The sequence below is a fragment of the Macaca mulatta genome, chromosome 6, assembly GCF_049350105.2.
Source record: "Macaca mulatta isolate MMU2019108-1 chromosome 6, T2T-MMU8v2.0, whole genome shotgun sequence".
NCBI lineage: Eukaryota > Metazoa > Chordata > Mammalia > Primates > Cercopithecidae > Macaca > Macaca mulatta.
Window position 1 is genome coordinate 76,436,658 of NC_133411.1, and position 144,179 is coordinate 76,580,836.

General features: G+C 41.2%; 1 protein-coding gene and 2 long non-coding RNA genes across 3 annotated transcripts; 2 read left to right on the forward strand and 1 right to left on the reverse strand.

The window, feature by feature from the left end:
* Window positions 1-28,997: 28,997 nt before the first annotated feature.
* On the reverse strand, window positions 28,998-52,812 carry LOC114678809 (uncharacterized). Its single transcript, XR_003730351.2, has 2 exons — window positions 52,683-52,812; window positions 28,998-31,710 (listed from the first exon to the last, which is right to left on the reverse strand). It is a non-coding gene; the product is annotated as an uncharacterized LOC114678809 (long non-coding RNA).
* Window positions 52,813-53,742: 930 nt separating this feature from the next.
* LOC106998789 (uncharacterized) lies at window positions 53,743-64,225 on the forward strand. The gene is made up of 4 exons (XR_013418371.1): window positions 53,743-53,921; window positions 58,368-58,568; window positions 61,792-61,854; window positions 63,968-64,225. It is a non-coding gene; the product is annotated as an uncharacterized LOC106998789 (long non-coding RNA).
* A 4,557-nt stretch (window positions 64,226-68,782) lies between these two features.
* LOC114678810 (uncharacterized) lies at window positions 68,783-77,806 on the forward strand. Its single transcript, XM_078004824.1, has 3 exons — window positions 68,783-69,064; window positions 69,581-69,696; window positions 77,153-77,806. Exons 1-3 carry the CDS (start codon window positions 68,783-68,785, stop codon window positions 77,175-77,177), a joined length of 423 nt encoding a protein of 140 aa, XP_077860950.1. The 3' UTR covers window positions 77,178-77,806.
* Window positions 77,807-144,179: the final 66,373 nt, after the last annotated feature.

The window sequence follows — 144,179 nt, forward strand, 5'->3', positions numbered from 1 at the left end:
TGTCTTTTAATTTCTCTAGGACTACATCACTGGACTTCTATAATGAAGTGTTGCCAGATCTTCTATTTTTTTCCCAAGAAAATCCCCCAATTCAGTGTGGTGTTGATTTTTAATGTTGGCAATTCAAATTTCAACAACAACAACAGAATTTGTGGGGACACAAAACATCCCCTGTCCTCAGGCTGTGAGCAGTCCTGACTGGCCACCAGGAGACCCTTCTGTGACTCGAGTAGTCTGGAACTCTGTGTCCAAGGAATGTTGGCAGGTGCTCAGAGGTGTTACAGAGAAAGTCTATGTGCACCTTGGAAGTATGTTTCTGTGCAGGAACAAAGAATACTATACCATAATTTCCCATGCAGAGGCTGGGGATTCCTGGGAGGGCTCAAGAGATTTAAAATTCCTTACCTGGGTGGTCCAGAGATCTCAGACCGATTGGGCTCTGCCATGTGCCCGAAGGCTCCTGGTGCCCACAGTTCAGGAAGCACCTGTTCTTAGATTATAGCTCTGCTTCGAGGAATGTGAAAGTGCCTAGAGGTTACCACTTTACAACCCAGAGAAAGGAAGAGGATGCCATTCCCTCACTGCTTTTTAGGGGAGAAGCTGGCAACAGCCCAGCAGTGAAACCTGGGCACAGAGAAATCTGTTCAGAGAGGCAAAAAGACACTGATGGGGTGGGGCCCATAGATAATTAAGGCAGCAAGGACCAAGCCCAATAATAATAATGACACTAATCACAGCTACAATTTATTGACCACTGGCTCTGAGCCAGATATTGTGAGGAGTATTTTACAAGCATGATCTCATTTAATTCCTACAGAGACTCAACAAGGATTAAGTAATTTGCCCAAGGTTAGCCAGTAAGTGGGAGAGCTCAGGTGCTAAACCAAGTGTGCTTCATTTCAAGCCCAGGTGAAGAGCTAGTGGCCAGTGTAATTTAGAGGCGTAGAGATGGTCCAGGTACAATGAGCTGGTCTCTCCATGAAGAAATAGAGGCTATGTGTTTTCATAATATTCATTTTGCTTTTTTTTCCACAGAAAAAATCCCCATTGATTTCTTTCTGGCCAAGTTGAGGCTGTTCTCTTCCTAAAACTCCCACAGTTCTGTTGCCTCAGAGCATAACATTTAGTGAAACTTTTGAAAACTGAACTTTCTTGTCTGTTTCCCCAGATCTATGAGGTGGCATTTTATTACACGTGTATCTAGTGACATGATTCCAATCATAATAAAAGAGCCATGGACCATAGAATGACCTGATTTTTCGGAAAAGCTTTTGCTGATACAGTAACTGATTTTATTTTCCTATTAAAAATGAAATTGAAAGTCTCCTTTAGCAGCTTGCTGCATGGACAACCACCACCTTGGTTCTACTCAACAGCCATATTGATCAGAGAAAACAGTGCCAGTAATGACTGCAAATGAACCCAGTAGACAGGCCTGGCACCTAATGGTATATTAAATTATTTGACATTGCCAAGGTCGCCACTTCCTGCTATGGAATCAATCTTTCACTTAATCAGAAAAGGCATAAAGGGTCACAAGTTCCATTTGAGACAATGGTTAAGGGGGCAAAGGAAGGAAAGGGGCAGATGATTTATCTTTATGTGCATTTATTAGATGGAAATGTCCATGTATCTTGCTGCTATTAATCCACAGTGCAGACAGAGGAAGGGGAGGCTTTGACAGGGAGGAAGAGAATGAGGTAAATGGGACTTACCTAGTAAATACAGCTTAGCCACAGAGGCCAGTAAAATAATTCAGTGAGTCTAGGAACATTATCAATCATCAACCCTACAGTTAGTTTCCAATGTTCTGTGTTTGATTGTTTAAATGTGGGGCCTGGAATCTCAGAGTTTGTACACAATCAGGGCAGGGCACCTTCATCTTGAGTTTGGATGGGCTTACACGTATGGGCTCAGCCCTGGACTGAGCTGATTGCTTGGAAGGAACATTCTCACTATAGTCAATACTGCAAAAGCAAGTTCGTTCATCATTGTAAGTGCTCAGTGACCACTTAGGATGGCGCTAGACTCTGAGTGACACCGCAGTTGAAAGGAAAAGGATTTACAAAACCATTATATCTGATCCCTGCTCTCAAAAAGTTTATACTCAGAAAAGAAATATCAACACAGGAAACAGCCAGAGGAACCCATTTAATAGTCTGAGGATATGGACTGAAGAGTGGTATGTACACAGTAAATGCTACCAGCCAGAGGAAGAAGAGGAAGATGTGTGTGAGCCTGAGCAGTTCTATAGTCCTGTCGGCTCAAGAACTTAATGTTTAGAGAAAAGTTCCACATTCCATCTTTTTTGCCTTTTCCCCCAGGCCTATGATGAGGCATTTTAGTATGTGTGGAAACAGTGTAAAAAGCAAATGGTTCTAAAAATAAAATACTTCTTGTTTTTCTACTGTGAGTTGAGAAGCCAGCAGTTAGTTATTGACCTGTTGCTGTCTGTAGTCATACTAGTTATTTGCAGAGAATGAAAATGTGGGATCCAGACAATACGTGATTGTTTGGGGCTTGTAGTTTTCATTATGTTTTTAATAGACTTTATTTTAAAAGTCTTTTAACATACGTTTTGCTTTATTAGAAAAAGGTTAAATAGTACTCTCTATAGAGATTATCTAATCTAAGAGTTGCCAACACCTGCACTTACAGGAGCCAGGCAGTTAATATGAATGAGTCATGATGGTAGGGACAAGTAGGGCAATAGGTGGGGCCTCTAGGGTCCTCGAGAGGAGGGCAGGACCCACCCAAAGAGGCACCCATTACCCAGGAATACCACTGCTGCCATGTAGCGATATGGCCTAGTATTGCCAGTGTCTCTGATTATGAAATGGTAGTTTCTATGTGAAATGTACGGATTACTATGGCTTGAATGTGTCCTCCGAAGATCATGTGTTGGAAACTTAATACCCAATGCAACAGTGTTGACAGGCAGGACCTTTAAGAGGTGATTCGGAATGGATTAATGCCATTATCTCAGGAGTAGGTTAGTTATCATGAGAGTTTGGCCCTATCTTACTTGTCTGCTCTTGTGCCCTCTTGCTCTTTTGTCTTCTGTTACAGAATGATGCACAAAAGCTTTTTCCAGATGCTCTTGGACTTCCCAGCCTCAAGAATCATAAGTCAAATAAACCATTTTTTAAAAATCAATTACCCAGTCTTTCGTATTCCAGTCTGTGGTATTCCAGTCTGTGGTATTCTGTTACAGCAACACAATACAGACTAAGACATTGATATTTAAGTCATTATTATCTCTTATACACACACTTATACACACATATTCAAGCTAAATAACAAAAAAAGACTGACATCTGGATCTGGTCTACACATCACTGAGTAAGAATACCTGATTTACAGCAATTGTACATTTCACAGATGGAAAAACAAGATCTATAAAGGTGAGATGACTTGCCCAAGGTCATACAACTAGCTAGTGAAAGAACTAAGACTAGAACTCAGTTTTCCTGACTGTTGAATCTCAGTTGATTTCACTACACCATATTGTCTTACAAGAAATGTTTTTGAAGTTATGGAAAGGTTCAAACTACAGAACACCTAAGGTAAAATCATTTTATTCTCCTCTATCCCTCATTTCTCAGAGTTTTAACGATTAGCCACAGCCATCAAATATATGTCTGCATCTCAAGTCCTTTTCAGCTGATTGTACCTATACGATTTTTCTTGACAATGGCAATGAGTGAGCATTTGGGCCATCTACAAAGGGGACAAAGTACAGTGCCTTGATTTAACATGTTGGGGAGTTTCAAAAGAAAAATCCCCAGTGCTTAGGCTTGCAGGCTGCTATAGACTGCACTGCAGTGCTCATAGTCCCAGGGCCAGCAAAATCTTGACAATTTATCATTTGGAGAAGGAATCAGCAAGTCCTAGTTTCATTTCCTACCAGGAATAGACAAAGCCTCCACAAGAAAATCATCCTTTGATGGCTGATAAAAATAGAATTGCAATTTATGTTTCCATCTACTCCCTCTATCGTCAGGCTCTTAAGGTGTACTTTCTGCCGTAATGGCTGATTTAGATGGATTCTTGGGGTGCTGGATCACTGCTGATGACATTAATGGTCTTGGGCTCCTTGAATTTTGATTGATTGCTATAATCTGTGAAACTATTTCAGGACATAGATTTATTATTATTAAGCCTATAAAACGGTGTCAGGGTCAAAGCAAACTGACGATGTGTGTTGTGATGCAAACATGGCCAAGGGGTGGATGCCACCATTTAATAGAAGTGAGTGGCAGGAAGGAATAGTGTTTTATCCTCCACTCATAACCTGACTCAGGCCCTTTCCAAAAGGGGTACTGAATTTGAGCTCCATTTGCACTGGGCAGGGGTTGAGAAGGGAGATAGAAAGAAGATAAATGTGTACTATCAATTATTCTCCTACATTTTTGAATTTCTTAAAGAAGTTTTGATAGAATTTTCATTTCAGTCCACTTAAAACTGAAATGAAAATTTAGAAGTGGCTAAAGATTTTCTCCATTTTTCTCTGGCCCCCAGATAGTGTCTAGCTTTCGTAGCTCAAACCTGTTGTTTTTGGACTCTGAGAAAAATATTAATATTCCACTTAACCTCTATCAAGGAGAGAAGAAAAAGCTAAGCAGGGAATTATATTACAGCTATTTTATCCTTCCTTTCTTCTCTCCCTTCAGAAAGCTTCTGGTTCCAGTATTAAAGGCAAGGAAAAGGATTTTATATTAGGCTGAGTTCCAGAAAGATATTCTCAGGATCACCATTTCAAACTCCTCTTTAGATGGGAGGGAAGTATTCAACAAAATAATAATTCATACTTTCAATTTACATGTGGAATGTAGAAAGCTAGCAAGAGCTCCAGTCTCATTCTTACAGCAATATGAAGTCAGACAATTGCATATGTATAACTTTTTACAAATTTCTCAAAGAGCTGAGGTCACAAGTCAACCAACTAACTCACAATTTAAGGAAGACAGGTGACTGCAAGAAGAGGTGGATTGTGAACATTCTCCTTTTTCCTAGGCCTGATACAATGAACACCTACCAGCAAGAAGAATTCAGCTAAAATTACTAATGAATTGATTGACAGTGGCCAATGTAGACTAATGAGAAAATATAGAATTCTGGGGGCCACAGATAGAAGGTGAATTCATGAAGGATTGTCTCCACTGGTCTCAGTGGATGCTCACATAAAGGGCTGAAAGAGTCCTGGGAAAGCATCCCTGGGGGTGCAGGTTGGGAGAGTGGAGGAAGCCTTTCTCCAGAAAGGCTTTCTTTCTGTATGTATAGCAGTTTGCCCAGCTTTTTTCCCCAGAGAACAAAGTTTTAAACTGCTGTAGGGGTGGAGGAGACAACAAACTCTGGAGCCCATTGCAACTGTGCTAAGAAAAAACCCTCCTATCTCTGGGATAAAAGGAGCATTGCATAATAATAAAGGAGTCAGTTATCTAAAAAGTCAATAGTCCTAAATTTGAATTCACCTAACACCAGAGCATCAAAATACTCGAATCAGAAACAGACAGAAATGAAAGGAGAAATTAACCATTATATCTGAGGACTTCAATACTCCACTCTCAGTAATAAATACAAAAGTAGGCAGAAAATCAGTGAGAATAAAGAAGACCTGAAAAACGTTATCAACCAACTTCACCTAATTGACATTTATTATACTCCACTTAACCGTAGCAGAATAAACATTTTTTGCAAGTATATACGGACCATTCACCAAGAGAGGCAGTATCCTTGATCATAAAACAAATCTTAACAAATTAGGAAGACTAGAAAATTATACCAAGTACATTCCCTGATCATGACAGAATTAAACCAGAAATCAATAACAGAAAGACAGCTTGGAAAACTCGCAAACATTTGAAAATTAAGGAACACATTTCTAAACAATCCAGGGCTCAAAGAGAAATTCTCAAGGGAAATTAAAAATATTTTTAACAGAATGAAATACAAATAAGACATATCCAAATTCATGGGATACAGTTATAGAAGTACTTTGAGGAAAATGTATAGTTTTATATGCTAATACTAGAAAAAAAGAAAGTTCTCAAATTGATAATCAAAGTTTCCACATCCCCTCCCCCAAGAAATTAGAAAAGGAAAAGTAAATTAAACCCAAAGCTAGAAGATGGGAGGAAATAATAAAGAGGAGAAATCAGTGAAATTTAAAACAGAAAAACAATACTGGAGAAGATTGTTTCCCCCATCGCAGTGCTTACTATGCTATATGGGTTCTGTCATTCTAAAATACCCTGAGGAAATCAAGACTAACATTTATTTAGAGTGGCCAATAGATTCCCATGAGACTAATCTTCTTTGGAAGTCAGCCAGGAAATAAGTTTGGATGTCAAAGGCCAGGGCTGGCCCTGTCCTCTGTGGTGGTGCCCAGGAGAGAAGATAGCCAACAGTATAGGTCTTAACCAGGACAACTGCAAGATCTCTTCAATAATCCCAAAAACAATGTACTCTGCCCACAGGAAGCTGTCAATCTGTCATGGGAGACAGGCAAATATTGCCTACTGTTGTGATTCAACTACAAGGTGCTATGATGGGCATTAGCACTGAGTCCATGGGAACCGAAGGGGGAAGCATCATAGGTGACAGGAAGGCAAGATTCCTTTCCAGACACAGTGCCTGAATACAGTGCTGGATAATGTTCTGAAGGTGGAGAAAGCATTCACATGAAAGTAGAAGAACTCATATAAATCAGCCAGAATTACTTTCATGTTTAACACAATAAAAGCAGTTGAATAGAACAAAATAGGTGAAACTGAAACATTTTTTTAGTTTATATCAAATACCTGCTCTAAATTCTGTAAGTAGGATATTGTGCTATTCATTCAAGCCACTGCTACAGGTCTATGCCTTGAGATTTTATGAATGCTAGCTTCTTAATAACTGCTAAATCTATTTAATTTTTCTATTTTTTTGGTAATTGTGTAAGAAAGAGACAGGTATAAATGAATAACAAGAATTATCCCTTTCCAAGGAAGGGGGCTATTGAGGACATAAGGACTCTGAAGCCAAGTTAAGGTAACAATTCATCATGTTTCAGTAAATTGAAGAATGGATACCTGCATAGTGGTATGCACATGTTAATAAACAAAGAAGTTATGTATCCCCATGAAAATTCAGTGTAAAAGACACCTAAACAGTCTGAAATTATCTTGTTGGGCATTATACATACAGCAAACCAGATCCTGATACACTAAATGAGTTCAAATTTCCGTATATCCAAGATTGTTGATGTGAGATGCAGTTCTATTTAGACTTATGCCTATGTTCAAAGCATTGCACAGAAATTGAAGAGTCAGCTTTTATAATAACCCCATGTAAGTGAAAATTCTATGGCTGCGTGTGTGTGTGTGTGTGTGTGTGTGTGTGTGTATGTGTGTGTGTGTGTATACGTGTCCTGGAAAGGCTTCACCAGGCAGATGGTTTGTGCCCACAATAAAAATGAGGGACAGTAACAGGAGATGAGACTCAGGGAAGCAAAACACCTACCTTGGGCTGGAACAGGTATTTGTTCTGTCTTAAGAAAAGCCAAAAACAAAAAGCTAATTGAACAATCATTTTGAGCACTGCTAAGGGGAAACTGTATGAGGGTTAAGGAACTTAGGAAAGGAAGAGGGAAGTTAGAGATGAAATTTACTGTTTGAGCACAGGTTATAGTTCAAAAAGGGAATCAAATGCCTTCTGGAAACGAATGTGCCTCCTACTCCATCTCTATCACACCAACATATTCTAAAAGTTTTTGTTTTATTTTTAAATAAGCTTCATTCTTCTCCCTTGAAAAGAAAAGTTTGTTGCCCTTTGATGAGCTCCTGGCTTCCAGGTCAAGTGGCTTTTCTCCTGAGGCCTCTTTAGGGCACAACCTAGCCCCAGATTTGCTGGCCTATGTAGTCAAAATAGAGGATTCAGCAAAGGAGTCTAAGCAAAGTGTGGTGTGTGTGCATTTCCTGAAGAGTCAGGGACATTGTCTCAATCCTAAACCTTATTAAGCACTATCTCCTGATCTCTTCACAACATTTCCAGTGGTGGGGACCAGACACCTGTATTTTAAAACATTTCCTCCCATCATTCTGCGCTGCAGCTCCATGAACACCGCTGTATAAGAAGAGATGTTCTGACAGGGCAAAGACTGTGTTGCTCATCTCTGTTTATTTGACTAATATTTATTGAGCATCTGCAATAAGACAAGAACCATTAGGATTTGGCCATAATATAGTGAATAAGAGAGACGTCTTTGCTACCCTCATGGAGCTTTACTGGGGGAGGCAGATGTTAAACAAATAATTATAGTTAATTAAATATTTGCAACTAATTTAAGAATTAAATGTGAAAGAAAAACTTCTATATCTCAAGCGTCTGGCCAAGCACAGTATAAATACACAACAAATATTTGTTGAGTATCTGCTATTTCTGTGGGTTATCCCATGGGCAATAAATGTCCAAGTATATTCTGTTAATAGTTAATAGGCAAGCAAAAGACTATCAGTCAGATAACTTTGAGAAACCTGGTTTAGACCAAGTCAAATAGGCTTCTTTAATGCAGGGATTCTCCAGACCTTAACACACTAATGTGCATTGACTCTCTAAGTCAGCTCTCAGATTTGCATAGGATGTGTATTAGTTCATTCTCAAATTGCTATTAAAAAAACTACCTGATACTGGGTAATTTATAAAGAAAAGAGGTTTAGTTGGCTCACGGTTCTGCAGGTTTTACAGGAAGCAGGGCTGGCGAGGCCTCAGGAAACTTACAATCATGGTGGAAGATGAAGGGGAAGCAGGCACATCTTACATGGCTGGAGCAGGATGAAGAGAGAGAAGGGGGAGGGGCTACACACTTTTAAACAATCAGATCTCATGAGAACTCTCACTAGCACAAGAATAGCATGATTCATCCTTGCCCCCATGATCCAATCACCCCCCCACCAGGCCCCTCCTCCAGCATTGGGGATTAAAATTCAAAATGAGATTTGGGAGGGGGCACAAATCCAAACCATATCAGGATATCACAAGTACTTCTCTCCTGCAGCATCCCAGGAAGCCTAACCATCTTGAGATTTTTTTTTTTTTTTTGGAAATACTTTCAACGGATTTTCAGGTGGAACTTCAATGCTTCCACCTGAAGGGGGAAAGTGCCTTTCTTTTCCATTGCCAGCAGCTGGGCCCTGGAGAGTCTGATGCTGACCTGGGTTTTCCCTGGTAACACAGTCCTGCCCCTGGCCTAGGAAACACCCTCTTTGTGCCACCCAGATATGGAGAACAAGGAATAGCACACAGCCAGATGATCACTTACTCAGGGAAAATGAAAAGGCCTTGATGCATTCAAGATCTGAAGATGCAGAAATAAGCACTGCAATCTGAGTGCCTGGTGACTTTGCTTGGTACCACCTGGAGTTTAAGGTCAGGGCAAGGGTACACACTCATGTCTGATGACTTCCCATAAGAACTTTTGCATACTTAGTGGTAGGAACAGGAAGTATTGCACAGCTAGACTGTGCAAAGTGACATGAAATTTTGCCACAAAAGCTGAACTCAGGATTTATCCACAGTGAAAACGTAAATCCATTTTTCCTATTTAGGGTTGCATGGGGGCATACTTACACTAAAGAGTTATTTGTTGTTTATCTGAAATTGTGATTTCAATGGCCTTCCTGTATGTTCATTTGCTAAGTCTGGCAACTCTACTTTTGTGCCTGTTTGCTCCGGCTACCATGAGTTCTGCCCATGAGTGTGGACTTTGAATACAAGGGTCTGAGAAGGCTGTGCTGTGGGTGCCAACCTGTCAAGGTAGTACCCAGTCTAGCTGCTGTGCAGATGTGCAGGACAAACTTTGCTGGGAAGCACTCCTGGCACTATCACATTTGGCTAGTTTCTGCTGCTGGTAAGCCGGCAAATTCCACTCTTATTCCAAAACCAAATTAAAAAAAAAAAAAGGTGAGTTTTACAAGCAGTCGTTTGTGGTACAGAACAGAGTAGAGCAGTGATTCTCAACTGCCAGCAAGCTGGCAATGTCAGGAGATGGTTTTGGTTATTACAGCTGGAAGGAGAGGGGACAGTGCTACTGGCTTCTAGCTGGTAGAAGACAGGATAAACATCCTACAAGGCACAGGACAGCCCCTGCATCAAATAATTATGTAGCCAAAATGTTAATAATGCCAAGGATTAGAAATCCGGACCAGAGGAAACTGAGCCATGCCCTAGAAGCAAAGCTAACCCTGAGCAAATTGGTTAAGAAGAGAAAGTTATAGTTTTCTATCCCTAACCTTCTTTCAACAATCCCCACCCTCAAAGAGTCCAGTGTCTCTATGTTGCCCTTGGTTCCTTTAGTTGAGGGAAAACAATATCTGCCTACTATACCCCAATTACGTATTAACAACTTAATATGCTAATCTCCCAAAATATGTTACTTTTCTAAACCATCTCCTGTTCGAAAGATGGTGTGGCTGACATTGCCAGCTCGCTACTTCTGAAAGTTGATCTCTCCTTTTTCCTTGCTAACAGAGCCCCCAACTTTGTCCAGGGAAGCATTGTGTCCAGTTAAAAATACTGACCCTCTTAAACTTTCAAACAAGTGAATATGAGATGGAATTGGAGGTTTTGGGAAGGAAATTTCCTGCCTAATATACAGACAGATTTTGCTGGCTCTGAGCTTTGTTGCTTTTGTTCTTTCTCCCCAGTCTCCTAGAATGCAGAAGTGATGGGTACAAGAGGAGCAGCTGCCATTCACAACCATGAAGCCAAAAGCCACACACAAAAGGTGCTTGAGTAAGAGACTGGAAGGGGCCTGGGTGCTTGGCAACTTCCTCAAAGTGGTGCACCATTCTGCACTAGTTATAACAAGATTTCTCATGACATTAAAAAAAATAAGTAACTTGGTTAATCCTCTGAAGTTGAGTTTCTGTAACATGCAACCAAGCTCAGCCTTAACTGATAAAAGATCTGGAGAGGAATATGCTTAACCCAAGCATTGAATCTAATGGTGAAATCCTAGGAGTACTGGAGATCCTAAGGAGTGATGAAATATTCAAGAACAGAGGATTTTCTCATCTCTCCTTAGCTCACCCAATGTAGACACTTCTGTACTTATATAAATGCCCTTGTTCTGACCCAGGAAGCAGGTTAGATATTAGACTATTACTAGTGCCGGCCATTGCCACAAATAGTAGAGAAAGTTCCAAAGGGATAAATGATTACAGGAAGCATTCTTGGGTGTCCCCCAGGGGGCCCAGCACAAAGGACAGGTGGCCAGCCTTCATTTGGACCATATCTGCTCACAGGAAAGATGTTTTTGACCATACTGACTTCTGAGAGAAAATGGCCAGCATGACTCCAAAAAGAGAGACTCTTAGGTCCACCTTAGAATTGACACAAGGCATTTTATATATAATCAAGGTGAGGATTATGATGAAGAAAAGATCGTCCTCAATATTAATGGCCTGTTTGCAAAGAGAAGAAAAGGTCCATGGTCACTCCTACTTTTTGAAGAACTTGCCTAGCCATCTAGCCTCATGGGGATGGAAGCTGTAGTGAGGCACTACTTCATCTGTATATTCTGGACTTAATCAGAGAAATAGCTCCTCACTCCAAATTCATACCTGCTCCTTGGCCTCTTTCCCTTTCTAGGCGCTTGTCAGTGTGCCCCAAATAGGGTAAGGCCAGGCCAATGAGAAAAGTGGGGGTAGCAGTGACACCGGGGACACTTGCAGTGCGGCCAGCCCCCTCTCCTGTCTCTATGTCCTTTCATGAGCACTAGCCCTGAAGCTACGCCTTATTAGGATGTGACTTAGACCACGTTTCTTGATCTCTCTGTGCTGTAAGATTCTTTCTCTGCATAAATGCTGTCGATCATAGTACCTACTATTAATTAAGTTTAGCCTAAAGCTGCCGCCTTACATATTTAAGATAGGCCTAAAGGTTTTTCCATATATCATGAACTATAACAAGTAGAGGTGTAAACTGACCGTAGCCCACACCTATGCCATTCACTGAGTTTGGGCCAATCAAATGTAGCCAACTGTTCAAACCATGTTCAAATGAGGCAGACACCAAGCTGTAACCAACCTAGTTGTTCCTGTACTTCGCTTTGATTTCTGTACGTCATTTCCCATTTTTTTTTAACCTATACATCTTCTTCCACCACATGGCTGCGATGGAGTCTCTCTGAATCTGCTGTGATTCTGGGTGTTGCCTGATTCTCAAAATGTTCATTGCTCAATTATACTCCTTTAAATTTAATTCGACTGAAGTTTTTCTTTTAGCACTACTTCATAGGGTTCTTGTGAGGATTGATTGGGATTATCCCCATAAAGGGCCAAGCCCTGGCCTTGGCCCTGGGCTGGACAACTCTGAGAGCACTCACTGAACGTCAGCTTGCATGATCCTCATATTATCCCACTAGAGTTTCACCATGTGGCAAAGAGGTGAGGGGATTTCCCCCATCGGCGTTAAGGAAGACAGCTTGCTTGTATTCTCCTGAAGGATACATGAAGAATCAGACAATATATTATTTTGTTATCCGACTGTATTCTTGGGCAATCTGTAGAGAATATGCAACAATCAGTCCTAGCTCTCAAAGAGCTAGAAAGTCACCCCTAGCAGCCACTGAAGCAGTTACTTCCTTGGGGGTGGGAGAGGTGCTGCTCTGGGCTGTTTACTCACCACCCACTCTCCACCCCCCAAACCTCGTGATGCTTGGCTAGACCTGAACCCTGAGAAGAGCCCTGAAGGCTCAAAGTCACAGGAGAAGCCAGTCCAGCTCCAGGGGGAGGAGATAGACAGTGGAAGAATGAGGAAGGGGGAGGGGAAAGGAGGTCTTCTGCACCCAAGTTTTAAGGTCTCCTTGAATTCAGACCATCTGCACAGATGGCCAGAAGCAGCCCTCAGGCTGTTCCCACCTAATGGAATGTGTAGGTTTAAATGGGAGGACTTGGGCATGTAAACCATTAACAGGACTCCCAACCAGGTGACAATGATACAATATGCCCTTGTTTGGGAGCCCTGTCTGAATTATGCCTTTGTGTAACATAATCTGTGCAAACTGCTTCTGGGCCAGAAGCCACTGTAAGCAGGCTGTGTCTCACCTCAGGTTTTTATCTAAAAAGCCTTACCTAAGAAACACAATAGCCCAAGTTGACCTAGAGTGATTTCTTTTAAAGGTGTGCATGCATGTGTGCATTGAGGGGGAAGGGAAGTAGGTAAATGAACCAAACAACTCACTTGCACATTAAACTCTCATTTGTAAAACTCGCAAAGAATAAAGAAATGGGCATAAAATGTAGCATGTAGCATTGAAATCATACATAGAGGGAGATTTCATCAAATGCTGCCTTCATAAGGCAGTGTTCTGCACACATGTACAGATCGTGTGGTGTTTGGGCAGGGCATTTGTCATACTGGCAAGCACTTGGTTAAAAAGTAATCAGGTTCCAGGCCCTCTGTTCTTCCCAGAGAGAAGAGGCCGCTCCTGGATGTGGGCGTACCTGGCTACCTGCACACTAAGGATCCCCAAGCAATCTGTAAACATTACCTCACTGGTTAGGCAAGCTCTTGCCCCCTGCAGTGTTTAAGAATGATGGCAAAGAGCCAACCAGGGATCTACCCTATTTCCTGGTCAGAGAGTGACCTTGGGTCCCCTTATAAGGCTGAATAGAATTCTACTGAAATACTCCCAGACACACAGCACCTCCTTCACGAAGAGATCATCTCCAGTTTAATAACAGCACGGGGCATACCCGAGAGCCTCCCTCAGGTTCCTTTGTGTAATTCTACCCACATGCTGGTCTAAATGAGCCTGCATTTTTCTTAAAGTTTACACCTTTATGAAATTATGTAAGCCATTTCAAATATTTTGACAACCAATTGAAAACCTATAAAAAGAACAAACTAATCTTCCATCAATATGATACTTGTACAATATATTCTTACCAAGAACAACTACGCAGTTGCTTTAAAGAATAGGGCTACATGTATTGATATAGAATTATCTCCACCGTGGGTTGAATGAAGGCTTCCAAAAAGATATGTTCATGTCCTAACCTCAGAACATGTGAATGTAACCTCATTTGGAAAAAGGGTTTTGGCAGATGTAATTAAGTTAAGAACCTTGAAATCAGATCATCCTAGACAATCTGCATGGGCTCTAAATCCAATGACAAGTGTCCTTATAGGAGACACAAGAGAAGGCATAGCAGAGAGAACACAGAGGACAAGGCCATGTGAAGACAGAGACTGAAATTGGAGTGATGCAGCCACAAGCCAAGGAATGCCTGGAACCACCAGAAGCTGGAAGAGGCAAGAAATAGACTCTCTTCTAGAGTCTGTGGAACTCTGCTAATACCTTGATTTTGGATTTCTGCCCTCCAGAACCATGACAGAATAAATTTCTGTCTTAAGTCACCTAGTTTGTGGTAAATTGTAAAAGCATCCCTAGGAAATGAATGCAATCTCTAAGATGGATTTAAGAATTAAAAAAGATACAAGACACTGGTAACAGCCTTGTCTCTGGGAAGAGGGGTACTTATGTTCTCCTTTGAATGGCACTCCCTAAAGTTGGGCACTGCTATGGACAGAATAATTGCCCCCCCCAAGGATATACTCATCATAATCCCCAGAACCTGTGAATGTGGTAGCTTACATGGCAAAGTTGAATGAAGATTACAGATGGAATTAAGATTAGTTAGTTGAGCTTAAGACAGGGAGATTGTCGTGGACTGTCTAGGTGGGCCTGATGTAATCACAAGGGTCTTTAGAAGTAGAAGAGAGATACAATAGAATATTATTTGGCAATTAAAGGGACTTAATAGATGCTACAACATGGATGAATCTTGACAACATTACGCTGAGTGAAAAAGTCTAGTCACAAAGGACCATACGTTGTTTGGTTCCATTTATATGAAATATCTAGAATAGACAAGTCTATAGAGACAGAAAGTAGATTACTGGTTGCCCAAGGCTGGAAATGATGGAGGGCTGGGGATGTGGGTGGTGACTTGGAATAAGGGGTTTCTTTTAAGAGCGATAAAAATTACCTAAAATTGGTTGTGGTGATGAATGAACAATTTTGTGAATATACTAAAGCCACTGGATTATTATACTCTTAAATGGGTGAATTATCAGTATGACAATTATATTTCAATAAAACTTTTTAAAAAGTAGAAAAAAGAGAGGCAGAAAAAGAGAAAGAAGTGAGGCAGAGGTTGGAGTAATTTGACTTGTCATTGATGGCCTTGAAGACAGAAGGGGGCTACAGACTAAGGAAGGCCAGCTACTTCAAGAACCCGAGAGACAGCAAGGAAATGAAGTCTGTCCTAGTGCCTCCAGAGAGGTGCAACCCTGCTGATGTCTTAAGTTTAGCTCTCTGGTATGGTTTGGCTCTATGTCCCCACCCAAATCTCATCTCAAATTGTAATCCCCACGTGTCAAGGGAGGGAGGTAACTGGATCATGGGTACAGTTTCTCCCAGGCTGTTCTCATGATAGTGAGTTCTCCTGAGATCTGACGGTTGTATAAGGGGCTCTTCCCACTTTGTGCACTCCTCTCTCTCCTGCTGCGTTGTGAAAAAGGTGCTTGCTTCCCCTTCCACCATGATTGTAAGTTTCCTGAGGCCTCCCTAGCCATGCAGAACTGTGAGTCAATTAAATCTCTTTCCTTTATAAATTACCCAGTCTTGGGCATTTCTTTATACAGTGTGAAGACAGACTAATACACTCCTTGAAACTCATTTTGGACTTCTGATCTCCAGAACTGTAGAGAATATATTCGTATTGTTTTGAGCTGCTAAGTTTATAGTACGTTTTTTGCAGCATCATAGAAAATGACATTTCTTGCACTGTTTTTCCTTTTATATTGTGTGCTCTGTACATATGTTACCTACTCAAAATTTAAAAGAAAGCAAAACAACCTATTCAGACAATGATTCAATGTCACCTGGCAAAAATTTTAAATACCTGTAACATTGCTGTTCAACAGAAATACAGTAGAAGCCACGAATGTGCACCATATATTATAATTTTATATTTTCTAGCAGCAGAAAGTTTCAAAAAATAAAAAGAAACAGGTGAAATTAATTTTAGAAATACATTTTGTTTAACCTAATATAGCAAAAACATTCCCACATATAATCAATATAAAAATTATTATTTTACATTTTTTTCACATGCTACATCTTTGAAATCTAGTGTGTATTTTACACTTATATTACATTTCCACTCAGACGCACCACATTGCAAGTGCTCAGTAGCCACATATGGCTAAGGGCTACTGTATTAAACAACAAAGATCTAAACATCCAGCAGGAGTGATGGGTAGGGAAAAAGCAATTCAGGTGAGAATGGGAACTGCTAAAATTATTTTGGAAAGGCACTGTCTAGTACTATTTGAAATATATATCATTTTAACTTAGAAATCCATCTTAGAGATTCATGCTACATCATTATACAAGGATGCAGCTACAAAAGTATTTATTGGAGTATTGCTCAAAAGGCAAAACACTGAATACAACCTAAATAATCACAAATATGTTACAGGCACACCATAGATATTATGTAAGTATCACAGAAAATGAGCTGGAGCTTTATGTAATGACTATAGAGTACTGACCATGTCCAGGGTATGCCGCTATGTGAGAAAAGCTTAGGTGAGAAGTGCTTTTTTGTATATATTGTTTTGGGAAAAAGTCAGTTAAGATATAGACATATATAGAATTATTCACACTAAACTTAATATTGGTTACTCTGTGAAGTAGTGTTGAGGTGTTATAAATACTATTGTTGACTTTCTCCTTATACACATTTTGTTATGTATTTCTGTGCAGATTATAAAGAAAATCAACATACACATGTGATATTGATATGGTTTGGAGATTTGTCCCTTCCAAATCTTATGTTGAAATGTGATCCTCAGTGTTAGAGGTGGGGCCTACTAGGAGGTGTTTGGGTCACAATCGTGGATTCCTCATGAACAGCTTGGTGCCCTAGGTAATGAGTGAGTGCTCACTCTGAGTTCACATGACAGCTGATTGTTTAAAAGACCCTAGCACCTCCTCCTCTCTTGCTCTTTCTCTTACCATAGGACACACTGCCCCCACTTCCTTTTCTGCCATAACTGTAGACTTCCTGAGGCCTCACCGGAAGTAGATGCCAGTGCCACGCTTGTACAAGCTTGTATGCTTGTACAGCCTGCAGAACTGTGAGCTAATGAAAGCTCTTTTCTTTATAAATTACATTTATAGCAACACAAAACAGACTAACACATGTGTATATTATATATATTATGTATCTTATACACACACATATATATTACTTGTATGTGTATCAATACTTTAGGAGCCACCCCAATGGTTACACCATCAGTAAAGCATCAGCGACCACATCAAAGACCTCTCCCCAACAATAACCTTAAATGGGACGGACCTTCCTTTGACCAGGTACTTTTTTTTTTACTAATTAGAGGGAGTACCTCAAATATGTTCTATGAAACCGTACTTCTTAAGATGCACACTAAATTGCTATGCCTTCAGAGTCTATCAGTCTGTAATAGAAACCCATATATTCTGCCATTCAGAGAAACATTTCTTGTTTACCCAAGTTCACACCCCCACAATCCTATCCAATATCCAGGTAATAAAGAGTTTTTTAAAAGCTTGAATTTGCAGGAAAAATTAATTATGGGCCAAGGAATTATCATGAACTGAATACTAAATATAAATTGAGAGTTTCCACACTTGGATTTAAAAAGAAACATCTCAGATGGTTTACAAAACATTTCAGACTTCGGTGTCTCTTCCACATTCAGTATTTGGTCAGTATTATTTGTTAGACAGTGTCAGCTCTGGTTAGTATATCTGTTAGATGGTATGTATTAGGCTTTCCTGCACTGCTACAAAGAAATACTTGAGGCTGGGTAATTTATAAAGAAAATGTATTTAATTGGCTCACCGTTCTGCAGGCTTTATGGGAAGTATGGTGCCAACATCGGCTTCTGGTAAGGCCTCAGGACGCCTATAATCATAGCAGAAGGTTACGGGGAGCCAGCATGTCACACGGTGAGAGCAGGAGCAAGAGAGAGAGCGGGAGGTGCCAGGCTCTATTAAACAAGAGATCTTGCGTGAACTGAGCGAAAACTCACCCATCACCAAGGGGATAGTGCTAAGCCATTCATGAGGGATCCACTCCCATGATCCAATCACCTCCCACCAGGCCCTGCCTCCAACACTGGGGATTGTATTTCAACACACGATTTGGAGGGGCAAACATCCAAATCATATCACGGTACCTGAAAGTTTAGCTTTCTCACCCTGGCAGATTGTCCTAGGTTTGTGGTCCCTGTATCAGTGGCACGTAACTGGCAACTTGGGCCCTGCAGCAGCCCTATGCAGCCTTCAAAATCCAAGAAATGAGACTTTTCTAGACTAGGTAATTCAACTGCGAGCTTTGTCCAACAACATAGTGGCTGTGTTAGGTGGGCCCTCAACCTGCTGCCTTGAGAGTCTGTCATTCAAAATACCCAACTCATAAAGCTGCACAAAGGTACTCCTTGGACTGCCTGCATGACTGAGTCCCTCAGAGTATTCTCTCCAGACAAAGGATGACCTGGTAGAGGGTTTGGCCTGAGCCCCCAAAAGCTGTCATAATATTTATGCTTTATGCTGTCATTTTTCCATAGCCGATAACATTCAAAAGTTTAGCATACCATTCTTCTTTAGTCTTCCTCTTCCTGCATTATAAATGTGTGTGTGTGTGTGTGTGTGTGTGTGTGTAGTGTGTAGTGCGTGTGGTATGTGGTGTGTTGGGGGGAGCCCTTTGAAACAAGCACTCAAAAGTAGATGCTGGCTCTCATAAACATTCTTCCCCTGGCCCTACAGATTAAATTACAGAATGGCAGGGAGGTTGGAGGACATCATAAATCCATTCACTTCAACAAATATTTATTGGGGGCCTATTATGTCTCAGGCATCAGGGATACAAAGATGATATTAGTTGAAATATAAATTTGGTTGCTCTTAAGCCATTTGGAATATTTTAAATCATGCAATAATTGAACATAGTCAAAAAGAGAGAAATAGTCCAATAAACTAAAAAGGTGCATATTTCAGAAATCCTTTTATTTTAATATTGTTTTAAAAATAATACTTTTGAAAGTATGAAGTGCATATTGAAATAGGAGGCAAATATTTGTATAGATACTGTATTAGTCCATTTGCATTGCTATAAAGGAATGCTTGAGACTGGGTAATTTATAAAGAAGAAAGGTTTAATTGACTCATGGTTCTGCAGGCTGTACAGGAAGCATGACACCAGCAACTGCTTCTGGTGAGGCCTCAGGAAACTTACAATCATAGTGGAAGGTGAAGGAGGAGGAAACGTGTCACATAGCAAGACAAAGCAAGAGAGCGGGGAGGTGCCAGGCTCTTTAAAACAACCAGATCTCATGTGAACTCACAGTGAGAACTCACTCATTATTGTGAGGACAGCATTGAGCCATTTATGAGGGATATGCCCCCATGACCCAAACACCTCCCACGAGGCCCACCTCCAACGTTGAAGACACATCTCAACCCATGAGATTTGGAGAGGAAAAAAACATCCGAACTGTATTAGTCCATTCTCACACTGCTATAAAGATATACCTGAGACTGGATAATTGACGAAGGAAAGAAGTTTAGTTGAATCACAGTTCCACATAGCCAGGAAGGCCTCAGGAAACTTACAATCATGGCAGAAGGTGAAGCGGAAGCAAGAACCTTCTTCACATGGTGGCAGGGGAGAGAGAGAGCCAGAGGGGAAAATGGCCAAACACTTTTAAACCATCAGATCTTGTGAGAACTCACTTCCTATCACAAGAACAGCATGAGGGAAACTGCCCCCATGATCCAATCACCTGCCACCAGGTCCCTGCCTGGACACATAGGTGTTACAATTTGAGATGAGATTTGGATGGGGACACAATGCCACACCATGTTACAAACCATATGAGATACATAGGTGATTGTCAGCTGTTACTAATATTAACTTATCAGTAAGACATCTCTACCTTAATTACATGTTTCACAAAATAACCAATTTAGAAACCTCGCTTTCTTCTTTACATCTTATAAAGTAATTTTATTCAAACCTTTTCAATCCACTTTTGATATCCCTGACTTTGTCATTATGTAATCCAATTTGAATCATCTCACACTGTTTCTGGAGGGTATCATGTTCAATTTTGTCCAAATTGTTTGAGATAAATGTATGACGCTGAAACTAGAAATGTTATTGCAAGCCATAGATACCTGTTTCTGTTAACATTAGGGGAGTGTCTTCGTGCATTTATTCTGTGGTTATATCTTCTGCTTACTATTTGACTTTTTCAAGTTATATCTTTAAAATATTTTCAATGGCCTAGTACAGTTATTGATGTGAAGTCATATTCCAAGAATAATGACCAAAACTTCTTCAACTTGGCTGGGCACGGTGGCTCACGTCTGTAATCCCAGCACTTTGGGAGACCGAGGTGGGTGGATCAGTGTCAAGAGTTCGAGACCAGCCTGATTAACATGGTGAAACCCCGTCTTTACTAAAAATACAAAAAAATTAGCCAGGCATGGTGGCAGACACTTGTAATCCCAGGTACTCAGGAGGCTGAGGCAGGAGAATCACTTGAACCCAGGAGGTGGAGGTTGCAGTGAGCCGAGATTGCACCACTGTACTCCAGCCCAGGTGACAGAGTGAGACTCCATCTCAATAAATAAATAAATAAATAACTTCTTAAACTTTCTTTACTTCTTTTTCACTGATCATATTAGATGACCTCTCTAAGCATTCTCAAACAGGCAAATATTGAATTTGTTTCAGGTTTATGTCTTACACAAACAATAATAAAGTCATCTATTATATGCAGACTCAAATATAAGGCCACTCTCTTTTTTGAGGACTAATTTTTGGGGGAAATACGTGCTTCTTATATTTAGGCACATACATTCCAGAGCAACTTAAGATTCTAGCTGGCATACAGAATATGTACATTCACATTGTTCTTGAAGCTAAAACACGTTCTTCACAGGACATGTGGCAGATTGTATTTTCCAAAGATGACTGCACCAATATATTCCATTCCACCTGCTCTTCTTAGGATGTGATGTTGACACTCCCCCATTGAGAAGTGGGGGGTTTATATTCCCTTCCTTTGAGTCTAAGCAGGCCTGTGACTATGAAGAAAATGACACTATATAATTTTTAAGGCTAAGTTATAAAGGTGAGTTCCTGCCTGGGACACTTGCCCTTGGAACCCAGCCATCGCGTCGTGATCACACCAGGCAACCACATGGAGAGTCCACATGTAGGCGTTCTGATTGACAAGCCCCACTAAAGTCCCTCCAACAACCAGCATCAACCTCCAGACATGTGGTGCATGAGCCTGCAGATGATTCCAGCCCCCAGTTTTTAAGCCGCCCAGTTGATACCGAGTGGAGCAGAAATGAGCTGTCCCCATCAAGCCCTGCCCAAATTGCAGATTCGTGAGCAAAATAAATGTTGTTTTAAGCCTCTGAATTTTGAGGTGATTTGTCATGTAGCCATAGATAACCAGACACCACAGGTTTTTTGCAACTTGCATAGGCAAAAATTATTTTTACAGACTTAAAAGAAAGACCTTTTACTTATTTCTGATAATGTTCATCTTAGTAGTTTTAGGATGAAAACTGTTGAGATTATGGGAAATTTTTATGATCATCTAATATATTACTTCTCTAGTTTGTATTTTTTGTAGATGTTACATATTTAGAAAGCATGTTAGGCATTCGTACTATGTGGGCAGAAGCCTAAATTGGGGCACTCTTTCTGGAAGGCAATTCATGCTCCCCCCAAAAAGAGGCAAAAAGCATTAAAAATGTATATGTCTTATGTCCAAGAAATTCTGCTTCAGGAATTTATCTTGAGAAAATGCAATGGATATGTGCAAAGAATAGCTCTAAGGATATTTAGATTATTTTTTTAAATATTGGAAATAATCTAAATATCAACATGGAATTAGACAACAAATTATGGAATATTATTTAGCCACAAAAGATGTAGAAGATGAAGATTTACTAACATGGCAACAGGGTGAAAATAGAGTTGTCAGCCGGGCGCGGTGGCTCACGCCTGTTTTCCCAGGCCTTTGGGGGACTGAGACGGGAGCATCACAAGGTCAGGAGATCGAGACCATCCTGGCGAACACAATGAAACCACATCTCTACTAAAAATACAAAAAATTAGCCAGGCGTGGCGGTGTGCGCCTGTAGTCCCAGCTACTTGTGAAGCTGAGGCAGGAGAATAACGTGAACCCAGGAGGCGGAGCTTGCAGTGAGCCGAGATCACACCACCGCACTCCAGCCTGGGCGACAGAGTGAGACTCTGTCTCAAAAAAATAAAAAAGGAAAATAGAGTTGTCCCTCCACATCCACAGGGGATTAGTTCCAAGACCCACCAGGAATACCAACATCCTTGGATGTTCAAGTCTCTAATATAAAAGAGAGAAGTATTTGCATGTAATTTGTGCACATCCTCCCCTATTCTTTCAACCATCTGTAGATTGCTTATAATACCTAATGCAATGTAAACTCCATGTAAATAGTTGTTACCAAGTATTGTTTAGGGAATGACAAGAAAAAAAGTCTATACATGTTCAATATAGACACAACCATTGTAGGCCTAGCTACATTTTCAATCCTTTTGTTGCTTAAATCTGTGGATGTGGAACCCACATGCACAAAAAGCTGACTGTATATAATTAAGTGAAAAAACTAAAACTGCTTATAGAAAAATATAAATTATAATTCCACATTCACAATACTATGTATCTATGAACATATTAATATACACAAAGATCTAGAAGGATATACCTTAAGGTTCTTAAAAGGGGTTAAAGTTGGGAGGATTATGGAGCTTGTTATTTTCTTCCTTCTTTATCCTTTATCTCCCTCCCTTCATTTTTTTATTTCTGGCTTATCACAATCTTCCACTCATTTTTTTTTTTTTTTTTTTTTTTTAGACACTCAGGCTGGAGTGCAGTGAGGCAATCACAGCTCACTGCAGTCTTGACCTCCAGGCTCAAGTGATCCTCCCACGTCAGCTTCCTAAGTAGCTAGGACCACAGGCAGGTGCCACCGCACCCAGCTAGTTTATTTTTTATTTTATTTTTTTGTGCAGGCACGATCTTTCTATGTTGCCCAGGCTGGTCTTAAACTCCTGGGCTAAAGTGATCTCCCTGCCTTGGCCTCCCAAAGTGCTGGGATTACAGGTGTGAGCAACTGCACCTGGCTTCATTTTTAATAAAGTTACTTTGCTTTTTATAATTAAAAGAACATTAAAATAACTTTAAAACATTTTTATAGCAATGTGTTAGTCAAGGCTTTCCAGAAAAAAATAGAACTGAATGATATGTATTTATATATTCTTAGAAAAAAAGAGAGAGAGTATAATGAATTGGCTTGTGTGGGTATAGAAGCTGACAAGTGTCAAGATCTGCAGGGTGAGTCAGCAAGTTGAAGTCTCAGGAGAGCCAATGATATCATTCCAGTCCAAAGGCCAGAAGGCTTATGACCTAGGAAGAGCTGATGCTTCAGTTCAAGACCGAAGGCAGGAAAAAGGTGATGTCCCAATTTGAATGCAGTCAGGAAGGAAGAACTCTCTCTTACTCCAGGGAGGGTCAGCCTTTTTGTTCTATTTAGACCTCCAATTGATTGCCTACCCCTATTAAGGAAGGCAATCTACTTTAGTTAGTCTACGGACTTAAACATTAACCTCATTCAAAAATGCCCACCCTAAAATACCCAGAAAAATGTTTGATCAAATATCTGGGCACTCTCTGGCCCAGTTAAATTGACACATAAAATTAGCCATCACAAACAAGAAAACAAAAAGCTATGTAAACCCCATTGAAAAAATCAAGAGAAATCAAGAGAAAAAAAAGAGATTCTTTTTGGGCCAAATCTTTTTCGAACCTCTTACTTCACCTGTCAAGTCAAGCTATTTTCATTTTTGTTTTAGAACATCATTTTATCGTATATGCAATGTTGTCTGTATATACTGGGGATGAGCAAAAATATATGTACATTGTTTCCATCACGCTCATTTTGATTGTATTCATAATTCGTATTTTGGGAGCTTCCCCTAAAAGTTCCCAAAACAGTGCCTGACTGGTCTGCATTGTGAAGAGTGCACGCCTTCTAGCGTACTCCCATGGCCCTGGTGCTGACCTCCGTCACACCATTTAACCTCATCATACTGATTCACATGTTTGGGCTCACCTGATTGTGAACAACCCCAGCCAGAGAATGGGACTCAGCACAAAAACTGTGCTCAATTAACGTGTCGAATGGGAATAAAACGTTTTCATCCAAATAACTGATGAAACTATTCAAGCAGGCAGCGCCGAGTATTGAGCCCTGTCTTGCATCACAAAACACTTCTCTCCTATTTTACAACTATTCTTACAATCAACTGCCTTTGAGCAAGATTTTTCAGTTAGATAATGGACAATATTTCAAAGTTGCAAAATGCAGACTATTATAATCATCAGGCTATCAACTGGCACCACTATCCAGCCCAGTGTTTTCCAAACTGCAGGGCTGCAACTGATTAATAGGTTGTGAAATCAGTTGAGTGGGTTGTTAGTAGCCTTAAAAATGTACAGAAAATATAAAAAGGCTGTGCATGTATTAATTACAAGTATTGTTTCAGGAAACTTTCATTGCAGAGGTATACAGGTGTGTGTGTGTGTACGTGTGTGTGTGTGTGTGTGTGTATTCTGAGTCATAATGTAAAATGTACTCATATACTTTTTACTGTGGTTGGAATCTAAAATATTTGAATGCCATTGATCTGGCCCATATTTTCACAGCAGACAGATGTCTTTCTAAAATTAAGATGAAGCCAGGGCCAGCTTCATGGGTGTGATACCTGTTCCATCTATCAGTGCAGTTGCACAAGGCTCTGCACTTGCAAGGGTCCACACTTGGTTTAATGCTCTTCTGTCACCATTGTAGAACTCTTAATCATTCTATCTGAGTACTTATGTGAGCAGAGAAGATCTACCAGATAGCAGTGAGCACTCACAATTGTGATCCAGCAGCAGCTGTGCCGAGCACAGCAAGCTGCATGCTCCAGCAGTTGGCCTACTTGTCCAGCACTTGAGTAGCCTCCAGGCAGTCCAGGGCACCAAGAGGTCAAAGGGGTCGGATGGGGCTCAACCTAAGCCCAGATTCATGTCATCAACAGCAGCAGCAAAAGTATCTGCACAACGGGTCACAGCCCCCAGAGAAAGGAGAAGCTTCACCTGGGGACAGGATGGAGGCCTATGATGGGAGGCTAGTTTGTCCGCCTTGCCTACACAAATATTAACTCTTCCACTTCTTAATCCTGAAACAGGAACTGCCAGTGTGAAAGCAGCAAGCTCTGAGAGTAAGTTTTTACAAAACAAAAGTGAACACAGGAACATCAAAATAAAGCACATCAGGGAGTTATAGGAATTCTTCAAAGCATTTAGAATCTTTGCTTTTAAAAACTGCTACAACATTGCAAAGCAAATCTCTACAGGTTTAGAAATAGAATAGAAATACTATAGTGTTAAATAAGAAAAACAAGCAAACAAACCAACCAGCCACTATTTTCACATGACACTTTAGATGAACCAATTATTAATGAAGAAAGCAATTTTAATACTAAACATTTCCTTGTAATTGAAGATAGGGCAACAGAATGCATAAGTATGTGTTTTGGTTCATATACAAATCATAAAGTCACTTGTGGTTTCTTATATGACCTCTACAAGTTTACAGGAAATGTCAGAGGAAACGTTAAAAGGCCATTGTATAAATTTACATACATAATTAAATTTAAACTTACACAAAACATATATGAAGAGTTAAATCATTTTAGAAAAATTATTACACAAAATCAGTTCTAGATATGCTAAACAATTTATATTTTGAAATTATCAGAAAGTGATGCTTATGTTATCATAGTTTATAAAGAACTCTTAACAACTCCAGTAAGTTGTATCCACAGATCCTTCTTAAATAAACATTATCAAAAATTATTTTTAATCTTGAATTTGTCAAGATGACATCATTTTCAATATGCTTTAAAATGAAGTTACTTAAAGTATAAATTTGATGATGTACTAGTCCATTTTCACACAGATATAAAGAATTTCCCAAGATTGGATAATTTATAAAGGAAAGAGGTTAATTGACTCCCAATTCTAAAGGGCTGGGGAGGCCTCAGGAAACTTACAATCATGGTGGAAGGGGAAGCAAACACGTCCTTCTTCACATGATGGCAGGAAAGTGAAGTGCCCAGTAAAGTGGGGAAAAGCCCCTTATAAAACCATCAGATCTCATGAGAACTCACTCACTATCACAAGAACAGCACTGGGGGACCACCCCCATGATCTAATTATCTCCCACAAGGCCCCTCCCCCAACACGTGGGGCTTATAATTTAGATTACAGTTCAAGATGAGATCTGGGTGGGGACACAGAGCCAGACCATATTAGATGACTTAATAAATTTGCAAGGAAGTGAGCCAAAAACATCTTGTAAGCAGTCAAAATATTAATTTATTAAATTACCTTCTAATTCTGATTAATTTCTTGTATTTATTGATTATATAAAATTACGGCACCAAAAATATTTTTTTCAATTTGTAAGTTCGTATTGTTACTCATGTATCACTATTACTCCTATGTTATGTAAGTAAAATATTTTTTAGGAAAAAGCTGTATACTTCAGAACTTTGGTAGGATTCTCCTCCCCACCTCCTTCAATAAGCTGGTCTTTTTTTTTTTGAGATAGGGTTTCACTCTGTCACCCAGGCTGGAGTGCAGTGGTGCAATAATGGCTCCCTGCAGCCTGGAACTCCTGGGCTGAAGTGATTCTCTGACTGCAGCATCCTGAGTAGCTCAGATTATAGTCATGAGCCAGTGTGCTCAGCTGTAATGATACTTCCTGTTTTTTGAATATGAGTCCTACATTTGCATTTTGCATTAAGCCCTGCAAATTGTATAGCTGGCCTTGAATACAAAATTGCATTTAAGTCAACAAATTATACTGAGTTGCTAATTTTACCCAGAAATATGCGAATTGATCAAGAAGGAACAGACAGGATCAACAACTTTCAAGGGTCTCACGTTCTAGGATTCTAAGTAATTTTAGTATGTGGCAGAATCTAAGGATCATATAAGAAATGAAGGTTACGGGAGTGTTTACATAGCTTAATTATTTTATGATCTCCTAGGATTATTAAGTACCTTTATGGGATAATTCAACTGTTTATCATCTAAATTCTGACTTCATCAGGAGTTTTAGGCCTGGGTCCCAGTTTCCATTCACCTGCATTCCCAGTCAATTTGCAATTGTATAGTTAGTTGTGCCAGAAAGGACAATGCCCTTATTGAGCCCTTCTCCATTACCAATAGAATGAAGACAAATTGTAGAATAAGTCCAGATCTGGCCTATTCTGTGCTTGTATAATACGTGTATGATATACTATTTGATACCCTTCGATTTAATGTCATCAGAAGTTTGGAAGTGTCCTCAGTCCAGTTCATGCATCACCCTAGGTCTATTCACTTTCCTTGATTTTGGCCTTGAGTGGAGCTTGTGCTCATGGAGCCCAGTCATTGCTGCCTCAGCCTTGACTGCAGGCTGCTACATTGACTGCTCCCCTAGCCTGCAAATGACTCAAGGACATACGCCAACAGCACCATACTTCAGTCTACGCTTCAAGCCTCTTGCCTCATGTTTTAGGAATCGTCTGTTGCTGCTGAGACATGAGATGTCTTGGATCCACTTGGCATCCATGTACCCACAACCTAAAACGTATAGGCAAGTTAAATATCCTTTGGAACAACCTTTACCAGTGGTGCCAGGAATTAGCAGATAAATTCTCCCTACCTTCTGTCGAATGAGGTATTCAGAGATGAAGTATCTTTGTACAGTTTTTCTGAAGACATTCTCTGAGACCAAGCAGTTTTCTGGGAGCTATGGGCAGCTCAGTAGGGATTTTACTTCTAAATGAAATGAGTAAAATTGATTACTTAATACGTTTGCAAGAAAGTGAGCCAAAAACATCCTGTAAGCCATCAAAATATTCTATTGATATTAAAAATTATATTAATAGAATTTCTGTTCCACTAATACAGGCTTTTGGCTCGGGCTTGGCTTTTTAGGGAATGTGGGCTGAAATATTAATATGCTACAGTGGTATTTCTGACAGGAACACTTCACAAGCAGCATAGAAACTGACTGAAAGCGAAGACTCAAGTCAGGTCGCCTGCATTTGAATCCCAGCTCCTCCATTCAGCCCCTGTGCGACATGGAGTCCGTCACTCAGTCTCCTTTTCTCCGTTTCAATCACCTCACATAAATACATTATACCTTCTTCAATGTGTGTCACAGGCTTGTCTAAGCATTCTCATATATTTACTCTCACCTATATTTGAGAATTAAGTATATAATTCTGAGAGACATGACAGAGAAGATAAAAAGGTAATTAAGATTAAACAATGAAAAGATGTTGAATTCCCAAGTGGTTGGAAATTTCAGCACTAAGTCATTAATGTTGATTTCATCTACTTCCTGCCTACCTGAGCCACGTTCAGTTCCATGTTCTCCATCCTCATTCTAACTCCCTTTTGCAATCTGCTCATGTCTCTTCTACCTTAAGCACTCTTTCCTCCAATAAGCACTCTTTCCTCCAATATAATTACCTTCTTTCTCTCTAGCCCTACACATTTCCAAACTCCTTTTTATTTCACAGATCTCTGTTTATATATCACTTGGGAACTCTCCTAATCTCCAGAATCAGGAGGCAGTCCCCTTGCACATATTCCCATTGTAACCAACATACTTCTTACTTCTCTATCAGAAAAGCCAGTACACTGTATTTTTTGTTTATCGTTGAATCCCAACATTAATTTTTAGTTCTTGGCCCATAGTAGGTGTTCAATAAAAACTGAGAAATAAATTATAGCTTTCATTTATTTATTTTTTAAAAACAGATTTTTAGAGCAGTTTTGGTTCACTGAAAATTGAGTGAAAGGAACAGATATTTACCATATACGCCATATCTCCACACATGTATGGCTTCTCCCACTACCAACATCTGTGCCAGGGCAGTACATTTGTTAAAACTGATGAACCCACATTGGCATGTCATTATCCCCCGAAGTTCATAGTTTACATCAAGATTCACTCCTGGTGTTGTATATTCTATGGGTTTAGACAAACATATAATGATATGTATCCACCATTATAGTATCAAAGTAGATACAGAATAGCTCCGTTGCCATAACATTCTCTGTGATCTGCCTATTCATCCTTCCCCCAACCGCTGGCAACCACTGATCTTTATACTATCTCCATAGTTTTGTCTTTTCCAGAACGTCATGGTGCTGGAATTATGTAGTATGCAGGATTTCCAGATTGGCTTCTTTCACTCAGTAATATGCATTTAAGTTTCCTCCATGTCTTTTCATGGCTTGATAGCGCATTACTTTTTAGCGCTGAATAATATTCCGGCGTCTGGATGAACCACAGTTTTTTTTTATCCATTCACCTACTGAAGGACACCTTAGTTGCTTCCAAGTTTTGGCAATTATGAATAAAGCCGCTATAAATATTCCTGTGCAGGTTTTTGTGTAGACATAAGTTACCAAGGAGCATGATGCTGGACCATATGGTAAGAGTATGTTCAGTTTTGTAAGAAACTGCCAAACTGCCTTCCAAAGTGGCTGTGCCATTTTGCATCCCCACCAGCAATGAACAAGAGTGCCTCCTGCTTCCTTCCCATCCTCACCGACGTTTGATATTGGTAATGTTTTGAGTTTTGGCCATTCTAATAGTTGTACAGAGAAAAATTTTTATTTCCCATAATTCCTAATATTTATATTTTCAGAGAAGGCCTATTTTGCTACAGAACAGCATACTAGTACAAGTAGAAAATTCACAAACATGTCATGAATAGTTCAGGAATCTGCAAGGCAAGGTCTAATGAATGACATAGATAGATGCATATACTGTCACTAATATTAATCACCCACTCAGGATTCTTAAACTAGAGTATTCATTCCCTAGAAAATAATGGGGAACAGGGCAGGCTGAGAGCAAAGGGCCCATTTCTGAAGTCTCTGAACACATATAAATACAGACAGGTCCTCAGACCGCACTGTGATATTAAACTCAGTCCATGGCAGAGTGGCCATTATTAGTGCTTAGGCCATGTGGTCCTCCATTCCAGAATATTTCAAGGAACATTCTAAGTTTTTATCAGATATGAGTTAGCTGTGCATATTGGAAATTTAATTCAAGTAAACAAAGCTTTCATGTACTCTGGCTTTGAACCAAGGTGTCAGTCACTAATGGCAGTTACATTTAAAAAGCTATCAGACCTAAAGATTTGAAACTCAGAACTAAATGTATATGCTTGCACTAAGATTTTCTCTTCCTCATTGGCCTTTTATTTTGGAGGGTTTCCTCAATAACATCTTATCTCAAAATAACCTCCCTCCCTAGAATCTTCTCTAAAAAAAAAGCAGCCCTGGTGTTCGATGTCATTTTAAAAATCACATTATACCCTTAGGATCTTGTCATCACATTTTTTACTGGAATTGAGACATGTTCATCTTCATTATCCATTTCTCACCAGAACATAGAATAACATACAGTTCTCTGAATTAAGTAGAAAATTATTATATGTGATGTAAGCAAGTGCCTTTTTCAAAAACAATGCTTATCGGTGTAAATCAAATTATATAATTCCCCTGCTTAAAACCCTCCAATTAAAAACATTACCAAGAAGTTTTCCAGATTCTTACTAAGTCTATAAGGGCTACATGGACCCACATGATCTGACTTCTGCCCAGCTCTGGCTTCCTTCCTCCCTTTCAGCCCTGCCCTCTGCATCTTCAATCATGCCATCTTTGCAGTTTTTTAAATACACCAAGCTTATCCTTGCTAACCCTATGCTTGGAAAGAGCTACATGGTTAGCTCCTTCTGTATGTTTACATCTCAGTTCCAATCTCCTCTTTACCAGTGAGGTCTTCCATGCTACCCAGTTGAAATAGTGCCCACCTCTCCTCCCAGCACCACTTGCTCTCTATCCCAACACCCTGCTTTAAGAAAAATCCCATTTATCATTATCTGAATTCAACTTATGCATTTATTTTTATCTACTTTCCCCTTGGTTTCCATGGATAGACATTATAATCCAGAAGATACAAATAATGTATGGTTTTCGTAAGAGCAGGAATTTTGTCTCTCTCGTTCACATTCCCAGAGCCTAGAACATACATAGTAGACACGTAGGAAATATAAATGAATGGTTGACTCAGTCGAGGCCCAAAGTCCTTCCTGCATCATGGCCCACTATCTTTTCACAGAGACAGATGCAAATGATGCAGCCTCACCAAGCCACAGACTTGCTTTAGTAAAAAGCAACCCCCACCCATACACTTCCAAGAGAACCACTGTGTTACAAAATACTCCTAATGTCCCACAGTCCCAGAAACACTTGGAGACCTGAGATGATAAAAGGCTCAAAGGTACGAAAATCTTCTTCCTTCCATGTCCTGGACAGCGTCATTGCTTTGGGTTTGGAAACTATTCTTGGGAATCTCATTTGGGGTCAAGATTCAGAATGTTCATGGACTTCATGAATATGCTGTGCTTTGGGCTGTACCTGTGGATGACACCAAGAAGTAGAACTGAGATGCAATCCTTCTCTGAAAGGAAGTTACTCACATTTTTTGGGAAACAAGATAAATTGAGGTAAACAATCAGCAGGAAGGTGTCATTACTAACATCTAAAACACTTTTTTCACATGACTTACATTCTGCCTAAAAGCATCATCAGCCTCAACTTGAGAATATTGAGAAGAAAAGCCACACAGAACAAGGTTCAAATCCCAGTTTCTCAACTGGAATGTTCTTCAAGACTCTCTGGCTCCAGAGCCCTTTCTTCTGCATCACAAAAGCCTCATACGAGTTGCTTGAATAGCAGCCATAAAGGGTTCAAGAGAGGGACCCAGGCAATCACACCACTGATCCCTTAACTCTTGACCCAGTCCCAACATATGCTCTATGCAGGTCGTGTTTCAAAGACTCCGTTGCTCTCACTTTATGTCATCGTCTTATCTGATAGGCTTTTGGGCTAAGCCTGGCATCTCGAGGTTTGAAAGATTCAATGAAGACTTCACTGTTTGCAGTAGCATGTTCTTCATTATAAGAACTGTGACTTTGACCCCCTGCTCTAATTTATATTACTCCTAGTTTAATTTCAAAATTAGGTACATGTTACCGTATCATTGTGTTTGTGTTTGCTATGGGCTAACAAAGTCATTGTGAAATAAAGTATAAAGAAATACAATTACATGACACAATATATGCTTATTGTGGTACATGACAAAAATTGCCACAAATTTTCATGCCTCCCTATATCCATGTCCTTTGCCGTGTGACGTCTCAGCTCCTTCCAGTAAGAGGTGAATCTCTTGATCACCTTTTGAATCTAGGCTAACTTTATGACTCACTTTGGCCAATAAAATACAGCAGAAATGATAATGTGCCAGCTCTGAGTCTAGGCTCACGTTCTTGCATGTCTTTCTTTCTTTTGGACCCTTGAAATCCCCAGGTGAATAAGCCCAGATTGGCTTGGAGGTTGAGAGACATGTGGGCCATTGGTCCCACTGTCCCAGGCAACAGCCAGCCATATCCCAGAAGCCGAGATACCTAGTTGATCTGCCACTGACTTGTGATTCCTGAGGTAGCCCAGCTAAAACAAGAAGAACCACTATGCTGATTGCAGCCTAAATAAGCTGAATAAATGGCTGTTTTCTCAAACAACTAAGTAAGGGCTTCCCGATACATCTATATTCACGAAAGCTATTTCATATATGCAACACTGTAGTAAGTGACTTACTTATATAATCTCAGCCTTCAAGTTTAATACCATCTTCATTTTATACCTGACCCTTACAGCGGCTTAGTGACTTACATTTTCTCTTCTCCTATATAAAGTAAACATATCTATTGTACTGTCACTATAGGAAATGTTAGTTAGAGCTCCTTAGCTGTGAGATTTATATTTTTGTTGTTATACTAACATATAAACCCCTTCCCATTTGGCCTCCAACTAAGCAGACTAAAAAATGTAAAGCTTGAAAACAATTTTTACAAAATCTTCTTCATATTTTTTGCTTAAAAGGCAACCTTAGAACATTGAAAGGAAGAAAGAAGCTCAAGTTACACAGAAGAGCCAGCTTATCAGGGGAGGTTTGCCCATATCCTGACAGACTTTGATAAAGTGCTGAGGAAACCATGTGCCCTCTGAAAAATCCAACCTGGCCCCGTTTGCCTTAACATCCCCAAAGGTTGCTCTGTAGATCACTCGTCAGAGAGCCTTTGATAATACAAATTACTCGCTTGCAAATTTAAGGGATAGCATGTCTTGAGAATGTCTTTGAAGGTACACAAATGAATGCTCTGTTTTTCTCACTACAAAACTCAGACAGAACCAAGTCATGGGCCAAATTCTGTTTACTCTACTTGTCTTTGTCAACGAAGCATCCTTCCCCAGGGGACTGATATAAATCAGCCTTCCTAGTGTCAGTGTGTTACAACTTCCTGCAAGGGTGGGAAAAAGGAGTATCCTCTCATGTTGGCTCTGCAATTCACAACCTGTAAGACTCAAGATCTCCAGCAAAAAAGACAGTTCAGGCAGTCCAGCGGTTGGCTGAAGGTTGTATTATTTCAGGATGTTAATAAGGTGAGACAGAAGAGAAAGTTGCTCAACAAGCACATCTGTGTTCCAGAAGGAGAAATGTAAAGTCATGAATTAAAATATGTAATTACAACATTTCTACTTGATATCCAAAGAAAATAAAATGCATTTAATTTTTCTCTCACCTTGACTCCAGTTTTTGTTCTGCTTCTTGTTACTCCCAAGTATTTTATACAGTTTATCAACACCTTCTGTCCCCAAGGGGGGTGTGTGCCTGTGTGTGTGTATGAGTTTAAGTGCACACATACAGAGGTAATGGGCTTTGGGGACAATAAAGGCAGGAATGGGTGTAGCCAAAGAACGAGAGGAGAATGGACCCATTAAAGTCAAGGAAAATGAAAAGCTGTTTGACAGTAAAATATTTTCATAAATGGATAACAAATTAAATTTGTGAGCCTTAGGAAAGACTCAAAATTATAATAGGCCACATTAAATTTGATTATTGGAAACTTTCAAAAGAACCCTTCTTATATGCCCCAGTTCCTACAATGACAGTTCCAATTCAATTTATTAAATGATCACTCTATAGGATTGGCCCTCAGCCCAACTGACACCTGCTTCATCTCTGCTTTCTGGTGTTGAATATGAATTAATGTTCTTCATTTATTGTACCTTGTTTATTAAACTAACCTTCTGACATTTCACCAGTGCTCATTAGGGTAAAAGTCTGTCTCCTACTCAGAAAGGGTAGCTTTGTGTTAGATGAGACTCAGGCTGGTTGGGTTCAGCTGTGGGGCTCCTTAACAATTGTGGGAGGGAAGCAGTGGGTCTGAAAGTTCTGGTGGGAGACGATACTGAAATGTGGGCAAAGGAGACACTAAAAATTACCCTTCTGGTCTGTTTTGCAAACTATTTGTATGGTCTCTTTTAAAAGGAAAAATTTTACATTTTAGGATTTTCAGTGTTTTATCATTTTACTTAATTATAAAAATTCTTATAGGTACTGAACACATGTACACACCTGTAGTACAACTCTAAATCCCAAAGAAATAAGCTATACTAACTATAAATTCAAATTAGCAAAAGTAATCTAATAAGGATGGCTTTGTTTTCCTGAAACAGAGTCATCTAGATTGATTTAATAAGACAAATACATTTGCATGCTTTATGTCTCATTTTTTGGACTTGATTCTTTTGCTTTTGATAAGGTATTATTTAAGACATTATTGTAATTTTTCTTTAAAAAATTAACTCATTTTAAACCAATTAGGTTCATGGGCCATTTAAAACTGTGTTTCAAAATGCAATACTAGCAGGAAAAAACCCATTGAATTCCATTGAATAAGAAGTTTTCTACTGTCTTTTTATAACTACCTGTACTGTCCCCTTATGAACTGCTCCATGTGCTTGAGTGCAAAGATGGGTGCGAACTAACATGTTTGCTAGCCACAGGGTCTTGACGCTGACCACTATGACTGAGTCTTTTTGAACAAGGCATGACTAGGCTGCCAATTGCTGAGGGTATTCAATTTCTTCACTATTCAGTTTCCTCATTTAAATTGTGAATTCTGCTTCTACTCATCATGCTATGATGCCTTTTGGTCTTCAGTAGTGCTAAAGGGATAGAAACACAAATGCAAATTCAGACATAGAAACTGAGTAGCGGAGCTCAATTGCAAGGTAATTGTTTTATGTCCAGAATTGCTTGTAGTAATGTATAAAGTGACAAAGCCAAAACTGCCACAGAAATTCTGCATGTCAGAGAACACATCCATGTTTGCACAACATCTTCCTAGTTTATTGTTTTGCCTGGGACTATTTGACCTTGTTAATAGATTCGTCTAAGCACAGTTAATAAAATAACTTTTTGGCACTCAGAAATGTACTGTAGAGGGCTCTTATAATGGGACTATGGGACTGTGGAGAGATAAGCCTTATAAAAGCATCTGAGCATCATAGGTAAAAAGATTTTCTTTTTGCTAAGGTGTGCTCCTAATTGAATTTTACTTTTCTGCTTTAGCTAACAAAGTTTTTTTTTTTTTTTTAATGTAATGACTTAAAAATATATCATTACTTTTAACTTAACATATGTGCAAACCAACATTCATAGTTTCAAGTTTATGTGTTTCTGGTCAAGCCAGAGGCTGCTCCCTTGCAGCATTTTAATACCTCTGGTGGAAAAATATATATATATATATATATATATATATATATCTTTTCTTGTTTGATACAGAAAGAGAAAAGAACAAGATTAAATAAAAATGTTTCATGCCCCTTTAAAAAAGTTAACCTGAAAACTCAAAAGTTTATTTTGATTTCTGTTGGATAGAGACTATCACCCAAGGGATAGTTTTGCCAACAAGGGCACCAGAAATTTCTATTAAGTACCTTATTTCATGAGGTACTTCATTTAATTCCTGAAGACAGATTTCCAGTCTGTACAAGTACCAACACACATATATTCATACTTTCCGCACAGCTTGCTGAAACTTAGGTGTCAAAGTCTCCCCCAATAGATTACTCTTCTGTGAGGGAATATGCGGACTTGCTAGTCCATGGGCCATTGTTTCCTAGCACTAAGCTGAAATGATTCTGCCAACCGGGACCCCAAGGATATCAGAGATTTCATCATCTGTTGCCTGGCTGAGCTGCTCAAGGTCATTGACTAACTTAATGGCTCAGAAGATTATTGCAATCCTGAAGGAAACATTCCAGGACAAGTCATTCCTATTTATAGAAATAGTTTAAAAATGTTCCCAATAGAATGGCAATCATTAAAAAGTCAGGAAACAACAGGTGCTAGAGAGGATGTAGAGAAATAGGAACACTTTTACATTGTTGGTGGGATTGTAAACTAGTTCAACCATTGTGGAAAACAGTATGGCGATTCCTCAAGGATCTAGAACTAGAAATACCATATGACCCAGCCATCCCATTACTGGGTATATACCCAAAGTATTATAAATCATGCTGCTATAAAGACACATGCACACGTATGTTTATTGTGGCACTATTCACAATAGCAAAGACTTGAAATCAACCCAAATGTCCATCAGTGACAGACTGGATTAAGAAAATGTGGCATATATACACCATGGAATACTATACAGCCGTAAAAAAGGATGAGTTCGTGTCCTTTGTAGGGACATGGATGCAGCTGGAAACCATCATTCTCAGCGAACTATCACAAGGACAGAAAACCAAACACTGCATGTTCTCACTCATAGGTGGGAATTGAACAATGAGATCACTTGGACACAGGAAGGGGAACATCACACACTGGGGCCTATTGTGGGGAGGGGGGAAGGGGGAGGGATGGCATTGGGAGTTATAACTGATGTAAACGACGAGTTGATGGGTGCTGACAAGTTGCCGGGTACAGCACACCAACATGGCACATGTATACACATGTACGAAAACTGCACGTTGTGCACATGTACCCTAGAACTTAAAGTATAATAAAAATAAATAAATAAAAAAATAAAAATAACAAAATAACAAAAAAAAGAAAATATGCTTCAAAACCAAAAAAAAAAATAAATAAGTTCCCAATAAACTCTTTACTCTGTCTACTTGACTTAAAATGTAATACTATTGCTCAAGTATTTACATACATATAAATTTGTGTGTTTGTATCTGGATAGGTAATGATTTGCACTTTACGAACAAATCTTTGGTTTGCTTCTTAGAAATACATACTCATCATTCTACCAAAAGCCCCCTAAAATTTATTTTTTAAAAAAATTGTGGCAGAGCCAGCTAGTTGTCCTCTACTACTCATTTTCACCTTTTCTGGTAATATAATTTTCAGCAGACACAAGACTGTCCTAAATAAAGAACATGTTGCCATGTTACCCTGCCTCCCTTGCAGCTAAGTGTAGTCATGTTACTAAGTCCTGGTCAATGAGAAGTAAGCAAAAATGTTAGAGCAATTTCTGGGACCCTCATATGAGAGTTGGCTGACACATGCTCTTTGCCTTTTCAATGCTTCACCCTTCCTGCTGCCTGGAAACAGACGCCACCTTGGACTATGATAATGAGACCACACTATACAGGTAACAACATGGTGAACTATTTTCTGAGGATTTCCAGGAGCAGATCCCCCTTACCCACCCGGTGCTGCTTTTTTCCACTCTTTTACACGAGAGAAACCCACTCATTTTTCTTGAGCTATTTTGTTTAAGATTGTTAATTTTGGATTTTTCTGTTCCTTACATACAAACCTAAAATTACAGAATGCAATTTGGTATGAAGCAAATTACTTAACTCCCCTCTTCCCCCACCCACCGCCCTCACTCTGTCACCCAGGCTGGAGTGCAGCGGCACAATCACAGCTCACTGCAGCCTCGTCCTTCTGGGCTCAAGTGATCCTCCCACCTCAGTCTCCTAAGTACAGGCACGTACCACCACATCTGACTATTTTTTAAAACATTTTTTATAGAGACAGGATCTCACTATGTTGCCATAGCACTGATATGGATGATCACACAAAGATATACTAACATATAAAAAGAGAGATTACATCTATGCATGAACAATAAAGAATTTATAGCGCATGCATATTAAAGCTAGGTAGATCATTAGATAGAGAACAGAGAAAGAAACTGTGTTCCAAATCTGCACAGGATAGGGTGAGGGAAGGTCAAATGTTAAGAGCTGTTTGAACAGCTTGGTGGACTAAAATGAGATAATCCAGACCCATAGTCTCTTGGGAATAAGCTTAGAGGTTGAAAGGAAAGAGCAGACGGAGGGGGCTTTGAGAAAGTATGTGGATCAGGCTGACAGCAGCCCAGCTCACTTTCCACGGAGCTGACTCAGCCTGCCCTGCTCCACCCTAACCTCTGACCTCCTGTGCAGTCGCACAGGGAGGAAAGCCCTGGGCAACTGTACTTCTTGTTCCTTTAATGCCCTTACTGCAAAAATAACCTCCAGCTGCTCCAGTAGTGCTAGAGGCCGTGGGGAAGAACCCGACTCCACTCTCAGAGCCCTTAGAGGGAAAGGCAGCCCACTCAAGCAAGCATCTGATGCCTGAAGATTCCTCTTCTTTCTCTGAGTGTGGCAGCTGCAGCAAGAAAGGAGACCAACATGAGACTTGGTAAACACATAGGAATGGCAGCAGAGGAGGTAGCCATTCCTGGGGGCCCAGGCTTCCCCCGGGAGGGTGTGAAATTGATATGGGCATCGAGCTAAAAAAGTCCCTGGAAAGCCCCCACCTATGGGGAGGTTGGGATGAAGCTGGAGCAGGCTTCTATCTCTCCCAGAGTCAACACCAGGAAGGGACAGCTGGTGTGACCTGGGCATGATAACAGGAAACAAAGCTGAAACTAAAGAAGCAGGAACTGGAGCCTAGAAATGTCAAATAAGTGTAGAGAAGTCACAGGGTCCACTGGAGACTTCGGTGGGATACAGGAAGGGCTAAGCAATTGTCCAGATAATCCAGACGAAATACAGGTGTTTACAATTCTGAGCTATTTCAAGGTCAAAGAAGTTTATAGAAGTTGATTCAAGTCTCTGTCTCATGATTTTCTTAATGGGGCTCGGATATATTCCTCTCTGCAGGAGTGACACATGTGTGTGCTCCAGCACGTCTTTTTAATATGGGAGACTCCTCCAGTTTTGGTTCTCTAGTCTCTCATGCTAAGGACATACATTCTGGCAACTCTTTACGTTTCTCCAGCTGATAGTCCCCTACCCACTAATTTGTGCACTGCTTCTGTGGAAGTGGCCAGTGCGTTTCTGCCTGGTAGGCAGAGGAGTACTCAAAAAGCAGAGGGTGATGCAAGGCCACCCAGCAAGGTGTTGGCAGAGTGCCTGATTCGGGGTTCCTGCGTCAGCCTGATAAGCCCTCCGAAGCACCACGCTGTCACTGGAGGGTAGGGCTGGGGTTGTTGAGGTCAGGGATGATGCTGATGCAAATGCTGTTAACCAGACTCAGCCGGTTTTTACACGAATTCATCTAAGTATCTAGAGACTTGATTGTCTTTTCTCTCCTCTCTCCTCCTCTGTTTGGTCAGCTTGTAGCTTTGAGGCACCAGGCCACCTGAGCACATTCTTTTAGATTCTCTCCAACAAAGATATTGAAGAGATCCCTCATCCAATGCTATACAATATCAGATCATTTATCTGTCCACTCCTTACCCCAAACTAAACTCTCTCAAGTTTTCTGAAATAAAAAAAAAATATTTACCAAACACATGCATCGTAGGTATCATGAGTGCAATGGGATGAAGAAGATGCAATGGCTATCTTCAAGGAGCTATTCGGAGAGAACACACATGTATGCACATCCACACATGCACAAAGTAACTGTTCAAAGACAACAACCAAAGCGACGCAATCAAGGCTTCGTGTGTCATTTTTCCAAGTGGATGGACAGGGATGGCTGTATTATTTAAACAAGGCAGAGAACTTCAGCCTGTGGCGTAGAGGAAGAAAGACAGCAGTAATCAAAAAGGACTGTGATAGGCTAATGTCGAATTGTATCCCCCCAAATTCATGTTGACGTCCTGACCCCCTGTATCTCAGAACATGCCCTTATTGGGAGACGGGGTCTTTACAGAGGTAATCAAGTTAAAATTGAGTTCATTAAAATGGGCCTAATCCAATATGACTGGTTGGGGAAATCTGCAAAGAGACACATCCAGAAAGAAGATGGCCTTCTACAAGCCAAGAAGAAAGGCCTTGGATGGATCCTTCCCTCACAGCCCTCCATAGAAACCAAACTTGCCGACACCTTCATTTCAGACTTCTAGCTTCCAGACTCCTGAGATGATACCTCATCATTCAAGTCACCCAGTGTGATAGATCATAGCAGCCTGAGGAAGCTAATATGGCTTGACACCAGGGTTAGCTCTGAGAAAGCAGAGGAGGATGGGGAAAGGCTTAATGTTGGAGAAACAGGACAAACAAAATAAACCCATCCAAATGCCAAATATATTCTGAGAAAACCAGTTTACCTGAAGCGAAGCGTTTATGTGGGAAAGTGGTCGAGCATAACGTGTCTGTAAGGAGTCCTCAGGTCTGTGCGAGCTAGGCTGTGTTCCAGGCTGAGGAGTTTACGATGCGTTCTAAAGGCAGAGGGGAACTGTGGTGGCACTCAGAAGCATGTCATAAGACACAGGGTGTGTGAAGACGATGGTGAGCAAGAGGATTGAGAGACGAGCATGCAGAAAGGACGCTCAGTCACAAAACTAGTTCTCAAGCTTGGCTGCCAACTAGAGCCACCTGAGGTGACAGGCTGATACCAGCCCCCATGATTATCCAGGCCTTAATCCTGGGAACCTGTGAATGTTTGTTTATGTGGCCAGAGACTTTGCTGATGTCGTTTAGGATCTTGAGAGGAGGAGAGTACCCCAGGTTATCCAGGTAGACCCTAAATGTAATCACAAGTGTCCCTCTAGAGGGAGGCAGAAGGAGATGTGACTTACCCCAGAGGAAGAAGGCCGAGTGACAAGGGAAGTAGGGGGAGAAAAGGCAACAAGATGGGGCTATGAACAAGAATGGGGAAAGAAAGCAAACACATTCTCCACTAGAGCTTCCGGAGGACAACACCTTAATTTCAGCCCAGTGAAACCCATTTTGGACTTCTGGTCTACAGAACTACAACCATAGGAAAATAAATTTGTGTTCTTTTAAGCCAGTGAGTTGGTGGTAAACTGCTACAACAGCCATAGAAAGCTAACACACCTGGGGAGACTTACAAACATCTGTGGCCTCGACCCAATCTTGGAGGGGCTGAATCTGTTCTGAGAGTGAAGTCCAGGCTGTAATGTCTCCCAGGTGTGTGGCAAGGTCAAGGACCTTAGGAGGCTGCAGTCCAAGTGTGAGGCCACAGGAGCCCGACCAGTGGGAACTGCCAGAGAGAGGAAGAAAGGAATGCAAAAGGTATCACGAACAACACACTGGGACCAGGAACTACTCGGTTACTTCATTTAGGGAAAAAAGCAAGAGTCAAAAATGAAATGGACTCAGACTCTGTATCTGGAGAGCACCAGACCTTTCATACCGGGGAGGAAGGGCAGGTAAGCTGAGGTGGAGGTGGGCCTGATTTTAATTGTCTGTCTGGGATTGTCCAGCAGGCAGTTGTAGAAACATGAGGTGAGAGCTGCAGAGAGAGAAAGCAGGCCTGAAGGTAACATTGGAGCATCATCAGCAGAGATGGAAGTTGAAGCTTGACCATGAGTGAGATTTCCAAGGGAGTTTTAAAATGAGAAAATGAGAGTGAGGAAGAACAGAACCAGGCTTCGCATACCATTGTAAAGAATGAGATGAGTAAGCAGACGGAAGCAATAATCAGAGAGGCAGAGAAGTACGACAGAAAAGCTCGGTGGATGTGTGGAGAGGGAGACGACAAAGCCACATGCTACAGAGAAGGTCAAGAGTAGGATGACTAAGAAATGATGGCAGATTAGAGGCCATCGGTGACCTTTGAGAAAGCAGTTTCCCTGTTGTAAAGAGGTGGGGACGGATATCAGATGACTGGTCTATAGGAGAGAGTGGGTGGCGAGAATGTGGAAGCAACAGTAGAGGCTACCTTTTGGGTCCCCGGGAATGAAAGCAAACTGAGGAATGAAGTGACAGCCTAGCAAACTAGACACAGAGCTTAGCGGCATGGGCTTTACAGTCAGACAGACCTGAGCTACCCCCAACTCCTCCACTGTGGTACCTTGAACAACTCTTTAACCTTGCATAGACTCAGTTACCTTGTTCATAAGATGGCACAATAATTAATGCCTACACCAAAGTGTTGTGAGAGTTAGATGAAATACAATAGGTAAATTGCCTATTTTTACTGCCTGGCACATAGTAAGTTCCCCAAACTGATATAGAAATGAATGGATAGATAGAGGCAGGGATGTATAAGAGCTCCGGAATCCCAGTTTCCTATAAAATGGGTTGCCAGGTAAAATACAGTATTCAGTCAAATTTTAACTTCAAAACAGAAATAATTTTTAGGATAAGTGTGTTCCAAATATTGCATGGACCAAACATATTAAAAAATTCTCTGTTACTTGTATCCATTTTCTAATGCTACTGTAGCAAATTATCACAAACTTAGTGGCTTTAACACAACACAGTTATTGCCTTACAGTTCTGTAGTCCAGAAGTCTACTATGCATCTCACTGCATAAAATCAAGGTGTCAACAGGGCAGGCCCCCATTCTTTCCTGGAGGTCCTAGCAGACAATGTGTATTCTTGCCTTTTCCCACTTCTGGGGCCACCCACACTCTTCGGTTCATGCCCTCTTCCTCATCATCAAAGCCAGCAATGTTACATCTCTCTGCTCCTTCTTCCTCAGTCAGATCTCTCTGTGATTGCAGTTGGCAAAGATTGTCCACTTTTAAGACCTTATTTGATTAGATTGGGCCTACCTGGATTATCCAGGCAATTCTCCCCATTTCAAGGTTCATATATTTAATCACATCTGAAAGTCTCTTTTGCCAAGTAACATAATACAGTCACAGGTTCCAAGGATTAGAACGTAAACATCTTTTGTGGAATATTATTCTGCCTACAATATTGTTTATACAAAATTCAAATTTAGCTAGGTAACCAGTTGTCTCTTTGCTAAATCTGGTAACCCTACCTATAAAACTTTGATTATGTGAAAGGAAAAATACTAATTTTCCCTTTCGACAGAGTCTCAACTATACCTTTTATTAATTATTTCCATTCTATGATTCCTCCATATGCATCTTCCTCTATGCTGTGTTATGTGTGTTTGTGTTTCAAATTTTTTTTTTTTTAAATAAAATTTGAACCTTGAACTCCCAGGCTCATGTGATCCCCCCACCTCAGCATCTCAAGCCTCAACTATACCTTTTATTAATTCTTATTTCCATTCTCTGATTCCTCCATATTCATCTCCTTTTATGCTGTATTATGTGTATTTGTGTTTCAAATTTCATTTTAAAAAAATAAAATTTGAACCTTGAACGCCCAGGCTCATGTGATCCCCCCACCTCAGCCTCTCAAGCAGCTGGCACTACAGGCATGCACCACTGTGCCTCATTAAGTTTTTCTTTTTTTTTGTAGAAATGGGGTTTAGCTATGTTGCCCAGGCTGGTCTCAAATTCCTGGCCTCAAGCAATCCTCCCACTTCAATCTCCCAAAGCACTGGGATTACAAGCATGAGTCACCACACCTGGCCTAACGTTGCACATTTTATGGAGGTCTGTAGCTGTTTGTAAAATGCATATGTGTGTGTAAAGAGAAATTCTGTATCTTGACTTTCGTTAAGTCTAAACGAGATTTAGACACATAATCAGAATTAGGAAGGGAAAACAGAAACCACTCTAGGTATTTCAGGCAGGAAAAGAATTTAATACAAGGAATTGGATGCATACAAAACTCCTGTAAGGGCTATGAAAGGTCAAGGGTGAAAGGTCAGGGAAAGAAGTTCAGCGAAAGCCACAAACTTTCAAATTTGCTGCTAGCTTTCAGAGACAGAAGGTCTCAGGGACTACAGGAAACTGCCAGTGATGGTATCATCTGCTTCTAACACTGACGTTGATGATTCACAGGGAGATGTCAGGGAGCCAATACAAAATCTGGTATTTGCTGAAACCCACACGTTTGCTCTCTTCTGCAGAGTAGCATTATGTGGCTTCTACCTCTCTTGTACCTTCTTAATCTCATGTCAATATATGACCTGGAAATCTGTTGGCAAGGATGCTGGAAAATGTGGTTTCCAGGCATCCAGCCCCCAACAATAAAAGGGAAGAAGGTAACAGAGAAGCTGGCAGATACAGCTAAAGAAAGAAATAACTCCAAAGGCTGGAAGGGAGAAAACTTTTGCCAAAGGAAAAGGTAAAAAAATTACCCATGCATAGATTCTTGATTATTGTAAAATATCTCCCACTCTAAGTCTTCTGTACCATATGCAACTTCTCTTTTAAGGTGACACTTTCAGCCGGGCAATCCCAGCACTTTGGGAGGCTGAGGCAGGAGGATAACTTCAGTTCAAGAGTTCAAGATGAGCCTGGGAAATCTGGTGAACCCCCATCTCTATAAAAAATACAAAACTTAACAGGACATGGTAGTGAGTGCCTGCAGTCCCAGCTACTTGGGACACTGAGGCGGGATGATTGCTTGAACCCAGGAGGTTGAGACTGTGGTGAGCTGAGATTCCACCACTGTACTCCAGCCTGGGTGACACAGTGAGATCCTGTCTCAAAAATAAATTTTTTAACATAATACTTTGTTAATTTGTTGTGGCTGCCTCATTGTTTTCTGGGCTTAGCCTAGCCATAAGATTTCATTGACTATATACTCTTGACCATCAGAATTTTGTTTTTCACATTTAAGGTACCATCATGTAAAGAGAGAAATCTTGATAAATATGTTTGTCTCCCGGGCTAATTACCAAACTGTAAGAATATGACCGTTTTATTATCTATTGTTGTGAAACAAACCACACTTTAAAACTTAGTGGCTTAAATCAATAATTTACTATTTCTCATAATCAGTGGCATAGGAATTCAGGCAGGGTTCAGCTGGCTCTTCTGTTCCAGTGATAATGGCTGGGTCCCTCACTCAGCTATATTCAGGGGGTAGCTAGCTGGGCTACAAGATCTAAGGAGGATTCCCACACCCATGTGGTGCCTTGGTGCTCCTCCATGTGGCTTCTGTCCATCCGTGTGGCTAACTTAGGCTCTGCACAATACAATCTCAGACAGGCTTCTTACACTGTGTTTATACACACACACACACTATACACATGTGCTACTGACAATCTGTTAAATGGTAGTAAAGCCCAATATCTTTTATTTTTTAATGAGCATAAACAGAAAGAGAAGATCTTATATTGCTTTTACTACACTCCACTGTGGCGATCATTAATCTACTTTTCCATTCAGTCTCATCATTCCTTTCTTAGTTTTCTTGTTAACTCCCTACGCTGATCCCTTCTACCTCCCACAAGGTGACACGGGGATCTTATTCCATCTTTGTATCCTCTTCCTGTTGGCTGGATTTTTCAAATATATCATAGAACTTGGCTTTGTTCCACACTTCACAGTAGGTATCTAGGAAATATGTATATCATGTACTTAGACCTGAGCATTGTGAGAGCTTACAGCTTGTAGGTGGGTAAAGTGGATTTGTTCTTTTATTTTGTTTTGTTTTTGTTTGTTTGTTTTGAGACAGGATCTCACTCTGTCACCCAGGCTAGAGCACAGGGGCACAATCAAGGCTCACTGTAACCTTGTTATACTCAACATCCCAGGCCCTCCTATGGCCTCAGCCTCCTGAGTAGCTGGGACCACAGGCGTGCACCACCACACCCAGCTAACTTTTTAATTTTTTGTCTAGAGAGGGTCTTGCTATGTTGCCCAGGCTGGTCTCAAACTCCCAGGCTCAAGCAATCTGCTCACCTTGGCCTCCCAAAGTGCTAAGAGTACAGGCAAGAGCCACTGCACCTAGCCTGTTCTTTTCTAAATGCTGTCAGCTACACATTCAGATCCCTGACACTTGTATAGATGTACACAGATACTCACACATCCTCATTCCTCTAAAAAAATCATTTGGGAATTAAACAATGTTAAGAATCATTTGTGTTCTCACATCAAGTGGAAGTTTGAGGATAATTTTAAACTTTTAGGAGGCGAGTATGTCGTTTTCATCTTTGTGTCTCCACATCTTTGTGTTCTACCACAAGGACTGGCAAATAGTAGGTGCTTAATAAGTGTTTGTTATACTGAAGGCTGGCCATTTCCATTTAACTAACCCAGCACATATTGCCCCCCCCTCTTTTTTTTTAGTTTGCAAGCTGAAATGTACAATTTGTTTTGCAAATACTTATTAAGAAATTCAGAGACACACAGTAGATGCTTTTTTTTTTTTTGAGACAGAGTCTCACTGTGATGCCCAGGCTGGAGTACAGTGGCACAATCTCGGCTCACTGCAACCTCTGCCTCCCAGGTTCAAGGGATTCTCCTGCCTCAGCCTCCTGAGCAGCTGGGATTACAAGCGCCTGCCACCACACTCAGCTGACTTTTGTATTTTTAGTAGAGATGAGGTTTTACCATATTGGCCAGGCTAGTCTCGAACTCCTGACCTCAAGTGATCTGCCTGCCTCCCAAAGTGCTGGGATTACAGGCATGAGCCACCACACGTGGCCTAGTAGATGCTTTTTTATTTATATTTATTTATTTGTTTATTTTGAGACAGTCTTGCTCTGTTGCCCAGGCTGCAGTGCAGTGGCACAATCTCGGCTCACTGCAAGCTCCGCCTCCTGGGTTCATGCCATTCCCCTGCCTCAGCCTCCCAAGTAGCTGGGACTACAGGTGCCCGCCACTACAGCCCTGCTAATTTTTTGTATTTTTAGTAGAGACGGGGTTTCACCATGTTAGCCAGGATGGTCTCGATCTCCTGACCTCGTGATCCGCCAGTCTTGGCCTCCCAAAGTGCTGGGATTACAGGCGTGAGCGACTGCGCCCAGCCGATGCTTTTCATACTATACAAATAAAACTCAAATTGTCACAGAAAATATTGGATAGAAAATGAGGCAGAAAAAAATACTGACCATTGCACTTATAAGTGCTGTATCCTTTTAGTTATGAATACAAATTAATTTTCTTCTAGTCTTTAAAAAATTGTGCGTGGGCGTGTGGAAACAGAAGGGAAGGACTTGAGGCACAAGCCAGGATGGAGGGATTCTAAGTAACCCATTGTGATCCCCTACACATGTGTTGGCCAGGATGCTCTCCAAACAGGCCTCAGTAGAAAAGAAGGAGCCCAGCTTCCTTTCTAATCAGACCTGGAGCTCCTGTGTGCAAGCCCCAAGGTCCAGGCTGCCTGCGGGCTCCTGATAGCTTAGGCAGAAGCAAGGGAAAAGCTGATAGTGAGGCAGAAACCCTGGGAACCGCTAGGCAGCCTAGGGCCTCCCTTCTGGGCAGTTCTTGTGCCAGATGTGATGCACACCTCAGGGGCCTGAGCCAGGGCCAGGGAGGGCCTCTCCCTTTTTCCATCATGTCTAATTGAACCCAGTTCCTGCCTGGAGCCTCTCAGCTTCAAACGGGGGACTGAACAGTTTGCCGACGTGACAGTCCTGTGGCACTTTCTCAGCAGTATTTTGAAAGAAGCACTGGAGGCAGCGCCTCACGCTGAGAAGCATGAAACAGGCGCAGGGGTGTGTGTGGGTGTGGGCTTGGAAGGGAACCTGGGCTCTGACTGGATGCCATTTGTTTCTTTTATTTCAGGCTGCTGTTCTTGTTGTTTTTATGAAGACATTTTTCTCTCACAAATGCAAAAACTCGAGCTGTGTGGGCCATCAATTTCTGCTCCTTCATACAGACAAATCCGGGCTGCCTGGTGGCTCGGCCTTCCTCTCCTGGGAGGCAGCCCCGACTCACCTCACGGGGTGCCCATGGGCCGGCCGGCAGGGAAGGGAGGCCTGTCGGTGGCAGCTTCTGGGGGTGCTGCCAGAAGGCACTGGGTGCTTACCCTTATTGATATTGGAGAGAAAAAAAATCAGAATATTGCTAAGTAGTTTCAAGCCTGTCTAGCAGTCACAGAAGAGACATTCCTGTTAGATTTTCTGAGCTGAAATCTGTGTTCCCTAAGTCAGGCCCTCCTTCCAAGTCGCAGCCCCTCCACTGCGAAATGAAAAGGCACAGCTAGGGGTCTCTCATGCCCCGGTTGCTCCCACTTTCGATCATCCCATGACCTCCTCTGGACTGGGAATGGTGGAGGTCATTAGAAGCCTGGAAAATCCAAAGGAATGGAAACCTCCAATATGTTCTTTTCGACTTAGAGAATGTGTATCGAAATACTGAAGCCCCACACCATCAAGAACTGACCCAGAAGCTTCCCCTGTGTCTCCATCCTGCCCCCTGAAATCCTGAAAATGGCTCTGCTCGCCTTTCTAAAGGAATACACATCACCGTTTCTGCATTGGCTGTGCTCCCATCCCACCCCCGACTTCTCTTTCTCATTTGTCTATCTAATCTGTCCTGTCTCTGACTGGGAGAGCGATGCTTGGTTTAAAAGACATCTCTGCAGGAAAAGCTCGAGAGGAAACAGAGAGGCTAATCCATCAACCATGTTTCAAAATAACCAAGGTGATACACATAATAACATCATGCCAGCTGGCATTCTGTGGCTCTTACAGCTCCGTGTAGGTAAGACAGGTATTCATATCCCCACTGTACAGATGCAGATACTGACTCCACGAGATAATTGAGTTGCCCACATTTTCAAGACCAGTTAAAGGTAGAATGCGAACTGAAAACCAGATCTTCCGAGTCTTAGTGCCCCATTCGCAGAGCTGTTTAAAATATGGATCATCTTTCTGGAGGAAACAGCTTTACCTTCTCTGCTCACTAGTTCTTGGATTGAGAGGGTGGAGGAGTGAAAGAAGCGGGGAGAACTCATCCCAGAGTTGAAACTTTTTTCAGAACCATTTGACTCTTGCTCTGCAATGCTTAAAAGCTGCTTCTGCTTCTAGGATTTACCCAGAAACCCGTCATCACAAAACCAGTAGCTCCTTTTGTCGTATGTCCCTACTCGAAAGCATACAAGCAGGGGTGATCATCCAATTACAGGATCAGCTTTCCATTGTCCAAGATAATAAAGCCACAGCATTCATGGGTTATGACTTGGATGGGCACCCGCTAGAGTGGCATCCTCTTGTTGGCCATCTTCCCTGCTCTGATCACATCCTTTAGTACCTGTGGAAATGTTGCAGCTCTTGCTACTGACTAATGGGAGTATTTCATGTTGAACATGAACAGAGAGAAACTAAGAACTTGAATATTACAACTGGAGTATGAGTTTGGAAAATATTTAGATGTTCTCATTTATTCTAATTCAATACTTTAAGAAATGGCATGGCTTCAGTTCTGATTCTGCACAATTTACTGGTGGATTTATGGGGAGGAACCCATATGGATTTGTTTCAAAATTTAGCTTAAACTATTGCTAACTGGTTTTATTTGGGGTTCATGTCAAGGTTTTTCTTCACGGTTTTGTTTTGTTGAGGTCCTGGGAAGGTCCATGAATATTTGGAGCATGAAGTAGACCTGTTGAAAACAAAAACAAACCTCAAGAATGCTACTATTTTTTGAAAAATATTAAACAATAGGCTTCTGATGTTCATTATTTAAACAAGATGAACTGAAAGAATGTCAGTCCATTTTGGATTGAAAAATTCCAGGTTCTTCTTTTTTAAAGTTGGAAAAGCATCTCCTTTATAATGGATTTTTAAACCCAAAGCATACCATTTCATCCTCCAAAAATGTAACTGACACCTGAGGTTGGGAGTTCAAGACCAGCCTGACCAACATAGAGAAACCCCGTCTCTACCGAAAATACAAAATTAACCAGGCCTGGTGGTAAGCACCTGTAATCCTAGCTACTCAGGAGACTGAGGCAGGAGAATTGCTTGAACCCAGGAGGTGGAGGTTGCAGTGAGCCAAGATCACGCTACTGCACTCCAGTCTGGGCAGCAAGAACGAAATCCCTTTTCAAAAAACAAACCAAAACAAAAATGTAACTAATGTGAACTTGGAACTATTGTGGCAGAAACAGTTTCCGGTTGTGCATTTTGGAGGGACTGGTGGGGGAGGTTTTTAGAGAGGTCACGTTGAAAAGTCCAAAATATCCAAGAGTGCTCAGCAGAGCTTTTCCTGTAACTTGGAGGTACATAAAGCTGAAAGGCAGAACATAAAGAAGAGGTGCCAATGGGAATTCTATTTTAGGGGCATCTCTACCCTTCACCAAATGGGTAATTTTTAGTACACTTACCAGGTTATATTACTTTGCCAAAAGCAGCGCAGTGATTTTGAGTATCTTTTTTTTTTTTTTTTTTTCCACTTGGTTAACTACTTCTAACCTAATGTTTCTAAACTGCAAGAATTCAACCAAATGCTTTAGACTATGAATACCTCTTTACCTTTCTTCATCACACACACACATGCTCATTCCCTAATGGCAACCTTCTCATTCCTTTTAGCCTTCCTTCACCCCAGTAAAGCTGGTCATTTGGATATTATCTTTAACTGAATTGTTTCATTTTTGTTAAAAATTATTTAATGCAATCACAGAAGATGTCAATTTATTAGAGATCTATTAAAGTAGCAGCTTTTAAATCAGATGGATTTCAAAGGCTCTCTATGCTTCAGTTTCCTCATCTAAAAAATGCACAACGTAATAAGACCTTCCTTAAAGGAGGCTAAGAGAATTACAACCAGAAGATGCCAGTGAAACCCTTAGTAAGTGTCCAATAAGCAAACGATCTGATTGTCCTAAGTTCAAACAGGCATCTTTCACTGTTTGGACCAGGCTTTGCTGGGGTGGTAGCGGGAGGTGGGGACACTGAGATGTGTGTCCCTGGAGAACTCTGAGAAGGAGTGGGGCAAGAGCTCAGTAGCTCACTCTCAGGGAAGCTTCCAGTCTCCTTCAGCTTGTCATGACTGCAGAACCATGTTTTCACTTTCAGGTCAAGAAACAATGTCTTCAGTCTCCCTTTCTCCTGTGTCTACGCCTTAGCTTCACATTGGCCCAGAGCGTCCTCCTTCAAGTCAATTCAAATAGTTACATTCAAGTAGCAGACAAAAGCAAGCTTTCTCTTCGTTTGTTAAAATTTTTAAATTGTTTCCTTGTGATAAAATACACACAACATAACTGTTACCATCTTAAGTATGAAGAGTACCATTAACAATGTGAGTGTTAAGTATACTCACATTGTTGTACAAGCAATATAATCTGCAAAACTCTTGCATCTTAAAAAACTGAAACTCTGTACCCATTAAACAACTCCTCATTTCCCCCTGCCATATCAGACTCTGACTGTTCTTGATATCTCACGTAAGTGGAATCATACAGTGTTTGTCTTTTTGTGACTGGCCTACTTTACTTAGTATGGTGTCCTCAAGGTTCATCTATGTCGAAGCATATGTCAGAATGTCCTTCCTTGTTAAGTCTGGATAGTATTCCATTGCATGTGTACTTCACATTTTATCTACTCGTCTATCAATGGACACTGGGGTCGCTTCCATTTTTTTGATTACTGTGAATAATGCTCTATCAACGTGGTGTACAGATATCAGTTGGACTCCCTGCTTTCTACTGTTTGGGGTATATATTATACCTATAAGTGAAAATGCTGGGTCATATGGTAATTCTCTTCAATTTTTTGAGGAATGCCATAAGTTTTTCCACGGTGGCTGCACCGTTTTACATTCCCACCGACAGTGTTCTCTTCACTTTTATGAGGTGGCCACTCTTTCGGAAGGAGAGGAACTCTGGGTAAGACATGTGTCTAGAAATAGAATAGGATCAATCAGCCTTGATTCACGGAAGTATCCTGTTCCAGCAGCACCTTGCCAGGTGAAGTGAGTCACAAGCTCCCTTTCCGTTTCATTGTCACTGGGGGAAGGAAGTGATAGAGGTGGCTTCCAGCCATGCTGGGATCCCACGTGTGTTTGCTGCTTGAGGAGGGACTTCCCATCTCTCCCTTGCTCTCTTTTCACATACCTACTCTAGGGCGCCTCTGACATAAGCCCACCTGCAACTTCTTCCAGGATCTGCTTCCACTTTGCCCCAGGAGCTACTTTTCCCTTTATCGTTTTCTTTCATAGGATCTGAAAATGGTCTAGCAAAAGGTTGTTCCTTTGTTATTCTCATGTTCTCATGTCCATGTCAAATAGGGAAAATGAGGAAGTTAATTGCTGTCTCTCTCAGGAACTCAGACCAACATAAAAATAAGACTCCTGAACTTAGAGCCTGTTTTGTCCACAAGATTATCCAACCTGCAACAAGCACCAGAGCTTGCCTGAGATCCTGAGATCCTAGCCAGCTGGGCATACACCAAGATCTAGCATGGAAGAAGTGAAGTCTGCGTCAGGATTTCAGAGAAGAAGGATCAATGAACTAACCTTAGCTCCTCCCTTTCAAATATCCACCCAGAAAAACAAAAATCTGTTCTCACCCTAGGCCACAAAACTTGATGCTTAGGAGGCAGGCAGCTTGGGGGTGTGTTTCGCCACCTGCTGGTTGCATGACTGTGAGCTCGGGACTTCGCCTCTTTGTGCCTCAGTTTCCTTCTCTGTAAAAGGAAGACAAGAATTGTATACCTTTTAGCATTCATAGCAGTTTTATCACCTCACAATAAATTCACACTAAAGGCTATTAATCATCCTAGCATGAAAAAAGAGAAGGATCTTCAAAATTCAAATTTGGTTCAGTATTTAGGTTCTTGTAAACAAGTCCAACACATTCTCCTCTGCATCTTTGTTCAAGCTGCTTGCCTCTGCTGGTTCTCTCTCATGGTCCTCCTCCCGATCTTCTGAATCTTTCTTCTCTTTCTTTTTGTGGGTTTAACTCTCCAGGCCCGTAAGGATCTGTCCTGCCACATCTCTTATTTGAGACACTCATTTTTGCTCTTCTTTTTACTGTGTCATTCTCAGAGCTCCAGAACGATTTATTTTGCATTACCCATAAAGGCAGGCACATTGCTAGGCACTCTCTGTGCTTGATGCTTTTTGAAGAATGCAGAATGCCTGGCTTAAAGAAACCTACTTTCTTAGAAAAGTTCCAGCTTAGAGGAAACCACCCCGTGATCACCCGCATGGAATCTCGGGCTGAGCAATGTGGTTTGCAGATCGCGGAGCAGGAGCCTGTGAAATCTGGGAAGCAGGCGTGTGCTGTGTGCAGAGGCATTCCAATAATAGTTTCAGATGCAGAGGACGGGTGAGCTGCTGTGACTCATGTCCCCAGAGCAAGCACGTCTCCAGGCAGAGGGGACGTGGGCGGGGACACTCACCCTTGGCCGAGGGGAATTACCTGGGGAGGCCAGGAAACAGGCCCTGGAGCGCAGACAGGAGCCTGGCGTGCACGAGGGCAGCCACGCTGACTCACACAGGAAGGCAAGAGGGCGATGACCAAATTTGAAAGAAGCAAGTCACCTATGTCAGGGAAGCCCTTAGAGAAACAGGAAGCATGATCAGCTGGTTTCAAGCTCAGAAAAGGAAAATTCAGTGTGTCCCCATGCCTTTGTTCTCACAGAAGTTTATCAAGGTGAGAGTCTGCTGAGCCCAGCGCTGTGGTTCTGAGAAGCGAGAGTCAGCTGCCTTCTCCGATGGGGCCTCCACAGCTTCAGAGTTCGTGCAGTTGTCTGTCTGCAAGAACTGCTGGAGGGGAAGAATCCTGGGTTGGAGGGCGCAGCACTGTGAGTCTCCTCCCCACCCTCACGTGTAATTACCATAGCAGACATGTATGGACAGAGCCTCCACCTTCAGTTTTGTGGGTTGTGACCAGCCAAAGGATGGCCAGGTGAGGGAGGAACTGTGCTCCCCAAGACAGGAGCCCAGGCACCAGCCCAGAGGAAGGTACATCTTTTTGTAATGTGTCTACCCAAATGAGCATACCTTTTCCCAATTACCACAAAGACACCCTGCATGCTAGCTGTGGCCCTGTCTACAGAGCACTTATTACATGCTAGAGTCTGTTAAGAATTTGGCACACATTGTCTCGTTTAATTCTTACAACGATCCTAAGAGACGGGTTTTTTTGTTTTTTTTTTTTTTTGTGAGACAGTCTTGCTCTGTCACCAGGTTGGAGTGCAGTGGCACCATCTCGGCTCACTGCAACCTCAGCCTCCTGGATTTGAGCGATTCTCCTGCCTCAGCCTCCAGAGTAGCTGGGAACTTCAGTTGTGCACCAGCACACCCAGCTAATTTTTGTATTTTTAGTAGAGATGGGGTTTCACCACGTTGGCCAGGATGGTCTCAATCTCTTGACCTCGTGATTCACCTGCCTCAGCCTCCCGAAGTGCTGGGATTAGGGTTCTTTTAGTACCCCTGTTTTACAGATGAGGAACTGTAAGCACAGAGAGGGAATCTGCCTAATGCCACACAGCTATTTGTATCAGATTTGAAATTTGCACAAGGGCATGCTGCCTCCTAGAATGATTTTGTTTAGAACTAGATAATGATGATGATCATGATTATTTCAGTCTTAGGTAGTTGAAGCTCCCCTGTGTTCTCAGGGATGTCTCAGTCAGCCTAATATGCCTCTGGGGTAAACAGAGAATGGTGGAGTGTTGGCAAGTTCTTGGAGAGGTTGGCTCCACCTGTCCAGGGCCAGGCTGCCCCAGGGCCATGTGCCCTGGCTAAGTAGCCAGCCTCTCGTCTATGCTAGAGCTTGGTGTATGCCCAGCTGGCTAGGATCTCTGGATCTCAGGATCTCAGGCAAGTTCTGGTGCTTTTTGCGGATTGGATGATCTTGTGGATGAAACATAGGCTCTGAGTTCCGGAGTCCTATTTTCACGTTGGTCTGAGCTCCTGAGAAACACAGCAGTGAACTTCCTCATTGCAGCACAGGGCACTTCCTCCGGCAGCACAGGGCAGGGATCCACCTAAATGAACACAGGCTTGCCAGCACCCTATTTCCCCAATGCCCTGAGTGTGGTTAGACTTCTGGCTATGCAGGAGATTTCTGTATAGTTCTCCAGGTAATGACAGACAGGATAACCTGCCACTCAAATGGAGTTGCCACTTCAAGAGAAACAGCAACCTTTATTCCAGAAATTCTGAAGCATCGGTCCCCTTAAAATCATATTCTCAGCCCAGGATTGGCATGCTAACAAGTTCCCAGGAAGTTTGATACCCATAGTTCTCTGGATTATTCTCCCTGAAACATCACTTTGGGCCCTTCATGCTGTGAGATGTAGGTCGCCATCCCAGCTAAATGAAATCAGCAGAGCTGACACTGAAAGTTCCTTTGTCCAATGAAAGCTAACAACTCTAGTATCGTGGCTGACCATCACATCATTTAAGGATCATTTTATTTTTAAGAAATAACTGGAGAGTTCGCTTGCAGTACCCTCAGGTGAAGGCTCTGGGGGGTGGGGCCACCTGTGACGACATGAATTGCCCTAAGGAAAATCATAGGAAGAAAATATATAGGTTTGAGTGACCTGGGCCATATTTTTGGGGCCCAGTGGTTCTGCAAAGCTAAAGATTTTCATATAGAAACGCAAACATTTGGAAAATGAGAGTAGATAAGGATCTGTGTTTCAGAAGGGCAGCTCACACCTCCAAGTTCAGGGATGAAAGGTTCTTCAGGCCAGAGGGTGCTGTACTTTCTCTAATTTCCCACCCAGACTCCCTCCTTCCTACAAATATAGCAGGCATGACCTGGGTTTTGATCTGAAAAGCATCACACATGCTTGTGGCCCAGAAATGTCTCTCTAATCTTCCCACACTTCATGCTTCTTTGGCTTTCCTTTGGCTCTGGAAGAATTGGGAACTGTGAGACAGCCCACCCAAAGGGCTAAGTCCCTGAGAGGGAACCCCTTAATCTATTAGCCCTCTGACATTTTGGGAGGGATTTCTTATCAACCCTGGCAGTTAGCTGAGATAATCAAGGCAGGTAAGGAGGCGGTGCCTGGATAATGGGATGGGAGAGGGTTAATGAGATCTGATAGGACATTGGGAGGGGGCGATGTGGATGCTGTTTCACATGCCAGAGGCCAGGTCTGCTGGTCTGCTTACTTCCTTTACCCTTCTGATTAGAGCTGGAACGGTCCCTGCCCTCCCCACCAAAACCAGGAGTGCCCTCCCCACAACTTGCCCCATTGCTTAGATTCAACACTCTCTAAGAATCCAAACAGCTGACTACATCACATGTTCTGGCTTCTTTCTGTTTTAAAGGAATGAGGGCAAGTGTGTGCGTGCGTGTGTGTGTGTGTGTGTGTGTGTGTGTAGAAAGCATGTTGGGCTCTATAGCTGCAGATTTCCTTCCCTTGGGCTCTCTCAGCTTCTACCAGTTTGAACAATCCCAGGAACTGCACACAGAAGAGACAGCTGGCTATAAACGTCCTCCCCATGGGGAGACAGCTCCCAGGTAGAGCTGAAGCCGCAGCTGTCAGCCTCAGAAAGGAGCTGCGTCCCTGCAAGATGTAAATCCCAGACCTTGACCATCTCGCAGCAACCTGAATTTCATTTATTGGGTTAGCTGTGTAACAATGGGCAAAAGGTAAGGAGAACTGGCCTTCCTTTGCTTTCCTCCTAGCTATGAGCAGATACACAGGCTCCCAAACTTGTTGGAAATGAAGGTAGACAGTGAAGTTGGGCAAGGGACAGCCTCTGCGTGCCTCAGTTCTGTCAAATGTAATACAAACCACTTGACCATAGAAGTTCCTGCTGGTTCTAAAGCTGTAAAATTCTGTAAGATGTTACCACTGTTAGTCTGGCACACATTTAGAGGTATGCATATGTAGAGAGACATTATATAGGTGTTTAACTTACATGAATTCAACTATACAAGTTCTGTCTCTTTTGCATACTTAAAAATAAAAATGCTGTAAAATTATATTTTATGTACACATACATGTTATATATTTATACAAACATAATACTGGGCAGGGTTATATGCCCAAAACCTTGTATAACTATACTTTATCAGTGACTTAGGTTTTTTCTCATTTATCTTTGATTGCACTTAACTTTAGAACCTAACCCCACAGAAGGTGAGATTCCACTGTAATTATTACAGTGTTGCTAAGGAGGCAGTGGAGTATAGGGAGAAAGGTGTGGGTTTAGAAGACAGATTGAGCTGGATTTAAGTCCTGGATTTGAATCTCGGCTTTGTTCTGTATTAATTGTGTGATCTTGGATAAGTTACTTCAGCTCTTCCAAGCCCAGTTTATCATCAAATAGGAAGAATAATGCCCATCTCACAGGATTATTGTGAAGGTTAAATGAGATCATGTATGTGACACTTATTACAGTGCCTGGGACAGTGTATCACTCAGCATATGACATTTATTACACATGATTCAGCCCACATACATTTACGTATCTAATGCTATTTTATAAAGCAAAATCAAACACGTCAGTAGCCATTTATGCAGAGCAAAAAACTCTGATGACCTACAGATCACACTTTCCCAAGATGTGCTCCAGATTTGACAGATGAGTCTGTGGCCATATAAATTTGAAATATTTTACATGTTACATACTTCTCCTCGAGACTCATGATATATTAATATGTTAAAGAGTCTAAGAAGTACTACAGCAGAAACACTTGCTTAACTTGGTTTGTCTCACCCCTCTAACACTTATTAAGAGCCCTAGGATCAGGTCCCTAGAGTCCAAAATACACTTTGGGAAGTGTTTCCAAGTGACCTAGGTCACTGTGGGCACAGGTTACTCTAGCTTCTAGAAACCCCCGGCTAGGCAGGTGGGGTCATGTGTGGCTGTTGGGTATCTCCACAAAGAAGGTCAGTATTTCTGAGTTTCACTGGCATCACAATCACCTGGGGAGCTTTACAAAAATGTAGAATTTTTTGGTTCCACCTCAAAGCTGCTGAATCAGACAAGAAGGTCAGAAGCGTGCATTTTAAATAGGTATTACTAGCATCATACTAAATGTTAAGATGCACTGAGTAGGTGCCTGGAGTTAAATTCAAGCAAGTGGTAGGAAGAAGATCTCACATACTTCTCCCTCTCAATCTCCAAGTTTCTAGAGCTAATTTAACATGTGATTCAATGGACTGAAAGGATTCTTTCCCTGCTTCCTCACATGAACAGCACCAACGGGCAGGTTGGAGGGCTGCCATCAGCAGAGTTTAATGTAAGTTCCTTTAATCAGATTGCTTTCTTCTTTCTAGCTTGCTGAGACCCTGGCCCTCAGTAAAGCGGCTTCTTGATCTCTAAAGGAGCTGTTTCTGCCAAAGGAGGGTGTCACTTGGGAAAACCACACTGTGTGACCTGACTCCCAACCACAGACGCTTCTACATAGAAGTATTCAGATAATGGGTGGCATTGAAGGAGAAAGCCATGGAGAGCCACATGCAGCCTCCGGGCTGGAGGTATGAAAAGGGACAGAATGTTTTCTAACTATGGGAGAGGGGTGTATTAGAAGTTGATTCTATGCTTACGAACCTTTCTGTTAGTAAGACTCTCCTTGAAAACCAGTAGGCTTAAGTCCTTGTTCTAACCTTTTGGAATGTAAATGGATCTTTCCAGGGGCGAGATAAGCCCAGTCTCCAGTTTTACAGAGATGTCTTCAAGGTCATGGGTCCCATAACCCAAATGCAAAATGTACCACTGGAGCTAACCTGAGAGCCTGTCCCAAGATGTAATTGTTTGTTTCTTAAGGATGTGGGAGATGTATTATTATTTCTTCTGCTTTGCTGCATACATTGTGTAAGATTTCATCCTGACCTTGTAGCCTCTTGCCAGCTACCATATGTGTGTGCTGTGTTGTGTGAATTCATAAATCAGTGTTGTTGTTGTTGTTGTTGTTGTTGTTGTTCCACAGTGATGTAGAGGTTTCTGTTGTTTGGCTAGACTTTGAATTTCCTAATAGTAGGAATGGTAGGTTGGACTTCCATTGTACTATTCTAAGCAGTAATGTGAGGTTCTAAAAATTATGAAGACAGGGTAAATTCTACCTTTGCTACAGCCAATGGAAGCTATCTGGGGGGAATTGGGGAGGAAGGAAGAAGGAGCTTATGAGCCTGGAGCACACTGAGCAAGAGCATTGAGTCATGGTGGGGAGTTGGGGATATGAAGACCCTCCCAATGTAATTGCCCAGTGATTTCTTCCTGCCCACTGCACACACAGAATCAATTCATTGAGACTGCAGTATTGCAGTAAAAAAAGTGTTTAATTGATGTGAGGCTGGTCACATGGGAGACTGGAGTTACCACTCAAATCAGTCTCCCCAAAGGCTCAGAGGTTACAGATTTTCGAGGATAGTTTGGTGGTCAAGGGACTAGGGAATGGGTATTGCTGATTGGTTGAGGATACAATGATAGGGATGTGGAAAATGGTCCTCCTGTGCTAAATCCATCTCTGGGTAGGGGGCCATTCGACTGGTTGAGTGATGCATTATGATTCTGGGTGAGGTCAGTCTGAAAAACATCTCAAAAGACCAATCTTAAGTTCTACAAAAGTGATGTTATCTACAGGGGCAATTGGGGAAGTCACAAATCTTGTGACTGCTGGTCACATGACTCCTAAGCAGTAAGAGATTATAGAAATTATACCTACATTTTAGCAGAATTCAGCCCCTTACATAATTCTAATCTTGTGGCCTTTCATTAGTCTTACAAAGACAGTTTCAGCCCCTGAATAAAGTGGAGATCAGTTTTAGGGAGGGACTATTATTATTCTTGCTTCAAACCTAATTTATAAACTAAATTCCTCCCATGGTTAGCTTGGCCTATGCTCATTCCTGGGCATTTTTATGTTTAACAAATTTGGAAAAGTTACTGGAGATTCACAGGAATTTGATTCCCCTCCAGGGATGATCTGCTTTGTAAAATGCAGAGGGAATGGGACAGTGGGAGAGGGTGGGGCTCTCAGACCACTCCCTTGCCGTTCACTTCTGGCCTCTTCAAATGCTCATCAAGCAAAATTTCTGGTTGAACCATATGGCTTTGATTGAAAAAAAGGAGGTTGGTATGTGGGAAAAGAGCAAAATTTTTTTACAATGGCATTGTTACAATCTTGATCAAATATACCACGTAACCTTCCCTTCCAAGGGTAATTGGTCAAACTCTTCTGTGTTTGACCGCCACTTCACTCCCCTACCACACATGCTAGCTGTTGTGTTTCTCCATTTGGCGTGACACAGGACAACTGGTCAGCTTTCTGTATAAAGGAAAGACAATATTTTCTTTTTAGCTAACATTTCCCTTTAAAGAACAGAAAGAAAAAAACAACTGGGGTCCCATGTTCCCATGGCTTCTATCCACTTTCCATTAGGCGCCCCATGCACCTGCTAACCAGAACTCAAGCAGCACTTCTGGATCACCATCGTGTTCCAGCTGCCCCCCACCTGGATAGTTCTGTCTTGAATTTCTTCCTGTTCCTTGACTATCTTTGACATAGTGACCATTTTACCTCTTTCTGGCCAGAAGTGGCTGTTCCTCAGTGGGGATGAATCACTTTGTACCCATAACAATGCTGGCAATCCCCAAACAGCAGACACTTTCCACTTGTTCAAAGTCCCTGAACAGCCTTTGAAGGAAACTTAACAAACAGTTACCCCTGGGTTAACACCTGGTGTGAGGCTGCATAGCTTGAAATATAACTTTACAAACCACTTCAAAGTTGCTGTAGATACAGGATTGGAACAGAAAGACCATTTCCCTCCAACCACTACAGCATATTTCCTTCTAGTCAAGCAGTAAGCCCCAACGTAACAGCAGAATTCCAGAGTCTTCCTGATTTAGCACACTGCCATTTTGTCATGGCTCATTTTGATCCCTCTCATTAGTCAGCCCAGTGTTACCATATCTAATAAATCAGGTATAGACTGGTTGCCTCCCAAAAGAAAGAATTTGCCTTCATTTTCTGTACCACACACAAGCAAGCAGTAATTTATACACTGCCTGGAAACCAGTAGCACAAACACTGATAAGTAAATGTTCAGCTGAAGCCAAGCTCCGCCTACTACTTGTGAAAGGAACTTGGATGCCCACTCTCAAGTGTCAATCATCTTGAATCACGCTGCTGTTGAATTTAGCTTTTTTTTTTTTTTTCCAGAGTAGCATCTCCCATTAAGCCAAATGATGCCTTTGGGCACATTTTTCCTTTAAAATGTTTTACTGTATTTGAATGGAAAATAACTGAAATATGAAAAAAATGTAAGTCTATTTGGGTGGTTGGTTATATAGCCAGGGTTAAGTGTTTATATTTTAAGTTACTATTTTTAATCAAAAGTTTCCCAATAATTACAGCCTAAAGGAAACCACAGTAAAAATATTAACCAGAATTTTACTCAATGTAATGGATAATTACCAAAGAATAAATAAATCATATTTAGGAATAGGAAAGAAAGAAGAATGACCTTGTTAAAAGTTGTCAGCTTCACAGAGGTGAACCTCGTCTCCCAGCTCTCCTCCTCCACCCTCCTCGACTCTCCTTCCCACCTCAGCCAGGAGTTCAGTGACCTTCTGCACTTCCCCTCTGTTTCTATCGAAACTTGCCCATGGGAAAGATCCAAAACTCTTTCCATTATGACATAAATGATTGATAACTTACATGTTCCATGTTTTCAGATTATTCATTTATTTTAACAGACTGGAGAATGCTTACAACTAAAGAAAGAAGCTCTAACAGATGTCTCAGCAGTCAGACAATGGGTAAGGGATAGTTTTTGTCAGTAAGGGTGGTGGTACCGGGGCATTGTCTTCCAAACCTAAGTGAGATTGTAATAGAAGTTTTGAAGCTATTAATGAAATATGTCAATAAACATGAGATAAAATTACATGGTTTCACAGGTATATTGTTCTTAAAAAATATATTGTGTTCTAGGAATTTCAGTGGCTTCACTAAATGGAGTCAGTCTGACATGTAAGATTTGGGCATTTGGGAAAAGGAGCAAGAATGAACATTGAGGAGACACACACACATGAACACTTTAAAAGAGTGTACTATAGTCTTACAGTAAGTGGGTAGGAGAGGAATGGGGCAGAGAAAGCATCTGAGGTTCTTGGAAGACCTTGAAGGACCTGGGAACTATAGGACTATCAGACCCAAGGCCATTGCTCTGGGGTGCTCCAGACATCTGGGGAGGAAGAAACCTGGAGAAAGGCTGTAATATTAGGTAACTGGCAGGACATAGTGACCTTTTGTGAAGATAATTCCAAAAGCTATTATTCTCATGTTAGAGACCAAATATCTCAAGGTTCTGAAGAATCAGCCCCTGCCTTCCTCTCATCTCTCTCTACCACCTCCCATCCCCACACTAGCACTTTGCACTCCAGCCAAAGGTCTTTGTACTCGAATCACCCAATTTGAGACACTCTTACATTTCCCTAACCTTCTCTAGTTAACTCCTGCTAATCCTTCAGGTTTCAGTATGACAGTTACATGCTCGGAGAAGCCACTCTGTCTCCTTGGACAAAAAAGACTTCGTTGCTCTCACAGATCCTGTACTTTGCCTTAAAAACTACTGGTTTATTTGGGAGGCCAAGGCAGGCGGATCACAAGGTCAGGAGATTGAGACCATTCTGACTAACATGGTGAAACCCTGTCTCTACTAAAAATACAAAAAATTAGCCAGGTGTGGTGGCATGGGCCTGTAGTCTCAGCTACTCATGAGGCTGAGGCAGGAGAATCGCTTGAACCCGGGAGGTGGAGGTTGAAGTGAGCCGAGATCATGACACTGCACTTCCAGCCTGAGCAACAGAGTGAGACTCTGTCTCAAAACAAACAAACAAAACCTACTGGTTCTGCTTTGTAATTATGTGTTGATATGACAGTTGATATATGTCTGTCTCCCTCACTGCTCTGCACACACTGCAAAGATGGGACCATATCTTGTTGGTTTACCTTTGTGTTCCCAGTGTGAAGCACAACGTGTGACATATAATATGTGCTCAGTAAATGTTAATTAATTATTTGAATGAATGAATGGTACTTCTCATCAAGGCAGCTCAGGAGAATCAACAAGCTCTTAACCTTGAGCAAGTGGCTTAATCTCTCTAAACTTCAGTTTCCCTATCTCTAACACAGCATTAGTGATAGCACCTATTTCCAAGGTTGTTTTGAAAATTAAATGAAATAATGCATGTAAATCACTGAGTACAAATCTAGTATGTAAAACACAATAAATGTTTATTATTATTACTGTTACTACCTGTATCTTTGCACCAGCTTTCTCATCTATAAACTGATTGTTTTAAAGTTTCCTTCAGCTTTAAACAGGCTATGACTCCTACCTAATCCTAAAAGAAAAGTCCTTTGTTCTCTGGATTTGTCAATCTGGCAACTCTAACCATCAATATATTAACATTTTTTTTCCAGTTGAAAAAATTCTGCAGGAACGAGCAATGATTCATCAACTTGTAATAACATGCATGAATTTAAGACATGGCCATAATTATTTTATGAACTTGCATTTGATGTACCAGTCTTCACTGTTCTCATAAGATTCCGGGAAGTGGAAAGAGGGTGATTTGGAATGATAAAGCTCCTTTTCATCTACATACCTAAAGAGGGGTGCTTTTCTTTTCCTTTTGATGATCTTACAATAGGGTATCCTTGAAAAAGAAAACGAAAAGTAAGATATTTGCATTATACAGCCAAAATATTCAAGAGACCTGTGTTCCTCTTGGCATTTTCTAACTCTATTCTGTACCTTTCTGGATTTCAACCCACATGAAAGAAGCAATATTTATTACCTAGTAACTGGATAAACTATGTGTGATATTTAACTTCAAGTGCAAAATATTATCTTCTATGATCTTACAGTGTACTGGAGAGCTTTATGTCCATTTTGTGCCAGAGAAAGCTGAGGCTTCATGGAAGAAGATAATGACCTGAAGCCCATGTAGCTGTCCAGAGCTGAAATCAATGCCAAGCAAGCTCAAAGGTTTGGGCCTCATGATTAGACACCCCACTTCGCTTTGCTTACCTGCCAAATCCTGTAAGTGTGAGCTACACTTCATGTTTGTTTCCCATAAATACTTCCTTATTGATAATGTCAATAAAGTAAATTTCATCACCCACTTGGAATGGCTCCGTCCTTGTCCCGGCAGTGTTTTGCCTTCCAGAAGAACAGAACAATGCACCATAGTTTCCAAGTGCCTTTCATTTGCCACTGGAACTTTGCTATTTGGATCATAATTCCGCCTTCTCAGAGCTTAACAAATAAAATATCTTGGTGCAAGCAATTATCTCTGTAATGGAGGGAATTGCAACGATAAGCACCTTTTACGCAAATTCCTGTGAGTTTTCAGTGCTTTATTTTAGGTTGACTCATACTGTCTAAAAATGTTTCAATGACATCTGAAGCCAGAGGACAAAAAAGTATCAAGAAAAAAATTTATTAAACCCAACAACTAACGTTTGTATAAAGTAAAAAGTTTATATATAGTTTACCAAGCATCAGTACTATAGAATTACCGGACTTTCAGCAAGCCAGTAAGGTAGCTATGGCAGGTCTCATTATTCCCATTTTACAGATGAAGAAAGTGAGGTCCATTCCGATGTTTTACTCAAAATCCTATGCTAGGGTTACAACCCCTCAAAGTTCTTGAGTACCTTATTTATTACTGTTATTGTTACTCTTACTATTTGAAACCAGAGGGGCATTCACCTAAATTTTCATTTGCATGAGCAATCAAAGAAAATCAGAATTGGAATCACCTGCCAACATTTACTTAAAATAAATTTACTTATTATTTTCCAGACATACTTTGGACAAGTTATTTTAAACACAATTGTGCATCAGAAAAAATCCACAGGAACAATGAACACTCCATACGCTTCTGAACCTGAATAGGGAACAGACCTTATTATGGTGTCAGAATGAAACAATGCCTGGGAAGCCTCCATTACCGTTCCACAAACAAAACTAAGGAAATGCGAGAAGAAAGAAGAAAAGTACATTTATGTGCTGCAGGTCTAGTGCTCTAGCAGGAAATTCCGAGTGAGAGCTCTCACCAGTGCCCTAGCCCTTGACCCTGAGGTCGTGGGGCTTTTGCATGACTATTTCCAGCCAGGTGTTGGTTGGCCACATCCACAGACTCCAGAGGCTCAAAGGACTTGGGCCTCACTTGCCTCTCTCATGGGCCCCAAAACCTGGCTGCTCTGTCTGCAGGGTAGCCTCCCTTCTTGCTTTCACAAGCCTGTGGATGGCTGGTTGAAAGCAGGAAGAGCTGCCACTCTCCCTTCACACTTTACATCACCTCTACGCAAGTCATTCACTGATTCCTGCCTTAGGTGTTTAAATGAAGTGTTTGTTGCCTATTGAATGAGAATGGGCAGCTCGAAGAAACACAGATGTGCTTGACACACACTCCAAGTGTTCCCAAACTTTATTACCTAAGAACCACTAGGGATGCTCATTTGCAGTGCAGATTTCTGGATCTTATCTCTGGAGATCTATCTGGTAGGTTTGGAATGGGGCTCCAGCCCAGAACTTTAGTCAAACAGCCCAGGTAATTTTATGTGGGAAATCCAGGCTCATACTTTGAAAAATACCATAGTAATTGTGAAATAATTAAAATAATGAATGAATGGTAGTATTATGAATGTCAATAGTTATTTCCCAAATTTCTCTTACCAAAAGAATCACTGGGACTACTGTCAAAAATACCGATTCCTAGGCCTACCCTAGACAGACCTAGTAATCATAACCTCCAGAGAAGGTACCTGGGAATCTAAGTTATTAAACAACTACCCCCAGATGAGTCTTCTGATCAGACCCATTTGGGGAATACCACTATAGGCTGTGGTCTCTGCAGTTCTCACAGTATTCACTTCTTGTTCTTTGAAGCAGTAACTTGGTGTGACCATATTCATGCAGGTACCCAAAGCTCCTATTATCTCAGTAAAACTGCTCCTTCTGCACAGTACCATTTTAGAAATAATTGGACATCTCAGTCAGACCCCAAATGATAGTTCCAATACATAGCCTGTAACTATGGATCCAAATGAGTTTTAATAAAATCAGGTTTCAAAATATTCAATAATTGATATAGCATGAGCACCAACCAATGTGGATAAACAGTATGTTGTAAACAACCTGTATTTACCTTCTATTATTAGCCCCTAGTATATTTTAAATGACAGTTTTTCAATGGTGTCAGCCTCCTAGAGCTTGGGAATACTGATTTATTTTCAAGATCCCCTTCTACTTTATCTCTCCCATCATCCCTATTATAAGAGCTTGAGATTGGTAAATATCTTCAAAGTAATGCTTGGTAATTGTGCCTGGGTTTGGTTAATATATTTTCCCCTGTTTAATTTGTTGCATACTCCATGCCCTGACATCTTATTCCTTACCAGACCAGAAGTTTTCAAATGTGCAAGCCTATTGTGCCTGGGGAAAAATGTTGAACTTTTGCCTTTGTAATAAGATATGCTCCAATTACCAACTTTAGCAATTTAATATAGTTGAATAATAACTGAACGGGACACTTTGTCACTCAGTCATTATTCAAGCTCCTACTAGGGGTGGAATGAGCAGTTGCTGGAGGTCAGTCTATTCCTGAGGGAGCTCAGCCTCACAAATCAACACTCTGAGAATTTTTTAAAAAGCGACATTATAAAAAAAAATTCTAGGAAGTACAAATTGAACTATAGATTTGTAAGATGCTATAAGAGCTTGGGTTCCATTTTTAAGAATAGCACAGTGTTTAATGTTAAGATAATTTTATACATGGAATGCATGATGGAGAGATAAAGCAATCACCCGGATAATTCAATCTAAGAAGCACTTTGTGAGTAGAGATGATACAGATAGATGAGGTCATTTTCACCTGGGCCAGAGATACTATACATTTCCCCTCACCCTACATTGCACGTAACCTCACATTCAGAAGGTATTCCAGTATCCATGACAAGCTTTAAGCACCTATATCTTGCTTTGATGTGCACAAGACATTTCTGCTGAGAATTGCAAGGTCTCTTGTGTATAGCCAAAGTTTGAAGAAGCCAAGGGTGTTTGTTTGTTTTAGCCTCAGGTTTGCTTGTGGTTTTTTTTCAGATGTACTGTAGGGCAATATTTTTCCACATTGGGACTAAGACTTACTTGCCCAGTAAAAGACTATTACATGCAGACTTTTAATTTATGTACTTAGTACATATAATGTGTCCTAAAGTCTCAGGAAAGTTAATCAAGAAGAAGTCCAGGGGGCTTGGCAGCCTTCAGGAACTAGAATGTAGTCATTCAGGAAGGCTGCCTCTCCTTCTAGAATGACACTTTGTTGGGACATGGCTGAGCCACCAGAGTCTGGGGCCAGTGATGGCCACCTCAGAATCAGAAGAAAAAGCAGCTCTAAGGAAAGATATGGCACTCTTCCGGGACATCCAAGCCCTGACTCCTGCAATCCAACAACCTCGTTTTACTCTCTGTGTGGACATTACTACCAAAGAGGTCATAGAAGATTCCTGACTTCATATCTCTCCAGCAAGGGAGGATCTCACCTGCTACCTAGACCAGAAACGTCCCTCCTAGGGATGCCTAGAGGACTCACAAGAGTTTCAGAATAAGTTCTGGAAAGAGTTCTGGAAGATGTGGGGGTCCTGAAAGACATGTACCCCTTCAACAGGAGGCTGAAGATCTCATGGTAGTGCCTCCCCATCATTCACCTGCTCTCCTCCCACTAGCCCACTATACGCCATCCCTAGGGTTCTGTAAGTCACAAACCAGGTTGAGGGGCCAACTACAGGTCAAGAGAAGCTCCAGATCAGGGGCTAATAAATTGATTTAGGGACCTCAGAGGGGTTTTACAATTGTTGATATACTCTAGGACAGTGATTCTTCCTCCTCTTCCTCCTCCTCTTCTTCTTCCTCTTCCTCTTCCTCTTTCCTTCTCACATGGATACAGATGTAAATTGAAGAACACTTTCCCTAAATCACTAATTTTCTCATATTGACATTCTGATTAGATATCGCATGGCAGGGACCTTTCTCCAAGCCCTGTGAATGAACAGAAATCTAGATTTTCCTCAGAGTTCAGCTCAGGAGACAGCACTGTTTACCCAGACTCAGTGGCCCTGATCCAAAGAATACTCAGCTTTTGTTCCAATGGAACCAGTATCCCTCTTTTCTTGCCCTGGCCCACCGCATACCAGGTCGTAGAGAAAACAGGTAGATTGATTTCCCCATAGTGGAGCTGCTGAGAGAAACTGTAAGCCATGCTTCAGTGAATGGAAGCCTCCATCAGTACCACATCTCCCTTGGGAAGCATCTGGAATGATCTTAGTTATTGTCTTTAGCTATATCCAAGCTGTGGCCTCACCTGACTCCTCAACTTCTCTCCTTCTGAGCCTAGCCTGGTGGCCATACTCACCTCTACAATCAGCACCAACCCAAGTTCCCCCTTCTGACCCATCCATCCTGCCTTTCGTAGGGCCGCTCTCAGCCTTTGCTTCTGATTTCATATACCCAACCAAGACATTGTCGAGCCCACCATAGCTGATTATTCAGGCTGAACATATATCCACTGGCTCAATCCAGGCCTATGCCCATCAGGAAGGCCTAACCCCATCCTAGGCCCTTGTGCTGGCGCAGAGCCTCCAGAGTCTGTTGCACAATTTGGGCACCACAGGGAACACATGACTGGCATCCACAAAGACAAAGATGGAAAATATGAGCCATCCATTTGGCAACAATGTTGGCATCTTCCTCATTTCGTGCTGCCAAGCTCTGACCAGAAAGATCTTGGCCTGTTTACTGCCCGATGCAGTCAGTCCAGACTCAGGGTGGCTCAGGTCATGGTGGTAGAGCCAGCTATAATGAGATTTAGACATGCAAGAAAAAGACAGAGAAAGGGATCCAGACTCCGTATCAGAAACAAGCTAAAGGGAACGCTAGAAAACCTTCATGAAATCAAAGAGGTAAGGCTTTTAAAATCTAGAAATTGGCCAGAAATAAACATTACATTCTACTTTTCTTTTTTATTTGGTTTTCATAGGAGAAACTGTTTTCTGTCCACATAAAGTGTGTACAATCTTTTTTCCAGAATAAGGGAAGCAGGAAAATAGGTGAAGAATATCAAGTAACTGGAGGATGGTGTGTGTTATAATGGGGGAACAGCTGTGTCATTTGCTGCCTATAAAGTATTATTAATAATTTTGTGGCCCAAATAATTTCAAAAGCACTTTAAAGAGAAGCCAGAAAGAAAAGAACTAGTGCATACATTGATCTCATCTTATGCTCCTCCTAAATCTTTCAAGTTAAATGTTATTTCTCCCACCTTGACAACTGAGGCAGCCTCAGAAAGGCTAAAGGATTGCTCAAGATTACAAAACTAAAAAGTGACTGAGTTAGGAGAGGATTCCAGTCCACCAGACACCAAAGTTCACAACTGTCAAGGATTGTCATTAATTTAGGCAACTGTCTTCTCCCTAAAGTGTATACTAAAAGAAGTTTACCAGCATTCCAAGACGATGTCATCAGGGAGACAGCATGGTCAAGTTACCATTGAAGGAGTCCTTCCAGTCCATTTCCCAAAACTAGGAGTTGAAAGGTGAGTTTTGTAATTGGTTCGCTTTGAATAGATTATTTATTTTAAGCTGCCTGGTCTGATGATGCAATAAGCAGGGGAACAAGCTTGGTTTGAAGATAGATTTCTGATCTTCTGGGAAGTGTTTCCACTTTAATAAGCTTTGATTCCCCAAGGAAATTCTTAAAGGCATTCAGTCACAACCTACTGGGTTGCCAGGTCTCTGTAAATACACACATGCGCATGTGCACACACACATACAGGAATGGATAATTTTGTAGTCACGACAGTGAATGCTGCTGACAGTAAGCAGAGAGGAAACTATTTGGGGAAAATTTTTCTTCTTGCAATTTGAATCCAGTGGTTGGGGGTTCACAAATTAAGTGACAATGGACAGATTAAGAGGAGAAAAGATGGCTGGGCACAGTGGCTCACAGCTGTAATCCCAGTACTTTGGGAGGCTGAGGCAGGTGGATCACCTGAGGTCAGGAGATCGAGACCAGCCTGGCCAACATGGTGAAACCCCATCTCTACAAAAAATTTTAAAAAAAAATTAGCTGGGAGTGGTGGCACACACCTGTAATCCCAGCCTCTTGGTAGGCTGAGGCAGGAGAATAGCTTGAACCCAGGAGGCGGAGGTTGCAGTGAGCAAAGATTGCACCATTGCACTACAGCCTGGGTGACAAGAGTGAAACTCTGCCTCAAAAAAAAAAAAAAAAAAAGAGGGGAGAAGACATGATTTATTTATACTTACAGGCAGGAATACTCAGTAATAAGTAACTCACTCATTAACCAGAGGAAAAAGGTTATATGCCAAACTTAACCAAGAAGGAGGGAGAGTGGTTAGGGAAAGTATGGAAGATTCTATTGGACTTTTTTTTTTATGCTAGTGGAAATGGGCTGTCTATTTCCATGGCAGTTGTATTTTCTGAAGACTCTAACTTTATCAGATAAGATAATTTCAGATAAGATTTCTTTCTGAATCTTCTTTAGCTCCAACATTTTCATTTAAAAATTATCTTTATATCATGTCTAGGGGTCCAAGTGGGTCCCCACATGTCCTTCATCTGAAACTATTCTGGACATTTCACCAAAAAAGAGAAACAAAGCAAGTTTTATTGCTGTAGAGAGTGATTTATGTTAGAAATTGTGAGGAAAGAGATCAGCAAAGGGACAGAAAAACAAAGATTAAAGGTTGGAACCGAGTAGAACCAATTTCTGAGTATAGAAGGCAGCCAGTCCCGTCAAGAAGGTTTCTAGATGTTGAGTCTGAAGCCTCTTTAGTAAAGATGGTAGTGGGAATGTCATAATAATGGTTATTTGCTGGATCAGGGCATGGAAGATGCACATGTTCTGGTAAACTTTCTGGGTATCCCACATTGTTGTGGTGGTGATCAATCTTTTGAGGTCTATCAAGTTGTCCAGCTTCAGCACCCAGAGCTTCAAGAAATGGCCAGTGCTAGTTCTTAGTGACAACAAGTCAGGAGAGTGGGGGAAAAATGAAAGTGTTAATTACTGACAAAATGTGCAAGATGATAGAATCTAGTTTAGAAGAGACGAAAAATAGCTCAAAGACAACAAACAGAACTAGAATCTGCTAACTCACAAGGGGTGTTATAATTTTCCATTGAAACATAAAATTTCTCTCCACAATCACCTTCATTTTTATAAAAGATAAAGTAAGATTACTCTTATTTACAAAATAAGCCTAGCCTCATTAAATATGTCCTGATCATTTAATAAATGAAGCAAGAACGGTAACTGGCCACACAGGCCTTTAGAAGTTTGCTTTGTTGGAACTTTTATAAGGAATCTCAGATTGAACTTTTAAAAGCCTTTCTTGGCTAGGAGGCCAAGCCAAGAACTTGCCATCAGAACTTTATCTGCGGTACCTATAGATTTGGGTGAAATCCTCTCCTGTTGAGGTATCCAAAGCATTCTAAAGCTCCTGGGCCTGCCAGGAAGTGATCTTCATTACTCATTTGTGAGGCTGAGGACACTGTAAGCCAAGTAGAAGGCCAGTTTTGCTAAGAGAGCTTTGTGAACACTGGCTCCATAAAGTCAACCTTACTTCCTTAAAACTGCCTGGTCATGTCTGTTTATATGCACATCATTCTCAAATATGACATTTCAGTTAAAGCCTTGGTGATATAACTAATTTCCTCAATTATGTCCTGTTACAAGGAGAATAGGTACTTATGGAACTTATGCAAAAAACTGTATTGCCATAAAAGTAAGAATATTCAATATGAGTTTCTGAATTCTATAGGGATTAGGTAGGGAGAAAAATATAAATGTTTCATTCTTGTTTATAAGATATAATCTACTAAATCGTTGTTCATTATAAATAGGTTAAGAGAAAAGAGAAAGGAATTCCTTATATTCAGAAAATGGAATATTAAAGAACCAGCAATGTTCCAAACAAAAATAAAACCCATAAAAATTATAATCAATCTTCATCAGTTCATTCAGTCCCAGGTAATTTATTTTTGTTCTGCTCAATCTTGGGTTAGCAGTTTTATGAGCCCATCAGCCTCTCCACTAGAATTCTGGAAATTCTTACTCAGTTCAGTGGTATGATCTCAAAGTCATTTATGCAGAGCCATCAGAATCCTTCACCTTGGATAACCAGTCATTTCCATGGGTCTCTGAAATGTTCCTTTTTCTTAAAATGATGCATTCTACCTTACAGTTGATTGTAAGAGCTTTCAAGAAAGCATCAGAATAAAACAATAACTCCCTGTGAATGAAAAAAGACTTAAAATGGCAATGGCTAAAAATTTGATGAGAGTTTGTTATAAAAATAATGCAATTGACAAGGATATGTGGTTGTTCTGATGACATAAAACATTTAAGATAATAATGGGAATTATGACTACTAACATTATGTTAGGACATATTGACAATGAGGGTTTTAACTCATATACTTTCTGAAGTACTTACATTCATAGCATTTACCCATACAAATATAACATAGAGAAGGTTAAATATATCTTCTCATTTGATAATGCTTTCCTTTTCTAATGTCCTGACTTCTTTAAAGTATCAGCAAGCATCTTGAGATAAATAGGAGAGGCTTTGGGATTGAAAAGAAATACAGGTGGGCTTTGGGTTATCCTTAGAGTCCTACTCCTGTCTTTGTAAAGACTTAATTAGTAAGGTGAGCGCAGTATTTTTAATTCTTCAAAGAATTAGGGGACAGTGTGTTAGTATATTTTGTGTTGCTATAACAGAATATCCAAGACTGTAACTGCCCAGTGGGTTCTTCCTACCTGCTGCTGAGATAGAGATGATTTATCAAGACAGCGGAATTGCAAAGGAAAAAGGGTTTAATGCACACAGAGCTAACTAAATGGGAAACCCAAGTTTTATTACCCCAATCAATCTCCCTGCAAATTCAGAGACTAGAGTTTTTTAAGGATTATTTGAAGGGTAAGGGGCTAGAGAGTGGGGAGTGCTGATTGGTTGGGTCAGAGATGAAATCACAGGGGGATCCAAGTGGGTTCTTCTTGCTGTCTTCTGTTTCTGGATGGGATCGCAAAACTGGTTGAACCAGATCACCAGTCTGGGTGGCACCAGCTGGTCCATCAGAATGCAGGGTCTGAAAGATATCTGGAACACTAATCTTAGGTTTTACAATAGTTCTCTTATCCATAAGAGCAACTGGGGAGGTTAGGAATCTTGGCTGCATCCTATCCTGAACCATAATTTTGAATCTTGTGGCAAATTTGTTAGTTTTAAGAAGGTGGTCTGGTCCCCAGACAAGAAGATTTGCTTCAGGAAAGAGCTGTTATCATCTATGTTTCAAAGTTAACCTATAAACTAAATTCCTCCTATAGTTAGCTTGGTCTATGCCCAGGAATGAACAAGGGCAATTTGGAGGTTAAAGGCAAGATGGAATCATTTAGGTCTGATCTCTTTCACTGTCACAATTTTCTCACTGTTATAATTTTGCAAAGGTGGTCAGAAATGTATTGTCACACATTTCTGGAGGCTGAGAAGTCCAACATCATGCTGCTGGCATCTGACAAGGACCTTCTTGCTGCATTATCCCATGGTGGAAGGTGGAAAAGCAAGAGAGAGGACAAGAGGGGGTCATACTCATGCTTTTATACAGGAACCAATACCACCCATGATGGCTTAATCATCTCCTAAGGGTCCTAACTCTTAATACTGTTACAATGGCAATTACATTTCAACATGAGTTTTGGAAGGAACAAACATTCATACCATAGCAAATAGCCTCAATAATAGCATAAAGGAATTGGCCTGCCTATCCAACTACAGTATTTTTAATTTGTTTCTTTATATTAGAGATAAGATTTCCAACTAAGGTGGAAATCAAAAGATTTTCAATGATCCAGGACTCTGGATTTAGAGCTATGTGTCTTTGGAATGTTTTTTATAAGTCATTCAACAAAGACTTTAGAATGTATTCCTTTCCTCTGAGTACATTGCTCCACTTTAGCCCAATTAACTTTCAGAGTGGGAGGGAAGACCGAAGGGAAAACATCTTTAATAGCTCCTCTCAGGCCCTGAATATCAGCTTCCAACTGGGCCATTTGCAGGAGGAAGGTGATGGTGCAGGGGAGGGGGAGAGTTTATGGTGAGTGTGAGTTTCAAGTTTTGTTCTAGATCAGATTTCTGTTCTTTAGTTTTGTTAAGGGAGTCTTTCAGGCTAGCTGTGACACTTTTTTTTTTAAATGTCCTTTCATTCTGATACTCCCATATTGGTAACAGGATATTTGTTTAGAATGAGAGCTTTCTGAAAATCCTCTCAAACTTAAAAGTTGTTCCAAATCAAAGGATCTGCTGTCTGGCCATTGATGATTTACTATCTCCAAAGGTATACGTTTTCCAAAATGTGACTCATAATGAATAAACCTATTTTATGGCTTAATCGTGGGCACAGGAAACACTCCCATACGGGGTACAGAAGATGCAGCTCCCATGCTCCAAAATCATCTCCAAAGACAGCCAAAGAGAGTGTAGAAGATGCAGCTCCCATGATCCAAAATCATCTCCAAAGACAGCCAAAGAGAAAGAAAGCAAAGATCATCATTGCTATAGGCAGTAAGAATGATACTTGTGAAAACTCCTGTCTCCAATTGCCTATAAAAAATGATATGACTTTGATCATGAACCTGTGAATCCATGACTCTGGGCAGGAATACTGAGATGGGACTTCTGTCCACTAGCAAGACAACAGGAAAAAGAAAATAAGGGCTTTTATGGGCCAAGACCCTTTATTTACACTTAGACAAACACCCTTAGCATTGGCAACAGTCAGCACAATGCCAGCTGAAAATGGGATGCCCAGGATACCCAAATTTCTCTCCAGCCAACTACAAATGCTTGAGTCCCAACCTGAAATTGGCTGTTTCTGAGCAAAGACCAGACAATCCGCACCCCACAGCATGTGGAAGGCCAGAGAGTGAGCACTCTGACTGAATCCAAGCCAAACTATCAGGACACAAAATGAGACAGAAAGGACACAGTAGCTATCCCTGGGAAGGAAAAGATCCATTTTAAAAGGTATTCAGACCAAGTCACAATACAGTAAGAATAAGTTCTGAGTGTTTTCTCCCGCAAATCTAAATCTCGGAAAGAAAAGACAAAAAGATGCTCTTACCACCCTCACCTTACGGCATTCTGAGCAGAGATCTGGGAACCTGGCTGCTAAGAAATTTATCTTTGTCAGCATAGTCAGAGATCCTGAAATCTTAGCTGTAGTTTCTGGAGGAGCAGAGAGTCACAGCCATCCCATCTTTGTCACCAAAACTTGGGGAGAAAACTTTTCCTTATCCAATTTAGTTCCAGTGGTTGAAGACCCATGAATTAACTGACAATAGACAGATTAGCAGGAGAAAAGACAGGCGATTTACACATATACAGGAGTTCTCAGAGATAATAACTCACTCAATAGCCTGAGATTAAAGGGTTCATATACAAAATTTAACAAGGGGAAAGGGGTTAGGGCTTTAATGAGAAGGCATGGAAAGTTCTGTTGAGGTTTTTGATGCTAATACCAATGGACACTCTGTCTCCCTGGCAGCTAAATTCCAGGAAACTCCCTCAGATGGCGGTTAACGGCAGCAGTATTTTCTGGAGGCCCTGTCTTAGTCAGGTAAGTGCAGTTGAGATTAGACTTCTTTCCATATCTTCTTTAGCTCGAATGTTCTCACTTTAAAAATCTTTATACCAACTCCGGGGATCTGAATGAATCTCCACATGACTCAAGACATGTATCAGCCCAAGAACTTTTAAAAAGGAAAACTTCCTGGTTCCTTTCTAGGGCAAAGTTTGAGATAGACAATATTTCTATGACATGCTTGAGAGCTTCAGGAAGGCTCAGTGAAGTTCCTGGTGACAGAGACATCACTGCATAATACAAATGCCCTGTGGGGTTACGGGTAAGGTCTCTGACCAGGATGACATCATCCTGGGCCTCATTCCAGCACTGTAAGCTGTGACTTCTGTGCCCAGAGTCAGAACTGCTGTTTAACTTCGTTAGGGTCTCAAGATACAAAGCCTGCTACTTACCTTCAGAAAATCATTGCACAATATTTCAAGAGTGAAGTCATATCAGGTTTCTTTTTTCTGTTTACTTTTGCCTTTCACTCATCACAAACAGGATAAAAGGGAGACCACTTATATTTTTGGGTCACAAATTGATCTTATAACTGCAAACACTGACTTCCAGGGAAATTCTGTTACCAGTGGAAATATCTAGATGAAAAGGTGGAATTCAAAGTGCTAATTTCAAGAGGTAGTATCTTTTATAAGTAATATGAATTAGTGCTGTTTGTCTGTAAGGAAAACATGCTTCTTGTTCAGTAAAGTCATCTTCACAACTTCAGGAACGCTGCCATTATTAAGATAGTTAAGAGTACCTTCTAGAAAAATTGTGGACCCAGGTTCATCATTTCAAACAGCTGATACACAATACAAAATGTAGAAACTAAAGATAACTTGGCTGGGTGCAGTGGCTCACATCTGCAATCCCAGCTACTTGGGAGGCTGAGGTGGGAAGATCACCTGACAGCCAGGAGGTCAAAGCTGCAGTGAGCCATGATTGCACCACGCATTCCAGCATGGGCAACAGAACAAGACCCTGTCTTAAAAAAAATAACTGAGCCACCAAGTGATCTTCTCTTAGGAGATGGAAAACCCCATAATAAGAAGGGTAGGTAAATGTCTGCAGTCTAGCCTCTGGGAATGAAATTTCTTAAGGATGGGCTTCATGGATTTGGGGCTCATGAACCTGCAAGAACACTAGCAATCAAGAGAGTAAAAACATAACCAGAAGCGTTCAGAATTTGGGAAGCCTCTTCATAGCACTAACTGAGATATTGCTAATTAGTGGCTCTCCAAAATACTATTAAAATAATCTGTTGATTCTGGATGGTCTTTATTGGGGGAGAAGGCTGTTCTGTGCATTATAGGATGTTTAGTAGCATTCCTGACTTCTACCTTCCAGATGCCAGGAGCAGCCCCAGTCGTGACAACAAGAAATGTTACCAGACATGGCCAAATATCCCCTGGGAGGCAAAATCATCCCCTTCAGTTGAGAACTGAAGGCTTGAAGGTAATGGAGAACACTGTTTACAAAGAATCCCAGTAGAGTCTCGGGGTGCAGGTAGGAGATGTAGCAAAGTTGGGAATATTTTTGAGATTGTGAAGTCTGGATTTTTTCCAATGTGTATCTTTTAGCGTGGGAGCCAGGGAGGTCTGGCTAGGGTCAGGTGAGGACCATAATCTAATCACTTAGAATTGGCAAGCAATACAAGGTGAAGATTTTGAGAGCAAAGACTCAGAAAAGCTCAAATTTTAAAACTTTCCTTTGATGCTTTCTATTGATGAGTTGATGCGTCTTTGGGGAAATTCCTGGAATGAACAATACAGTTATTTGTAACTGTTATTTGTCCTGAGGAAGAGTCTTCTGGAACAGTAAAGTTATGCTGATGAAGATCCTGGAATAGTAAAGCCATGTTAACATAGACTGTGTGGATATAAATAAGTTTTAGATCTCAGTGAATTCCTTAATTCCTTGATTTTTTTTTGCCCCTGCCCTTTTGCCCATTATTACCACATTCAGAAAAGCCAATAAAATACAAAAAAAAAAAAAAAAAAAGACTAAAGAGGCAGCAGGAAGGAGGAGGGTCTCAGATGTGCCGCCAGGCTCCATCCTGACTTCACCACACTGACTCCTGCATGGCCTGGGCAAGCAACATACTTTCTCCAAACCTCAGCCTCTCCATCAATATATGGAAGTTGATAATAGTGACTCCTTCATCAAGTTGTGGTAGAGTTTGAATGAAATAATACATGACCAGTGCCCTAGACATACTATGCACTCAGTGGGTGTAAATCAACTGTGTAAAACTAGGAAAAAATGCCATCACAATGGTGCTTCTGTGCTCAGACCCACATACCTTTCGGGACCACCTCATTCTTTCTGAAAACTATAAGCAAATACTGGGTTTAAAAGGAAGCAGAAGTGTTCTCTGTGCACCCTAGAAATATTGTGTGTACGGAGAGGTGGCTAACTCTCCTAAATCCTTCACCCATATTCTTAACTGAGCATGCTCTTGGATCACCACTAAAATGCATCGGGGAATTTAGGCTGTAATTTAGTAATGTCACTGCTTATAAAAGTAGAGGAACAATGAGAACACCACGGCACTAGCTTGGAGTAGGTTAAAAACTACTTTTCTGAAGCTTATCTACCAGAAAGTTTATCTAAGCTATTTTTCATGGGATGTTTTAAAGACAATACCTTCCTTTAATAGCCATGACCTTGAATTCATTATGGTGGAATTCTACTGCTTACTCTCACCTAATTCTGAAAACCGGCCATATTCTTCAAGTGGGAGACTCACTTATACAGTGCCAGGTGCTGATCTAGGCACTTCATATGAACTTTCTGCTTTAATCCTCAGTCTGTGAGGCAAATACTGTGATGAGAAATCTGATACTCAGAGTCAAGTAATGTAGTGAAGAGACCCAGCTGACACACGAGTGGAGTCAGAATTTAAGCCTTGTCTAGTGGATTCCAAAGTTGACGGTTCTACTCCATCATGTTACCACCTACATGTCTATTTCTCAAAACAACAACAAACAGAAAAACCCAAAGATAACGCATCAAACATCCTAGTCATGGTTTTACAGAGCTTGGGTCCATGTGTAGTATTTGAACAGATAAACTGGTTTCTAGTATGTTGGCAAGGAAGGGGCAATCTTGCAAGGTGGATAGATCTAATCTGATCGTAAGGTGACTGAAATAACCAGACACCAGCCTCAGGGAGCCACATTGCCAGTCCAGTTGATTGCCTAATTTTAACCAGTGAATGAAGTAGATCCAATCCATTAGTTGACACTTAACTGCTATTGATGGGACTGCGAGGAAGAAAAACAAGTCCGTCGCCTCTCTTATATACCATCCTGTCCCCCAGTGCAACTTGAGTGCTGTGTAAATTTGGCAAAGGGATGTTTAGACAGCAAAAGTTATCAACAAAATGGTTATGGGCCAAGGGAATTTCACTGAATAATCCTGTGGCTGGGAGTGACACTGGAATTAATCGTCTCCTAGTGTCTTGAAGAGTAGGTTTCCTAGGATAGCCTCCTTTTTTATGGTGATGGTAATCTTTTTATTATTTTTAGTGGTGGGTGATTCATTAAAAGAACAACTAAACGCAATTCAACTTCTAGGCCTTTGTAAGGCTTTTGGATTTTGTTTTTGTTTTTTAACATAAACCAGAGGGTTTTTTTTCCTTCTCAGCTCTGTGAAAATGCCAACCGTGTGATTTTTGAGCAAGTCCCCTAATCTCACTGGGGTTCAGTTTCTTCTCTGTAAGAGAGGGATCCACTACATGATCCCTAAGGTCCCTTCTTGCTTTTTAGTCAAACTGATTCAGACGTTATTAACTGACTAGTGCCCTCTACAGGCAACTTCCTCCACCGTGTAAGAATCCAGGAAGAGGATATTAGCAAAATTCTCTTGATGTATTTAGTGTTGTGACTTAGTGTGCAACACAATATCTCGTTATGTAATGAACCATGCTGTGAAGCGAATAAAAATGTTAGACTTTATCTAGACCTAATTTTACAGTTAAAGAATATGAGGACCACCATGCCTGGGAACTTTTCCAATTCCTTTGGGATAAGGCTGGGGCTTGGTTACAAATCCTTGATCTTCAGCTTAATAGTGTCCAGTAGTGACCTTTCTAGCCTTTTACGGTTTTCTTCAAAACTCTCTTGCCTTCACTTCACAGATAACATTGGAACTCAGCATTCTGTAAATTTTCTACATACTTACTAGCCTTAACAGTTGATGAACTGCTGATTTTTCCACTAGAGTGGGAAATGACTGCGTAGAAGTTGCCTGGTAATTATGTGAGCACCTCCTGTAAGGGCTACTTTCTTGCAACCTTTCCTGCTACTGATGGGAAGGTCCTTTACTGACATTGCCAGTGGAAAATGTATGCATGCTCAATATCTGATTGATTCACTTTTAGTTCAAGGACTGCGAAAATTTTTAATCCTTCATGCGGAGACCTACTCAGAAGTTGGGACACACTCTTCATTTCTAAGGTGGAGGACACAGAAAAAATGTCCTGGACAGCTTTCAATGAAAATCTGGGTCTGCTTAAGCCTACTTTAAAATTTTCTAAAATAAATTCATGTTTTAATTTTTATTATTACAAAAGCAGCATTTGTGCCTTGTCGAAAGTTATAAATTGAGATAAAGAAAAATAAGAAAATGATGCACCATATTCCTACCACCCATAGATTACCACTGTTAACACCTGTGTGTATATCCTTAAAGCTTTTTCTATGCATGTATAAATATACATATACATATTTTTACCAAAATGAGATCATGTTGTACATGCTGTTTGTAACCTGCTTTTTTTAGTTAATGATCTCCATCTTTCCTTGCCAATAAATTTTCATCTTATCTAAAACCCAGTCTGTATTCAAATTCCTCCTGCTCGTCCCCAAAAATGTCCTTTCCAGTTGGTTTGTCCAAACCAAACTCAAACCTAGGGCCCTGCATTGCATCTAGTATTATGTCCCTTAAAGCTCTTTAAGCTAGCATGGCTTCTTTTCTCCTTTTATTATTTTTTTCATGAAACTCCTTGTTGAAGAAAACAGGGAAGCTTTCTTTTGGTTTTTTTTTTTTTTTCTCTTTCAGATCTTGTTCTTTACATAAACCAGATTTTTTTTTTAAATTGCCCAACTTTTTGCTGTATCTTCACCTGCAAGAGATACTGCCTTAATGGTATAACAGATGGTCAACTGCTGAAATGTAAAGCTTTTCATCTAAAATGAAATCTGTAAACCTGCTCAAAAGCCTGGAAAACATCTCTATTTTTCTTTAAGTTTCCCCTCTGCCTGTCCCTCCAGTCCAGAACAAAGGAAAATCAGTCAATTATGTCAGGCCCCATGATCAGCTATAGTGGTGAACAAAACAGCCATGGTCCCTGTCCTCAGGGAGTTTATAGTCTAGGGAGGGAATCTGACCTTCAGTAAATCATTAAATGCTTAATTAGGTGAGGACAACGACAAATGCTGAAAAGGCAAAGAATAGAGTATAAGGGGTCCAGGTGTGAGAGGTGTCTCAGGAAAGAAAGGGGCCTTGTTTGATATATTATGGCAGCCTTTTCCAGAGAAATGGCATTGAAATTGGAATTGGTTAAGAAGAGAGGAAGAAGACTGTTTCAAGCAGTGGGACCAGCATTTGCCAAGGTGCTGAGGTTTAGGAGTAGTTTCTAGCATGGCTGGGATAAAGGGGATTAGGGGAAAAATGGAATGAGATAAAGCTGGGAAGGAAGGCATGGGGCAGCTCATTCAGAACTTACAGGCCATGTGAACAATTTTGGACTTGATTATGTGGGCAAGGAGGAACAATGAAGAACTTTGAGATTTGTATTTTACTAAGATCAGGCTGACTATTGTGTAAAGAGTATGTATTAGTTCATTTTCACACTGCTGATAAAGACATAACAGAGACCGGGTAATTTCCAAAAGAAAGAGTTTTAATTCGACTCACAGTTCCATGTGGGTGGGGAAGCCTCACAATCGTGGTGGAAGGCAAGGAGGAGCAAGTCATGGCTCACATGGATGGCAGCAGGCAAAGAGACAGAGTTTGTGCAGTGGAACCCCTCTGTTTAAAACCATCAGATCTCATGAGACTTATTCATCATCACGAGAACAGCAGGGGACAAACCTGCCCCCATGATTCAATTACCTCCCACCGGGTCCCTCCCACAACATATGGGAATTCAAGATGAGATCTGGAAGGGGTCACAGCCAAACCATATCAGAGGACATGAAAGGGATGGGACTGGGTACGAATTACCAGTTAGAAGGCCACTGTGGTTGCGCAGGTAAGAGATGATAGCTTGGCCTAAAGTAATGGCTGGAATGGATTGAAGAGGAATGATTTCAGAGATATTTAGTGAATCGGCAAGTGGAACCAAAAAGACTTGGGGACTGATTGGACAAGGAGAAATTAGGGAGAGGTAAAGGAAGGAGAGGAGCTAAGGATGGTATATCTGTCAGCACTGTCTCTGTACCTGTGGCAACCCCATTCAAACTGGCTGAAGCCTAAATGAAAATTTATTGATTCAAGGGAAGGAAAAGTCCTGGGGGTAGATCAGATACTTCATATGTGGCTGGATCCAGGAGTTCAGATGATGTCTTCAAGAGTAGCTCTCTCTCCAATTCTTTATCTGGTGTGATGGCTTCACTCTCTCTGGAAAGCTCTCCTTCTGGTGGCAAAATAGCTGCCGGCAGCTCTAGGTTCACATCCTCAGAGGTTAGCAACTCCAGAAGAAGGCAACTTCTCAATATTTTTAGAAAACTTCCTAGAATTGAGCCTTATTTGCTAGTCCTGGGTAACATGTTTACCCATGGAGCTAAAGGGTAGGATTAATCTCACCTGGAGGAAATACACTGTGAGCAGGAAAGGAAATTTGAAGAGCTATTCCCAGTACAAAGGTGAATGGGTGCTAAGTAGGAAAGAATGACAGTACTAATAAGGAGTCCAGGTAACTCCGAGGATGTTTATAGGGGATGCGGGGGTAGGGTCTATTCATCGAAGGAAGAGTAGAGTGTTGAGGGGAAAGATCACAAATTCAGGTTTGCACGTGTTTGTTTTGAGGCCTATTATCACATGGGGATGTCAAGTGGGCAGATGGGTCTATGAGTCTGATACTCAGTAGGAAATTCTTGGCAGTAGTTTGAGTTCCTGGAGTTATCAGTGCACAGGATATGGACAGGATCATCTGAGGAGGGTGTCAGATGAGAAAAGGAAATTTAATATTTGGGTAGAGGAAGAGGCTGCAGAGCTGAGCATAAAAGAAGGTCCGGTCAGCTAGTTAGAAGGAAACCTAGTGGGAATAGTGCCATCAAAGTCAAGCCTCTGTCCCAACAGTGAGTATGGAATGATTGACTACATGCCATGCCTCTGAGAGAGAAAAATCAGATGCAGAAGCATTCTCAAATGTAGCAACATTGAGATTGTTGGTGACCTTAGTCAGTGGAACAGGTGTCCTTACAGCATTGGGGAAGGAAGCCAGGTTTGGTAGGCGGTGGAAGGGTGAGTCAGAGTTGAAAATATAGTAAAGATTAGAAATTTATGATGAAGAAACGGAGATTGACAAAAGAATGGCAAGGGCAGGCAAGGGGGGTCTAGGAGGGGTTTTTGTTTTATGTTTTAAAAGAGACACAAACTTATTGAGAGGAAAGTTGGAAACACACAAGCTAAAAGACAGAAGAAGATGGGATCCACAGCACGGGTGGATGGAAAGATGTTGAAATTGAGAGGGACCATGTCCTCCACTGTAACTGGAAGCGAAAGCATGAACACAAAAGCAGGAAAGTCTGTATAGATCTCATGGCCAGAAATTGACGTTGTTTCCATGTAATGGTTTCTATTATCTCTGTGAAGTAGGAAGTTACATTGTCTCCTTAAAGCCAGCAAGAAATCCAAGATTTGAAGAGAACAGAGAGACTTGAAACAGAGTGTAGAAAAGCAAACCAGAGGTAGAGCAGGATTTCAGAGCAGTTCCTGTGGCCCAGCAGGGGAGGAATTGGCCTCATCAGATCGGTTGGTGATTTCCTGCAGCAGTGCCCAGCAGCCTGAGGGCTGAAGCTGAGAAGATGAACAGTGAGTCCTCCAGATATGATGAAAGAGCACAGGAAAAAGGAGCTGATGGTAGAGTCAAACCCCAACACAACATTATATGTGAGATCCAAAAACTGAATTGCATGAAATGGAGAGCCTTGTTATAACTAGGTTAGTGAAATGAGGATAGGGGCTGGGTGGAAGATGGGGGCCAACTACCAAGTACAGGCTGCTAACTTCACACTGCCACAGGATGTACCATCATGGGGGTTTTACTAAATCTGCAAGGGAAAGATTGAAAGGATGAATCATAGAGTTCATGTTAGGAAGGAAGGGAGTGAGGAAAGGTGGGTGCTAAGGACAGGAAGAAGGAGGAGTTGACAAGAGAAGGTTCCAAAGAGGTAGGGAACAGGCATGGAAAACATAGAGGGCTGGCCAACAGTGACGCAGAATCAGGCTTGGGAAGAAGGGTAGCCGTGGGCCATGGAAGCACACTGACTTAGGTGTTCAAAGATCTAGGTTCTAGTCCCAGCTCCACCACTTATCACCCATGTGGCCCTGACTCTTCAGACTCCTCATTTTAAAACCAGGAATAATGGCATCTTTCCTGTTCACCTCACTGAGCTGTCATCACCAATTATCTGAAGTGCTTTAAAAGTGTGAGCTCTATTAGAAAACAGACCAAACAGTCTCTTGTTTCCTTTGTGACAGAGAGGGGGTGTATGGAAAGGGAGGTGGTTACCACGGACCCACCACCGAAGAGTACTGGCCTCGCATGCGTGCTGTGCTTAGGTTAGGGAAGGAAAAACAGACTTTGCATCCTCTGCCTTTAGCTGCTGCTGTTTACCAACAAGCTATCGCTCAGCAGTGCTGTGGTTCTATTTTAATTTTTAATTGTTTGTTTGTATTCCATAACAATCAGACCTTCCCGATCATTCAAACACATCAAAACATCAGATCAGAGACACACAGCCTGAGGCCCTGATGCTTGTGGTGATACTCTGCAGGAGGCTACCCTATGTCTCCCCAGCATTGGTCCTGTGTTTTTAACCCTTTATTCCTTTTCTCTCCTCCTTATTCTTCTTTTCCTATTAATCCCCCACTCTGGAAAAAAAAAAAAAATCCTTTGCTGTGTCCATCCATGTTTCAGTAAATGGCACCACTACCTACCAAGTTGTTCAAGTCAAAACGTGAGAGTCTTTCATGATTCTGATCTTTCCCTCATATCCAATTCATTGTTACATCTGGCTGACAACTTCCAAGAGAAAGTCACTTTTTACCACCTTTATGGCCATCACCACAGTCCAGCAACCAGCATCTCTCTGTTTTTGTTTGTTTGTTTGTTTTTAAGGGACAGCGTCTCTTGCCCAGGCTGGAACACAGTGTCATGATCACAGCTCACTGGATTCTCGAACTCCTGGGCTCAAACAGTCCTCCCACCTCAGTCTCCCAAGTAGCTGGGACTACAAGCGCACATCACCACATTTGGTTAATTAAAAAAAAATTTTTTTTGTAGATACTGGGTTTTGCTATATTGTTCAGGTTGGTCTCGAACTCCTGGCCTCAAGCAATTGCCCCACCTTGTCCTCTCAAACTGTTGGGATTCCAGGCGTGAGCCACCGCACCCAGCCAGCATCTATTGCATGGACAACTGTGATACCTCTTATCTGGTCTTCCTGTTTTGGTGTTTACCTGCCTACAATCCATTCTTCCCACAATCCATTCTCTAAAGTCGTCTTTTAAAAACACACGTCAGATGCCACTGAAAATGAAATCTGTCCCTCCCCCACCAACTACTTCAGTCAAGCCACCTGGGTCCTTTTTTGGGTCCTCGATCTTGCCAAGCTTGTTTTAGCCTTGGGCCCTTTGCCACAGCTGTCCTCTTGCTTTGGAATGTTCTCCCTGATCCCAGTTCTTTCTTGTTATTCAAATCTTAGATTTAATGCTACCTCCCCAGAGAGTCTTTCCCTGGCCACTCAGCCAAAAGTAGGATGGATTATTTCATCTGTCTCCCAGAAACATACACATCTTTTATCCTGTCCTGTCTTGTCTACCTCTCTTTCCCTGTTACCTTCTTTAAAAGGTTCTCTTTAACCCATTTCTTAAGTTAGCCTGTGATGTATATTAGACGTCAGTTAGAATTCTCTAAGCACCACCCGTGAGGCTAAATTCATGGAGCCACCATATTGGTTTGGGGGTCACACATACTCCTCCCTACCTACCTCTGTTCCTCTCTTCCTTCCTTTTGCCCTCCTTCTCTCCCTTTTTTCTTCATTCCTTCCCCCCTTTCCTCCCTCTTGTTGACATAATTAATTTGTAGGCTCCAATGAGCAGTTAGACCTGTGTTTCTAAACATCAAGACAGTTATGGTCTAAGGATGGGAGGTCCAAATTTGAAAGCCAAAGACTCAGGAGACTCAAGGGAAATTCTGTTTCCCTCCTATTTATTTGTTTCTGAGCCCCAGTTTTCATATACTTGAAGTGGCAGTAAAAACTACTATTTTACAGGTTTTTGTTGAGTGAGACAGTAGATGTATCAGTTATTTACTGCCACAATATGTAACAAACCACCCCAAAGCTTAGTGGCTTAAGCTCGCCATTTGGTGTTTCTCATTCCTCTGTGGGTCAGCTGGGAAGTTTTGCTGATCCGGACTAGGCTCAGTCATGGATCTGCAATCAGCTGCCCACTCACCTGGGGGCTAGCTGGCTGAAGATGGCCTTCAGCTGAAACCACTCATCTCTGTTCCATATGGTCTCATCTCTCCCAGCAAGCTAGTCTGGGTTTGTGTTTCTGGTGGTGGCAAGGTTCCGAGAGAGCAATCAGACACCTTTAAGCACATTTCAAGTTTCTGCTTGCATCAAGTTTGCTATTATCCCATTGTCTAAACAAGTCTCATGGCTAAGCCCACTGCCAAAGGGCATGAATACAGGGATATATGCAAAATCCTTGTCCAATAACACAAACCACCAAAATGGAATTGAATAATAGTGATATGGTGCTTCCTCCTCTGGGAAGTCTTCCTTGATCTTCCTCAGCAGCCTTGAGTACTCTTTCTGAGATGCTTTTGTCATAGAAGTTATTCATAATTCCTAACATTTCCTAGACTCTATGTGCTGGGGCGCTCCAGATACAGCAAGCAGTGAATGTACAAAGTCTATTACATTTTAATGGTGGGGAACAGACAGTGAATAAGTAAAGATTAAAATATACACAATTCCACATACTGATGTTGCTCTAAAAATACTGCTTTATATTTCTTTATGAGTGTGTTTTCCCCACTACACCAGGATGGATCTCCTTTTGGGCAGAGACTAAGTATTCATCTTTACACCTCAAGTCTCTAGCATGGTGCCTGGCTCCATAAGTGTTCAGTAAATAATAAACCTACCAGTGGGCAGGAGAGCTCTGCAGAAGGCTTGGCAGTGAGGGGTGTAGAGCCATGGACGCTGCCCTGGCAGTAGCTATTTGTTTTCAAGAGCTCATTCCTGTCTAGTCTTATGTCTTCCCATGGGAAGGGACTTCCCTTTCTCCCTGACATGCCTCTCTCTCAATAAGTCTCTGTAGGGATGCCCCCTGACTCCAATGTCTATCACAATGGTGATTCTGACCAATGGCTTGGTCAGCATTTACCCAGAACTGCTTCTCTCCTATAACCCGGGTGCGATGTCTCATGCCTGTAATCCCAGCACTTTGGGAGTCCAAGGTGGGCGGGTCAAGATGTCAGGAGTTCGAGACCATCCAGGCCAACGTGGTGAAACCCTGTCTCTATGAAAATACAAAAAATTAGCCAGACATGGTGGCACGTGCCTGCTGTCCTAGCTACTCGGGAGGCTGGGGCAGGGGAATCACTTGAACCCGGGAGGAGGAAATCGCAGTGAGCCAAGACGGCCACACTGCACTCCAGCCTGGTGACAGAGCTAGACTTTGCCTCAAATAAATAAATAAATAGAAGAAGCTTTTGCTCTCCTCTTCTCAGGCACTTGTATGTCTCATCACAGGTCATTGTGGGAGAGTCAGAGAGGACAAGGGATAGGTAGGCCTAGGTGTTTTCCTCGCTTCCATTTGGGATTGTGATGGTGGAAATTAATCATTTTGAGTAGAAAGGCTCCATGTTATCCCACCTCTCTCAATGTGAATGAGAGAAAGACTAAAATGTATGAGTTTTGCCATTAAGCATTAGAGTTCCTTCATCACCTGGCTTGATTCTAGACTCTCTATTTACATGTTATTCAAGGCAAGGCATGGTGGCTCATGCCTGTAATCCCAGCAATTTGGGAGGCCAAGGCGGGAGGACTGCTTGAGTCCAGGAGTTTGAGACCAGCCTGGGCAATATGTGAAACCCTGTGTCTATAAATAAAGTGCAAAAATTATCTGGGCATGGTGGTGTGCACCTGTAGTCCCAGCTACTTGGGAGGCTGAGGTGGGAATCACTTGAGCCTGGGAGGTTGAGGCTGCAGTGAGCCAAGATCACACCACTGCACTACAGCCTGGGCAACGGGAGTGAGACCATGTCTTAATAATAAGTAAATAAATATATTAAAAATTGTGATTCAAGGCCTCTTTCCATAGACTAGTAAGCCTACGTGAAGACATTAACTGGTTTAAAAAGTACAGATGTGGCTGCTTGGTGGGTTTTTGACTGTTTAGCTGCTGAACCTCCTCCTCCACTGGGGGCAATCCCACAGCATGAGTCTCGGTAGAAGACAGAACTGCCTCCCACCCTAGAAACTGAGAAAGCCAGAGTCTAACTTTCCTTCTCCTCACTGGCTGAGTGTGTGTAAGCAGCCTAGCCAATCAGATGCTCCCACCTGGGGCAGTGGAGCATTCTTCTCCCAGTGATCAAAGGGGCAGGGGTCACAGCACCGGCAGGAAGCAATATCTAACACCCAGCACCCAGGGGGCCTATCTGTTATGGGTTGAATTTTGTCCCTTACCCCCTAAATTCATATGCTGAGTACCTAACCCCAAGTGTCTAAGAATGTGAGCAGATTTGGAGATAGGGCCTTTGCAGAGGTAATCAGGTTACAGTGAGGTTATTGGGGTGAGCCCTGATCCTACAGGACTGATTATAAAAAAGGGAAACTTAGACACGGAGACATCCACAGAGGGAAGACACTGTGAAGAGATGTACAGGGAGGATGCCAAGTGAACATGAAGACGCCACCTCCAAGCCAAGGAGAGCAGCCTGGATCAGATCCCTCACAGCCCTCAGAAGGAACCAACCCTGTGGACACTTTGATCGTGGACTTCCAGACCCCAGAGCTGTGAGAATGTGTCTCTTATCTAAGCCACCCAGTCTGTGGCACTTTGTGACAGCAGCTCAAGCGAACTAAGACACCATCCTTACCAAAAAATTCTCATGGTATGATTTGAGCTCTGATCCTGCGTGATTCTCCATTTTCAGGCATTTGTGAAGCTATTAAGTATCTTTTCAAGAAATTATGTTTTAGTAAAACCTGACCAAAGTTTGTTGTTTCTCATTAGGAAAACCAACAACTACAAATACCATGTTCTGAAGCATTCTTCCTCTATAGGGACCTCTGAGATCTTTTTTCTTCCTCTTTCACTGAAACAGCACATGCTTCTGAGCTCCCAGGTTCAGCCAAGGTTTTGTAGGATTGGGATATCTGCACTTCTTCTGTGGTTAGTGGGCTTTTAACTAATTTAGTCCTGCTTCTCCCTTCAAACTTGGCAATAAAAATGCAGTTGTCTTATACGACTCACCTCAGAGTGGATTGATTGTTGACTGTCTTCATTTAAATCATCCAGGATCAGTTATCATTCAAGTTGTACCACAGAGGGTGAATGTGCCTCCTGCAACGTGGTACACTCTGCAAATATCAACAGATTATCCCTGGCCCCAGCCTCTCAGGTTTCCCAACATTAAATGGAACACCGATTTTATTCCTGTGCCAGAATGTGTTTTCTGAGCAATCTACTTTGCTATCTTTACTTTGGGTTTGGCCACATTAACACCATGACTTGAACTCCCCGTTGCTGACACATTTCGATACAATGTCCAGATTAATATTGTTCAACTTCCGGTAAATATTTGACACTGAGGATGTGAAACCGCTCGGTGGCTGGGGTTGTCTTGTGTCATCATTGGGTTGCACAGGCTCAAAACACTGGTGAATTGAAGTTTTATTTTGTTGACTGCTGGGATATCTCACAATTCAAGATATTTTTTAAAGAGAAAAAAGAAACTACAATAGGAGTGGAAATTATTAAGCCCAGTTTCTCTATTTCAAGTTCAAAGGAAAGAAGGAGGAAAGAGGAAAAGACAGAGTGTGGTGCTAGCTTTTTCCCCCACTTTTATTTTCCAAAAAAAAAAAAAAATGTAGTAGAGAATTAACCTTCTCCTAACAAGGAAAGAACCACGTGCTAGGCATGATGTTGACTGCTTCACGAATACTATCCCATTTAATTCTTGCAACTGTCCTCCAACAAAGTTACTAGCGTTATCATTCCCGTTTTACAGATGAGCAAACGTGTTCCCACACTGTTAGTTGACCAAGTCAGCATCCTATATTATTCCAAAGCTTGCTCTTTCTACTGCAAAGGGTAAAGGGGGACATGTTTTCAGCATCACCCAAGAAACCCTAGAAGTAACAGTAACAGTAACAGTATTCCTTTTGTTCAGAGTAGCTGGAGATTCAACAGGAAAGGAAAATTGAGTGACTTCTGAGAGAAGCCAACAATGCTGGATCACGTGATCACTCTCTAGACCCTCCCTCTTCTCTCAACTCATCCCTGACAACACAGGTAGACAGCCGTCTTCTGGAGTCCTTTCCTTCCTGTTCAAGCTCCAGGCTTTGATTTGTTTTGTCCATTTTGAGCGTCCAAGCACTTTGCTTCTTTTCCACTCTTCTTTTATCTAGCTGCCTATTTTAGAGTTTATGGTTTAGGAATATTTGGTATCTATTCTATAGCCATTGGTAGCTGTGACCTCCTGTTTTTTCTGGGGGAAAAGACTGCGTGGATGAGTGATCTTGAGCAAGTCACTTAACCCCTTGAAGCCCTGGTGATTTTATCTGTAGAGATGAAGGTCCTGGATGTGGCTGACAGCAGGGGCCACCTAGATTCCCTGTTCCACACCAATGAAGATACGTCACATATCTTGCTTGTGACATGAATAATGATCTACGATTATAAATATATGCCTTCAAGAGAGCCATCTTATAGTGGGAATTCTGAATGGCATTTGTGGTTGGTAAACAGCACCAATTTTGGGAGGTGAGGGAGATCAGACATCACTGCAGGCTCACTATGTACTTGCTACTGGCTACATTCACTCAAATACTATATTTAAAAATTAGTCTCTTGAATCTTATTACATAGGAAGAAAGTTTTGCTTGTAGCACCTTCAACACCAGGACATGAAGTACACTTCGACCTGAAAGTGCAAGCCTGGGTAATTTTATAAGTGGAGTTTGACCTAATCGTTCATTTTTAAATCAAATCCTTCCATTTTGGAGGTTCCAAAAGCATCATGAGATATTCTCTAGGAAATATTCTTGAAATATTTGAACTGACTGTTGAATAAATGAAGCAAGAAGCTATATTAGGCCTCTCTCATACGACTCTCCAGAACACAGGAATAGCCTTCCCAATGGGGCATTTATCTGGATTGTAGATTTGAGCCTATGAACTTGAGAGAGGTCTCTGTTAGGGGTGAGAGGGAGCTGCATCTTTAAGGATGCTGTAAGTTACCACTGTGGTGTGAACTGAAGACTTGTATGTCCCTTCTTTCCATGGAAAAGAAAAGATGCAACCAACTGATGGACAAATATTTCTGTAGGTAGCAAGGGGAAAAACCTACTCTTATGGTTGAAACTTCCTTTTATTACACCCTAAGCAGAATTTTTAGCTTCCAACAATACTAGGTTACCTAGTGAGAAAATGTTATTGTCTTTTTAAGAAAGATTGTGGTCATGGCAGTAGTAGTGCTAATAACAACCATAGCAACAATTATAACACTTTACATTAACTAGGTATTTACATGTTCCAGAAATCTTTAAGTGCTTTATGTATATTAACTTACATAATTCTCACAATAACCATGAGTTAGATGTTATCATTATTTAATTAACAAATGAGAAAACTGAGACACAGAGAAATAAACTGTCTTCCCGAAGGTCACACGATTGGTGGAGTTGGGATTTGAACCCAGGAAGTACAGTTATGTAGCTCTTTGTGTAGTATTACTTACTACGCAAAGGTCCAATGGTACCCATCTCCTCTGGAGTCTCCCCAGCTCCACCTCTGATCTGTGACTGAGAGTGATTCCTGCCAGGCTCACTGAAGTCACTCCTAGTGGATCCTCTCCTTGGACATAGTTCTATTCCAAGAACCACTCTCAGCAGCTGCTTTATTGAGGTAGTTTCAGCCATTAGAAGTGGCTTCCATCATCACCTCTTGGCTGTTGCCAGTGAATGGTGGCTCTGGTCATCCCCTCCCGCCAACATCAGTTTTAGTGCTCTCTTAGTTTCTGCCACTCCTATAACAATATCCATGTATCTCAGTCCTCAGTGCCATTGCTGGAGAGTAGCTTAACAAAGCTACAATGCCTTAGTGCAGGATCTTAAAGATAGCATGGAGGAAAAACCTCTACCCATCCCCTTACATCCCCTTTGTTCTTTGAGAACAAAGGGCTTACAGGACCTAATAATGATATATACCTGTGTGTATATGACTTTTGAATTTACAAAGTTCATTTAAAATGTATTAGCCCGTCTAGTTCTCAAACTAACCCTGCAAGTGAAACTACTATAATCCCCAGCTTACAGACGAGAAAATTGAGGCTCATAAAGCTTAAGTGGCTTTCCTAAGATTTTATACTAAAGTAAGAATCAGGAGTAAAGCTAATCTTAGAGTGTTCATTTTACCACATGATTACCAAGGCTATTATCAGTCTTTTAACTGACTCTATAGGCAAAACTGTGTTTCCTTGTTTTAGTTTATACTGCTTTGAGTATCTATGAGGCTCTTTTCCAGTTCTTTCTTACCTGTTGCCTATACCTGTCTTTCATTTTTTTTTTTTTTTTTTGGTGGGAAGAATGGTTATCTTTTCTGAGTTGACTAATAAGAACTCTTGCCATAATAGTGATATTATCTATTATACATTTTGCAAATTTATTTTCCACTGAGTCCTGTGTCCTTTTTTTTTTGGAGACACAGTCTCACGCTGTTTCCTGGGCTGGAGTACAGTGGCACAATCCCAGCTCACTGCAACCTCTGCCTCCCGGGTTCAAGCAATTCTCCTGCCTCAGCCTCCTGAGTAGCTGGGATAACAGGTGTCCCCCACCATGCCCAGCTAATTTTTTGTATTTTTAGTAGAGACAAGGTTTCACCATGTTGGCCAGGCTGGTGTCGAATTCCTGACCTCTTGATTCACCCGCCTCAACCCCCCAAAGCGCTGGGATTACAGGCGTGAGCCACCACGCCCAGCTGTCTTTAAATTTTTATTGTTTTAGGATGTACAGAAATGTAAAATTTTTATGTTATCAAATCAACCAATCTATTTCTTCATAGTTTCTGCCTTAGAAAAGCCTTCTCAATCTAAAATTACATACATTTTTTAACCTGGTTTACAGTTTTATATTTCTTTAGTCTACCTAGAATGTATTGAAGTGTATAATATGAGCTAAGGTTCAACCTGCAGTTTTTCCAATGTGTAAACAGTTATCCCAACACTATTACTAAATAATGCATTTCTCCCCACCAATTTGTTCTTCATTATGTTTTAAGTACTATAGATATTTGGGTTTGACTCTAGGCTTTCTATTCACCTCCTTTGATACATGAATACTGATTCTAGTTTGGTTTCTCCCTTCTCTACCCCATGACCATCCCAGGTGCTAAAGGCAGAATCCACATCCATCTCAGCAACACTCTGCTGTGAGCACCCAGGGTCTTGGCAACAGCATCTAATGCTTTGTCAGTTGTGCCCTCTAGGTAGAAGAGACATGGATTCTGGGTCCCAAATCAGGATGAATGAGCTTAAAAAAAAGCATACTTCCTTCAGTTATGAATGTGTGTGTGTGTGTGTGTGTGTGTGTGTGTGTGTGTGTGTATGCATGTGTGTGTCTCAGGGCTATGTATCCTATGGCCCATGGCTCTCCAAACCAGAGGGCCATTTTCTACCTGTAACTTGTATTACCAAATAGAATGTCTAGAATCTGGGGCTGACTTTGTGACTGTTTCCATTCAGAAAACTCCTTCTTATTCAAGAAAAGTTTTGCTCCACTTAACATGGGATTTTTGTGCAGAACATTTTGCAACCTTCATTTTCTTTTAAGGTGTGTAGGTCATAAGGAAAGGTGGAAATACATGAACATTTAAGACCTAAGCAATTGGATGTGTAGAAGTTAAACACTGGTCTGGGAAGTCACAGAACAAACTTCCTGTTCTTTTCAATCTCTATGACATACCTATCTCTGTGCTTCTGACAAAGCCATTTATGGTTTGTTCAAGCCACTTAAAATGAGAAAATTTTAGCCGGGCGCGGTGGCTCAAGCCTGTAATCCCAGCACTTTGGGAGGCCGAGACGGGCGGATCACAAGGTCAGGAGATCGAGACCATCCTGGCTAACACGGTGAAACCCCGTCTCTACTAAAAAATACAAAAACCTAGCCGGGCGAGGTGGCGGGCGTCTGTAGTCCCAGCTACTCGGGAGGCTGAGGCAGGAGAATGGCGTGAACCCGGGAGGCGGAGCTTGCAGTGAGCTGAGATCCGGCCACTGCACTCCAGTCTGGGCGACAAAGCGAGACTCTGTCTCAACCAAAAAAAAAAAAAAAAAAAAAGAGAAAATTTTACAACTGAAATGGACCCTCGAGATCTTCTAGTCCTACCTCCTCATTTTTACAGATGTAGAAACTAAGCCCAGAAAGCTTACATGGCCTGCTCCACAGGTCAGAGCCAAGGTTAAGAGAGGGTGTCTCAATGTACTACCCTCTGCTCCACCTCCTCAATTAACAGGAAAAAGTTAATTAAATCAAACAATTCAACCTGTAGTAATTGTATTGAAATCCAAAACTCAAATCAGGACGTATGCTAAAAGTAGACTAGTCTTTCAAATGAATTGATTTAAATACATCTTCGATTGAAAAAAAAATCTATACTGTAAATAGTTATGAGCAAACAGTCTCCCCACTCTTTCTTTTTCTGTCTTTGTTACACCTTTCTCCACTCTCTCCCTCACTCCTTTCTTCCTCCCTGCCTTCCCCCACCTCTAGAGCCTCTCCTGCCAGAAATAAAACTTGTGGCACAGGCTTCTCATTGGAGCCCCCACAGTCCATTTGACTGTAATGAATGTACCTCTCCTGTGTAGGCTGCAATCATTTTGCAGCCTCTGCTACCAAGCTGTGGTTCTGAGTTCCAGAATTCAGGCAGGAATAGGCAAAGTGGGTTAAAGCAAACTAGGCCGTGGACAGGACATGCTCACGGGCACAGGGAGTCCAAGTCTGCAACCCAACTAACCAGGACTTCAAATGAACTGGATTCAAAGTCTTCCTCTCCAACCCCCACCACCCTCCTACACATTCTAGTCACCCTTGAAAGGAAAGACAATGATGACTGCAATTATACAGGCAGAAAAGTGGACCGATGTGGCTTCTGGCACAGAGAATGAGAGGAATTAAAATCTTGGGTTCGCGCATACTCTCATATTGGTCTTTGCGTGGTCTCCTTTTATTTTGCTGGTTAGTTCTTTAATCAATTATTAGTAACAAGGTAATAAGAACCCAGAACTGGCCATTCAAAACAAAACCTCAGAACTTGATGCTAATCTACATGTAACCCACCCCATACCTGCAGTCACCATCATCCTTTTAAAAATCTTTTTATGGGCTGGGCACGGTGGATCATGCCTGTAATCCCAGCACTTTGGGAGGCTGAGATGGGTGGATCATGAGGTCAAGAGATCGAGATCATCCTGGCCAACATGGTGAAACCCCATCTCTACTAAAAATACAAAAATCAGCTGGGTGTGATGGCATGCGCCTATAGTTCCAGTTACTTGAGAGGCTGAGGCAGGAGAATCGCTGGAACCCAGGTGGCGGAGGTTGCAGTGAGCCGAGGTCATGCCACTCCACTCCAACCTGGCAATAAAGCAAGACTCTGTCTCAAAAAATAAAATAAAATAAAATAAATAAAAAGCTTTTTATATGCTGTAATGGCATCTATGCATTAATGAAAGTATTTCTTAATTTTTAACTGTTTTTAATATTATGCAAATGTTATTCCATTATGTCTGAGATTTTCTTCAAAATAACAAGGGAGGGGAAAAGTGGGTAAGAGGTATGTATGGATGAAACAAGATCGGCCAAGAAGGAAGCTGGATGCAGGATGCCTGAGGGAGGTGACAGTATTCTCTTTCGTATGTGTTTTAAATTGTCCATATAAAAGTTTTTAAAGGGTGTCATGCTGTATGTAATACCTCAGGAGGTTTTTAACTGAATATTATATTGCTAAGATTCCTGCCTATTTTGTGTTTTGATTTCGTATACAACAGTCCCTATTGCAAATAGATCACTGTTTATTTTTTACTATAAGGATTGAAGCAAAGGAGATTTTTGGTTAACCTAAAAACTTAATGTAGCAATATTTTCCCTTTTCACACGACTGCAGTTTCCTCAATTTTTTTCATGCTCCTCTCCAATTCCGCCTGCTCCTGAATATATCCATCCCCTCCACCACCCCACGCCAGGATTCCAGGAGGCAGATGTAACTCCAGTTGAACTTTGGCCCGAGAACTTTGGCATTTCAACTTTTTCCCATTGGATTTGGCTCTCAGTCACCACTTGGCTTCCCTGAGGTGTAGCCCTCCCACTGGGAGGCCTTTCTCCCTTCCCTCCCTATGTGGCCTCTGGCCTGGCCATGGTGGACTCAGCAGAGCTCTAAGGGAGGGCTGCGAGGGGTGCCTCCTTTGTGCTTTTGAGTCTCTGCAGTTGCACTCTACCTCTTTGGCCCTTCTGCAGCAGGACAGATTCACTCTTCCAGGGACCATCTCTGAGGGCTTTCTTCCAAGTGCATGGGCCTTAGCTGGAGCTAAACTTGCAGTCTTTCATACAAAGTCTGCTTTAGAGTCAAACCCAGAGACAAGAGTGTGTCTCTGTTTTGCCTTGCTTAATGACGTTTTCATCCTTTTGATTTTTCATCCTTGTGACATAGAATGCCACTTTCAAAGTACTTCTAAGCTGCACAGAGATTGACTTGCTTGAAGCCTTAGCAAAAGCCCTCTTTCCAGGGCTTGTTGCATGTGACTTAAAATGCTAATCATTTCTTTCATTCATCAAATATGTATTTGTTGCCTATGATATGCCAGGCACTGTGCTAGGCTCTGTGTGTACAATGGTAAATAGGATGCAATCTTTTGCTTTCAAAGGGCTCCCCATTCAGTTAGGAACACAGAAAACGATATGAACAAATACAACAGAGGCACTTGCAGTCTGGGTTACGTTATAACTTCCTAATATTTTGCCTTTGCTGCCCCTTCTTCCATAAAAATATTAAAAACTGCATTCCATGTTTATACAAAGTGCCTAAAGACAAATGTATTAATATTATGTATTAAAACACTTTATTCAATCTACAAGTTAATTTTTTTTCTTCCAGTTTTAAAGGAAATTAAAACATGTTCACGGGCCTCTAAAAGTATTGTGGGCCCTAGATTCTCTGCCTACTTTGCCTAATAGAGAAGTTAGCCCTGCTTGCCATATATATTTTCTTCCCTATTTTAGGATAACTCAGTCCCCCTGTTTTATTTCTTTCACTCGTTTCTGAGAATGAGGACTCCTCTGTGATGACAATTCTGTGTTTGGTTTCCATCCACCGAAACTGTGCATATTGATAAAGAGTAACAATGAAATCACATTTAAATGAACGTATTTTAATTTATCATACAGCAGCTTCAAATATGTCCGTCAAACAATAAGAATGGTTAAAGTGCACCGAGTCCTAACTGTGTGAGCAGCACTGTTCCACAGATATTAACTCATTTAAGACAACAACCCTATGAGGTGATATCATCACCATTATCTCCATTTTACAGATGAAGAAACTGAAGTATTCAGAGATTTTTTTTTTAATTTATTTATTATTATTATACTTTAAGTTGTAGGGTACATGTGCATAACATGCAAGTTTGTTACATATGTATACTTGTGCCCTGTTGGTGTGCTGCACCCATCAACTCATCATTTACATCAGGTATAACTCCCAATGCAATCCCTCCCCCCTCCCCCCTCCCCATGATAGGCCCCTGTGTGTGATGTTCCCCTTCCTGAGTCCAAGTGATCTCATTGTTCAGTTCCCACCTATGAGTGAGAACATGCGGTGTTTGGTTTTCTGTTCTTGTGATAGTTTGCTAAGAATGATGGTTTCCAGCTGCATCCATGTCCCTACAAAGGACACAAACTCATCCTTTTTGATGGCTGCATAGTATTCCATGGTGTATATGTGCCACATTTTCTTAATCCAATCTGTCACTGATGGACATTTGGGTTGATTCCAAGTCTTTGCTATTGTGAATAGTGCTGCAATAAACATACGTGTGCATGTGTCTTTATAGCAGCATAATTTATAATCCTTTGGGTATATCCCCAGTAATGGGATGGCTGGGTCATATGGTACATCTAGTTCTAGATCCTTGAGGAATCGCCATACTGTTTTCCATAATGGTTGAACTAGTTTACAATCCCACCAACAGTGTAAAAGTGTTCCTATTTCTCCACATCCTCTCCAGCACCTGTTGTTTCCTGACTTTTTAATGATCGCCATTCTAACTGGTGTGAGATGGTATCTCATTGTGGTTTTGATTTGCATTTCTCTGATGGCCAGTGATGATGAGCATTTTTTCATGTGTCTGTTGGCTGTATGAATGTCTTCTTTTGAGAAATGTCTGTTCATATCCTTTGCCCACTTTTTGACGGGGTTGTTTGTTTTTTTCTTGTAAATTTGTTTGAGTTCTTTGTAGGTTCTGGATATTAGCCCTTTGTCAGATGAGTAGATTGCAAAAGTTTTCTCCCATTCTGTAGGTTGCCTGTTCACTCTGATGGTAGTTTCTTTTGCTGTGCAGAAGCTCTTTAGTTTAATGAGATCCCATTTGTCAATTTTGGCTTTTGCTGCCGTTGCTTTTGGTGTTTTAGACATGAAGTCTTTGCCCATGCCTATGTCCTGAATGGTACTACCTAGGTTTTCCTCTAGGATTTTTATGGTATTAGGTCTAACATTTAAGTCTCTAATCCATCTTGAATTAATTTTCGTATAAGGAGTAAGGAAAGGATCCAGTTTCAGCTTTCTACTTATGGCTAGCCAATTTTCCCAGCACCATTTATTAAATAGGGAATCCTTTCCCCATTTCTTGTTTCTCTCAGGTTTATCAAAGATCAGATGGCTGTAGATGTGTGGTATTATTTCTGAGGACTCTGTTCTGTTCCATTGGTCTATATCTCTGTTTTGGTACCAGTACCATGCTGTTTTGGTTACTGTAGCCTTGTAGTATAGTTTGAAGTCAGGTAGCGTGATGCCTCCAGCTTTGTTCTTTTGACTTAGGATTGTCTTGGAGATGCGGGCTCTTTTTTGGTTCCATATGAACTTTAAAGCAGTTTTTTCCAATTCTGTGAAGAAACTCACTGGTAGCTTGATGGGGATGGCATTGAATCTATAAATTACCTTGGGCAGTATGGCCATTTTCACGATATTGATTCTTCCTATCCATGAGCATGGTATGTTCTTCCATTTGTTTGTGTCCTCTTTTATTTCACTGAGCAGTGGTTTATAGTTCTCCTTGAGATTAAATAACTTGTTCAGGGCCACACACCTAGTAAGAGACACAGCCAGAATTTGAACCTAAAATGTTAGTCTCCAGAGCCCTCCTTGCTGTGTTAGATGACCTAGGACACAATTGTATGGAACCTTACCCAGGCTGTTTTCTACCCAGCTGTGAATTTCTCGCTCTTTACAGAGCTGCAGCTGCCAGGGACCCACAGTCCACAGGCTGGGAACCTGTACTTAGGGTAAAGGTTCTAACCCTTCTCATGGCATTAAGCTGTCATGGGACTCTGTTAGTACCTGAAATGTTTCTATTTCAGGGAGCCTATTCTGGGTGCCCTAGAGCTCCCTCTGGTAGCTGTACGTGGGCCAACTGAACAAGAAGCTTGTCTCTTGCACCTCAGTTCTCTCTACCCACAGAATGATCTAGGAGCTCTGGACTGCCCTAGACCCTTGCATTGTCCATAGACTTGAAGACTGGAATTACAGCGACTACCTCCCTGGGTTGCTTCCTCACCAACAATGTAGATTCACAGAAAAGGAATTTAGGTTAAAAAGATGATGTCTTAAATTCTAGGTCCACAATGCCAGAACGATCCTTGTTTGCCAAGTAGAAATTTATGTAATCACAAGACTGAAGACACTTTTTATTTCCAAAATGTTTTTGCAACCAACGTAATAATTCCCCCTAAGTAAGTGCCAAAATACTTTTCCCTGAGTCCTCTTAAGTGCTTTGAGTTGCTAGAAAAATATGTTTTTGAAATTTTACAGTTAACTCTGGAGCTGAAGCTGTGCAACATAAGAAAGAAAGAGATGAAGGGAACATTTAAAGAGTGATAGACATCATGGGCGAAGGGGAGATAATGGTCTGACTCGTATATACAGTTATCTGGTCCACAAATATCATTCGCTCAACAAGACTTTCAATACAGAATCAAAAGCAGTGGGAGAAAACTACGATGGTTTTTCTATATTGGAGAGACAAAACTTCAGAGCTTGTTATATTTTTTTTCATTCATATGGTTTGGAGCCAACACACATGCTGTGCCTAAATAATAACATATACAATTAATGGAGGGAAATACATGAGAGCTGGCCCAGAATAGTCCTTTAGACGGTGACATTTGGCCAATGGGCTGACAGATTAAAAAGATCATGTGGCGGTCTAATACAACATTGCCTCCTTTCTTAAAAATAACCAAAAAATGATGTTTTTAAAAATAAGCTTAAATACCATGGGAGTCTATCCCTAAGTCCCCAGACTCTGTATGAAGAAGTGTCTAATCACTGAGCTGGAGTTTCTGGAATGGGATTCCAGGCAGAGGCAAATGCTTCCATCAGGGCCTGTGGACAGGTGACAGATGGTGGATTTTCGCCTTTCAGCACATAACTGTAACCTCATGCACTGTCTGAGTTTATTTTCAACCCCTACACAAGGGCTTATTGTTTATAATAAGCTGTCCTCTAAACCCATTTCCAGGAAAAGATTCCCCATGTGTGTCATCCTGCATCACTTCCCAGGCTAAACAGTGACCATGAAGACTCCAGGCCAAATGTCAAGAGCCAACCCAGGGGAGGGGGCAGTGAATGTTCCAGTCTTTGTTATAATTTATATTAGTGCCCAGTCAGTCTCAGGTGCATCTTAGGAACACATTACTTAGAATTTGCAGCCTCACTTCTACTTTCTCACCCGGAATGAAAACCAACACACATTTCACCAAGCCATTTCTACTTGTTATAAAAAGAGGGAAGAAAAGAAAATTTTGTCTCACAAGTCAGGTTTCTATCTCAAGGTGGGAAAACTTGGTAATTTATACTCAGAAAGTAAACAAGCTACACCCATCCCCAGCCTACGAGGTATATAAACATTAAACGGGTAATTCTAATTTTATTCTCAGAACTGTGTTTGTGTTCTGAGTCAACTCTTGCCTTCTCTTTATTTTGAAGCTAGAGAATGTAGGCCTCTGATTTTATCTAAGACCCTGTAATTCCACTGGGCTTTTCAGAAGGACTGGGGTCAACACAGGGACACGAATCTGAATGAGCACAAACTCCAGCTATACAGCCCCACCTAAAATGTGAGGCAAAGAACAGCTCTGAGATCCATGAACATCAATTTACTTCAGGGAGAAGCTGGATAAAACTTTGAGTTTGGTCTCAAAATAGCCTGAACAATTTTAGTTTTCTGACAGCATTTGGTGGCAAGCCTGTTAGAGAACAGCATCTTGAAATTTCCCATTTGTGTGCTGTAGATAGCATATCATCTGGGCACACCCAGAGCTTCAGAAGCATTAATCACCGAGGTACACCTGCCGTGGAACACAGGTCTCAGGAGAGAAAGGGAGAGAGTTTTCTACGGACCCCCATCCCTTGTGTTGCCTACATTTTTGCCTACTTGATTAACTAACAACTCACCTAATTGCTAACCCAGGGAGCCACTGGGGTGCAGTGGTTAAAAGCATGGACACTTGAGTGAGGTCTTGATTCAAATCTCAGCTCTGCCCTGTACTGGCTGTATGATCAGAGGCAAGTTTCTTCTCTGAGCCTTAGCTGTCTAAGGAAACGCAGCCTGGTGGGACCTAGCACAGTACCTGCACATTTAGGGACTCAAGTCTCTTTCTCTCCCACCCTTTTCTTTCCCTGAGTATTAATAAGAAGGATAAGTACGAAAGTACTCAGCATCTATGTAGTCAGAGTAGCTCACTAGATATAAATGTGGCAGATATGCTTGTGATGGGACAGGAAGAGGTCAAGAGTATAGACCTTCATCCTCACTTGGCTTAATATAGGCTCAGAGGTCCAATATAAATGGACTGGTTGTAGTACAAATTTGTCACATTTGGTATAACTTGAAATATATGGCCCAAAGCAGGAAAAAACTTTCTCCTTATATAGAGGTGTTTATGGTAATAGAATCGGCCATTTTATAATCTGATCCATATTAGCATGTTTTACTTGATAATCTCAAAGAAATTCTTAGCATCAACACTGACCTTTTATAATATTGCCAGTGGCTAAAGAAGACAACAAAACATTTGCTCACCAGTCATGCACCTCAGCTTCCAGCGTCAGCTGTGTGAGTGAATCAAAAGGGCAGTTGCAGAGCCTGAATGTAGACTCCCATCTCTTACTCTAGCATTCCCACCAGCAGGCCTTATGTCATCCTTGCTGGGCAGTTGGGTGGATGGGGTTTAGGGGAGCGTGTGAATTCAGGTGACCTGCTTGATTGGTTCATAGAATTTGGCCTGGCTAGAGCTTTAATTTTAAGGAACACCTTCCTTCTGTGGGCTTGAGGAGCTACAGCGTATTTAAGCTCTAGTCTGCTGGACTTGAATGAGCCCAGTGGAAAGGAATGGCTAATGTGATCATAGAGCCTTTAAAACATTGGACACTCACTCACTCACCTATTAAGGGAGGAACAAGTCTTAGAAATCATGCTTCCTTGGTGCCCATTCACTCACTAAGCTCTTTAGGAAATTTAGGTTAGGCACATAGATCTTAGCAGTCCTCCAAACCAAACACCTTGTTTTACCGATGAATGAACCAGCCTAAAGTCACACAGATCATAAGTGGCAGATCCATGACCAAGATCACGGTTTGATGATTTCTAATTCTCTAACACCCTACCCTTCCTTATGTAAAGACAAATTAGACGAGACTTTGTCCTGAAGGAGTTCACGGTCATGGAGGGGAAATGAGACTGTACAAATGAACAATGGTTATCTCAGCATGAAAGCGTGATAGGGAGGGGGCAGAGAATTAACATATGCTGAACACCTACCATGTGCAAAGGGTTTATTATACATTTTCTCATTTAATTCTCACATCAAACGTATGAGGAATACATTATGATCCCATTTTATTGATAAGGAAATGGAGGCTCAGCGATTCTGCTGTAGCCTGTCTACATATCCACTGCTCTGGAGACCCAGGTTGAGTGGACTCCTGAGGAAGGGTGGTTCAGGAGGAGAAGGCTGCTCGGAAAGATGAGGCTCGAGTTGGTGCATTGCACTCGATTAGGTGCAGAGAAGCCTCAACAGATGGAGGAAACACAGATGGCCTCCCCATGATTGCATCACCACCCAGAGAAGGTTGGAAGCAGTTACACGCCCACTGCTTTGCAGTCTCAAATGTAAACTGCCTAGAAAACTGAGCATGCTGATGAGAAGTTTTGTCTTAAACCTACAGTGCCCCTATTTACAGATGGTCTATTTTGAGCAAGGAGTAACACAATATATAGTGGGGAGTTCCTGAGGACGCAGAGGACCCTAATGCCTCTTTCGTGAGTTTATCATTTCATGAAGAACCAGAACTGACATCAGTGAAGGGCAGAGGGGTGGGTAGTTGGACATAGCCATATACAAGTGCTGAGGGAGAGTCAGGGAGAACAGAATAACAACAGGTAGCATGGTGTGGTGTGGTGTGTGGCGAGTTTAAGAAGGAGGAATAGCCTGAGCAATGGTTTGAAGAACTGGCTTGGCAGAGAGCAGGGGGAAGCACCTGAGGGAAGGTTTTGAGGAGAAGAAGGAAAATTCCATGCTTAGCTGGAGCAGAGAACACAAGACAGAGTATGGCAGCTGGAGATGAGGCAGTTTGGTAAGGAATTTATGTTGGGAAGTTTAGAAACTCATAGATTCAACCACATTACCCGTGATCACCTGTACACAGAACCTCGAAGACCTCATCCACTTCAAATACCTTTGGGTATCACTCTGGTGTCGTCATATCCCTTGTACACATGGGGGTACTGACTCAGAAAGAGAAACAGAAAGGCCTTCCCAGAACTGAGATTTTTGTTATCCCCTTTCCCTAACAAAAGTAGAGGCTTAATGCAAGAGATTAACTAGATTCAAGCAAACACTTAATTTACGTTTTATAAAGGGGCTTCAGAATGCACATAGACCTCCAGTTGAAATGTGCAGGGAAATTAAGTCACTAACCATCAATGGGCATGTGTTGCTCTTTGAGGAATCTCTATTATACATGAGCTTAAGTAGATGCTCAAATACACTGGGTGCCAAAGTTTCTGAACTCTTTGTGGCTGTAAAGGTGAAAACTGGAATTTGTGTTTAGCAAAGCCTCTCATGCAGTAAGAAAGTAAAAACATTCTTCTTGAGGAAACACTGGACAAATGGAAATACCTAAAGGCAGGGACTTCAGACTGAGATGATAAACATACTGTTTGACAATAAAAGACTCGGAATAGGTCATTGTGTTTATTTCTGCAAAAATAATATTTGTTGCCTGAGTTTTTAAACTTCTAATGGAGAGAGAGACAGAAGACTAGAACCTTGGTCTCTGGGGAATGACCACGGTCACCGTAAACAGTGGTGGAGGGAGTGCCCTGCAAAAGGTACCTGCTGAGGGGATAATTGGGGGCTGAAGTCCAGTTACATCCATTAGAATGTGAGTTCCATGTAAGGTAAGGGTCTTGAGATCTTGGTTTCTTTCATATCCCCAATGTCTAAAACAGTACTGAATGCATAGAAAATGATCAAAAAGTATGTATTAATTGAACGAATAAAGAAAAAAACCATGATCTCAGCAATAAGGTATTGGAGTGGAGGATCAGGAAGAAGGTACCCATGAGGCTACTCCTCCCAGGAAGAGGCAAGGCCACTACTGGGGTATTCATGTCTGAGATCTAGTTTTAGATTTTTCCTATCTCATAGCTAGGAGATGACCAGACATGGCCAGTGTGGAGTGGTTCAGGATGAGAGCTGAGAAGAGTGGCAGATACTCCTGGGTACTCAGCAGCCCAACGCCCCTTTTCCTTACCAGCCATATTCATATTTTGTTTTAGATGGGAGTGCACTTTGCTATAATCCTTGCCTTCCCAGGCTTCAGACACTCATTTCAGGTCACTGAGATATAATTGAAACTCGCCTAGGAATTTCTGGGAAAGTTTTGCTTTTCCTGTTCAGGGGTTGCCCCTTGGTCCTTTGCCTCTTCTTTCTGCTGAGAGCAAGGACATGAGCCTGTAAAAAAGGCAGCCATTTTGGGACCACAAGGCGACAAGCGTGAGGCAAGAAGTCACATGTTAAGGATAGAGGGAAAAAATGTCGATAGGGCATGGAGCACCTAGGACTTTACAGAGCCCTTGTACTGCTCACGTCCAGACTTTGAGTACATGAGAAAATCAGCCCTCCTCCTGTTTGGCTAAGCCACAGCAGTTAAGCTTCTGTTACATGCAGCTGGACCTAATCTCTAACTGACACAATAAGCAACCACCAGGAATGTAAACCGTACTGGGATGCTTAGAAATACTTGAGCAGGATGCAGGACTTCTTGTATCCAAAATGGAGACTTGGACTAAGATTGATGGACTTTCAAGGACATAGTGGCTCCTCAGGAGGTTGGAGAACTTGGATTACAAAGTAAAGAATTTCACAATAGTGAAGGCTTTTGAATTACGGAAATATACTATGAAGGCAGCCTGCAGACTCTAAGGTATGTGTTTTGGGGATTTCCAGTCTGACAACAGCAGAAATGACCCCTTAGTTGAACAATGCGTGAAAGAGCCATCTGTCTAGAACTGCAACAAGCTTGAACTGCAGTTCTCATACCAGTTTGAGAACTTCACATTCTTTCTATTGCCTAATGCCACTGAGTTGAAATGACCCAATTTACTTTGAATGGTTGCTGTTAATTTGATCTCCAAATTACTGGTTGGTAATTTTAGTGTCCATGATCTGAAAGTACCCTGTGATTGTAAGGAGGAACAGTTGATATAATCACTATCATCAAAATAACAACCTCATTTCACATGCTAACACCTTGAGTTTGTTGACATCGTTGGTAACTGTGGTACACATCTCTTCTGCTTTACACAATACTGGTGTGAATTAGTGTCCTGGAGAACTGTGGGCTCTTTGAAGTATATTTGGAGACTACCCTTAGCATCCATGCAGCTAGAAACAACAGAAACGTGTTGATTGGTAGGTATATTTTTAGTCAGATTACTTCAGCCCCAAACAGAAAGTGCTTAAGGCAGTAAACACTGAGGTACATCTGATTAGGGCTCATAAACTTTATTCAGAACTACTTCTATAGTTAAGTGGCTGGTGTGACATAGTGTGTCTATATGTATGTGTATTTTGGTGAATGCCTTTAGGTGATCCACTCTCATATTAAAAAAAAAAAATAGATTCCCACTTTTATTCTATAGGGCTTCAAAATTTACTTTAAAAAATAGCTTTCTCCATTCACCACAGCTATGTGAGCTAGTTAGATGTCTTAAGCAAAATACCTCCACCCCTTTCAAATGAACAAACTGAAAGTAAGCTTTGATATGAGGCCAATTCTCAATTATTTCTGAGAAAGGTCAACAACTTAGATATTATATTCAGATGTACAAAAGTAAACATAGATTTTCTCTTTCATATTTCATCTTGTTTGGGAGCTCTTCATTTCCAAAGACAGCAAAGAAAAGTTAACATTTTCACATTGCCACTCAGGGTTACTCTGTTTCTGCTGTTCCTTGAACTGTTCCAGACCTCTTTGGCTCTTGCCTCTGTTGCTTTCACTTGTCTCCAGTGTGATGCAGCTCGTCTCATTTGCCCTGGCATTTGGGGTAGAAGTTTATAGTTTCTGTCATATTCTCCTGTCCTGAAGACCTGGCATCATGAAATGACCTTCTCATCTCCCCTCTCAGACTGTTCTCTGTCCCTCTCTGGTCCAGCGCCCTTTGGCACTTCTTGATTCCTTTATTGAGGAGCATGGGGACACTGAATGTCTGTCCAGGCCACAAAGGCTACCTCCTTTCTAAACTCCCTCCTGGGGGGCACCGTGTTGCTCCCATGCCAGGAAGAAAACAGGAAGCTCCCCTAAAGGGAACCAATATTATAATATTTATGTTAAAATGTTTGGAATATGTCAACCTCCCCTCAGAGTTTCTCAAAACTTTATCCCCCCAGGGATTTTGATCCAGACAATGAAGTTATGCTCCTCAATTCTAACATCTTGCTTCTTTTTCTTCTCTTTCCTGGGTTCCTCTCTTTGGAATCTGAAGGGCTTTTTTACTTTCCCTTTCAGTCAAGTAAAATTTTTTCTTACACCATATCCTCCTTCCCCTTTTTACTACAGTTTACAAATAAAGCTCTGGAGTTCTAATCTACCAGGCTTGACTCTTCTCCCCCATCCCCCACAAGTTCTATTGAAGTATAATTACAAATAAAAATTATATCTATTTATGGTATACAACATGATGTTTTTATATATGTAAACATTGTGAAATTAGTAAATCAAGCTAGTTAACATATCTACCACTTCACTACTTATCATTTTTTGTGGTAAGAACGTTTAAGATCCATGGCAATTTTCAAGTATACAACATATGACCATTAACTATAGTTAACATGCTGTAACATAGATCTCCAGAACTTACTCATCCTGTCTAACTGAAACTTTGTACCCTCTGACCAACATCTCTCCATATTCTCCCTTTCCCACCCACAGCCCCTGGCAACCACCATTCTACTCTCTGCTTCTGAGTTTGACCTTTTCAAGATTCCACATATCAGTGAGATCATGCATTATTTGTCTTTCTGTGCTTGGCTTATTTCACTTAGCATAATGTCCTCCAGATCCATCCACACTGTAGCAAATAATAGGACTTCTTTCTTTTTTAAAGGCTGAATAGTATTACATTGCATATATATACCACATTTTCTTTATTCATTCATCTGTTGATGGCCACTTCAGGTTGATTCCATATCTTGGCTATTGTGATAATGCTGCAATCAACATGGGAGTGCATATATATTTCAACATGGTGATTTCATTTCCTTTGGATATATACCCACAAGTGGAATTGCTGGAGCATATGGTATTTCTATTTTTAATTTTTTTAGAAATCTCCATACAGTTTTCTATAATAGCTGTACTAATTTACATTCCTACTAATAGTGTACAAGAGTTCCCTTTTCTCCACATTCTCACCAACACTTGTTGTCTTTTGACTTTTTGATACTAGCTATCTAACAGATATGAGGTGATATCAAACTGTGGTTTTGATTTGCATTTCTCTGATGATTAGTGATATTGAGCACCTTTTCTTATTCCTATTGGCCATTTTTATGCCTTCTTTTGAGAACTATCTATTCAGGTCCTTCGCCATTTTTAAATAGGGTCGTTGTGTTTTTGCTATTGAATTGTGCAAATTTCTTATCTAATTTTAGATATTAGTCCTTGATCAGGTTTACAGTTTGCAAATATTTTCTCTTATTCCATAGGTTTCCTTTTTATTCTGTTGCTCCCTCTGCTGTGCAGATGCTTTTTAGTTTTATGTAGTTCAACTTGTCTACTTTTGCTTTTTTTTTCCTGTATTTTTGAAACCATCTCCCAGAAATTATTGCCAAGACCCATGTCAAAGTTTTCTCCTATATTTCTTCTAGGATATTTACAATTTCAGGTCTTATATTTTAGTCTTTAAGTCTAGATTGAAGAGACTGTACTTCTCCATTGTGTAATCTTGACACCTGTGTCAAAGATTAGTTGGACTACGTGTGTGAGTTTTTTTCTGGGCTCTCTATTCTGTTCCATTGGTCTTTATGTCTATCTTTATGGTAGTGCCATACTATTTTAGTTACCATACCTTTGTAATATATTTTGAATCAGGAAGTGTGATGGCCACAGCTTTGTTCTTCTTTTTCTAAATCACTTTGGCTATTGGGTCTTTTGTGATTCCATATGAATTTTAGAATCATTTTTTCTGTATCTGTAAAAAATTTCACTGGGATATTGATGGGGTAGCATTGAATGTGCAGATTAGTTTAGGTAGTATGGGTATTTTAACAACATTAACTCTTGTTATCAATGAACATAGAATGTCTTTTCATTTATTTGTGTCTTTCTTTCATCAATGTTTTAAAGTTTTCAGTGCAGAAGTCTTTCACCTCTTTGGTTAAGTTTATTCCTAAGTATTTTATTCTTTTTTGTGCTACTGTAAATGGAATTTTTTAAATTTCTTTTTAAAATAGTTCACTGTTAGTGTTCAGAAACACAGTTGATTTTTGTACTTTGATGTCATGTCCTGCAACTTTACTGAATTCATTTTTTAGCTCTAAAAGTTTTTTTTTTTTTTTTTTTTGGAGTCTTTACAGTTTTCTACATAAAAGATTATGTCATGTGTAAACAGAGATGATTTTACTTATGCCTTTCCAATTTAGGTTTCTTTTATTTCTTTTTCTTACCTGATTGCTCTGGATAGCACTTCCAGAATTATGTTGAATATAAGTGGCAAGAGTGGGCATCTTTCCCTTGTTCCTGATCTTAAAGGAAATTGTTTTCAGTTTTTCACTACTGAGTATGATGTTAGCTGTGGGCTTATGATACATGGTCTTTATTATGTTATGGTATATTCCTTCTATATCCAGTTTGTTGAGTGTTTTTTTCATGAAAGGGTATTGAAGTTTGTCAAATGCTTTTTCTGCTTCTACTGAGGTGATCATGTGATTTTTATCCTTATTCTATTAATGTGGTATATCAGACTTGACTCTTAATAAGTAAAGGGAAGTTTTGCTGTGTAGAAGATTCCTATCTTTTTCAAAAGCTTGGCTTTCAAGGTTATTGTGCCCACCATCCCTTTCCCCGTGGCAACCAACTTTAAAAACGAACCCAGGTAAATAGGATTTGTCAGGGAATTTCTTGAAAGGAAGAATAAGAAAAACTAATTTAATATTTTAAAAATATCCTCCACTGAGTTTATGGAGAACAAACTATTGTGTGCTAACCATACGCCAGGCACTATGTGCTTCTCAGGCTTTTTCTCATTTAATTCTCACAGTTCCCAATGAGTTCTTCACTTATGAGGACACCAAGTCCCAGAGAGGTTATAAATCTTGCTGAAAATCATATAACTAATCAAAAATGGAGCCAGGATTTGAGCCGACACGTTCAACTTGACCTTGAAAGAATCAAGACAACTTGTAAGAGTACTGACACGTGTCACAGTGTTGTAGAAAAGATAGATGGACACAGACAAGAAAATTCATGTCATGATCAAGAGTATGTACCACAAATCTCATTATACCCTGTTTTCCCATGCTTTTCACTACAATTTTCATGCCCCATGAAACACAAATCCAAGTACTGCTCACAGGAAGGGTGTTCCACAAAGAAGAACCAGCCAAAAGTTTGGCAGGAGGAGATAGAAGGAGGAAGGCATGGAATGTTTACAAAGTATCAATTTCTAGGAAAAAAACCTGCTGGGTAAGTTCATTAATTTTTCACCTACAGCACTTTGAAGAGAATTTTAATGAGCAATTATTGGAAATTTGTAAGGGGCCTATATTTTGGGTGCTATATTTTTATTGGTTTCCTTTTTATAAAGAGGCAAGAGACCAAAGTACACAGTGTTCAGATGACTTGCTTAAAATGGGAGGCATCTGAGTCACAGAAGTAAAGTTAAATTCTCTAAGCTTCCGGTCCCATAATATCTTTCCTTAAATATATTTTTTCCTCCAGCTTCACTTTTTCAATATCACAGGATGATTCTGTAGGAAGAAGAAAATCCATCTGACCTGCCTACACTCTAGTGAAGCAACCTCCTTGAAACCCATTTCTTTTCATACTCCAGAGAAATTATGTTTGAAACAACAGAGGTGGTAGAACTTTGGAAAAAGTGAAAATCCATTGATCTTTTAAAGATCCAGAAAGCAATGTTTCTTAAAATACAGATCGATAACATAAGACCATATTTTAATATTGTCATGTTTACCCACTCATGCTATTTATACCTTAGTATGTGCTATTAGGAGTGAAGAAAAGCAAATAGTCAAACTTGTCTAAAGAGAAATGACAGTAGATTCCAGAATAGCAGTAAAAACAATTAAGATTAGTAGCTGATACAAATGAAAACATCTTAGGTTACTTAAGAAGGGTTCTTTTACATAATCAAAGGTAGTAAGAAGAGATAGAATTAAGACTCCAAACAGAAACAAATTGGGGGAAGCATGAAAAAAATGGAGCAAGAATAGTTTTGAATACATAAAGAGGAGGAAGACGTAGGAGTTCAACATGCCTGTTGAGAGAGAACTCAAGTAAATTTTCACAAAAGTGGGAGAAATGGCTTGAGAAATGAAATGACTTTTTTGTCTAGGTGTGTGATGCAGGATCAGTGGGGATGGATGCCAGATACAGGCACATTTCCCAAGGGAGGAAGAAATAGAAAACAAAGTGGGTTTCCTGCCAGAACAGGTGGTGTGTTGACATGTACACATCTGACAGCCGGGCTTCTGAAGCTTTCCAAGGGTCTGACCAGGCCAGTCTGAGTTGTCTGTAAGACTTCAGGGAAAAGCAACACAGGGGAGTCTCAGTGATTGGTTTCAAATGTCTTTGGACACATGAGACATAGCAGTTGTGGGAAAGGAAAGTAATGGGGCATCCTGCTATTGAGCACAAGGCTGAAAGCTGGGTTAGACTCAGTCACAGCTCATGGTTTGATATTCTCAGCCATCCATTATAAGAAAGGAGCCAAATGTCTGCTTAAATCGAGGTGCGGGCAGATATTAACTCACTAAGCTCCCCTTGACCTTCTTAAATACTGGAAAAGCTTTATCAGGACTTTTTCTTTCTTCTTCTTTTCTTTTTAGGGGGTGGTAATGGTAGGTAGTAAGTAGGAGGGTGGGCCCGAAATTAGGAATGAATACAGAAGGTGGGAGTAGAAGACTAATGTACAATGTTTCTGCAAAGTTTAGAATCTTGTATGCTCTGTGATTGGGATCTGTAAGTGACGTATTTAAGCAATCATAAAAATGACAGTTTTGGGCTAGATTTGGGATGAAACTATCAAACCAAATAATGATGACTTGAGAACAATGTTTTTCTCCCTGAATTATAGTTGAGGAGCAGTAGTCATGGTATAAGCATAGGCTAAGGATAAGATTGCTTGTTGCTTGAATCCCTATCCTACTTCTTGATTGGGTGATACTGGGTATCAAACTGTGTGATCTTGTATAGTGGTCCCTTAGTTTCCTCCATTATAGGGCATGGATAATGGTAGTACCTATCTGTTGCAGAAACATTGTTTGTGCCTACTCTCCTGGTTCTTTTCTTTCCTGGAACAATGGAAAATCATGTTTCCCATTCTTTCTCTGCATCTATGTGGGATCATGTGACTAGCTCTGCCCACTGGGATGGGGGCAGACATGGCTAGCTACATTAGTACTAGTTTGACCCTAAAACTTCCCACAAGGTTTTCCATGCCTTTTCTCTCCTCTCATTGTCTGCTGGCCAGTTGTAGAAGACCCAGGGGAGGAAGATTTAGGTCCCCGAAGCTGTTGCTGCCTTCCTGAAATATGGCGTGAACATTTGTCTTCCAATCATCAGATTTACTGCGATGTAAGCAAGAAATAAATCTTTTCTTGTAGGAAGGCACTAAGATGTTGGGGACTTTTGTTATAGAAGTTAGCCTACTCTAATACTATTTCAAAGTATTAGTCACTATTGACTAAAACCTATATCTTGGGGTTGTAGTGAAGATTAAATGAGCTACTGTATATAGAGTACTATTATAGAACGGTATCTGGCATATGATAAGCTCTTGATAAATGTTATCTTGCATGTTATAAGTGTAGAATTGTCCGGTTGGGTCAATCCAAGAACCCCACTTGGTCCATTAACTTGAAGAAATGCTATTTGTATCTTTTTAGCAAATTTGAACACAGACTGGGCCACCCATCCCTCATAGTTACTACTGGGTTCTATGATAAGCTTCATATAATCATTTTGGGTCAAATTGAGCATGGCACTATGTTCGAATGGTTGGAAATCTGTGAGGACTTCTAAGTATCAGACCTTCTACTTTTCATAGGGTCCTAAGATTCAGATGGACAACAACAGGTCTTTTAGGTTCTGTTTAGTAATTTTATGGAAGTCATCACATAAACTGAATACTTATGTTGAAGGGCTCTGCGAAGGCTTAAAAATGCTATATGCAAAGGGCTTAGCACCAAATCTAACCCAGTTTTAAACTCATGCTAGGAATGTAATAAATGGTAGCTGTAACAATAATAATAAACACATAAACCATCACCACCACCATCATCATCACCATCATTTGAATACCTCTTTTCTTCTGAGAACTTCAAGACTGTATCTATATCATACTTTCTACCTCTGGCATGCCATTTTATATTCTGACACAGTTATGGCCTTGCTTATTACATAATACCATCTTTTCTAATATTTTATCTACCTCTTGCCTACTTTGACCAGAGGCCATTACTTGCTCTTATATTTGCTTGACCTAATGAGGCTAACTTGTCCTTGCCCTCTTTAAAACAACCTTTATGTATTTGCAAACTCCACACTGGTCTGTTATTAGATATCATGCGTTAGATATTCAATATTACACATTGAGATCTCAGCAATGATTAGTCAGGGGAAGGTTTTTTTTTTTGGAAGAAATGTTAGTTTCAACTCTGAAATTCTCTTTTCTTTAGTAGGTACAGGTCAATAGGTAAAGACCTTAATGTTTCTTTAATATATAGATGAGCAAATCTAACTACTTTTAGGTTTGGCAAACTTTATCTGGCTATTTTTCAAGAATTATATGGCTGGCAACTCCTCTGATGTATTCTGCCAAATGCTTTCTCTCCTTAACCTGTGTGTGTGTATATTTCAAAGGGAATTTAAGCCACAAATTTCTGATTTATTAATACTTAGCTGATCAAATATGTGGTATTTGTCTTAGTCAACACTTACAGGTTCCAAATTCTGTTTCTCTGACCCAGGAAACCCTGAGAGATTGGCAGCAGCCACCCCTAAAGAACAAACCAAACTGGTTGTCCGAGCCTGAGAAGAAGCTAGCCCACATCTTTCCTTTAGACAGGGTTTTAAATGATATTTTTTTCTCTTGGAATTCTCAGAGGTGAAGAAAAAGATATGTCTCCAAATGTCTGTTAGTTGATATCAACCTGAAATGGAAACAGTCCCAGGCATTCTAAATGGAAGAGGTTTGGGAGCAGCAATGTAATTGAAGAGTGTCGATGTGTCTTGTCCTGGAGCCCAGTTTACGTAACTCTTTACATAAGATGGAAAAAACATCTACTGTCCATATCAAGGAATGGGTAGAGGTAATGGAGTGGGGAACTGGGAAGGAGTGGACTATGGCAGTCATGGGAAATCTTGGCTGCCACTACTCACTGCTTTTGACCTGACGATACTACACTTTGGATCTAATATCTTGAGGGCTGAAGTCCCCAGAATCAACAGGAACCACTCAAATACTGGGTAGGCAAAGAGTGACAATTAAAGACAAACCTTTACTAAAAGGTGTAAATCAAAAATAAAATTCTAAGCCCCTCAACCAACTGAATAGACCCCTCCTGTCAGCCACGGGCATTCTAAAGTAAACCCAAAACATGAATTTGGGCCATGATGGGAATGGGTGGTGGGACGTGCCTCATCATAGCTTTCTCTCTTTGGAATTCAGACACGGCTGACCAGCATTAACATTAAAACAGAGACCTTACAACGGACAGAATAGACTCTGTAAGACTGATAAAAAAAATAAAAATTAAAAAAAAAAACATTTGTAATCTATTCTCTCTGAAACAGCTACCTGGAGGCTTCATCTGCATAATAAAAACTTGGGTCTCCACAACCCCTTATCTTAACCCAGACACTCCATTATATTGATTCCAGGCCTTCAGGTAAATTATTTTGACCAATTGCCAATCAGAAAACCTTTGAATCCACCTGTGACCCAGAAGTGCCCCACCCCACCCTTTGGGTTGTCCCGCCTTTCCAGATCAAACCAATGCATTTCTTACATGTATTGATTGATGTCTTATGTCTCCCTAAAGTGTATAAAACTAAGCTGTAGTCCAACCACCTTGGGCACCTATTGTCAGCACCTCCTGAGGCTGTCCTTGGGCATGTCCTTAACCTTAGGAAAATAAACTTCTAAATTGATTGAGACTTGTCTCAGATGCTTTTTGGTTTACAAGAGATATGGACATCATACCATACTCATGGACTAGTTAAATGCCCAGGTTATTTTTTTGTGATTCATTTTTTCTTTTTTGGTAATTTTTATAATATTGGCTTTCTTCTGAAAGATGACAGAGCACTTTGTGTGTGTGTGTATAGGACATCCACTCTGCAAATATTCCAGGGGCAGGCTTGTCTCCTAGAAAGGTAGGTTGGAAAATTCAGTAGATTTATTTTGACTATATACTACAGAACGGCATGATCTTACCTGAAAAAAATAGGAAGTAGCCTTGGGACTGTTGTCAAAACTAACAATGGTGCAATTATTTGTGAGTTTAAAAGCCAGTTTTCAACTAGTGTTTTAAAAGATGCGCCTCCCTTTCTACCTCCAGAAGATATCCATGGAGAGCAAAGTAAATGTATAAAAGAAAAATGTATGAGACCTGCTTATCAGCAACCACTGAATTTTGTTACATTAGTAGACTGTAACTTCCAAAGACAAATACCTTTTCTTTAATACAACCAAGTATAGACAGACTCTAAGCTGGCCCCATGATTCCTGCCTCTTGGCATTCACACCCTGGTGTAAGCCCCTTCCTTTAAGTATGGGTGGGACCTGTTAGCTGCTTCCAACCCAGTAGAATATGGCAAAGGTGATGGGTTGTCACTTCCATGATGGTGTTGCATTACCTGAGACACCATCTAGCTAGCCGACTGGCCCACAGGTTAAGGGGCTGAGGGCAGCTTCTAGGTCTGAGGGTGGCCTTTAGCTGAGAGCTGGCAAGTAACTGGAGCCCTCAGTCCTACAATTGCAAGGAGATGAAGTTTGCCAACAACTTGAGTGATCTCAGAAGCAGATTCTTCCCTAGTGAAGCCTTGAGACACTGATTGTGACCTTGTGAGACCCTGAGCTGGGGACTCAGCTAAGTGGTACAGGGACTTCTGACTCACAGAATCCGTGAGGTAATAAGTGTGTATTATTTTAAGCTGCTACACTAGTGGGAGTTTGTTATGCAGCAATAGAAAACTAATACACCATGTAGCTATCAAAATTGTTTCTGCTACTTATGAGTTTTACACTGATGTGTGAAAAAGAAAGCTGAGTTATAGTCAACTGATATTATTAAACAGTACAACAAGCCACAACTTTACTAGTGCCAAGTTACTACCAGAGTAAAATGAGAAACATTAAATTGGGGTTTGCCTTTCCCCTCTTTCAGCATAGTTAGAAAAAACATCTGTCCCTCAGGCATTGGATGCTGCATCAAGGGACATGTTTTGTTACAACAAGTAGAACCCAATACACTGCACCTTTCTCTACCCTAAAGTCACTATCAGAATTGTCTTAAGGCCTCCATCCAAATGCATGAAATAATTAGGGCAGCCTATATGCATTTGCATTTGCATCGACAATTGACTGTGATTTGCAATTGGGTACATGCCGTTTTCAAAAGCTCATGCTCATAATGAGATCCATACTTCTTATTGTGACTTACAAGGCCTACAGAATCCAACACACCCTTTGTCTCTGGACCCCTCACTGTCCTCCTTGTTGAGTATGTTTTCCCTACCTGACACACAGACCGAGATCTTATGCCTACTTCCAGGGCTTCTGCCTAGAATGTTCTCCAGAATTCTCACAGCTGACTCCTCTGATTTCAGTCTCAAACATTTCCTCCCTCAGCAAGGCCTTCCCCAACTTCCCTGAAGTCTCCTTTCCTCCCAGTCACTCTCTTCCACATTAACTTCTTATGTTTCCTTCCAGATCCTTATAGTATCTGAAATGACTTAGTTGTACATTTATTTATGTGAGAAATCAATGTCCCTCTCACTAGAATATAAGCAACATGACAGCAAGGACTATCTGGCATCTGCAGCAAACTAAACAAGATTACCACTTAGGTGATGCTCAACAAGTATGATGTAAATAAAATGTGATTATAACAACAAGACTGCCATACTTGACTTATTTTTCTTCTTTGCCCCTTGCACACCCTCTCACAGGTTCAAAATCCACAGCAGTTTTGCCACTAACTCAGCCAGAATTTTTTTGTATATCTGCACTCCCAGCACCATGGAGGGTAAAGTTTAAGGAAGACAGAAGTTGTAGAAGACATAGTTCTTCCCTTAAAGACTATACAAATTAACTGGGTCGGATGATGCAGCTGCATAAATCGATCAAAATCTAACTACAAGGCATTTACTACAGCAGTATCTGGGTGAAATTAAATATGAAATTGCTTAGGGAATATAAGAAGAGAGTGATTAGAAAATTTCATATAGGAGCTGATTCTTGAAACAAGTGTGTCAAAGGGAGATGTGTCATGAGTATTCAAAGTAAGGTAAAACAAAATAAGGAAAAGCTATGAAACTCTCAGAGTTTATGTGTCCATCTCCCAGAACAATGTATTTCTAATCCAGCGTTTGCCTGTGCTTTAGAATCACTTATTTGAAGACCAACTCTGGTCTCTATTTAACTTTTGTTAACTTTTGTTAACTTTTATTTTCATGTTCAGTCTCAAATCAGAATCTCTAAGAGGTGGGCTTGGAACTGGTATATTTTCCAAGATCCCCAGTGAGTCTGATGTGCATCTAGGTTTGAGATCCTCTACACATAGCCTGAAATGGCATCACAGGGTTAAACAAAGGAGAAATGCCTCATAACAATAAGGTAACACACAGTGGTTAAGGCTCTAGCCTAGGTTTAAATCTAGACTCTGCAAGTTGCCTGATAGGTGACCTTGGGCAAGTGATTCAACCTCTCTGAGTGATATGGTTTGACTCTGTGTCTCCACCCAGATCTGATCTTGTAGCTCCCATAATTCCCGTGTGCTGTGGGACGGACCCAGTGGGAGATGATTGAATCATGGGGATAGGTCTTTCCTGTGCTGTTCTCATAATAGTGAATTGGTCTTATGAGACCTGACAGTTTTAAAAACAGTAGTTTTCCTGCATAAGCTCTCTTTGCTTGCTGCCATCCACATAAGATGTGACTTGCTCCTCCTTGCCTTCCACCATGATTGTGAGGACTCCCCAGCCATGTGGAACTATAAGTCCAATAAACCTCTTTCTTTTGTAAATTGCCCAGTCCCTGCTATGTCTTTATCAGCAGCATGAAAAAGACTAATTCAGTAAATTGGTACCAGTAGAGTGGGGCACTGCTGATGAGATAACTGAAAATGTGGAAGCGACTTTGGAACTGGGTAACAGGCAGAGGTTGGAACAGTTTTGAGGGCTCAGAAGAAGACAAGAAAATGTGGGAAAGTTTGGAACTTCCTAGATACTTGTTGAATGACTTTGACAAAAATGTTGATAATGATATGAACAATAAGGTCCAGGCTGAGGTGGTCTCAGGTGGAGATGAGGAACTTGTTGGAACTGGAGCAAAGATGGCTCTTGTTATGTTTTAGCAAAGAGACTGGCGGCATTTTCCCCCGCCCTAGAGATTTGTGGAACTTTGAACTTGAGAGAGATGATTTAGGGTATCAGTCAGAAGAAATGTATAAGCAGCAAAGCATTCAAGAGGTGACTGGGGTGCTGTTAAAGGTATTTAGTTTTATAAGGGAAACAGGGCATAAAATCTTAGAAAATTTCCAGCCTGACAATGCAATAGAAAGGAAAATCCCATTTTCTGAGAAGAAATTCAAGCAGCCTGCAGGAATCTGCAAAAGTAATGAAGAGCCAAATGTTAATCCCCAAGACAATGGAGAAAATATCTCCAAGGCATATCAGAGGACTTCATGGCAGCCCCCCTGCCCAACACAGGCCTGGAGGCCTAGGAGGAAAAAGTAGTTTCATGGGCCAGGCCGAAGATCTCCGCGCTATGTGCAACCTAGGGACTTGATGCCTTGCTTCCCAGTTGCTCTAGCTGTGGCTAACAGGGGCCACTGTAGGGCTTGGGCCATGGCTTCAGAGGGTGCACAACCCAAGCCTTGACAACTTCCACATGGTGTTGAGCCTGTGAGTACACAGAAGTCAAGGATTGGGGTTTGGGAACCTCTGCCTAGATTTCAGAAGATGTATGGAAGTGCCTGGATGCCCAGGTAGAAGTTTGCTGCAGCAGCAGGACCCTCATGGAGAACCTCTGCTAGGGCCGTGCAGAAGGGAAATGTCAGAACCCCCACGTAGAATCCCTACTGGGGCACCGCCTAGTGGATCTGTGAGAACAGGGCCACCATCCTCCAGATCCCAGAATGGGAGATCCACTGACAGCTTGCACCATGTGCCTGGAAAAGCCACAGACAATCAACCCAGCCTGTGAAGGCAGCCAGGAGGGAGGCTGTACCCTGCAAAGCCACAGAGGCAGAGCTGCCCAAGACCATGGGAACCCAACTCTTGCATCAGTGCGATCTGGATTTGAGACGTGGAGTCAAAGGAGATCATTTTGGACCTTTAAGATTTGACTGCCCTGCTGGATTTTGGACTTGCATCAGGCCTGTAGCCCTTTGTTTTGGCCAATTTCTCCCATTTGGAATGGCTGTATTTACCCAAGGACTCTACCCACATTGTATCTAGGAAGTAACTAACTTGCTTTTGACTTTACAGGCTCATAAGCAGAAGGGATTTGCCTTGTATCTGATGAGACTTTGGACTGTGGACTTTTGAGTTAATGCTGGAATGAATTGAGACTTCGAGGGACTGTTGGGAAGGCATGATTGGTTTTGAAATGTGAAGATACGAGATTTGAGAGGGGACAGAGGAGAATGATACAGTTTGGCTCTGTGTTCCCACCCAAATCTGATCTTGTCGCTCCCATAATTCCCACGTGTTATGGGACAGACCTGGTGGGAGATGATTGAATCATGGGGGTGGGTCTTTTCCATGCTGTTCTCGAGATAGTGAATGGATCTCATGAGATCTGATGGTTTTAAAAACAGGAGTTTCCCTGCACAAGCTCTCTCTTTGCCTGCTGCCATCCACATAAGATGTGACTTGCTCCTTGCCTTCTGCCATGATTGTGAGGTCTATCCAGCCATGTGGAACTGTAAGTCCAATAAGCCTCTTTCTTTTGTAAATTGCCCAGTCTCAGGTATGTCTTTATCAGCAGCATGAAAATGGACTAATACACTGAGCCTCTGTTTACACATCTTTAGACTAGCAATAATAAATGTAGTTACTGCATAAGAACAATGGAGAATTCAATAAGGCACAAAAGGCACTTGATACAATGTGCCTTTGTGATACATGGTCAGAGCTCCAGTTTTTTTCATTATCATTATCTTTCTATATTAAAAAATTTCTAATCTTCATAAAGGCACTGGAAAGTCCAGTGTACATTTCTAAAGTTTTTGCATCCATCAACTTCACAAATTATCATAACTTTGAAGCACAGCCTTAGCCAAGCACATTGAAGAATTCAAGCACCTTTAAGAAAGGCCCCAGAGAAACAAGGCTGAGGCTGAGACTAGTCAATATGGGAGCAAATGAGCATTTTAATAGATATTAAAATCATATACAGAAGCAGAAAATGGGCCAGGTGCAGTGACTTACGCCTGTAATCCCAGCACTTAGGAAGGCTGAGGCAGGCAGATTTCTTCAGTCCAGGAGTTCAAGACGAGCCTGGTCAACATGGCAAAACCCCATCTCTACTAATAGAAAAATTAGCCAGGCATGGTGGTGCACACCTGTAATCTCAGCTACTACTGCTGAGGCAGGAAAATGAGGAGAATGGCTTGAACCTGGGAGGTGCAGGTTGCAGTGAGCCGAGATCATGCCACTGCATTCCAGCCTGGGCGACAGAGTGAGACTCTGTCTCAAAAAAAAAAAAAAAAAGTAGAAAATTCATCTGTAAAATCTGACAAAATTAAAAGAACAACAATAACAAAAAGAAATTAAAATAATGACTGATGGGTTTAGCAGCCTCATCTGACAAGGCAACAAGCAAGGAGTGTACAACATCAGAACAACCCTTTCTGTAAAACTTTACAGAGCATTTCAATAAAACATAGTGAAGCTTTTTCACATCATTTGGATTAACAGTACCATCTTTCTCCCTCATTAATGTGGACCCAGCCTGAGAATAAACTGAAAATCATAAACTGAATCACTCTACCTCACCCTGATCACTTCACTCCATAGTTTTCTAATATACATCCTGCCAAATATTTTTAGGACAAGTCATTTGAAAGTTTTCTAAATGTCTCAAAAATTAGCAATGTGCCAAGAATGAGACCAATTAGGTCATCTATGCTTATCAGAAAAGCAATTTATTCCTGTGCATAAGTACAGAGAATTCACTGTGCAATTTTAACTTTGCTGTATTATGATTTTTAAGATGCATGCCTTGTATATTGCTAAATGCATGGAAAATAAAGTCTGGAAGAATATCCTCCAATCTTTTGACAGTGGTTGTCTCTGGAGTAAAATTAAGGATGACTTTGTATTTCTGCATTGTTCTCTTTACTGCCATTTGAAATTTGTATAATGAGCATTTATTATTTTCATACTACTAAAAGGTAAGTTTTTAGATGAAATAAAATGCATGTTTTATAAAAAGACTAGCCTTTTTGAAAATAAGTGGGTTTTGAAAATACCAAAAAGCTTCAACTTAGTAAAGAAAGAGCTGTCACTGAATATGAATCTTAAATATTTAGTGGGGTGGAAAAAACCTTCTGCAATGGAAAGAGATGATGAGCAAGGCTCCTAGTTAGAAAAGGATAGACTTTTTGGCTCCCACTGGGTGGCTTTGAGCATCCCAACTCACCTTTCAAAGACTAACCCACCAGGTGATAGCAAATACTCCATTGCACATGTTTGTGGAGAACAGAGTCCAGACCTCCGAGACTGGCCTAGAAACATTCTCCCTAGCAAAGACTTAAGTCTCCGTTCACAAACTGAATCAGTGCTTTTCATGATTCTAAAGGACTACCGTTCAGCATTTTTTCCCCTTTCGTCATTCGACTCGGAAACATTGCTTTTTGTGGATTTTCATGAACTCCAGCCCAACACCAGGTGCAAATTGAAAAAATCCCACTGGCCAAATTTAGCATAGGGAGGCCTACTGTTCTTTCAACAGAGCCCCTCTTTCAGGCCAGGAGTTCAGATCTTAGCCCCTGGGTACACCAGTCAGGGGTTTTTCTTTCATCCACAAGCATCACTCATGAAAAACTCCTTCTCTACGGTGCCTGCCTCTCCAGACCCCCCAGCCTAGAGGCTCAGATGCATGTGCCTGCGTGAATCTGGGGATTTGTGGGAGAGGAAAGCCAGAGGGATTCCTCATTGATCTTGACCTCTAAATATTCAACTGTCCCCAGCTCAGACATGTAATTTTCCACACACTGCAGTTTCTGTGTGGTCGCCGTTATCATTTAGCAAGTACAGTTGGCCCTCCATATCTGTGGGTTCTGCATTCATGGATTCAACCAACTGCAGATAGAAAATATTTGGGGAGGTAATCCTAGCACTTTGGGAGGGTGAGGCAGGCAGATTAACTGAGGTCAGGAGTTCGAAACCAGCCTGGCCAACCTGGTAAACCCCTGTCTCTACTAAAAATACAAAAATTAGCCAGGCATGGTGTCACACACCTGTAATCCCATCTACTCGGGAGGCTGAGGCATGAGAATCGCTTGAACCCACGAGGTGGAAGTTGAAGTGAGCTGAGGTCATGCCACTGCACTCCAGCCTGGGCAACAGGGTGAGGCTCCATTTCAAAAATAAAATAAGAAAATATTTGGGGGAAAAAATTGCATCTGTACTTAACATGTACAGACATCTTTTGGTCATCGTTCCCTAAACAATATAGTAGAACAACTATTTACATAGCATTTACATTGTATTAGGTGTTATATGTAATCTAGGGATGATTTAAAGTATATAGGAGGATGTGGTTAGGTTACATGCAAATACTATGCTATTTTATACCAGGGACTTGAGCATCCATGGATTTTGGTATCTGCTGGAGTTCTGGAACCAATCTCCCATGGATACTGGGGGATGACTGTAATTTACATTGAGTTGCTCTCCTGCAATTTGCAATTAAGAGACCGTTACATGGCATTCCCCACTTGGGGCACTCCACCAACCTCCAAAGAAGGACATGGTGCCTTCAGAAACTCTGGCTGGTTCAAACAGGAATTCAATTCTGCTTTCAAGTCAGTGCTCCACAGAGCTTATGGCTCAAGCAATAATCTGATTATATTCCATTTTACAAGCATTTATTGAGCATCTAATTTGTGACTTGGTTTGCCATAGATAACTAATCTAACTGCCTGTTATTTAATTGAACTGCTGCCTTCTTATCCTGTGGTGGGATTGGACTACCAGGATTGCTTCTCTACATTTGCTGCCACATTTGCCTTATAAATGTTTCATCCTCTGCTAATAAGCCTGAGGGACACCCAGCTACTGAAGTTCTAATGTTAGAGTTTTCCTGATCTGATTGATTAGATTTGTCTCTATGGATTTGGTGAGTGGCATTCAAACACTCCATCTGAGGTACAGTGGTGGGGGGCTTGGAATAATGTTTTCTGGTGTTATCATTGGGCTTGGTCTACCCATTTGACAGCTCACAGAAGCAGTGCAGACAGCATCTTGGAAGAAAGACACAAAATTATCAGACTATAAACATTACAAAAAGTTCTTGATCTACTCTGCAAACTAGGTGTACCAGTCAGTCTTATAGGACGTGGATGGTCCACTCATATTGAGCAATTCATGAAACAAATTAGTGACTCTTCAGAAAGGCACGTCCAGGGTTTCAGGAAACAAGGGCAGTGAAGTAAGGGCTAGCAGCAATTGAGAACTGCTGCTACCACCAGAGGCCCAAGAAAACAAGGAGGGGAGGATATAGCAGAACAAAAGCAGGCAGCTACAGAGGGCTGCCTAAAAGCAATTGTAGCTCCTGGTATAAAGATCTAGACAAACCAAAGCAAGGGAGACAGGAAGGGAGAAAAGGAAGGGAGACAGCCAGCAAATAAATACCATAACTCTCTCCTCCTCTTTTATGAACTCCTGCTGGTATTTCACATTGGCCGAACCCCACTGGGAGCTGGAGAACAAGACAGCCAAAAGTCCATATGGAACAGCCTCCCGGGGCACAAAGGAGGACGTAGAAGGGTGAAGAGTGAACCTACAGAGACAAACAAACAGACCTGGCATATTGAGTTTTTTAAGGGAAGTGAGGACACAATGAAGCATGCAATAAATTTATTCTTTCTGGAAGCTAAACACAAATGTGTAATTAGAGATTTGATATTTGAGCTGATTCTAGCACAGGTAAAAGTCTGATATAGATAGAAGTGGAAGACATTGTGGGCTGAGAAAGCCTATAGGGAAAAGAGCTTTAGAAAACAACTATGTGGCCAGAGCCGGGGCGTAAACAGCAGCAGCAGCAAGAGAGCAGCCTGGAGAGACAGAGGGGCTGGCCTGTGGAATCCCCATATGCCAGGTAAAGGCATGCGAGCGTCTGATGGACGTAGCTTCAGATCCACATTTTAGAAAGTCTATCAGCTCCCTAGAGACGGGATTAATGATGCTGTGGAGCTTCAAACCCCTTTCCAGAAACAGGTAGGACAAAAAAACTAGGTAATCAACATAAATAAAATAATTCTTCTTGACCATGATAGTCCCAAAGGCTTTGGTTTTGGTAACATCTGAGAAGGAGTCAGTACAATCATCCTCCTTTATAACCTAGACAGTGATTTTGCTTAATTATCTTCTCTATGAGATAGTCTTCCTCTAGGTTCTTTGTATTCTTTCACAGAATCTATGGATATTCTTTGGCTGCATCTGGAACACACTGAACATATTGCATAGGAGGGCCAAGTTCTTTTTTGTCTTAAACTTCTAAGGAGCCTTCCTTGGCACGAGAAGACTGACTCTTCTGCTGAACTCCTACACTACTTTAAATAGCTGCCACATTACTTCACACGCAATTATGTACACATTGTAATTTTCTCTGAGTTTGTTAATTTTGATTAATTAGATTTCAACCTCCTTGAATGCACCATTCCTAATCCCACTGTGTGTTCCTTACCACCACCTCCAGTGCTAAACATGCTCTGAACACAGACAGTATTTGTTTCTTCAAGAGCAGGTAGTCATTCTCTACCCAGGAACCGATTTGTGCTTTGGAAGGAGAATTTCCTTACAATTCACTGGAGCGTCTTTCTATAAAATAGCCTATGCCTTGAAGCACCCATGGTTCATACTTTCTGAACCCACAACAAGTATTTATTCAATCAGAAAAAAAGTATGTGGAGCACTTACAGTACACAAGAGCTAGCAAATAGTTAAATAAATATGATTATTTGGAACATAAAAGAAGTAAATTTGGGCTAATGCATTAGTCACTAAAAATGGCCTACTGTGTTACCCTTTCCAGATCATATTTACCATTTTGCAGAGTCCTACAAAGCCTTCTCAAAGATTAAATAATGTAGGAGTGTTAAACACTATAGCAGGATTCACAAGGGAAGTATTTTTGGTTAGGGAAGTCCTTTAGCATTTGTCATCTTATACCAATGACAACATGTCAGAAGCCTGGATTTGGGAGCTCCTACTCTTCTTTCAAAGCCTTGTGGAACTGTGGAGCTCTCTGGAGGCCTCTCCACACAGTCCCAGGGAGTCATTCCAAGCCAGTTATTCCTACAGCAAGTGTTTCTTAAAATGTTGTTCTCAGTCCTATTCTTTAGAATAATCTGGGTGATCTTGTTAAGCCTGCACTCCATCACAGATCTGCTAAGTCAGAGTCTTTGGACATATGGCCCTGGGGTATTCCATTTCTAACCCACTCCTTAGTTGATTCTTACACACACTGATGTTTGAGAATTACTGCTATGGCCCTTTGTAGCATCCTTAGTTTAAATCTTGAAGTTTCATGTACATGTCTATTCTTTCCATTAGACTGTGAATTTCTTGCAAACAGGAGCCATATATGAATAGCCATATTCTCCAAACTGGGCACAATTCCTGGAACATGGCAGATTTTTGCTAAATATGAGATCCATTTCTCACAACTATAAGAGTTCCTTATATATGACCATATCCAGATGAATATGTTGGTTGAAACCAACCAACATATTCTATTTCTCTATTGCCATATAACTACTTACCACAAAAACTGGCACAATGTCACTTCCAATTAATTCCATTGGTCAAACAGTCATAGAGCATGTCCAGATTCAAGGCTGGGGGGACAAAGACTCTACCTCCAACTGAAGGAATGTTGAATTTGTGGCCATCTTTAATCTACCACACAGCCCCTGCCAAAGTCTATTAAAAACAGACTGGGTATAATTCTTTAATCTGACTTTATGAGCCTTTCAAAGAGGCAAATAAACCAATCTTGTTTTGTGGCCTAGGAAATAGAGCTCACAAGACATGAGACAAAGTATTAAAAAAAAGAAAGAAAGAAAAATCCAAGGATATTTCTAGTGACTGTGGCCCTTCATAGCTTAGTCCAATTAACTTGGTCACAGGTCTTTTGAACTACATTTGAATCCCATTGTGGCCTCCAGTAGTTCCTTCCCCAGAAGGTAAATGGACATGTCAATAGTGGTGAATGAAATAATTGATACCCTTTATCAGTTTTAAGACAAGGTCAGAAATTGGAGCTGCGAAAGTTTTAGAAAGTTCTTGGAATAGGCCCAGGGTATTTAGCCCAGGAAACTTCTACTATAGGAATACCCTTAGTTTGCCTTCTTGGGGTTTGCAACTCTGGATGTCTCTTAATTGCAAATTCTTCTCTCTCTCTCTTCCCCACCCCCCCAACCCCCACCCCTTTTCCCTTTTTTTCTATTATATCCATATGGCTAAATAAGACACCTGGTCTTTTCCTCACCCATCCAATTCTATGGCTGGAAAAATAATATGGCCTAGAAAATCGACACGAAATCAATCAAGATGGTAAACTATGAGGTAGTCAAAAGTAAAGAACTTCACTTGGTCAACATAGAAACTGAAATAAGTAGTCCTTGTGAAGCTAGGTTAACAAATGGCAATTCAGCTAAAAGCTCTTTTGTTGAGCTTGAAAATTCTTGACTAAGGGGTAGGAGTCATAAAGTGCTTTATGAGTCATGAGAAGGTCAAAGATCACCTTTCAACTTTTCAAACTAGCCCTGGCTACTTGTGGTAGCTTTTCTTTTTTTCTTCCACACACCCGCCCCCACCCACCAGTTTCATCGTCTATGTCCACTTCACAGTGTATCTGTAATGAATTTGGATCCAGTTCAAAGAATACATAGAAAATCTTCAGCTCCCAAAGCAGGCTGCTCTGTAGGAGGGAGAGAGTAAAGAAAACACCCTGAGGCAGTTCTTTATTTCCAAAAGATTAAAAATAATTAAACATTAAGATATTCAACATGGATTATTGCAGACAGTGATGAATGGCTCTTCTCCCCCTAATGATGCCCTCTTCTAAGCTAATCTTACCCAACCTCATTTCAAAGAAAATGTTGGTTAACACTTTATTTGTTTCATTCCATGTACTCTTAAGTAAATCAGGGTTATAATGGCCCTGAATTCATAACCATCAACTGTCTCCCTCTTTGCCTTCTTGGAATAAATGAATGTGAAAGAAAGGAGATATTTTCAGAGGCATTAGTACTTATCTGAGAATTATCTATCTACTCAAGTCAGTAAAGCAAAGGCCAGCCACTATGCCACTGTTGGAAGCCAGAGGTCAGAGCATGAGTCTCTCCCAGGCAGTATATCTAGCACTGTCTCCACCACAAAATAGGCACTCAAGAAGTATTGGCTGCCTGTAGAAACAATTTATTTCCTCTTTCAAAGTGGGAAAGTGAATCCTGCTCATAGGGACAGAGACTAAGATAAAGCAGAGGCAATATTGTTGCTACTGCTCCCATGAGATTTCATAGGAGCTTGTACATTTATTCAACAAGCATTTACTGAACTCCTACTATGTGCTAGACTCTGGATTCCATTGTTCTAGTGGCAGTAGCAGCAAACTGTAAATAAATAATTATTCCATTAGATAGTAAATAGCAGTTTTGTCTCACTTAGATAGTACTTAGAATATTGAGGTACTCCAGAAATACTAGTTGGATGGATAATAATACTAAAACAACAACAGCTACAGACTATTTAGAGCATGACACCTCCAAAACTCATGACCTTTAATTTTAATGCAGTAGTCTCTTGGAAGACCAAGGCATTTTGAAGGAATGGTGAGTATCCTTGGGTCATTTAATTTCAACTGTAGAAATGCAACAAAAGCATGAATCTTAGCCCTATGTCTTTCTTTCTCTTAAGGTGGCCATGCAGATAACTTTTTGCACTGGGAAAGTCAGGAGGTTTATTTGAAAGATGGCAATTTACCAAAACCATATAGAAGTTTTCCTAAGTTCATGATAAATTTCATTTGAAATAAACCTTGATCCTTGACTTAATGATGAGATTAACATTAAACAACTTTCACTGCATATTTTATGCTATTTCCCTAACTTATCAGCTTCCAATTTGAATTTCCCAGCACGAAGAAACTTAGGTTTTATTCCACAGCCCCACCAGTGGAGCTGCAAAAATAGGGGTTCATCCTTAATCAAATCTACTTGGTTACATCTTCCTTTATTCACTCAAGCTAGAAGTTTTCCATTTGGGTAATTGTGATTTCCCTTTCTACCTTGTAGGAATAGAGAAAGCCCTTGCAATGATGGGCTCAAAAAGGCTGAATGGCCAGAGTGTATGTAAGTTAAACACACACACACACACACACACACACACACACACACACACACACTTCTATCCTGTTCAGTTGCTATCAAAAAGCAACTAAATGCAGACTCCATGTAAGTTGGAGCTGGGCCCCTGAGCATCCCATCCGGAAATTAACTCCCTGACCCTCTGACTAAAGTCCCTGTCCCTACATAAGCAAGAAGTTGATCCTACAACCCAAGGAACACTCTGAGGAGCAAAAGAAAGATCTACTCCAAAGACTCCCATGGAACTGTCTTCTTAATATCTAAGAAGCACTAGGGCAAGTGTCTGTTGACAATATTATCAGTATTTTCATTGATCACACAAACCAGATTTTGTAAAGGATCAAGCTTCTATAAAAAGTAATCTTTGTATGTCTACCCAAGTGCCTACTTTATTGGCTGCTACCAGTGCTTACCCAATTTTTAGAATTCAGTAGGTGGGTCAATAAGGGAAAATGAATACTTCTATAACAAACAACCCCAAACTGCAATGGCTTAACGTAATCAATGTTTAATTCCCACTCATGCCACTGTCTATGAAGGTTGGATGACTCTCCTGAGTAGTTCTCCTACATATGATGACTCAGGGATTGAGGCTTCTTATAGCCTGTGTCACTATCATTCCAGCATATGAACTCCTTATCTACAAGGAAGGAGAAGAAAGACCAAAGAAAATCACCTAGAGAAATTTACGTGAGACTTGGAAGTAGCATATATCACGTTTTGTCCCCATTTCATTGGCCAGTACCCAGCAAATATCTCCAACCTAACTGCAAGGAAGGGTAGGAAATTTAGATTTCCAGTGTGCCTAGCAAGATGAAAGGAACTGGTGAGCATTTCCCTAGTCTCTGCGATCAGGTTTATACCTTAATTAACAGTACATGGAGGCCAGGCATGGTGGCTCATGCCTGTAATCTCAGCACTTCGGGAGGCCAAGGTGGGCAAATCACTTGAGGCCAGCAGTTCAAAACCAGTCTAGCCAACATGGTGAAACCCCCTCTCTACTAAAAATATAAAAATTAACTGGGCACGGTGGTGCATGCCTGTAATCCCAGCTACTCGGGAGGCTGAGGCAGGAGAATCACTTGAACATGGGAGGTGGAGGTTGCAGTGAGCCAAGATTGCCCCACGGCACTCCAGCCTGGGAGAGAGCAAGACTCCGTCTCAAACAAACAAACAAACAAACTGTACATGGAATAGCAGAAACAGAAATATTGTAACATGTTAAAGAAAAGATCATCCTATGTAATGTTTCCTGTAGTATACTAGTAGAATAAAAATAAAAAAGAGGGAGGGTAGTTTAGTGGTTAGGAGTAAGCATTCAGGAATCACCCTGACTCAGTTCACGTCATGGCTCTACCACTTATTAGACATGTGATGTTAGGAAAATTGTCCCATTTCTTTTTGTGTCAGATTTATCTGTGAAATGGAGATAACAGAATCTACCTCATAGGAACTTATTATAAGGATTCCACAAAATAAAATCTTTGAAGCACTGGTACTCTGGAAGTGGAAAGAGAGGGCACTAAGGGGGTTTTGGAAGGACCCAGCCTCTGGGATGACATGAGATAGGAGGTGCTAGTACACACATGGCAGGGGAAAGGGGTATTAGGAAAGCATCCTCAACTTGAACCAGGAATTTCCTGGATTTCCAATAACACAGGCCTGTCAAGTCAACAATGTCAACTCAACTTGTAAATTATGAAATTGCTTTCTTCAGAAGCAGGCAGAAGTGCACTCTTGTACGGATGCAGTAATGTCTCATGCACCTCAAGGACAGGGAGGAAACTGAATCTCAGAACTACTGAACCTAGGGACTAGAGCCCATTAGGGAACCAGAGAGTCTCTTCTTTCCTTCTCCTAGCTTTGCTTCTCTCTTCACATTTGATTCATTTATTTTTTTCCTTTCTGCAACTGACCTTCTTTGCTTTGTCATGGTAGAAAATGGTCACTACCAATATTTACATCTATTTTATAGAGGAGGAAAACCAAACCAAACTGGAACTTACACAAATTCCAAGTTCCTATGGGAGGATCTGATTGGCCAAGCTTGGTCAGGTGCCACCCTGGGTCCATTCAACTTTGGCCAGGCAGGCAGGTTTATGTCCTAGGAACGTGACTTATACAGTAATCCTGTATATCAGGACTGGATGTGATATTTCTCAAAAGACAGACTGGGTAGACCCTTTCTTCAGGTTTGTGATCACATGTTGCCTTCTGACATCTTTTTCGTATTGTTATTTCCATGATTTTTTACCTTAGTTTTTTGAGTGCTTTTCTATTTTTTCTCTGCAATTAGGTTATAAGTAACTTAAAGATAAGAACTGTGTGCTACAATTTTTCTTTTTCTTTTTTGTTTGTTTGTTTGTTTGTTTGTTTTTGAGACAGAATCTTGCTCTGCAGTGGAGGGATCTCAGCTCACTGAAACCTCCACCTCCCGGGTTCAAGTGATTCTCTTGCCTCAGCCTCCCCAGTAGCTGGGACTACAGGTGCCCACCACCACACCCAGCTAAGTTTTAGACAGGGTTTTACCATGTTGGCCAGGATGGTCTCAATCTCTTGACCTCATGATCCGCCCACCTCGGCCTCCCAAACTGCTAGAATTACAGGCATGAGCCACTGCACCTGACTGTGCTACAATTTTTCTATTCCACCTAGTATAATGCCCTATACTAGATAGAAGAAAAGTTATTGAAGGAATAAATGATTGATCTCAGGGGAGTGACTTGCCAAATCAACAGCTTTAAGGGTTAGTGTAACGCCTATGGATGTCTGACTTCCTTAAAGAAAGTGGTGGTGTCATAAAGAGACGGGGCAGAAGAGAATCTGACACTTCCCAGCTGATTTTTTTTTTAGCCCTCCTTGCAAATGACTGTTTTGAGTCCCTAAAAACTACTAACTACTGCCACTAACTACTAATTACTTTTGCTCATCAGTCCTTGATACTGGCAACTTCACTGAACACTTTGACACTTACTTCTTCTTGTCATCCCTCACTCCTAAAACTGAACTTCAACTGTAAACCGTAAAAAGAGTATTTCTTTTACCTGCATGTCACCATTATGGATACATGTAGTAATAAAACTTACGGCTCACTTAGTGCATTTATTGCTATAGCACTCACTTCTTATCTCTTCAATCCTCCTTGCTGCTAATTCATTCATTCACTCACTCATTAACTATCTGAGCATGTCTCATGCACACTGGGTATTCAGCAGTGGTTAAACCCATTGCCTCCCTCAAGGAGCTTACAATTAGGAGAAGCAAACAAGTCAGCAGACAGTTACTGAGAAATATCCACCTTTTCCACATTTGTGGTTCTGCAGACATCATCCGGGAAAAGAAGAAATTTACAAAAAAAAAAAAAAAAAAAAAAAAAATTCCTTTCCTTCCATAGCGTCTAAGTAAAGAGAATCATTTGGAAGGCTACAAGTATGTCATGGTAAAAATGTGTACCTAATTTAACGAATGCAATTTTATGCATTCTCTATTTGTGGTAACCACAGTCTATATTTCTTTCCATCTGTTTTCAAGTTGAAGTGTGACCACTGCTAAAGTGAAGGCCCACTTCTTTTTTGTTCTTTCTAGTCTTTTTCCTCCATTTGATTTACTTTCATTGACCCAGAGTTCACTTCCCAAAGGGCATATTAATGAAAGTGGGCTCCCCATAGGACTGGGGAGTGGTGAGCATGGCAATGAGAGATAACAGCAGTCTCAGAGGTTAGCAAAAGAGGGATGCACAATTAATTCCACTCCCTTCCCTCATTACAGTGAAAAGTCTGAACACCTTAGAGAATACCACTTGTGGAGGAGAGAAGCTGGCCCTTTACCTTGGCTATTAGCACTTGTTCCTATACCATCATTGAGAGAAAGAGAAGTCAATTACTAATTCTGTTTGCTCCCTCCACCCCCAATAATTGATAAGAGATCTCTTTGGAAACTCAACATGATACAGCTAGATTCAGGTGAAAGACAGAGGTAGGTGTCAACCTTTTTCCTACAAATCTATGCAAATACTCTATTGCCCCATCCCTTCTTTAAAATGTAACTGGAAGACACACCAACCAACCAAAAAACAATACAACACCCTAAGTGCAAATGGAACAAAGACTTTTGGTGTTAGTTAGATGAAGAATTCCAGCCTGAGGGGTTTTCAAGCTTCTTGCTGGACTTCGAGATCTCCTAGTGCATATAAGCACAAACTCTGGGTTTTGCAGTAACTTAGGGATCTCAGAAGGCTGCAGAATTAGCAGGCCTTGCGTGAGAATGTTGTTCCATTATTTACTCACAGTAGTCACATAGAAGCCCACAGGAGCTGTCAAGGCCAGCATTAGACTGAGCTTGCAAGCAGAACTATTCTTTCTTACATCTTCTTCAGAGGCCATTTCTAAAGAAAGCATCACCACATATTTAAAATATGATGGGCTTGGTCTGACTTCATTTTGGGTGGTGCAAAACTATGTCCATTTTTTTCCAACTTGGGAAAATTATAGTACTGGCATTGCAGTTAACCCTGGGAGGCTCACTGTTTACTTCCCTCCCACATTTATAGATTGTTCCATTCATACTTAGTTTCCTCTTCCAAAGAAGCGTGGATTCATTGTTCCACCATTATACTATTCAGTTTCTGCCAGTTAAGTGGTAACAAATTTCAGCTGTTTCAGTAATGGTTCTTTTCTTTTTAACTTGTAGAGCCATATACCACAATTCTGAGGTTGATCATCATCGGATTACAGCTGGGATTTGTCTGGTCTGGACTTAGGTGTCAAATACATGGAGAATAAAGAGCGGCAATAGCCAAGGGCATTCGTGACATCTTTGTACACTTCTAAACCTCAGTAACTTAGGTTGTAACTCTGTTAGAAATAATCTGCAAGTGGTTTTCAGAAAAATATTTATTAAATTTTAAGCAACTACATTTGCTAAGTTTAAGACAAGCATACATGATGTGCTTTTTTCCCCAGAATCTATGACAAATAACAAAGGATGCCATAGATGACAAGGTAAACTTCTGTCCTATCATTAGCAAGACTAAAGTCCATATCTGTTGTGAGAAAAGAATGTTATTTGTGTTTAAGTGCCATTTATAACTTGTTTCTTTCATACTTGCAGCCAAAGTTGCAAAACTTTGAAAGTTAAATGTTTAAAAGCTGCTCAAGGATTTTATAACTTCTGAATTTTAGAAGAGTATGTACTTTTTTCACAGTTACATTTAAGATATCACTTAAAAAATAAAAAAGGACATGTAAAAGGAGTTCTTCATATACCCCAGGTAAGGTAAAGGTCATTTAATGGCTGGGGACACTGAGTCAGAGGTCTCAGTGGACAATTATCTCTGTTTTCCTTTGAGACTCTGTTTCTGGCATTGTCCTGGCCTTCCCAGCCTCTCTACTATCAAGCCTGGGGACAAGTCCTACAATTCAGGAATTAGGTTTTTGGCCACCAAACACCTAGACCTATTCTGTATACCATCTGGACCTCAGTTGAACAGCATTCAGGGGAAGCTTTTGAAAATGGGAAATGAATGTTGCTTTGTCTGTTCTAAATCAAAGAACTGAAGAGACCGGGTGCAGTGTCTCATGCCTGCAACCCCAGCACTTTGGGAGGCCAGGGCGGGCAGATCATGAGGTCAGGTGATCAAGACCATCCTGGCTAATATAGTGAAACCCCGTTTCTACTAAAACTACAAAAAATTAGCTGGGTGTGGTGGCACGCATCTGTAGTCCCAACTAGTCAGGAGGCGTAGGCAGGAGAATTGCTTGAACCCGGGAGGTGGAGATTGCAGTGAGCCGAAATCATGACACTGCACTCTAGCCTGTGTGACAGAGCGAGACTCCATCTCAAAAAAAAAAAAAAAAAAAAATCTGAAGAGGCCACCTTCATCAGAGGGTAAGAGTCTCCCTGCAGAAATGATGCACCCTAACCCCAGGGGGTATTTACCCTTTGATGCTGTCTGGATCTCCTGCCCAAGGTATAGATGAGGACACAACCAGCTCACTCTACAGGTCCCTGAATTCTCTTTTGAGTGGTTCCTCATGCACTCAGTGACTGATATCAGACAGACCTGAGTTCTAATTGCAACGCTACCACTTACTAGCTGTGTGACCTTATGCAGATCCCTTCTTTCTGAGCCTCTGTTCCCTTATCTGTAAATAAGGATGATAATAATGGCACTTAACTCGTGGAGTTATTGCAAGGATTATTGAGATGATACATAGAAAGTACTTTGTAGAGCATCTAGCATACAATAAAAGCCCAACAATCGTCAGCAGTTATTATAGTAATCAATACGCATCTGGGAAAGAGTCCATTTGCTTTGCAGGATAAATCATTAAAGTCATAGATTCCCTCATTTTGACACAAAACACCTAGGGATGTTGTGAATGGCAAAGTATTTGTCAGGACTAAAATTCGCTTCTATGATTGAACTTAGATTGAATTCGCTTCTTTGATTGATTCCTGAACTGAGAAACAAACCCTCAGTGCACGTAGGGTTGGAATATTGTAGCTTTCTGATTCAAAGCAAATGTCCTCAAGATCAAGGTAGCTTGGAAATCTAATTGTTCTCTCCTATGAGACCCTCATCAGCTCTTCCTCTGAAAGGGCTCTTGACTCCATTCCTTCACCTTCCTCACTGCCTTCATAGAAGTGTGATGGTCTCTTCCTCATCTCCTTGACTGACGGACAGCTCTACCTCCAGGCAGCTGAGAAGAAAATACTCAATGGACTCAAGAATATAGCAATTTGAAAATTCACATTTAAAATTTTTCATTGCTGAGATTTTTTTTGGTCAAAATACTCACTGCGTTTGTTATTTCAAATAACTGTGAAATAACAAAGGAGGAAAGAGATTTGTGTGTTTGTCAAAAGATGGGAGAGTACGTTAAGAAAGGACTAGAAGCTCTGCCTTAGCAGACACACAGGGCTACCACTAAACTGCCTTGTCAGACTCATCTGTTGAAATTTCCTCTACGCAGCCCATCATCAGCCTCACTAAATTATGAATTGAGTGGCCCAGCCCTACTCTTTTCATCCTTTCTGCCTTTACAAGCTTAGTTGCAACTATCTCTGGAATGATCTGCCTTTAGCCTCCTATCCAATTATAAAACCTCGATTCAAACATCATCTCACAAGAGGAATAAATTTGTGGACAGAAGAATCTGGGTTTGAACACTGGCTCTGCTTTTTCCTGGTTCTTTGGCCTTGAGCAATAACTTTCAGTTTTCTCATCTGTATGGAGTCCGAAGAGCTCAAGCTCCATGTTGCTGGGAGTGAAAATCTAGGCACTTAACATAAATTTCTGACTTGATTGCCTTTACCCTGTCCCTCTCCGAATCAGTGTAGGGGCTATTTAGTTTGTTGCTGTTGTTGTTGTTGTTTCTAACAGATTCTCCCTCTGCAACCATTGTTGGGAACTTCTAAGGGAGATTGTTGAACAGACTCTAAGTCCAGACCCGGCTCATCCACAAAGTTCACTTGGAGTCTGGGATCTTTCCCTTATTGTTACTGCTACCATTATTTCAGTCACCTGAAAGCAACTGACTTTCATTGCCAGTTAGAGCAACTGTCTGCCAGTCAGGAGAAAATTCTACTACCATCCTTGTCGCCATCTGGTTCCTCCATGCTCAGGCCTTTGGGCAATATCATCACTGTTTCTTAACAGTTCTTTTAGAAACAAAATAGAAAGCTCTCTTCTTTCGGTCTGTGAAGGATTGCCTCCAAACAATGCTTATTGAGCTTCAAAGTTTTGCAGCTTTTCTTTTTCTCCAGATTGTGGTTGATTATAAATACCGAGTACACCTGTATGCAAAAATCCCACGTACTCTCTAAGCCTTACACCTTGGTCAAACTTTAACTGAGTCAACTCAGTGGGCTAGACACCTGTTCCCCTCTTGGCAGGTTTCCTCCTAAGGGCTCTCCAACTGTTCCCACCTGAGAGTTCGTTGTTCCCACCTGAGTTTAAGTCCTTCTTACATCTCAGCACTTCAGGGCCTCCTCTGCAAATCAGTGTATGCGAATAGTTGCTTGGGGGTTGCAGGGACAGTATTTTGTCTCTTCTCAACATCAAGCATCACCTACCATCAAGGGAGAATCTATGTAACATGTAAAACTATGGTAATAATGCGTACCTAATGAGGGTCTGGGAATGAGAAATTAGATTATATTAAGTGAGGTAACATATTCAAAGTGCCTGGTGCAGTCGCTAGTACAAATTATAGCTTATGTATTATATAGTCCATATTATAGTGCATTCGCTAGTACGTATTATAGTTTATTCTTGGGCAGATCCAAACAACCTGTTTCCTGAACTTCACAGTCAAAGAGCTCACTTCTCTGTGCTCCCACAGGAATTAGTAGGTTTCTCTGGCCCTGATCATATTGTGTGTAATGTATCTCTCTCTGTTACAGAGGCCCATGTCCTCTCATTTCTGTATTCTTACCACTCTCCCTACCCTTGGCTCAGCACAGTGCCTGGTATATCACAGTCCCTTAGGAAACTCTGGAGTGAATGAGTTGAGAAAAATAAGCCAAAAACAACTAAATTCCAATTTTTCTTAGAAAATAACAATGTCAGCACATCTTTAGAAGCCTGTGCGATCTTTCCCAGCTAGCTTGTAAGTGATTCCAGGTGAAGGTGTTTAATTATGTTTGAGTCTCTATTACTAAGCCCCAGCGTCCTATACAAGGTACACTCAATGGCTGTTTGTTGATGATGATAATTAAGTTAATGCTTCCTCAACTGTCTAACCCATGACACCATTCTAGGCATTATCATTAACTGAAATCCCTAGACACCTAGCCCTCAAATAAACAAACACAAATGTCTGCAGCACGTTATTGCTGACCCCACCAAATGGCAGTGAAGAGTATGTGGACCTGTGGTCTGGCTTGCAGGTGAATCTCCTCTCCCACTCTGTTTCCCCAGGGAACTGTATTAGCCCAGAGCCTGAAGGAGGCCTTTGTTCCCAACTTAACCCTCCATGACATGAATGCTTTCAACATGGGAATCCAGGCAGCCATATGGAACCAGCGGCTACAAGAGAACTTGAGAGGCACCCAGCCAGTGCGTCCCACACCTGGATCAGCAGGATCGCCTGAGAAGTGTACTAAAACAAACTTAGACTCTCTCCCCAACCTCTTCCCCCTAGGCTTTAGTTCAGTAGTCAGAACACGGGCCCAGGAGTCTGCCTTTTTTTTTAATTGATATGGAGTCTTGCTCTGTCGCTCAGGCTGGAATGCGGTAGTACAATCTCAGCTCACTGCAACCTCTCTGCCTGCCAGGTTCAAACGATTCTCCTGCCTCAGCCTCCTTAGTACTGGGATTACAGGTGTGTGCCACCATGCCTGGCTAATTTTTGAATTTTTAGTAGAGATGGGGTTTTACCATGTTGGCCAGGCTGGTCTCAAACTCCTGACCTCAAGTGACCCACCCGCCTCAGCCTCCCAAACTGCTGGGATTACAGGTGTGAGCCACTGCACCCGGCTGAGTGTGCCTTTTTCAGAAACTCCCCAGGTAGTTCTGATACAGATCAGAATCTAGTGGGTAGACTGGCCTTTGGAAACTTTGACCTGGGTCATCCATCAGGGCTCAGTTAAGACTTTTCTAAACGGATTGGTCTATTGTGTTACAGGGGATGTGGAACCAAGGAAGCGGGAAGGACACCCAAGGGAGTGGTGAGGCAGCACTCTTAGGAATGGGATCTGTTGGTGGGAGGGGGATCTGATAGGCAGAGATGAGTGGGGTTGAGGAACACAGAAGGTGAAGGTGAGAGCACACCCCTTACCACTGAATTCAGGAAACTCGGGAGGACTGTGAGGTATGACGTGAATAATGACGGAAAAGGTGACTGCAGAAACAAGGCTTTGGGGAGAAAGGATGGCGGCGGGGGGCGGGGCGGGTGGGGCAGGCAGGAAGTCTGAGGAAGCTACAGAGCAATTCAGGAAAGGCTGCTGCGGAGGTTCAGCCCTGGGGGTTTCCAATGTGCACGGGAGGAGGGACTTCCCAGCCAGGGTAAGTAGTTCCTGCCTGAATCCACGGGGTCCTCGCTGGGTGCTTTCTTGTTTCAATAGGAAAGTTATGACTATCACCAGGAGGCAGAAAAAGTGAGGTGGCACAGGTGCAGTATCGGCCACCTTGGACACTTAACTCTGAGAGTGCAGGAATAGTTCGAGTTAATTTAAACAAAAGCAAAATAAGAGAATGCAACTCAGAATGTCTATTAACAGGAAAGAGATTTGATGCTGATGGATGTTTGCCATGGTTTCGTTAGATGTTTTTACAGGAGTGGAGGAAAAAATACCAAAGCCAAATTGTACCTAGGCCTTTGATTCTGCACAGAGGGCTGGGGTGAAGCCCTGAAGGTACTGGCCATGCCAGATGGGTGTTCTCCAAATGGGGCAAAAAGCAAGGACTCAGGTTTGGGCAAACGTAGTCTCCTGACACAATGGAGTCTTCATAGGGATGGGCAAAGCTCAGTTCCAGGCTGTAGAAAAGAGAAAGGAGCTGGGAATATTTCTAGAGAGAGGAAGAAGACTCATGACATTCTACTCCAAACTCTGTGGTGGTCCACTGGACTGCACAGCCCCTCTTTGACCTCTTGCCAGGGCATGTGGGAACCTCTGGGTGTCTGTGTGCCCTGCCCAGGCCATAAGGAATTGGGGATGCCACAGCAGGCCCATCAGCAGGAGTCCACCAACACTCTGAGTCCCAAAATACACTGGGTGTGGCACTGAGCTGAACGTGGGACTTCCCTAGAGACTTAGAGCCACACACGGCCATGCTACTAGAAGGAGGCCACTAACCCTGATAACCTCCAGGTTGCTTTTACCAAACTGAATGTTTCACAGCTCCCCCATCCCAAACACCCTTTGGGGGTTAGTCCTGGGGTATACACTGGTTACCTCCTTCTTTCTTTCCTTCTAACAGAACCCCAATGTTATTCAGGTATTCCCCCACTGTTTAACACAGCCCATGTACCTGCAAAAAGCTGACCTTACTCCCAGCCCCAGGAGTGGCTGGGTATAAGAAAAGTCTTATTTTCCTTGTCTTTTTGTTCAGGAATGGTCATGTGACCTAATTCCAGCCAGAGACACATGAGGGGAAATCATCTGAGTACTTTTGGAGAAACTTGCCTCTCTTCCAAGAAAGATCTGCAGAAAGGCATATTCTCCCTCCTTCCTCTGCAGCACTGCCACATCTGGTATATTTCCAGAACTTCTGCAGCCATCTTGCTACCGGCATGAGGATGAAGCCAACATTAAAAGTGGGAGAAAGATAGTAAGAGGATGGGCCTTTTAAGATATTGCTGAGCAATTGAATCAACTAACTCTGAAGTCCACTCCACTCCTGGATTTTCAATTACCTGAAATAATACACTTCTTTATTGTTTAAGTCAAGCCAGAGTTTCTTCTACTTGTAGTCAAAAGTGTTCTAATTGTTAAAATTCCCAACAGGAAGGGGAAGCATCTGAAGAGATCTTTTTCATTCATTTCTCCAAACCCTCAATGAATGGAAGAGTGGTTTTCACTTGCTATTTCAGTCTCTCAGGGGTTCTTCCTGAATTGGAATTTGTTCCTCTTTGTATCTCCAGTACTTGCACCATGGTTAGGACTTCTGTTTAGTTGACGTAAATCCGAAAGGAAGAAGTTGATTGATGCTGTGTAATACAGGAAAGGGAAGCAGAGGGAAGGAAAGATTGTGGATGACAACTGTACACAATCAAAGATGAGAATTCTGCACAACTCAAGATGTTGAATGTGCGGGAGAGCCATGACACAGATTCCACAGTGAAAATCCAAGGCACCTTTCAAACCTAATGTCCCAAAATCCAAGGCACCTTTCAAACCTAATGTCCCATTGTTTTTTGGGATTCTTTCTCTGAAGCTATGCTGTCCTATATGGTAGCCACCAGAAATCAGCCACTTGTCCCAGCCACTAGCCATAGGTGGCTATTTATATTTTTAATTAAAATTAAATAAAACTTAAAATTTAGTTCTGCAGTCACACTAGCCATACTTCAATTCTCAGGAGCCACATGTACCTACCATATTGGACAGGATAAATAGAGAACATTTCTATTGCTGCATAAAGTTTATTGGGCAGCACTGTTACAGAGGCACCTCTTTATTCAAAGAGAAATTATAACTAGAAGAACCAATCCCAGGCTTAGGAATCATAAAAGATGAATGTATAGTGGCAAGGACACAATTTCGTAGTGAGTCTTGGGTTTGAGTCCTGGCTTTTCCATTTACCTAAACTCTGTGAACCTTAGTTTCTTTATAAAGTGAGGCAAATAAATTGTACTTATTTTGGACGAGTATTCTGAGGACTACAGTGATATATATGAAATACTTAAGGAAGATTCTTATCACATTGTAGATGCTCAATGACATTAAGTGCTATCCCTGGTTTCCTTCCTTGGGGATGAGTTATGCAAAATTTTGCTATGTCCATACAATCTTCTACACCTATGATAGTCTAAGTGTGGTTCACAGACTTGTAGCTTCAGCATCACCTGGGAATTAGAAAAGCAGGATCTCAGACTCCACCCCAAAGCTATTAAAGCAGAACTTACATTTTAACAAGACCCCAGGTGATTTGTATACACATTACAGGTCGAGGAGCACTTATTTATTCAACATGATGATCAAAAATTCAAAATAAGTAAACTATGTGACGTACCAAAAATGATTTTGATAGTGGACTATGGAAGTCTAACCATATCTGAGATGCCTCAGTTTGAAGATGGTGGCTGAGCCTGGCAATGATGGGACCTGGGTCAAGAAGGAGCACCAGGACAGAGACCTCTTGCATCATTCCAGCAAGATATCTCTACAAGAAGTGGAAGCTCTTGCCTCCCAGGATGGGGGAATCTGGTGCATCCCCAAATCCTCCCAGGAGATAAGCCATTGCTGCATAGCAAATTACCCCCAAAAGTTAATGGCTTAAACAATAATAAGTTCCTTCAGTAAGAAATTCAGACAGGGCACTGGACCTGAGTCCTCAGCTGGAAGACTTGCAAGTTGAGGGCTGGAAGGGCTGGAATTATCTGAAGGCTCATTTAATCACATGTGTGGCCACTGATGCTTGCTGTCATTTGGGGGCCTAGTTAGCACTGCCAGCTGGAACACCCACCCATGGCCTTGCCTTGTGGCCTAGCCTTCCTCAAATCATGGTGGTTGGCTCCAAGGACAAGCATTGAGAAAGGGAGAAAGAAAGAGAAACAGAAGAGAGAAAAAAGGGGAGAGAGGGAGAAGAATGGAGAGAGAGAAGAAAGGGAGAGAGAAAAGGAGAGAGGATAAGAGAGAGAGATGACCAAATTGTAGCCATATTGCATTCCATGACCTAGCCTTGGCAGTCATGCAGCATCATTTCTTCCATCTTCCATTGGCCAAGACAGTTACAAAGTTCTGCTTAGGTTGAGAAGAAGAAAACATAGACCCAACCTCTCAATAAAGGTGGGTCAATGTCACATTGTAAAAACATTATGTGGAAAGAGATATTTTTGTGATGGCCATATAATTGTGGCCACCTTTGGAAAATCAAATCTACCACACAAATATTCTTTTGAGTTCAAGTTATTCCAGATCTGAAGTTGCTACTCCCACCACTATCACTATTAACAACTTCTTACTTACTGTCTTCCACGTGCAGGGCATCATATTCTGATTCACATTTATTTAACAGCAAGAATGCAGGGAATTCATCTCCCTTTGGTGTACCATGTTCTTGGGAATTCTTACAATTTTTTTCCAGAAAAAATAGCTTCAAAGCTAGTTTCACTTTTCATTCTATTTTGTTCTTTTGCATTATTTCATTACAGTCAAACTCTTTGAATGTGACATCAAAGGACTTTGGGAATAAGTGAATAGGTAAAGATAGTGGCTCATTCACTGGTACTAAGTCCCCAAACAGATTTTTGGTTGCTCAACAGCTTGAGATTCATTGCTAATAGCAAATTAAATAATTACAACAAAATGTGTCCATGCATTAAAATTTCTGATTTCTACTTTTGGTAGATATCTAACTACCTTACATTTTCAGACTAAAACATTCCTCTGTGCATTTTCATCTTTATAGTAAAACTTTCTTGGCAAGATTGATCTCAATCTGTTTGGTGGTTCTTATATTAGAGCAGAATCAAGAAAGGGGGAAGAAGAGATATAGTTTTCTACATATGACAAAATAAAAAATACTAGTGTTTGTTTCTCATTAAAAAAAAAAAAGTCAGAGGCAAAAACTACAATTGGATCTGGCCTATAGCCACTCATGCTAAATAATGAAGGAAGGGAAGCATAAGGCAACCGGATATAGACTTGGCACAGACTTGTAGGTTTCTAATTTTGTAGAATCTTCTGTGTTCCCTTTCACCAGAAAGTCACATTCTAGCTTTGTGTGGTTAGATGCTTTGCCCCTGTGATAGTCTTTTCTCCCCACCCACCTCCTAACTGCTGTTAACATCTCAATGTTCTCATTATTTCCTTCTCCCAGAAACTTCACACATGCTAGTTCACTGCATATGTACACAGTCACACACACACACACACACACACACACACACACACACAGCTTATACACAGTCATTCACGCACACATACACCATCACTCCTAAGCACATACACATATACTCATGTTAACCTAGCACAATCCACTTCCTGACTCTGAACACCTGTGCAACTACTTGGCCATCTCTTCCTTCCCTTGAACAACCCAGCTTCACCCCTAAGCAGGAGGAAAACCTTTCATTTTGGGGGACCTATATAATAATAGTGACATTCACATTCAAGACAATCCCAAAACTCAGAGTCCTGACTTTTCCAGTGTCAGAGTATATGACCCCACTCCATTCTTTTCACTAATCAAGATTATCAGGAAGCAATTAAGAGTGAAATCTGCATAAGGTTAACCTTGAATTTGTTTTAGTTTCTTTTTAATTTCACAAAATTCTATAAGTGTTTTGAATTGAATTGTGCTCCTTAGAAAGATATGTTGAAGTCCTAACCCCCCA

What these genes read in the sequence shown, in the direction of transcription:
- LOC114678810 (XM_078004824.1), top strand. Translation starts at nt 68,783, where the DNA reads ATGACTGGCATCCACAAAGACAAAGATGGAAAATATGAGCCATCCATT. An exon ending in ACCTTCATGAAATCAAAGAG is followed by an intron (nt 69,065 to 69,580) that starts GTAAGGCTTTTA and finishes TTCTCCCTAAAG; the next exon opens with TGTATACTAAAAGAAGTTTA. An exon ending in CCAAAACTAGGAGTTGAAAG is followed by an intron (nt 69,697 to 77,152) that starts GTGAGTTTTGTA and finishes TCTACCTTCCAG; the next exon opens with ATGCCAGGAGCAGCCCCAGT.